Consider the following 120,594-nt stretch of genomic DNA (forward strand, 5'->3'; position numbering starts at 1 on the left):
TGGGGACTTTGGTAGTTTCCGAGTAATTATTGTTAACCATTACAAAAATGGAAGATTATAGTTTTCGTTTTTTATTTTTTTAAAATAAAGATGGTATGTTATGATGTCTCCACCTTTAGGTTGCTATGTTTTATATTTAGGATCTAGATCACCTAAATCACAATACACATAAGAATGGTTTAAATACTTTTTAGTCGTACCAACGAAATTATTGGTTGATATTTTTATGAGAAGATTCGACAAATAAATTGGATGCTCTAAAAGTAGAATCTTTGTTGGGTGAAAATAGTCGGAACAAGCTAGACAAAGTGATAGCTTCTATGTTCTATTAAACCATAATCCAACTTCTTGCAAGCATTTGAGGGCTAGGTTTTGAATCAGCAAAAATTACAGGTAGAGATAGATGTTGGTATTGTGTGCTGCTATTAACGGGAGAGTAGTACAACATGGTACCCTAACATAATGCCGTTGCTGAGATTCGTGAAGTTGAGTCCAAGTGTTCATAGTACTAATTACTAAATAGGAAAAGACAATGAGTTGTATCTTGCTTACCACTAAACATCCACAACTTCTGTTCAGTTTCATTTCAATGCATTGGCTAACTTGTGGCTGTGCTCATGCCTGTTGTAGTATTGATATCTTGTGAATTTGATCTAAAATACCTTTCCTGTATCACAAAGTATAGCATATGTTTGAACTGGTATTTTAGATGCCAAACTTGTAACGTTCTCGTCATTTCCTTCATTACATCTCATAAATAGCTTCAATCCATACCCCATTTTTCCTCTCTGCACTTGCACATTCAAAGTTGCCATCAATTTATCACCATAGACATTGACGTTTGAACAACGAGAAACAAAACAGCCACTACTCCCTTCATACCTACCACCATCCACACTGCAAAATTCGAACAGAAGATTCCAACTGGTTGCTGCCAAAAGACTTGGACAAGATTTAATGAAGATTTGAGGGGATGCAGGTTAAACATTTCATTGACATCCATTGATAATATATTTTAAAAAGGAAAAAGAAAAGGTTAATTTAAACATAAAGCAAGCAAAAGCGGTATACATACACGTCAAATCTCCTCTTTAATGGTTAAGTCGCCAACAGGAATTCAGTAAAATACGAAACTCAAAACCAAGAAGGTCCAAAGGTTTCATCATAACTTTTTTTTTTGTTTTTTGAGTGTTCTTTTGTTCCTTTCTGTATGTCTGAAAAGATAAATTTAAAATCTGATAGGATAAATACACAAAGATAAGCACACCAACAAATCACCTTCTATTTGCATCTGCCTCTTCTTTTTCCACTTTCTTCTTCATCTGTCTCTCTTTCCTTATTGACCTTAACATTTTCAATGTGTTCAGTTTTTTTTTCTTTTTCTTTTTTTTTATAACATAATATCAGTCTGTTGTCATCGGCTGCGTAATGCAACACCTGAAACGAGCCTTACGAACCGTCGTCATGATCTCAGTTTGTGCATTCTCAAGCATTCTGACGACTTCGGTGAATGATGGCCTAACATCAGGATTGGGATCCCAGCACCGGGTCATGATGTCGCTCAAAACAGGCAAGCAATCATTGGGAATGATAGGACGGACTCCCTTGTTTACAACTGCAAAGGCAGCCTGAACAGCTGTCATGTTCTGGAACGGAAGCATTCCAGTTATGAGCTCCCACAGAACGATACCAAAGCTATACAGGTCCACCTTTTGTGTGTAAGGCCTGTGTTGGATCATCTCCCTACAAAATCATACAACGAAAAGAAGAAAAAAATCCTCATATAACCTTAAAAAGTAAGCCAACTCCAAATATAACACAAGCTAACAATATATGATCAGCAAGCTTCCCCTGAAAAGTAACATGCTAACTGGTAACAAGTGACAAAATGCACATATACTTGGCAAAACTTAATCAGCTACCACAGGCACAAATTTCGTAATATTAGAAATGTTAGTGAGTCATAATAACTAAGTGCTCTAAAATAAATTTGATGCTATATTCGAACTTTCCATTTCATGCAGCAAGGTTGGAAGTCAATACATGAAATCATTTGCATATAAAAGTATATTGAACTATATTTGTTTCCCTATGCAGATGGAAACTTTAAACAACCCTCAACTATAGTGTAATTTCGTTTTTTTCTTATGAAACAAACACACCATTCCAAACAAAAAGGGGTAAAGTGAAGGGGAAACAAAAGAGGACAATAGTGTAATTCGAACAACAAAATTCAATACTGTTCAGAAAAATCAACCCTTGACTTCTCAAATTTATACGTAGAATTTTTTCCAGATCACTAGCAGAAACAGAGACAACACAACATCAAAGCTTGAGTTCGTTATTCCAAACTTAATTGACTTGGCTTGGCATACTTGAAGAAAATATTTTATTCATTTTTTATATGGTTGAGACCAACTTCAGCACATCCTTAACTATATCACCAGATAACTACTCACTTAAATATTTGGTTGACAAAAAAACTCAGAATTATAAATTCTAAGTTGGTGGCCACTATAGGTTGGACTCATTCTGTAAGGCCTCTGGCTTTTTCTCTAGCCCTAATGAATCTAGACCAAGCTCGAGTGGTTTGGGTAAGTTAATATTTTTATAAAGCAAAGAATAAATCACAAGAAAGACAATAGGATAACCATATGAATAAATCATACAATGATGCCAGAAAACCATCACCCAAGACTGAAAAAGTTGTTTACCAACTAAAGTCATGTAATAAGAGACGGTATTGCATTGAAGTAAAACAAAAATCAGGTAAGATGTGACTTATAAGGCTTGGGTTTCACTCAGAACCAAAGGCGAATACCAGAAGGCCAAAATATAGGGATAAAGAGAGAAAATACTCCCCAAGAAGGCTGCGAGAAAAACAGGAGGGAAGGAAGCAAGACCATCTGAATTAGGCCACTATAAGACAAACATGGGTTGGACATAGTCAATAAAACCATGCGGTAAAATGGGTCATAGATTCAAAACATAGGTCACCTGCTAGAATGTTAGCATAATCATACAGTTCACAAATTTACACTGATTAGGTGATAGACAAAAACAATAATTGAACATCCCTTTCAATATCACTCAAAGTGCAAATTGACAGAAACCATATTATAATCAATTCGAAGAATCAAGTCTAAATTTTCAATCATGGCTTAATTGAATAGGATAAAAAATATGTCGATCATTCTATGGAAGAGAGCTCAAGCCAAAGGATTACAGAAAGGAGTTTCAGAGCCAGAACACACATTGAGAATGTGAAAGATAGGTTGTTAAAAGCTAGATAAAAAGCTGAACTAAACCTCTGGGTGAATGGCTACAACAAATGGTTTGATCTACAAATCATATATTTCTTGTGCAATAGTTTTGTGTAACCCAAAGGAACTAGTTCTCCAAGCTCTCTCTGGTAATATATTGGACCTCCAGGTCTCTAAGAAATGTAAAGAATTCCTTCAGCTGCTTGCCTTTGGAGGTCTTAATACCAACAATAAAGTCCAAATAAAAAATCAATCCTGCTATATCTCAACTCAATCTAGCTTTCACTCTCTGTGAAACATACAGAAAAACACCGCCCGTCGTTTTCACGTTGAACTCATTTGTAGTGGCCCTGGTGCCAGCTGCTGGATATCTTCATCTCACAGAAGGCTTTTGCTAGACACTATGAAGACTTGGTGATTAGGGCTTGAATAGCCAGATATTTAAAATCGAAAAGAGGATATTATGGTTGAATACTTCTGTCCCTTTGTTTGGAATGCTGCATTGGAGTGCAACGAAAGAGTTTCCCAAGAAGTGAAGACTGAAGGATCAACTAGGAGGTCTTTTTTTTCTATAAATAAGAAACAATTTCATTGATGATATGAAATGTTACAGAAAAGAAATACATCCCATTCAAAGGAAGTTAAAATGTGAGAACGTAAACTATAGTTGCGTAAAGGAACATGTTTTAAACCACTACCTAAGGATTTAGCAGAGACAATTGAATTAGTATCCTCATGAATACTCCAAGAAAGTTAGAGGTTATAGTCCGAAAAGTCACATCTTGTGAGGTTGTGCTACCCATTCCCTTTTGTGGTGTATTTGGGAAGAAAGGAATAGTAGGATTTTTTAAGATAACTATAATTCTTTTGATTCTTTTTGGACTGTGTTGCAACACACAGCTTCTTGGTGGAGTCTGAATTACACCAAACACTTTTGTAATTATAGCCTTTCTATAATTTTCAACAACTTGAAAGCCCTTATTCTTTAGCTTCTCTCAAGGAGGGCCCTCTTGTCCCTTGCCTCTTAGGCTGTTTATCTTTTGTTCATTGAATATATCTGTTTCTTATAAAAAAAAAAAGATTACTCCAAGAAAGTTTTTTTCTCTTAAACCAAGGGAAGAAATTGAGTCATTGCTACTCTAACCACGGACCACCAAACTCAATTACCAAACTTCAGCTGTCTGCCTTGGTCTAACCTCGTCTAGAGTCACCCTGATAAGAATGTATAACACATAGCAATAGAAATAGAAAAAACTGGCTCCTCAAACTGAGGCCATCAGTTGTCATACTAAGCTATCAAAGCAGCCAAAAAATTCCTCGACTGACTTCTGGGACTTTTTCTTTGAGCTACCCTTGCTCCAAGAAACTTCTTCAAAACATTTAAATCATCATGATATTTTCTTATTCGTAATTTACACAAATCAACCACAATTTGTTTACTAAATAGAGAGGACCAAACCCTAATTCATCAAGGGAGATGCAAGCTTTGTGAGTAAATTTGGGAGGACATCTCCAAAAACGTAGTCCAGATCCTTAAACACTTGTTGCAAAGAACAGCGATTGAGATCAAAGCACAAAAGAGAAGGATTTCTAGACCATCATATAGTCCTCAAGAGGGCAACCATCAGAAAAAAATTTTGACCTTCAAAATTTTTCAAATTCTAGAACTTTGAGCAAAAAGTGTGAGGATGATGATTAGTAGCAGAGACCAGGTAAGAAAAAATAAACCATTTTCAAGAATATACGCCAAAGGACTCAAAAAGTCTAAGTTCTATCTCTAGATCCTAAAGAACCAAAAACCTCTGGTAAGATTGAACAATCATCTTAAAGAAACCAACTCAATTGCCTACACCAAATTAGGTTCTCACAAAATGCTATTTAATAGAAGATAGATCCTTGTTTGGAAAGAATGTCCTAGAATCGCTACCTACCAATCATACTATAAGATCGAGTTTCATGGAGCCCGTTTGATAAGTTTCTTGTTTCTCTTTTTCCAATTTTTTGGTAAATATTTCTTTTCTCTCACATTTTTCAGAAACATTTTCACATTTGTAAAGAAATTTTGGAAACTATAAAACCATATTTTTTGTTTCTTTATCACTATTTCCAAAACATAAATAACATCTTTTTTTTTCACTTCTCAAATGCAATATCTAAAGTAAATATAACATATATTTTTTAATATTTAATTACAGAATTTTGTTTTCATGTAAAATTTCTATTTCTTAAATTAAAATTTTCAGAGAACCACAAACGTAAAACAGTTGTCAAATATGTTTTTTTTTCTTTTTTGTTCAATAAAAAAGGAAGAAGTAATAAGAAACAGTAGAGTTAGGAAATGTAGTTCTATTTTCAAAAAATAAGAAACAAGAAAGAGAGATGTTACCAAACGGATCCATAATAATCGTACGTGCTTCAAAACAACCAAGAGAAGTCAATACTGTGAGATTAACGAAGGTGGATAAACTGGGCCATATATTCAAAAGACCAAATTGAGCCTCACTCAAATTGTACATCAAGAAGATCAAGCAAAAGTGAGAATGCACAATTACTTTGCAATTGGTAATCTTTCCTCTGAAGTACCCACGAAATAGAACATCATTCTTTTTCCAGGTACTTTTCCTTCCAAATCAAGTGAAGATGCATTTTTTACCACTTAATTGGATTCAAAGGGAGATCCGAGAATAATAAATTACAAAAAAAAGAACTTTAAAAAGGAAAGAATGAAAGAAGAAAAAGGAGAAAACTCACCAACCAATAAATTATGGAATTTGTCGAGAATACAACCTCTTTTAAGAGATTGAGAATGGAAGAAAGGTTTGCTACTTGTCTGTCAAATTCTAACAGTGGAGCCTCAAGTAGATAGTTGTTCTCAAGAGGATTGATAAGGAGTAAAAGGTTAGGGAAACAAAGAAAGAAAGAATTATTACCTACATGTAGCAATATTTTTTCCTTTACCCATGTCTTATTGTTAAGGTGTATCAAGCACACACCCATGACGAGAGGCACAAGCAACTTGCCTTCTTTGCCTCATGAGCACAATGATGGTATGACCTTCAGTGAGGCATTAAGCATGCATTGTTTTTCACAGCTCATTTCAAGTTACATTTGTCTAGATCGCCATGAAATAAAATGTCCAGCCCTTTCCGAACACACATCCCACCACAACTATGCTATGATAAAAGATCTACTGATGATATGTTCCAAAGATTTTTTAAAAAAATTGAGACCCTACTACAGTAACGGTGGACCTTTTGCCAAGAGTACTACGAAATAAAATGTGATTAGGAACTCTAAATTTGTAGTATAAACCAGCATCCTTGTAATCTTGATCTTCCACCTATATAAACAAATGATGTAAAAGAAATATCATACAACCCCATTCATATGGAATTAGCACATCTGTCCAGAAAGGGCCATATCTCCCCTTAGCAGCCAGAGCCAGATAAAAGACCAAAGACCTTATGCTTTCTGATGTAACAATCTATTATTAGCTGCCCCCTCCCAACACACACACAAGTGAAATAAAGGGCAAGAAACGAAAATCAAAGGCATGAAAATGAACGGAAGATGAATGTTATATAAAAGCTAAAATAGCAAACAGTGCAAGAGATCAAAGGATGATGACTGGAAAAGCCAAAAGAGAGAGAAAAAACTGGCTTAACAATCCTGATCTAATCACTAATTCTACTTCTGAAGAATGGTGACTGGAAAAGCCTAAAGAGCCACAAGGGCAACAGTCAAACATACTTGCAGAAATATGTATGTATACATTTGTTTATATGTGTATAGTTAATATGTATATTCATGTGTGCATGTGTATATGTGTAAAAGCTATAAATTTACATTGTGAAAAATGAAAATGCAACAGAGTTATGCTGCTTTACCGGGAGTGTTCTACTTTGAAAGAGTATTTAATATTTCAAGTTTGGTGCAAAAGTAAAAACTCAAGACCTAAAGTGTAATCTGTAAGTGATAATTTACCAAATGGATTTTTACCGAGATCAAAAAAAGAAATAATCACATATCAAACCAACAAATGCAATAAAATGGTAAGATTAAGACGTTAAAATCAAAATATCCACTAAATATTAGTTAGTATATATAATTCTAGCAAAATTTCAAATATTAGTTAGTATATATAATTCTAGCAAAATTTCACATTCCCTCTCTCGTACTGCATTCTTAACATAAATAGTCATGAGTGAGATAATCTTGACTGTATTAGCAGAAAAATACATATGAAATCAGAATCAGTTAGGAAAAAAAATGGAGAAACAAACATCAGCACATTAAACAAACCAGTGTTTAAAGAAAAGCATAAGCTTGGAAAATTTTCTCAGAGAATCTAGTAGAGAATGATACCGAAACTGGTCTGGAAAATCAAATTTCAGAGTTCCCATACCATGCTTACAATTAATTGTATAAGAAAGAAGATCATACAAATTATGAACATGGTTGATAAATTTTGGATGTTGTACCTAAAACATGGAATAGAATCTCCTATTTAATCCATCACAACAACAATAATATAAATAGTAAATAAACAAATTAAATAATTTTTCGAAAGTAAAAATAGCAACCATAGAATTATATAAAAAAGGCCTTTGAACATTTTCGAATCTCGATTTCTTGGCCAATCTTCATAATTTCTTAATCATGATAAAACTACCAAGTACCATTTCGAAATAATAATAAATAAATGCCACAAACAAGCATGCAGGAAATATTTGGAAAACGTGAAGATTATAATAGCAAACATTCAAGGTTTAGAAGACTTACGGAGCCATCCAGCGATAGGTTCCAGTCTCAGGTGTCATTCCTTCTGTCTGCACCTCAATCCGGGCCACTCCAAAGTCAGCAACTTTGATAGACTTGTCAGCAAAAATCAAAAGGTTGTCTGATTTCAAGTCCCTGTGTATCAGCCCAAGGCCATGAACATATTCCATCCCCCTGGCAACATCCAAAGCTTGTTTGACAGCTAATTTCAGCGGGACAGAACGACTTTGTCGCCTCATCAAGAACTGCCTAACTGAACCGCCCTTCGCATACTCAGTAACAATGCACCAAACCATCGGCTTATGGCATGATCCAATAAACCGGACAATATTTGGGTGCTTTAGAGTAGCAAGCATCATCACCTCCTGTTGATATTGCTGCTCCATTAACTGAGCCTTTTCCAGGTCATTCTCTGGCCTCTCCAAGATCTTGATAGCAACATCTTCACCATCATAAGTACCTCTGTAGAGTTTCCCAAAGGCACCTTGAGCAAAAGCCTCTCCCATATTAAGCTTTCTTAAATCAAGAGTCCACTTCTCAAAATTTTCAAGACCCTGAGTGGGTGTATTGCTATCAAATAAAGCTCGGGCTAGCGCATCATCACTCAGGTGATGTGTAACTCTTCCACGACGGTTAACACTATGTTGAAAAGTATGGTTGTCATTTGCACGCCGTCGCAAGCCTTGGTGATTTAAGATCCGAGTGTGAGACTCGTTCGATCCTACACTGCTGTTATCTAAAGACATGGCAACTGACCCTCCATCGTTGCTCGTTTGCAAGCTTGCAAAGCTGTCAATAGACATGTTGGTTCCCTCACCAAGTTTATGGTAAAACCCTTGCGATAGATCATATGCATGCTCGTTTAAATCGATCATTCCAGGGAATTTTTGACCACCCTCCAACATTTTTCTACTTTACGAGAACCCTTTTGATTCCCTTTATATCTTTAGCATCACCGATGCTAGGTTCACAGCCGGCAAGTAGAATCTGTAACCAAACAACCAAATGGAAACACAAAGATCATTTCTTTAGTAAAAACAAGTATTTATATTACAGTCTTATCAAACAAAATAACAACTAACAAGTAGCGTACTAAAAAAAAAAACGAAAAAAACAAACAAGTCTACACAAACCTCCATGAAACTTATCAAGCAGGAGAAAGAAAACCCACAAAACAAAAACAAATAGCATAAACCCCAACTTCAAAAAAAGAAAACATATATGAAGATTTCCAACCATTTTCAAAACCAAAAGATTCACAACACTAACTAAAAAATCCAAACCAATTAAGTCAAAACCCCCACAGAAACCATCCCCAAACAGTAACAAAAAAGAAAAAGAATAGTATTTCGAAGACTTCAGTAACGACCCAGAAGAAGAAGAAGTTGTAAACACCAAAATTAACATGAAATTACCAGAACCCAAAACTCAACTCATGTATCGAACATCAAAACAAACTACCACAAGAAAAAGGAGAAAAAAAAAAAAAAAAAACATATCTGATAATCGAAGATGGAAGAATACCCTCAATTTATGAAGCTAAAGTCAAAAAGATACCTCGATCAGGAGGTCAAAGCGTGGGGATTCCGATTTGTCAAGTCTTCATCACAAATTGAAGAAGCTAAAAACAGATCGAATCGAAAAAGAAGAGATGAAAAAGGAGAGAAATCGCTCAAGTTGAGTATGAAGACGAAGAAGAAGGAGGAAAGAAGAAAGTGAGAGGAGGAAATTGGCTATGAACTACAGAGAGAGAGAGAGAGAGAGAGAGAGAGTTTCACAAGTCTTCTTGCTCCCGTTTTTCCATTTTATTTCTTCTTCTTTTTTTTTTTTTCTTCTTCGTTTTGATTTTAATTTTATAAATTTATTACAAAGACTGGAGAGGAACTATTCCCTGTGTACACTCATACCTTACTACCCCCGCCGGTCGTGGTACTGTCGTTGAAATTATCTCGCCGACATCCAATTATAAATCGCCACGGCGAGTCTTTATAGGGTTGTATCCTACTCTCACTAGACGCGTTTGTAGTTGAATGTTTCTTGTTTGTGCCTTTATTGCCTTGTTCTTAACCTTACCTTTCCTAAATATTAATCTTATACACAAAATTTCTTATGCTTTTTAACTTTTTCAAAAAATTAAAAATAAATGGTGATAATTAGATTAATTCATCTTTTCACCTCAAAAATGTTAATTTAAATTCCATTAATTATTGTAAAAAAAATTATTCTCGTTACAAAAATTAATCTAACATCACTTAAGTCTTCCGATCATAATTCTAAATAAAGATATTTGATAAATTTAATGGATAAGATAAAATGGATGAGATCTTTTTTTTTTGTCGTATATGTGTCGTTTATCAAAAAGATCATTAACGTGGGTTCATCAATTATCCGTACGTCTACGATCGTTCATAATGACGATTTATGTTTTATCTTAGATGTACGTTAAAAGTGAATCTAAGCTAGATATATAGTCTAAAATAAGTAACAAAGTCATTTGAGTTTTAATTTTCTGACAGGTAAATTGGACAAGTGTTACATCGGTTTGTTGCATTGAACGTGCGGATCGAGCTTTATCACTAACCTTTAATAAGTATATCATTTTCTACTAAATTAAAAACATCATTTTTTCAATTTTTACCTTCAATCTATGAGTATAATAACTACATCTTGTTATACTATAAGTCTCCAATTAGGTACAGTAAACATTATTTCAAAATTCTCAATTTGTTACCGTTTTTACTACTTGACCTTCATATTATGTACTATTTGCTACAGTGTTTACTATTTTTTTTTTATCAAACTAAAATAATGTGCACACCAACTATATACTATTATAACCCAAACTAAATTAATCTACACATCAAACACAAACTATCTTATTCAAACTATAATAACTCATTCATTATCTCACACCTTCTAAATGTCCAAATTGAATATTTATACTCCTAACTCGTATCAGAACGTTTATCCTAATCTCAATTTAAATACAATTCACATATTTTTTCAAATATTTAAGTTTAAACTAAAATAAATCTAATTAATAAAAGCAATCATCAAATACTTTTTTATTGTCTATTAGTAAAATGTAGTTTTTGATCGTTAAAGAGTTAAATGTTATTGTAGTCTCTAAAGTTTCAAAAGTGACACTGTATTTTTCAAGGTTTGAAAAATAGTTCTAAATTGTTCCTACGTTGAAGTTGACAAATAGTTCTAAATTGTTCCTACGTTGAAGTTGACGGAAAAATGACATGTCACTAAAATAGCAATTATTCTAATAATTTTATATTCATTTGTGTTGCTTTATTTTATTTTCTTTTGTCTTTCTTCTCTAGCTCCTCGTCCCCAATGCTTCTCCTCTTCCATGTAGAAATATTTTCAACTGCTATATGTTTATTTCTTTACTCTCTTAAAATTTGAAATTTACAAAGGTCAATTCCTCCATTTAGAAACGCGTAAAAGTCCACTAACAGCTAATGAACCATTTTTCAAACTTTGAAGATTGAACTTGAACTGTCGTAAACTCATAAACCAAATAGACATATACATTAAACCTCACATTTGTCCATGCTTATAAGTATATTATCTACAAAATAAGAACGGTGCTTTTTAACCTTTAAGGTAACCTTTTTATTCTTTTTCTTTGAAATTACTAAAACCCATTTTTACATTTAAAAACATTTTTATTAGGAAATCTTTAAATCTAGCAAAATGAACTAAATATTAAAAAAAAAAAGATTCTAATAACGTTAGTTAGAGATAGACTTCTATTTTATTATATTTTATAAATATTTTCATCGTTTTACCATTTACAGTCATTTGTTTATTTTTTTTTTCAAAATTTTCCATTGAACATCACAATATCCAATTGATTATTTAAACTTAAAATGAATGACAACTTTTATTCAAAGTTTTACCCATTTAAAATTTGGACAAAGATCAAGTATTAATAACAAAATAAATCATAGAATGAATTTCTATAAAAGTCTAACTTTAGAATTGTAACATTGTTTTTTTAAGATAATAAATGCACATAAATGCAACAATTATCAAAGTTTTCTTTTTAAATCAACGAAAAATACATATATATACTTCAAACTTTATTCTATTTCATAATAAGCATGTATAATATGTCCATGTATTAAATGCACATGTGATATGGTTTCAAATAAGAGTCTTTCGAGTGATAAGATATTTATTCAAATTCAAAGTTACGAATTCAACATTTAGTTTAGTAACAAAGAAAATCATCAATTTTGGGATTATGTTTAACTCTTTTTAAATTAGATTTTATCATTAATCAATATATTTGATTTAAGTTTCACTAATAAAACCATTTGATTACAACTTAAATCAAATGAAATTTTTTGTCTTCACTTACATTGTCTATCAAAAACGTCACTAACCTAAGTTCATCGATTGTTCATATGCCGCTTATCCTCGAAAATGACAATTAATTTATCTAAACAAGATATGTAATTCCAAATTTTAAGTTCTACGACTCAACAAATTGGATAAGTGTTCAACTAGTTCAGTTCAAAGACCATAGTCAATTAACACTATGTCATGACAAAGTTCACGGTTTAAATTAACGCATTTATGAACATTTAAGGTATAAAAATTAATACAATTATTAGTTAGGTAATTACAACGGCAAATATATCAAAGTATATCACTAATGAACTCTTTAGATTTTGCTATATTTACAATTCTTTTAAAAATGTTAGATTAATAACTTAAAAATTCAAAGTTTAAATTGATAAAACTTCAAAGTTGATGATATAAATTGATATTTGTTCTTTAATTTATGGTATGTAGCGGTGGTCGAAGTGTAACGTATAAATGAATAGAATTATTTTTTTAAAAAAAGAGCTGTAATAGCATAAGATTTAAAATTGAGAGTAAGGTTGCCAAATATAAGGTAAAAAATGCATCACCTAATTTGTTTTTCTTATTTGGAGAGAAATGGGAATGTGGTTAAGAAAACACATCAGCTTGCCAAATATAAAGGTTAAACATTCATCAATTGTTCATACGTTTCAAACAAATTCTGTTTTTACTTTATAAGTGATTTAAGTAATAAATAAATAATAATCTTTTTCTTTATTAGGTAATAATAAATAACAAACCAATTATGATAAAAACAATTTCTCTCTTCTTCTTCTTCTTTCTTAATCTTACCTTTCCAAAATACTAATCTTATACGAACTTACGGTATGTTTGGTTGAGATTTGTTTAATTCGATATTTTGAAAAAAGTGGTAGTGTTTGACAAATTAAAATAATGTATTTTAAAAAATTTCATTTATAAAATAATCTATTTTGAAGAAATATTTAAAAACCAAATTCACATATAAGCACTTTAAAAAAGTCTAACAAAATATTAAGTGTTTAAAAGGAAATGTATTATTGAAAAACATTTTGTTTCTAATTTAATTCAAACGCTTACTTTACCATACACATTTTCAAATACAATAGAGTAAACGAAAATATTTATGAAATACAAACTCGACAATAGATTCTAATAAAAGTTTATTAGTATTTATCATTGATAAAATCTAAAGTTTTTATTGGATTTTGTAAATATTTTTTTAACAATTTTATTGTTTAGGGTTTTTTTTAATTGTTTTTTTTAAGCGATGACGATGAAGATATTAAGCTATAATTTTTGCGATCATGTTTATTTATTTATTTTTTTTTGGAATATTTATTGTTAACCATTTTGTTTTGTCTACGTGTCAGATGAGTGGAATCGTCTATTGTAATTTTGAGTAAGTATATTAATGAGTTTATTGAATCGGATGGGAATTTTTGTCTTTTTTATGTCGTTTGCTAAACACTTCATACATACGTGGGTTCATTAATTGTCTATTTGTCTTCGATTCTTAATAATGACTGTTTACATTTAATCTTGGATTTTCGCTGAAAGAGGATCTAGAAAAGATATGTAATTTAAAGTAAGTAACGACGTCTTTTAACTTTTTAGTTTTTGACACAACCAATTGGACAACTGTCTAATCCATTCTTCAATTGGACGTTTCTGTTTGGTTAAAATTTCAAATTTACACTTTTTTAGCACAACATTTGTGGAGATCAGGGATCAAACCTCTCACGTCTAAGATGGAAGATCACATCAATTATAAAACAAAGTTAAACTCTATTTAGCCAAGTATGCACGATAAGAATAACATAGAATAATGTTTTTTCTTTTTAAAACTAGTAAATTCTATGAGTCTATAAAGATTGGTTTTTGTAGAAGGAGTGCATCAATTGAAGAAGTTTCTTTTTTTTTTTTTTTCTTCTTCTTAAATGAACAAAAAATCATTTTGAAACTTTATTTAATTTGATATTAGCATATGTTATGTTTGGGTTTAGGGTTGTTTCTTTTTTAATGATGATAATGACTTAATGAAATATTAAGTTAATTTAATTGAGTATGCTATAAATTTTGTGATCATGTTTATTTCTTTCTTTGGAAAATTTATTGTTAACTTTTTCGTTTTTAGTTTTGTGTATGCGTTAAGACAGTGAAATCGTCTATCGTAATTTTGGATAAGTATATTAATGAGTTTATTGAAAAATATGAATTAGATGAGATTTTTTGTGTTCTTTATGTCGTTTGCTAAACACTTTATAGATTAGATTCTTTATGTCTATCGTAGAAGAATGATTAAGAAAACAAAATCACTAGAATTACTCTACCGTAAAAGAAAGAAGCTTTTGAGGTTTCAAGGAGTTTTGAGCAAAAAGGGGATTAGACGTTCTACAGAAAGGAAAAATGAATTAATTTCGTGAGTGATTTTTCAAAGGAAAATAAAAGCTTTCCAAAGTTCTTCCTTTAGAATTAAATCATGTTATATCGTGCATAATAGAAAGCATGCTTTCGTTTTATACATGTTTATATTGAAAATTGATTTCTGTAAAGCATGTTTTATGAAGGAAGATTTAATGTTGTTATCTTTCGATTAAAGTTCATGTTTATTGATTGTATTGTATGCTATGATTGAGAATAAACCATTAGTCATATTCCTATCAGTGAGCAAGTTATTATGCGCACATAAGGAGTAAAGACAGTCATGTAGAAAAGGACTGCATGGTAAAGTGAAGCTGGCCAATACATAAAATGAGTGAATTGAGCTTAGCAGCCTAAGCAACAAGAAGTTAACCAGAAAATAGAGTTGACATATTGGTCTTATCATCCGTGACAAGTTAAAATAAACTAGAAATATAAAATAAGTACAACACGTAGATAAAATAAACTCTAGAAATTGCAAATAAATATTCTCGCAATGAATTACAAAACTCAAGAAACAAGAAGAAGAGAGAATTGAGAGGAACGAGAAAAAAAAGTTGTACGTTGATGAATTTGCGTTTAGCATATGAGTTGAGAAAATGAAATAGAATGTTAATACACTAAGACGGCGATGCTAAAAATCTTGAAAGCAAAGTGACTTTTAGAGTTTTCCGATAAAGAATTTACCATCTAATCTTTAACTAAAAATTAAAACAGTAGATTTTTAAGAGTGAATATCTTATTTAATAGCCTCATTATTCCATCATTAATTTCATTGATTTAAAATAGATATTTTAAAAAGTTTAGAGGCTATAATATAACAAAATACAAAGTTCATACACCAAAATACGATTTAAACCTTTTATTAACGATTTTTCTACAAAATTATCTCAAGTGGAAAAAGTTTCAATAATTTTAATTAAACCAACTTAAATTATTTCAATACTTAATTTATTTGACTTCTCATCCAAAAATTATAGTAATAATTTTAAAATGAAAATGAAAACCCTCCATTTACCCGCATGATGCTAAGATCATGGGGGTAAGCGCATAGTTTTACACCATGGACCAAACATGGAACCCACTTGATGCCAAGGGGCAAACACCCTCTCATATTAATTAATACTCGAATCTTAATAAAATACTTCTCTATTTTACAATGAAGTTTAATTTTGAATCTTATTCAAGATTAACTTTATATTATAATTTAACTATTATATTAATTGTATTGTATACAAATGAGTTTCTTTGTTTAATTTGAACCATTCAAATTAATCCAAAATCAATATATTCTTGTTTTATCCTTAGTAAGCTAGCAAATGGTCTCATGGATCTACAAATTAGAAGCTCTAACAATACAAGATTAATTAATTAATCAACAATTGTTAACTGCAGGCCACTTTAGTAAAGACTTACAGTTGCATTCTTCACATTGTATATATTTTTGTATCTGTGGATATAACCAATCAACAGTAAGTCGACCCTTCACGAATCATTTATAGTTACAGTTGGATCAAATTATCATTTTATTCATGTAATTACATCTAACTCCTCATGTCTCACTAATTCTCTAAGAACAACATGTTTTTGGCCCTACCATAAACAAAATCCTCTCGAGCCAATGAAAGGGAGAGACGATGTTTGCTACTAAGAGACGATGTTTTCAAGACACGTGTTAATGACGTTGGATGATTAATGGGGGTGACATGTGACTATGGACACTAAACTTGATTAGATGATGGACATCTTTTTAATATATAATATTTATTAAACTTTTTATATTTGATAATTTTCATAAATATAACAAAACATCAAAATATATACAGCCCGTGTAACAAAATAAAAAAAATCTATGATATTTTCCTAAATTCCAAGTTTGCCCTTAAATATTGCAGACAATTTTTCACTTATTTTTCTTCTTATTCTTTGCGATTTATTCATCCCCTCCTCGTATTATTAGTTTCTTTATATTATTACTTATTCTTCTTCATATTCTCGTTTGTTCTTGTTCATAATTTCTTCCTTTCTTCTCATACAATTTCTTCCTTCCTTGTCACCTCTCATGTGTATATATATATATATATATATATATATAATTCACATAACAAAAGAAAAATGGATGAATACAAGAAGGGAGGTAGAATCAAGTAGGGAAAGTGAGTTTTAAGTTATTAAAAATTGTGAATTTTGTTTAAGTTTCAATTAATTTGAACCACAAATATCTCATTCACCAATTTAGTCACATGAGTTATACTCCCTTTTCGCATTGTAAGTTGAAAACAAAAAATTGTGGTAAAATCATAGAACACTTTTACTAAAATCATGAGAGGAAAATCTGTAGTTTGGCCAACTCCCAAGTAGAAGCCCAAAATGATGTTATACAATCCAATTTCTCCAATTCAATTGGTCCAAACCCATAGATCACGTCACTTAGAAGTTGGGTTAGCCCAACTTTTACCTAAAAGTACTCTTTCCATTTGGGCCCTAAAATCTGCTTCTTCTTCTTCTTCTTTTTTTTCTTTTTTTAATTTTTGGAAATTAAGTCTATCAACATGTTATCTACCTTTTACTTTACTTTGATTTTTAAAAAAAAATCCTAAAAAAAAAGTTTTTATAAACTTAATTCTGTTTTATAAATTTAACAAATTTGGTTGAAGAAAACACAAATGATTGTAAGAAATGGAAACAAACTAACTTTGTTTTTTAAAAAAGATGAAATGTTTACTAAACAGAATTTTAGAAATTTCATTTGATTTTTTTCTTACAAAAAGTTGTTGTAGACTTTGGTATATCAATAATAACTCTCAAGCTTTGTATCAATATTAACGTTATTTGACCAAAAAAATTGTTTTTGCTCAATTTTATCTAAAAACTCAGTCATTTAATAAAAAAAAATTGTTCTTCCCAAATTGTACTAAAGTAGTCAAATAGATTACACATACTCATTTATAAATATAAGTTAATAAAAATACAATAAGATAAAAAACGAAAACTAAACATATCAAAGAGAAATCGAAACTAGTTTGATAACATTCTTGTTTCCTGTTTTATGTTTCGATTTCTCATTTTTTAAGAAATAGACATGTTTGATAATTCTTTTTGTTTCTCGTTCCCAAAATTTAAGAAACGTTTCTAAAAGTTGGACAAAAATAGAGAAACTATGGGATCCAGTTCTGTTCTCATTTTGTTCTATTTTGTTTCTCTAGCTCCATATCAAGGTCATGGTCGATATTCGGGCCGTTTGGAGGAAGAGTTGGATTATGGAGGATAGGATTATAATAAACATTGGGTTATGATAAGATGTGTTTGGGGAAGGGTATGTAGGTAGTATTATGAAATTTATTCTTTAAAAATTCGTATTCTAAATCCAATATCCAAATTTTGTATGGTTAAACTATGAAAGCACATTTTGCATAAAAATATTTATTCTTCTCATTATCGAGACACCTAGGTTAGATACGATTTACAGTGGTTTTAGGTTAGTTTTATTGAGTTAATGTAGAGTCCTTGTGGTGCAGTGTATTTCATTAATAAGAGAACAAAAGACCAAACAGAAGTAAAAGTTAAGCGTCGTAAATAAGGTTTTGTAGTTGTTAAATTTTCACCCACACAAAAAACAATATAATTATTGGGATAGTTGCAAATTTAGCAATTAGATTCAAAATAATTAAGTATATAACAATATTTGTCAAATTCTATCAATGATAGAAGTCTATCATCGATAGACCATGTTGTAAATATTACTGATAGACTATACAAGTCTATCAACGATAGTTTTGCTACAATTGTAATTTTTTAAAAATGTTGTTATATTCTTGATTATTATTTCTAAAATGATCATCATTACAAGTTCCAAATTTTTTAATTGGATGATTTAACTACAAATTCAACTATCATATGCAAATTCAATTATGTTCAAAAACATTTTATTTATTTATTAAATTATTATAATGCGTAGTCTTCAAGATTCTTTCATGTATTTTTTATTTCATAATAAAGCATTATATTAAAATATAATAAACCATTATGTTAAAATTATATTTTAATGTATTGTATAATTTAATTGGTTTTACGAAAATTAATACTATGATCTTAATGAAAAATCGTAGACTTGTAATAAATTGAAAAAAAAAAAAAAAAAGGATTGGAGATGAAAATTGTTTATAAGTAATGAAGACTGTTTTGTTAGAAAATATAGAAATTAATTAACAATTAGTTTGTTGAATTTTTTTTTTTTTACAAAGGAAATTGTTAGAAATAAAAGGGAGTAAATAATTAAAGGTGATGAAATACATAAAACTAGAGAGAAATGATGAGATAAGGATAAAAATGAGGGAATGGGTAAATCACTTATAAAAGAAACAAATAGAGTATATATGATTTGGAAAAACTCAAAGCAAAGTCCAAATATGAGTTATTATACAAAATAAAAAGTGTTGTAACCTTACTTTTCTATAAATTATAATCTACTAACCATAGGAAAGTAAAAATGAAAGGGATAAATATAATGACTACAAAGCGTTAAAACCCTAGTACCTCTGAGTGAAGTATGATCGGGGTCTTGCAAAAAAAGTAAAGAAGACAAACGGTTATGACATGCATTTGGTTGATAGAAGAAGGAACAAAAAATGAAAACCATGTACCGTGTACTTGGAATAATCTACTCGATGTTCAAATAAAAAAAAGGAAGACTGCTAAAAATAAGCAAGAGAATGGAAGTAAAAAAAAAAAAGAAAGATTTTTGGTGGCTTAGAGAAAAGAAATGAGTTTAATAAATTGAACTGAATTTCTAGTAATGGAAACATCAATAGACAAATGGAAAAACAGGGAATGCATGACATTATGGAGATCGAAAGGAACCACAAGTAATGCAAAAAATGATAGTCTAGCATGGATTGCAAATACACAACATACATTTCAGGTGTGGACAACAACAAGTAATGGAAAAAAGGGATACCGAAAGCATACATATTAACAGAGGGCAAGGAATGGATTGCATTCACACAAACACATAAGTTCATTAACCTCACTGCATAATGACATATCATGAAAGGAAAAAAAGAAGAAGCCAATCAACATACCTAATAAGATGGAAAAGGAAAGTCAATGATGAGAAATAGCAATGAAGCACAAGAATGTAGATGAAGGGACCATGTATATGTAGGAGGGGACAAGCAAAATTAATGATGCATTCAAGACCCCAACAAAAAAAATCTAAACAAACAATGTGATAATGACCATAAACAACACAAGCTAGAAGGGGAAGGACTTATCAAAGCAATAGAAACGACGGTAAAAAAAAAACAAAATCCAATAGTCATACCATAGATCAACAGAGGGAGAAAACATTTTACATAACTAGTGCATCAAATGGTATAGTCTAGCATGAAGAAAGATAAGCATGACAATTTTCAGTAGAAAAATAAGAGAATAACATGTTTGGTCAAAGATAGACAAAAATATGGGTTGTGTAGGCATGTACAAAGAAACGGAAAAATAATCAAAACAACCCCATTTTACAGAACATAAACAAACAATGGAAACATACATAAAACAATAAGAAAGTCAAAACGACCGCATTTCACAAAACATAAACACACAATGGAAACATACATATGCAATCCTATGCAATGAGTTTGCATACGATCAGATCACGAAATAGTTACCACAAGATGTAACTCCATTAACTAGTTGGATTTCTATTTCATTAGGATAACCTATGGAACTTAGTTTTCATCTTGAGTGTATTATGAACTCCTATTCACGAGAGAATGTCCTTTGATTTGTACATGTGAGAGTGGTCATATTGTCAACTTAATATTCTTATTATTTTGGTGACAAGACCGAGTGGAAAGCTGGAAACATAATCACACAAGATAGAATTCACTTCTTTCCGACTTTAGGGTAAGTAGATGAGTGTTTCCTTAAATGGTGTCTCTAGAACTTGAACAAAGGGTCCTACCATCTCTTTGGCATGGAATGAGTTTCTGTTTATTGGTTAGACCATAAAAAAATTGTTCATTAAAGGAACACTGATATTTAAAGACTATAAGTAACTTAGGGGTAAAACGATAATTTGACCCAGCTGGTGTTACGAACACTCATGAAGGACTAACTTACTGTTATTGGTCTATATCCGTGGACACACAAATATATCTATAGTTAGAAGAGTTCAACTGTAAGTCTTTAATAGAGTGTATACACATTTTACAAATATTGATTAATGTGGTTAATGAGTTTAGCCAATTAATCCCATATCGTTGTAGTTTCTGATCTGTAAGTCCATTAGGTCCCCTTCCTAAGTCGTAAAGTGTAATGAGATTTATTTATATTGGTTGTAATTTGAAAGGTTCAAATTTACTTTGGAAATTAATATAATGTATGGTGATACATTATATTATAAAGTTTATATTTTAATTAAACTTTATTATATAAATTTAATTTTGGATATGATTCAAAATAAAATATTTAAAGGCGTTCAAATATTAATTTAATGTGAATTGGATTCATATTAGAATTATTGATTAGAAGAGAAATTTCTATTCGAATATGTTTGAGATTTGAATTAAGTTAAATATAAGATATTTAATTTTGCTATTGATTAATTGAATAATTAATTAATAATTTAGTTTAATTTTATTTAATTAAACTAATTTAAAATTATAAGATACAAAAAAATATTCATTAAATACAATATAAATGAAATATTAATTAAATATGATTTAATTAATTATTAATTGATTAATTAATCAGTAGATTTGAAATTACTATTAATTTAATATCTTGTAAATCAATAGAATCTCATTCTTTATAAATATGTAGAAGTTTTTGCTCTCCAAAACATAATTTTTCTCTAGACCTTTTTTCATCTCAATTGGTTTCCACAAACCAATCTCATCCCGTAAGATAGAAAGATTTTCGATAGATGGTGTCCCAATTTGGAGTTTAGTAGATTCAAAAGCGTCAAACTACGTGGATTTTTCATTCTCTCTATCTTTTTAATTTAAAAGCATGGTTAGCTGTTTAGAATTTTTTATTTAAATATTGCTAATGTATTGATAATGATAGATGGAAGCTATTTGGTTGGAGCAGTAAGCATACTTACTTATATAGAAAAGGGAAAAGAAAAGAGTTAAAGAAAGAAAAAGGATTTGACCATATCTCAATTGTTTTTCATGTCTATCTTTTTACCTTACAAGAAAACGAGAGTAATGGCCAAGTGGCTTATAACTCCAACATTCTCCCATTTTCATGTTTCCATATTAATCAAAGTGTAAATTCTTTAAGAACAACCAAAATTAAATATAGAAATTTAGAAATAATCAAAACCCAATGCATGCATGCAAAGAATAATTAAATTTGAGAAACAGAACTTAATAAGAAAAAGAAAATGAAAAAAGAAAAGAAAAGAAATATATAGTTTTCGATGTCAATCCTTTTCCCCTCAAACAAAAGAAAGTAATTGCCAAGTGGTTTGAAAGAGCATCCAAGTGGGTTACTACTCCAATTGCATTCATCAACATGTTCTAATGTTCAATCCAAGTGTCAATTCAAACTCAATCAAAGCTACAATTTTTCATAACATTTTGATATGTTTGGATTCTAGGGAGTATGATCTTTCTTTTTCCTATTTTAGTCTGACACTTTTTCAATAACAATCCAACTCCCTACCTCTAATCATTTATAAAAGATATATAAAATAAATTTAGTTTATGATCAATAGTGAAAAGATAATCTTCAAACTCTTTCCCTTGAAAATTCCTCCAAGTCTTTTTCTTTCTTTTACCTTATACCTATCAACAACGTTTCCAAGGCAACCCAAGTTTCAATTTTTATAAAAGCTACTATATTTTTAAATATTTTGAATATGTCTTAACGTAATGCATTAATTTGAAGATATACTTCCAATTGTTGATGAATATTAAGGAGAAGGTACTCACACATCAAATTATTCCACATATTCATATATAGAAAAAGAGAAGGTTTAATTTTATGGGTAAAATATACTTGTGATCCCAAGATTTAGAACTCGTGTCTATTTGATGGGTGAATATTCATTTTTGTTTCCTTTCTCTATCCCTCCTCTCTAACCCCCTTTCTCCTTCCTCTATCTCCCTCCCTTTCCTCTCCCATTCTCAATCTTATTACTGTTTTGTAGCTAACTTCATCAAATTCTGTACATTTCCTTTTGGTTAATTAGTCATTGAATTTCTTGTTTAGTTTCTTTTTACACTGTAATTTTGTCGAGAGTTTAATAGCATTGAACTCTGACGTGTGCTTCTGTTTGTTGTTTAACGTTGGATTCTGTTTGGTTTTGGAGAATGAGAGTGTATGAGTTCTCTTGGTGTGTTTAAGTCACTGTGTATTCAACTCTCATATGAAAAACCATAATCAGGGTAATTAGTGGCAAGAGCAGGAAAAATCAAGTTTTAAGAAAAAGGAAAAATGGGAGTTGACAGTGATGATGATGTATGAGGCATAGAGCAAGAAAAAAAAAAAAAATAAACATCTATAATATATATATATATATATATATATATATTATATTTAATAATAATGGTCGGACAACTCAATCCATCACGTGAGTTCTTCGTTAGTATGACTAACGATAAAATAGATGGAGAAACCATTTAGAAACATTTTTCATACTCGAGACATTAAAAGGTTCTTTTTTAAACTTTAGGGACAAAAAGTGCATTTTACTCAAATTTTAACGTATAAACTTGATATTTGTTATTTGTATATTATATTTATAGGAAATGTAAAAGATTTTTTTTTGTTTCTTCTTCTGCTTCGTCCTTTTTAATAAATTTATATTTCACCTGTTCTAAATAGAGCACAAGCTTTTTTAAGTATAAATGTATGTTGAGTTTAATTGGTGCAATAGGTACGTGACAAGATGCAACCCTTTAAAATGAGAGTGTATTTATATTTAAAAAACAATATTTCGTAGATTACAAACTAATTCAAAGTTAACTTTCAATTTTTTTCATCTATGTACATGACACATGAACTAAAGAGTTATATTACACACAAAAAAAGTTGCAGTTACCATTGTTTCGACTTAAAATATTTATTCGTGATCATGGTAGCAGCAAAATCAATTATGACACATTGCTACCATGTCATTTTATACGAATAATGAACAATAATGTCATAAATGATTTCACGTTTTATGATGTTATGCATGACTTTCAGTAAAATAGTAACAGTGACGAAAAAAACCTATCCAAGTGCATTATTCTAATTGGGATCAATCTCAAAATTAAGCTTAAGAATCCGTAAGATTTTCAAAATATAGAAGCGTAGCTATAAAATACTCTAAAGTTCAAGTGTATTTTGTAACTTAACTCGAAACAAAATGTAATACTTAGATATGCACCAAATTTCATGTATCTCACTTTCATCACATGAAAAAAAGATTTAAATATTTTTAAAAAGATGTAGAGTTTGTCACATGAGAAATTATGATTGAACGATTTGATAGAATATACAAGATAATTAGGTGCAAACTGTATAACTAATATGACTTATTTTTATTAAATAAATTACAATAACGATCAAACTTTAAATTTAAAATCTCTCTTCCTTCCCATCAAAATTTATTTAGTACTATCTTACGCGTACCGACTTCTTATATTCATTATTTAATTAACACATTATCGATAATTTATTAGTTTATTTTGTAAACTTCACATAACTTTAAATGTTACTTCTCTAACGAGCAATGAGTGGAGAAAATATAAGATCAATCCTTGTTCACACTAAAAATTATCTTCATCGATTTTTGTGTATCTCACATGAATGTGAATGGATATTACTCTTGTTTAAAAGCACTTTGATGTGACATACAATAAATGAAAGTAGGACAAAAAAATAACTTTTGTACCACAATACATTACCACAAACTTTCACATGTCTCACATAGTTACAAGAATTGATCTTATCCCCCATCTTGATTCTTCCCTATAAAAGAGGGTTGATTTGTAATGAAAAGAGACACATAAACCCTAAAAGCTAAAACTATTCTACTTGGTGTGTACTTTCCATTTCCATTTCCCTTCTCTCTCTCATCTATAATATCACCAAAGTTCTATTCAACAACCAAGGTTTGAAATTTCTTCATTTCTTATTTTACTTTCCTCTCAAATTTCTAAAAGCATTTGGAGAATCACTTAATGTTGAATATTATATTAGACATTCATTTTTTCATATATTTATATTCTTATTTGATTCACCTAACATATTTCATTTATCATAATTATTGTTTTGATCTAATTTTTGCATTAATTACACAACATGCTTTCTATTTCACTTACTATCCTTGAATGTTAGTTTAATTATTATAATCTTTTAATCATAGGACCAAACTAATTAGGTATTATATTACACAAACAAATTTTGAAGTTATTATTTTAATAAATGTACGAGATTAAATACTAGTTAACTTAACGAAATGCACCATTGATTAAAATGTTTACGATCACGGCCTAACCCTTACCCCAAAAGTGGTAAATTAATTTTGAGAGAAATATTTACTAAATCCACAAAATTTTGTAACTTCTCACTAGATTCTATAGTTATTAATTACAAATTGGGAGAGTAAAATATTACAAAATTTAAACTATAATAGTTTATTAAAGGTTTAAGATTAAATTATCACAATTTTAGAAGTGTATACTAACTAAATCACTCCTATCCTCTCACATCTAACTTATACTCTTTCCAATGGAAAGTGTTTCCAACCCAAACACTCATATCTCCAAATAAGGTAAATTTGGAGAAATTTTATGCATCCCACCATCTTACTTAACAGGGAAAATTTTTGTTTACTTTCTCACTAAATTCTACATTATTATTGACTGGAAGATGAAAAGGTTGGAATATGCAGGAAAACTTGGTGAGGGTTATCTGGAAAAGAGGGAAGTTAGGTGAAAATTTGAGTGTATGCAGAACCCTAGTTAAGGGGGAATTTTTGTTATTTCTCACTAAATTCCATTATTTATTAATTAAAGAATAGAGGGCGGAGTGAAGAAAAAAAAAGTACATAAAATAGGGTCGTAATCCATCACTATCGATTCTTGAAGCAACTTTATAGCATTTAATTACAGTATATTAAGATGGTGCATGAATCTGAATATTATAGATTAAAATGAGAAAATAAAATATTATGAGAAAGAAAGATGAATTAAAAAAAAATGTGGAGAGAGAGGGGTTAGCGTTAAAGGAGGTGGATAAAATGGGGAAGGAAATAGAGTGTGAGAGAGATAGAACCGACGTTGACTTAGATGTTTTCCTTCCCAATTTCCTCACTTTCCGTTTGCTTGTCTCAGAACTCCCAAAACCCCACCACACCCGAAAAAAGTTAGAGAGAGAAACATGAAATTCAATTGAAAAAACACCCACAAACATTGCATTTAGACTCTTCAAACTCTAAACGCCTTTCTGGGTCTCTGAAATTTGGGAGAAAAATGGTGGAACCAACACCCTTTGTGGGGTTCAACTTAAAGAGCGATTGAAGTTGCCGTTTCGGCGTTGTTTTTTTTTTTCTTTTTGCTTCTTCTTTTTTCTTTATCTCAAATGAGCAGAAGAACCCAGGTAATTGTTTGTTTCATAGATTGATTGATCATTCTCTTTTTCATTTCTGGTCTTGTTTTGGAGGGGGGAGGGGTTGATTTTTTTAGTGTTTTCAGTTTGAATCGTTTGTTTCATGAAATGGGTGCTGCGAAATGGGTCTTTTAGAAGGGGGCAGTGTGTTTTTAAACTGATCTCGAGCTGGTGTCGTTGTTTTTTCATCTGGGTATTGGGTGCTTTAGATTTTGTAATCGGTTGGACGGTTGAGTATGTTGTTGAGCTATTTTAGGTTGAGATTTTCTTGATGTGGAATGAGTTTTTGATGCAAATATGTTTCGTCCTCGTGGTGGATCTGGTGTCTGTCATGGAATTGAAATTCTTGTATTCTCAGCCTTATGAGCAAGAACCGAGAATTTCTTCTATTAAGATGTATGCAAACAAAAAAATGGGTCTTGTTGGTAAACATTTGTGTAGAAAAGAACAAGCAGAGTTTCCCTGTTCGATGTATTTTCTGCTTCTTATGTTCTTTAGGGGTGAGTTGGTGTTGGTAGTTTCATTGGGAATGTTTTTTTCTAACAAGGACGGACGTGGACACACGACACAAAGACACCCAAATTGAAGTGTCTGCGTCTTTGTTTTTCTTTGGCTTTGTATAGGTTGCTGAATTTGACATAATTCGGTATGAATATGTTTCTCTGATTTGGTGTATACATTGCTATAAATGTGTGTTTGTTTCCGTGAACCAGATAAACAGGTAAGTTGTAGGCCGGAGAGGTGTGGTCGCCATGGAGACTTGTTATTGCATTGAGCCACAATGGCCAGCTGATGAGCTGTTGATGAAGTATCAGTATATCTCTGATTTCTTCATCGCACTTGCATACTTCTCGATCCCATTGGAGCTCATCTACTTTGTAAAGAAATCTGCAGTGTTTCCCTACAGATGGGTTCTTGTTCAGTTTGGTGCTTTCATTGTTCTTTGTGGTGCAACACATCTTATTAACCTATGGACCTTTACCATGCATTCAAGAACGGTAGCAGTAGTAATGACCACTGCAAAGGTTTTAACTGCTGTGGTATCATGTGCAACTGCCCTTATGCTTGTACATATTATACCCGATTTATTAAGTGTTAAAACTAGAGAGCTCTTTTTGAAGAATAAGGCTGCTGAATTGGATAGGGAAATGGGACTCATTCGTACCCAAGAAGAAACTGGTCGACACGTAAGGATGCTTACTCATGAAATTAGGAGTACTCTTGATAGACATACTATACTAAAAACCACTCTTGTTGAGCTGGGAAGAACCTTGGCTTTGGAAGAGTGTGCACTTTGGATGCCAACTCGAACTGGATTAGAACTTCAACTATCCTATACTCTTCATCAGCAGAATCCAGTGGGATATACTGTCCCCATCAATCTCCCTGTGATCAGTCAAGTTTTTAGTAGTAATCGGGCCGTAAAAATATCCCCAAATTCCCCAGTGGCGAGCCTACGACCTCGTGCTGGGAGATATGTGGCTGGAGAGGTTGTTGCTGTTCGTGTTCCTCTATTGCATCTTTCTAATTTTCAAATAAATGATTGGCCAGAGCTTTCGACTAAGCGATATGCGCTTATGGTTTTGATGCTTCCATCAGATAGTGCTAGACAATGGCGTGTTCATGAGTTGGAGCTGGTTGAAGTTGTTGCTGATCAGGTATTCATCATCTTGTTGGCCTTGCTTTTCTTTAATCAAACTCCTCCATGTAATCTTATAAGTGCAACATATTTGTCTAGAATTTCCATCTATTACCGCTTGTCACGGTTAATTTTAAACTAAAAGGAGTTAGTTTGTTTAACCCTGCTGCAATGGGAAGCTGAATCCTTGCATATTAGAAAGGTGGAAGATCCTTTATGAATTTATTGCATGGTGATCTTTCTAGATGTTGCATGGGCCAGGGTTTTTCTCCTGCAGTATACCATTTCAACAAATGTATAAAACAAAAATTTTTATTTATTTTCTAAAATATTAAAGCTGGATCCTTGCATGTTCGAGTGGCAGACCACCCCAAGAAATGAATAAAACAAAAGTTGCATTTTTTTTTTTCTTTAGGAAACAACAAATATGTAAATATCCAGTTCTTGGGATAGTACACCATGGGAGCAAAACCCCTTAGTAACCTCAAGGGAAGAATTAAACTAGAATTACACATCATTTTCTGTCTGTGTTCTAAAGTAGTTTTGTAGTTATGTGAATCAGAAAATCATATCTATATTACTTGCCAAACTGTACACTGTTTAAATAAGTAGAAACGTGGTGTTTGTAGGAGTGAAGTTTGTTTATTTGAACGATTGTTGGTGGCCTGATAAATCTTTTCTGACCATTAATCCATGTATGCACATTTCAAATCAGGTAGCAGTAGCTCTTTCTCATGCTGCAATCTTAGAAGAGTCAATGAGGGCTAGAGATCTCTTAATGGAGCAGAACGTTGCCCTTGATCTAGCCAGGAGAGAAGCAGAAACGGCAATACGAGCCCGGAATGATTTCTTGGCTGTCATGAACCATGAGATGAGAACTCCGATGCATGCGATTATTGCCCTCTCTTCATTATTACAAGAGACTGAACTTACACCAGAGCAACGTCTGATGGTTGAAACAATATTAAAAAGCAGTAACCTTTTAGCTACTCTAATCAATGATGTTCTGGATCTTTCAAGGCTTGAAGACGGCAGCCTACAACTGGACATTGGCACATTTAATCTTCATGCCGTTTTCAAAGAGGTCTGATAATCAATGTTATATAATTAACTATGTTTCAAAAAACTATTTCCTATCTGATATTGTAAAATCAACCCAAATGGTTGCAGGTGCTTAACTTGATCAAGCCTGTTACGCTAGTAAAAAAGTTGTCATTGACCTTACATTTGGGCCTTGATTTGCCAGTATTTGCCGTTGGTGATGAGAAACGTCTCATGCAAGCTATTCTTAATGTTGTGGGTAATGCTGTAAAATTTTCAAAAGAAGGTAGTATATCAATCTCAGCCATTGTTGCAAAAGCAGAAACCTTCAGAGAAATTCGAGTGCCAGATTTTCACCCTGTGCCAAGTGATAGCCATTTTTATTTACGTGTCCAGGTTTGTTTACTTCACACTTTGAAGTGAATGAAATTTGTGAAGCTAAGTCTTCTACTGACAATATCACTATATAGGTAAAAGATACTGGATCTGGAATTAGTCCTCAAGATATTCCAAAGTTGTTCACCAAATTTGCACAAACTACAGTGGGACCAAGAAACTCTTGTGGCAGTGGTCTTGGGCTTGCAATTTGTAAAAGGTACAATCTTTGTAGCTGGTTTCTCGTTTTGGTCTCAAATGATCCCTTATTGATTACAAGCCTTGTTCCTACACATGCTCAAACACCAATGAAGATATGGTCCTCATATCCCTTTCTTTATGTGCTATGTGATCAGGTTTGTGAATCTTATGGAAGGACATATATGGCTTGAAAGTGAAGGTCTTGGAAAGGGATGCACGGCTACTTTTATTGTAAAACTTGGAATTGCTGAACAATCAAATGAATCAAAGCTTCCCTTTACATCAAAAATTCATGAAAACAGCATCCATACAAGTTTTCCTGGACTCAAAGTCCTTGTTATGGACGATAATGGGTTAGTAACATTTTACCTAGTTTTATTTCAAAATTTGAATTTGTTACTTCTTTGTTCATGAGTCGTGTATGTTCTCTAACATGCTTGTTCATAATGTTTTCTTCCTTTTGAATGAGAATTGGTAGATTAGTTGGAAAGAAATTAATCAATATGTGGAAAATTGTGCATTCTTTGTGAGATGCCTTTGTGGTGAAAAAGCTGCTCTAATTTGATTGACATAAGCTGTTCTTTTATTATTCTGTTCTACACGGCGTTGACAGCTTAGAAACATTTTAGGCTCTTATCTATAGAAACAGGCTCTTCATTCACAATTGTGACCCTCTCCCAGAGATTGTACTGTCTTGTAAAGGAACTTTGAGCTCAATCGTGTGGCATTTAGTCCAAAACGTCACTAGTCAACTGCTTAGGGTAGCAAGTTCTCATGAATTTGAGAGCCAGCAAATTCTGTAGTTCGTGTGATTCGGTGGCATCTTTCTTAGTATCTTGCAATCATTTTGCTCATGGGTAGAAACGTATGAGAATATGAAGAAAGTGAGCAAAACGCAGGAGAAGGTGAAGCAAGCAGGTAAGATAATGAGAAATCTTCGTAGAAAAAGAATGAAAGATCTAATTATGACGTAATATAATTAATTTTCTATGGAAGTATGAGTAAGGAAAAAGTAATACCACAATAAGGCCATACCTTTGATAAATGCAGCTGACCCTTCACCAATGGCCAACTGAGTGTCTAGATTTTGATTGACTTTTTCTCTAGTACCATAGATATGGAAATGGAACTTTGAGCCTCCAAAGGGAAAGAGTTGATACCTGTTTCTAAACTTTACTTTATAAGGTTCTAAGAAGACAATTGATGGGGCACTTATAGTTCCATTTCTAAGTGAATATAATATTAGTAAGGAAGAAAAGAAAAAATATTCTGTTGGTACGAACATTTTCTTTGTTCTTTTGTTGTTTGTTTTCGAGTTGCCCTTTCCTCATCACTTGTTCAACTTTCTTTCCTCAGCTTTCATCCCTGCCTCTCTTACTAATAATACATTCGCTTAGAGATGTAAGGCGGAAGATAGCTCATAAAAGGGATTGATTGATAACCTATTAGCAAGGTCAAAGAACTTTGGGTGGATGGATAGAAAGTTTAATGAAGATGAGATTTTTCAGGTGTTGGGGAGTTTGGGGAGAATTAAATATCTTGATCTAGATGGTTATGGATACCATGGCTTTTTCGAAGTGCTGGATTACAATTAGTACTGATCTTCTCCATGTGCTCCAATTGATAATCATTGCATGAATTTACGCTAGAGAACCATTCTTTTGTCTAATCCTAGAGAACGTGAAGTCTATACAAAAATTAAGTGAGTGACGCCAATAAAATCCTATCTGATGTTCTTGAAGATATAATGAAAAGTTTCATCTCTAGTTCCATCTTCAAAGATCTATTTGCTTTCATTTAGCTAAAAACAAATCAAAATTTCCATTTTTGCAGCCAACAAGGTGGTATATGATCCTAAAATGCTGGACTAGTCGAGTTGTGGTTACTGATTGAACTCATGTCATTGTTTTTTGGTAGATTTTTCTTGCCCTTTATAGGAAGGAATTGAACACAGATTCCGCTGTGTTTGGGTTCTAATAATAATGAGTTGTCATTAAATTTGTGCTTTTCGAGATTGCAAACCATGCTAAAGTTTTTGGAATTGCTTTGCATGTTCTAATGATCATTCTGCATTTCCTGTCACAGAGTTAGTCGTTCGGTGACAAAAGGACTTCTTGTACATCTTGGATGCGAAGTAACAACAGCAGGCTCAATTGAGGAGTTCTTACGAGTCGTCTCCCAGGAACACAAGGTGGTTTTCATGGATATCTGCACTCCTGGTGTTGATGGTTATGAACTAGCTATACGTATCCGCGAAAAATTTGCAAAGTGCCATGAAAGACCATTCATGGTAGTACTGACTGGAAACTCAGACAAAGTAACAAAGGAGAGCTGCCTCAGAGCTGGCATGGATGGGCTAATACTAAAACCGGTTTCGATTGATAAAATGAGGAGCGTGTTGTCGGAACTTATAGAGCGTCGGGTTCTATTTGAAACATCTTGAAGGAGCAGGAGTAGACAGAGAGATATCTAACAGGGAGTTGCTGTACATAAAAGGCATTGTGGTGGTGATCTTGAGAGACAAATTTAGGGGACATGCCCAATTCCAGGTTTCTAACAAACCTGGTTTTACCCACTTTGTACTAGATACCCAGAAAGGAATAGGAGAAAGAGATGTGTAAAAACGTTTTGATGAGTTCCTTGAAACAAAGTTAGATGTCATCCTGTTACTTTGCTAATTTATTTTTTTCTTTTTAATAGAGAATGTTAAATATTTTCTTCACTTCATTTCTCTCTCTCTCTCTCTCTCTCATTCACTCTTTTTTTTTTATACGTTCAAATGGAAATAGTGAATATTTTACATTTCACAGTCGCAATGTGAACTAGACGACTTTATGGGTAGGTTCTTTCTTGACTTGAGTTATGCTACATTTCTTTAAATATCATGGACAAGTAATTTTCATTTTTATCTTTCTTTATGAGTGAGTCTATGTAAACGTATTAATTGAGTCTTTTGACCATGAATTGATTTCACACATGCTTTTAGACCATACACAAGTTTCTAGCTATGTAGTATCAAATTTAGTTCAACCATAAAGCATATAATTGAGGTTGCAGTTTTTGTATGACATAATTGGTACTACTAGATCAAGTTTACTCCTTTTAATATGAAAATTGAAAGGCTAAATTAGATGTATTAAAAAAATAATGCCAACTTTACCATTTGAATTTATTTGTTTTTATAAACACGACTATTGAAATGGAAATCCACTAAAAATTTGGACATAATTAGAACTTGTAATGTAATGATGACTAGAAACAAAAATTGAGATTGCTACTTAGATCACTATCGAACTAGTTCTGATTTACATTCCTTATTTTAATGAATATCATCAACTATGATAAATTAAAGTTAATATTGTAACTTTTGAAGCAACTTGGATACTTTAAAACAAATATTTAAATTCAAGATTTATTTTCTTCATAATTTAGCCATAAAATTGTCATTCACTTGGATGCAAATTCTTGGCATATTTTTATCAAATCATGATTCTTTTTAGGTCATGTTTTTTTTCAAAATGAATAAGACTACTAATGCATACATGAACAATGCTCATTTGGCGTATATTATCAACTTTGAGTCTATCTTGAAGCACACTTGAGGTGAGCTCTAAGCAATTAGTTAGTTTATGAGGACAAACTCCAATGTTGTCATTTTAGCCATACTAATGTTGAGGGTGAAAGTCGGTGGCTACTCGAGTTCCAAATCTTTTGACGATGTCATTGAGATTAAGTACATATTGAGCTTTTAGTTATCTTTAGTCGATAGTCTCTTCCACACCCGATTCTTAAGTGAATCTTTTGTGTTTTTTAAGACGAGAAAAGCTAGCATCTCTATTTTCCAAGGCATAAAGTAAAAAACAACATCCAAGTCAGTGGACTCAACATTAGAGGTGTAAACGGTTCAATTCGAATTGGTTTTTCAAGAATATCGAAAATAATCTTGAGAAAATACACACTTAGTTATAATTGAACCTAATGTAGTAACTTGAGTTAATAACTTGAGATACAACTGGAAAAACATGTAAGGTAGTAAATCATAACTTGGTATAACCCAATTCGATAACTATGTATCTACATTTGAGGGGTCTTTGACCCAGATAAGAGAATATATTGCTCATCATATAATTGATCATTACAATGCTATGACTTAGAGGATAACACATTACTCATTTTTACCGTGCATTGACTAACTTAATAATCCAAATCATGCTAACATAAAACATGTATCACAACATTATGAGAAACACTCCCCTTGATCAATAAACATGAGCAATCCTAGCATCAACACCTTTGATAGCTGTGTAATCTCTTATGCTTCATGTGTTGTATTGTTATTTGAAAAGATCTCAAAAGTTGCATTGAAGCTCTCACCCTGATCACCAATATATTTGTCCAAGGCCCAAAAGCACAACCATCACCTCTCCCCTACCCTCTTGTTCCATCTTATACGAATTAGAATCTTCAACAGATTTATATCCAAACAATCCAACAAATTAAGAATATCCACATAGAATAGTAAATAAATAATCTTCTAAATGAATGCAGTGATACCATTTTTGTAACAAATCTAATTAATCAGTTAAAGAAATAGAGTGTCCCGTATGAAATTGAATACTCTATTCTGTTGAAATGGAATATTTTTTCAGAAATATTCTAAATTTAAATTCAATCTTGCACTCTCCCAATTTAAAATTGACCTTATGTACTGAGTGCACCTCCTAAACATCCTAACAAGAGTGCTTGTTGAAGTTAAATATGGATGTTTATATATATATATTAACGCTCGACTCGATTTTACAAAGATGAATACTCCTCACCAAGCAAATGTATAAGAGCTAAAAAAATGTACAAAATATGTATTCTCAAAATCTAGGTGCTCTCTAACTAAAATCACTAAAAACACGTCATGATTTGAACTTTGAGTCGACTTAAAGATTGATTTAAGATAAAATGATTCTACATATTTTAAGAATTTTACAAATTTACAATAATATATATATATTTATAAAACTATGTAATTACCAAATGTAATTGAAGGCTTATAATAAAAGTTGAATTTCGAAACTTGCATTTATATACTTTATATTAAATTTTATGTTCTTTTTTTTTTTCAAATCTTTTGATAGATAATTGATAAAAGAAATGTGTCCTTTTATTTGTACTAAACAAAAAGTTAGATTAGGGTTTATAGATGGTTGAATCGCCAGTTGGTTGGAGTTCTCTTCCTCAGCTGCAATCTTTTGGCATCGTCTTCTTTCTGTGATCGGTAGACCTTAATTTTAAGATAAAGCAACAACTTGTGTGGATTCCATTTCCATTTCAATTCCACTTTCATTTGCAAAGATATTTTTGGTGGTATCATATTCTAATCAATGGCCCCACCATCATAAACCCTATTCTCCATTTCATATCTCGCATGCGCCTTCTATCGTCTCTTCTATCCTCTTCGGCCCTTCTTCCTCACAATTTCACTTCTCGTCTCAGAGTCCCCGTTTCCTTTCAATCTCACTATTTCCCACGTCTCTTTTCAATGGATTCTTCCGAAGCATCGCTCAGAAATGCCCTTTCTCAGAACCTATCGGCTGTTGAGGCTCAAGGCAATGCTGTTCGAGCCCTTAAGGCTGCCGGTGCTGCCAAGCCTGAGATTGATGCTGCTATTGAAGCTTTGAATGCATTGAAGATTGAGAAGGCTTCGATTGAGAAGCAGTTACAAGCCGCTGTTAGCGGCGGCGGCGGCGATGGGTCCTTGAATAGGGAGTCCTTCAGGCAAACTGTGAGTAACACTCTCGAGAGGCGTTTGTTTTATATTCCGTCCTTCAAGATTTATCGCGGGGTTGCTGGATTGTACGATTATGGGCCTCCTGGGTGTGCAGTCAAGTCCAATGTTCTTGCTTTTTGGCGTCAGGTTTGTTATTTGGGTTTTTCGAAATTAATTGCCTTTTACCTCTTTTTCATGAAGATCTATTATTCTGGAGTGGATTCGTCATCTCTTGACATGAAAATCTGTTTAATTCAATTATGGTCAAGAAACTGGCTTCATTCTGTCTTTTTTTGTTTGATCATTTTTGTAGCATTTTGTTCTTGAGGAAAATATGTTGGAAGTTGATTGTCCTTGCGTTACACCAGAAGTAGTCCTGAAAGCGTCTGGTCATGTAGATAAGTTCACAGACCTTATGGTTAAGGATGAGAAAACTGGGACCTGCTACCGGGCAGATCACTTGCTTAAGGATTTTTGTAACGAAAAACTTCAGAAAGATCTCAGCATATCCTCTGAGAAGGCTGCGGAATTGAAGCATATTCTCGCTGTATTGGATGATCTTTCTGCTGATCAGCTGGGCGCGAAAATTAAGGAGTATGGTATTACGGCTCCAGATACTAAGAACCCACTATCTGATCCTTATCCATTCAACTTAATGTTTCAGACATCTATTGGCCCATCAGGTTTACTCCCTGGGTGAGTATTTGATCCAAATTTACTCTTCCAATTTTATTGACTTCATTTTCGAATCATTATATCGCAGCAATTTTCTGTTTAAGTTATTCCTATAAAATAACAAACTTCTGTCTAAATTACGCCTCTTGCCCTAATTCATCATATTTTTATACAAAAGAGAAAATGGTTGACTTTTTCCTATTACTTATTTGACTCTCGATCAATGAAGTCCATTATGTGATTAACTTTGATGCGTAAATATGTAAATGCTGCAGGTACATGCGCCCTGAAACAGCACAAGGCATATTTGTCAATTTCAAAGATTTGTATTATTACAATGGAAACAAACTACCCTTTGCTGCAGCACAGATTGGGCAGGCTTTTAGAAATGAGGTTACACTCTATTATCCTTCAATTGCAAGATGGTAGCCTGCTTGTTTCTTGGCTTCTTATTATAATTATAAATTATATGCACGAGACAGTATTGTTACAAGAATGACTTGTGTTTTATTATGTTCAAAATTACCATGTTTCCTATTTAGTGGTTCTTGCAGCTGTTGCTTTCAATGGTTCTTCTTGCTAGCACTTGTCCAAGGTTTATCTAGATTTTACCCTTTCCTTTTGTGTGTATGTTTAATTCCCAGTCCATCTGTTTCATTACAGATATCTCCTCGACAAGGGCTGCTTAGAGTTCGTGAATTCACGCTGGCAGAAATTGAACACTTTGTTGATCCTGAAGATAAAGCTCATCCAAAATTTGCTGATGTTGCCAATTTGGAGTTTTTGATGTTTCCAAGAGAGGAGCAAATGTCTGGTAAATCTGCAAGGAAAATTCCATTGGGTGAAGCAGTTTCTAAGGTTTGTGTATTGATTATCTTTACCTCCCTTATCTCTTCTACCATGTCTCTTGTACTTGTTTAGTTGGTTACTAGGTTGATATTTTATATTATAATGCAGGGAACTGTGAATAATGAAACTCTTGGCTACTTCATTGGGAGAGTATATCTTTTTCTAACTCGCCTTGGCATAGACAAAGACCGTTTGCGTTTCCGGCAGCATCTTGCAAATGAAATGGCTCATTATGCAGCGGACTGTTGGGATGCCGAGATTGAGTGTTCTTATGGTTGGATTGAATGTGTCGGCATTGCTGATAGATCTGCATATGATTTACATGCCCATACGGTATGAGTTCAGCCCAAACCTTAACTTTTCCAAATAATTCCAATTCAAGGTGATGTCCTTAACTTTGTGGCAAAAATTCCAAAACTAGTTTAGTCGACTTTTCATTGAGCTCATTTCACCTGCCTTATTGTTTGGTAGGATTTATAAGATAGTTGTGCCTTTAACAGTTTTACCATTAAGATTGTCTTTGCATAGTTTTGATTTGCATATAAAATACTCATATTTTTTTTTCCTTGATCTCTTTTTTTAGGAAAAAAGTGGCGTTCCCCTTGTAGCACATGAGAAATTTGCTGAACCAAGAGAAGTTGAGGTACTGCTTATTCTTGTTATATCTGAATTTATTTTGATATTTGCAAAGATCTTGATGACAAAAAATAGTATGTTTCAATGCTGTATTCATGAAATTAAATTGCAGAAATTGGTCATTGCTCCTGTTAAGAAAGAACTTGGCCTTGCTTTCAAGGGTAGTCAAAAGAATGTGGTTGAAGCTTTGGAGGTAAATAATGGATTTTTTTTTTGCTGCTGGGGTTTTATAGCGTCTGTAGATTTTTTAAAACCTGACACTGGATTGCAATTTGTTTTAGGCAATGAAGGAGAAAGAAGCCTTAGAGATGAAGGCGGCTCTAGAATCCAATGGTGAGGTGGAGTTCTATGTCTGCACACTGGGGAAAAATGTCTCGATCAAGAAGAGTATGGTCGCAATTTCCAAGGAGAAAAAGAAGGAACATCAGAGGGTTTTCACACCATCTGTGATTGAACCCTCTTTTGGTATTGGTCGGATTATCTATTGCCTCTTTGAACACTCTTACTACATGAGGCCAAGCAAAGCAGGAGATGAACAATTAAATGTATTTAGATTTCCTCCCCTTGTGGCACCTATCAAGTGCACAGTTTTCCCACTTGTTCAGAATCAACAGTACGAGCAGGTTGCTAAAGTTATTTCAAAGTCATTAACTTTTTCTGGCATTTCCCATAAAATTGACATCACAGGTAATTGAACGAACTTTCAATTTTGTTTTCTTGTTTGTTTTAAATTCACAATCCTCAACTCGCTTTTGATTACAGAGTTCACTATACTTGTCTTTATCTACCTTCAAGTGATTATATGCTACTACTAATTATACGTTCTTTGTTAAAAAATGTTAATAGGTACATCAATAGGAAAACGATATGCAAGAACAGATGAGCTTGGTGTTCCTTTTGCAATCACTGTTGATTCAGCATCTTCGGTGACAATTCGTGAGAGGGATAGTAAAGACCAAATTCGTGTGAGCGTGGAAGAGGCAGCCACAGTCGTGAAAGATGTTACAGATGGTCTGAGAACATGGGAAGATGTATGGTCTACATTCCCTCATCACGCATCTGCATCTGCAGAAGATTGATTGAATTAACCTATAGCAGTTTCTCCAGTTTGATTAATTTTTGCTATACATTGAAAGAAAACAGTATTGGATACATTTTGTAGTTGATTTCAGGATCCTTCTCTTTATCTATAAAAGTAATTACAACCAACAATACTTGGAAGATTCTTTTAACTTCAGAAAGAAGTAATTTTACACTCTAATTTATAAACTAGCTGCTAGCCACCAGGCCAGTAGAGCTTTGGATGGTTGTTGAGGCTCGAAGTTTTTGATCGGATGGAGTGAAATTCTGTATTTAGGATGGCATTATGATATCTGGATATGTTGTGATTGTGTTGAGTATCAAGAAGCTTTTCGTGTGTTTACGAGTTCACATTTGTGGTTGCTTTCTCAAGGATTGCTTGGATAATTTAGAATTGCTTGAGAGTTTGAGCGCAGCCTGTTTTGAGAGTGATGATGTTGTGACTGTTTAGGGTTTGTTTGAATAATGTTCTTATTTCCTGTTTTTGGTTTGTGAGAAGTTTCTTTTTGCTCTGTTTCTATTTTGTTTTTGTGGATAGTATTTTGTCCATTGGTTCATTGGTGTTCATGTGCCGTGAAAATGATGGAGGATTACATTTCCCCTCCTTTCTAATTCTTTACTTTTTCTCTAATTTTTTGTTTTTACTTTTATTATGAAATAAGAACAATATTAACAACATACTTACAATGTGGCAAAGCAAAAGAAAAAAGTGGAGAAAGAGAAGGCAGATAATAGCAATTGAACGTAATTGTGGTCTATCATGCAAAAGTATTGTACACTACTATAAATAGAACATGCCATGAGATTAAAACACAAAATTCAATAGGTGTGTATTACCACATGTAATTTGACGAGAGATTATTGAAATTTGGATAACATGAATATTTAATTACTAAATTGTTTGAATTTATGCTTTAAAACTCGTAGTTTGTATTCTATTCAATAAAGGTGTTATTGAGAAATTGAATAGTATAATCTTAAATCCAATAAACTAAGTCTCGAGACTATTTTTGAGTAAACTTAAACTTTACGTAGAGACATAAACGAAGATAAAGTTCAAGTATATAACCTAAAGAGTCTATAGTATATGAATAAAAGTTAGACACCTTATTTAGAGAAACTATGGATCCGACTCGCTTTGTAGTTAGTATAAATGAGGTGATCTTGAATCGTTCATGTAGAGACATGAAAGTGGGGGCATTCAATGTAAAGTGTTTACATAAGATTAAACCATAAAATGGTCACTTTTACGTTATAACGTTGTTTACTGTTTAAAATTGATTATCTCAATTATTGATGACCTGGACAATTTAATCTTAATCGTGAGCCAACTATGAACTCCTGTTTACATGAGATTATCCTTAGATCTGCATAGGTGAAGACAACTCCTCAATGTTGGCCCAATAAACCTCTCATTTTAAAGGTAAGATTGAGTGCATAACTGGGGATATAGGATGCAAGACGAAATTCACTCCTACCCGCTTTAGGGTTAGTAGATAGGTTGTTCTCTTAAGGACTAAACCTAAGTATTGAACAAGAGGCCCCACCCTCTCATTGGCCCGAGAGAGATTCGGTTTGTAGGTTGGACCTTAAACCAATTGTTCAATAGTGGAATAGTGAGACTTAAAGAGCAAGACTCAGGGTAAAACTGTATTTTGACCCAATCGAGGTTACAGACAACCTGTGAAAGATTAACTTACTGATCATGATTATATCAAATGAACACAAATATATCTATAGTGAGGGGAGTGCAACTATGAGATTTTAGTGGAATGACCCGTTAGTTAACGAATACTGATTAGCTCGGTCTAAAAGAGTTCAACCAGTTAATCTCGGATCGTTGGAGTCCATAATCTATAGGTCCATTAGGTTCCCATGCTAGCTCATATGGAATAAACTTAGAGCAATATGATGAAATGAGTCGAATTGTTCGATTTAGGTGAGGATAGAGAAATCGATAAGTATATGTGATATAGTTGTTGGTTATCAATTTAGAAATAGAGCTTTATGTTTAAATGAGATTTGAATATTAAAGATATGCATACAGATTCATACTCGGAAGCTAAAAATGATGGAGATAGTCAAAGTTGTAAAAAGCCAAAATGTTGACTTTTGACTTTGAAAAGTTAAACTTTGACTGAAAATATATTCAAATATGATTTGAATTTCGAGATAATGAATGCACATTCATGCCCGAGAGGTTAAATTTAGTCAAGATGGACAAAATAGTAAAAAGTCAAAATGTTAACTTTAGGTTTGAAAAAGTCAAAATTTGACTTTTACCAAATGACTATTTTGCCTTTGACCAAAGTTAGTGGAAAAATCCAACATTTTGTTGGATAATCCGACTAACTCTAGTGGGCTAGGTGTTTTCATTTTAAGAAGACAAAAAGTCCACTAGAGAAAGTGGAATATGAGATGTTGGACCATAATGAATTTATTACGTGCATTTTTGCATCATTTTTCACTCTAAATATGAGTCCTCGTTATTTGTTGAAAAAAGTTTTGAATTTTGAAGATTTTGGGCTGCTGTTTTTAAAAAAAAACAAAGAAAAAAAAAACTTTCAAACCCTAAAAATTATCAGAAATCCATTTTTTTCCTATTTCCATCTTTTTCTCTCTCCCAGTTCTTTCATCCAATGGGTCTCACAATCCGGTTTTGAGTTCAAAGGATAATAGGTTAACATTAGAGGTTGTTTGAAAAAAAAAAAATCAGACCTTCAAATGTAAGTATTCTCAAAACTCTAATTTCATTTTTTTTCGATTTAGGGTTTACTCGTTAATTAAGTGTAATTAGAGTAGAATTTCGATTCAATTTTTGCCATGGATATCTAATTTCTATCATAAATATGCATTTACAACATAATACTACATTTATAACTCTACTTTAGATATCCATATTATATAAAATAAATGGTTCATTGTAACATTATTAATTAGTGAGGAAAAATAGTACATTATTTTATTTATTTCAATAAATGCTTCACTAAAAACCTTCTATGAAAATTCATAGGAAAACGACAATTAAGAAAAAAAAGTTCAATATTTCTACTCTCCTCATCAATATATCACTGGTCATCACATTTCAATATTGTGCACCAACTTTTTAAATTTTGGTGTGGGTAAATGCTTTTGTAAATAAGTTCGTCAAGTTATCTTTTGAGAAAATTTGTTGAACATTGATACCGTCATTTGATGTTTTTTTTTATCTTCACATAAAAACACTATTGGCTAACTTTATAAATCATCATGTTTTCGGCACGAATTAAAGTAAAAGTTATTATAATATGTTCCATAGACTCATAAAATAAACTACTAGTAACCCTATTTAAGATCTAGTTTTTATGATTAGATAAGTAATTTGCATATTCACAACAAACTAGATTACAATTAAATTATATTAGAATAAAAATAAATCATGTAAACTAATTCTTAAATAAAAACATAGGATATGTTTAATTCTACTCTAACCGGGTTGATAGCATATAAATCAATAATGATATAAGTGCACTTATTTCACGAATTTATGATTGTTCGAGACCAAAAGTTATTCATATGAATGATAAAATTTTTCATACCAACTAAATGAATCATAGTAGAAATGTTGAATGATGAAACTAGTCAATATAAAATCTTTTGTGATGCAATTCCATCGGTTTAATGGTTTATATGCAAACTAGATAAAACTTATTATCTTAATATCTTTCTTAAGAAACTTTATTTGCCTTTAAAATCTCTTTAAAAGTTTATGCTCAAACCAACATATATATATATATATATAAATCTTAGGTTGTGATTTCTTGATTAGTAAATATTTAACTTTTATAAGATTTTTTTATGATATATATATAATTCTCTAATATATATTTGACTTATCAGACCTTAGTATTTTTTAATCTTTCGAGGATAAAATTATTAAAAGATTCAAAACTAGTTCTTTAAGAGAATTACTATGGAACTTATGTCGCTTTATATACTGCGACCTAATTCTATTTGCTTTTCTCACGAATACTCACTTGAATCTCATATGTGTTTGACATTTTCTAAAAATGATTTTATTTTTATTGTGTTGTTTCTTTCTACGTAAGTTAATCTCTTTTATTTCGTTACATTTTTTCAATATCTTTGAGTATTTAATATTTTTTTTCATAAATAATATTGTAAGTAACCTTGTATGTCGTAGCTTATTTAAGTGTGACATATAATTTACTTTAAGATCCATGAGTACTCATATTCATGATTATTTATGAAATACCCATACTCTTATTTAAGTCATAATTGACTACTTCTCTTCGAAGATCTTTATCTTAGGAAGCATTTCTCTATCACGCTTTAGATGTGTAGTAGTGATAACTTGTTGTACTGAGATATCAATCTTAGATGGTGCCTTTGCAAGCATTATACATAACTTAATCACTTTCTTATGATTGTAAATGTTCCGTAGATACATCTAACATTTGATTTGCAACATCTTTTGAATTTCTAGTTTAATGTAATATGTACGATAATAAAAAAATGAGACAGTAATACCTATCCATTTCATTCCATTCGTTTTTTCAACTTTTTCTTAGTTTTTCTCCCAAAATGTTGAAAAAATGTCTCATTAATGAGAAATAGCAAATTGTGTAATACATCACCGATTGGAGTTCAGAATATATTTATTAATTGATATGAAATCAATTTCGATATAGATTTATAACATCCTTCGAGACTCATTTTAATTGCATTATCATCTCACAATTGTTGTACGGTAACAATTAAAATATTTACTATAAATGAAATATATTTGGCATCTATCCATAAGCTTATAAGTCATTGGCTTAGAGGAAATATATAATACCATGATCTCATACATACTTAGAAGTTCTGCTATCCGAACATAAGCTACATGATGTTCAACATCTATCCCAATCAATTACCAAATATGTGAGATGCAAATTGGATGTGCAACCATAAAACATTTAAAGGCTTCACTTGGTGGATTAATAAATTGAGAGGTTCAACTAAGATTTTTTTGAAAAGCACAAGAGCTTAGATTCCAATTTTAATTTTATTTGGTGTGAGTTTGGTAATTAATTAATTTATTGAAAACAAGACATCTTGACAATTTATTACATGAAATAATCTTCTAGTTTCTCGATAGATGCCAATGAATATTTTCAATGATTAAGTTTACTATTGACCCAAAATGACTCATCATATTAAATAAAATTATGTTTGAATTAATAAATTTTAGCTACATTATTGTATATATGTCAATTACACGAATGTGTGTGATATAATGTGGAAATCTTAACTAAATCAGTTTATCTTCTTGTAAAAGAAATATTGCTAAAAAATTGTTAGATAACTTCTTTTAACTTCCTCTTTAACTAGAGCTAAGGGTAGAAGTTATATATACGTTGTATCATAATTTAGAAAGAAAACATATTGAATAATAATCTTGCTCTCAAAGCACAGTGGATGTAGGTTTTTTTCTGAACCACTTTAAAAATCCTCATGTGTTACTTCTCCGTCTTCCTCTCTTCCTCTTCAACATCTCAACATCTCAACATCTTTTATCAAATAAAACTAGTAGAAAACCTCCCAAACCAAAAGAGAGCAAAAGCTTGAGTTCTTTCTTCCTTAATTTTTTTTTTTGTAAAAACCATTATGCAAAAAGTGAAAGGTAAATGAAAAAAGGAAAGAGAAAACTTTACTCTTTACATGCAAAGTGGTGACTACTTCCTGAGCGTACACGTGACAACCTCAACAAATTGGTATCAGCGCATGCAGAGAAACTCAAGAAAGCTCCAAGATTCTTCAGATTCTTGATTTCAAGAAACTCAAGATGATAGTAGCAAGATATGATATTGAGAAGTTTGATGGTAAGAGAGATTTTACATTGTGGAAAGCAAAGATCAAAGCCATAGTCAACCAACAAAAGACATTGAAAGCTCTCACGAATCCATAAAAGTTACTTAAAACAATAACTTAAGAAGACAAAGAAAGAAACTATGAAAAATGCAGCCTATAATACCATAGTTCTAAACCTAATTGACAATGTCCTTAAGGAAGTCATTAGTGAAGAAACAACTTATGCAATGTGGAATAAATTGGATGGACTTTATCAATCAAAAGACTTATCTAATCGTGCATATGTGAGGGAGGGGTTCTTTACCTTCACGATGGATGACAACAAATCATTGATAGAGAATCTTGGAGAGTTCAAGAAGCTATATGCATATTACGAGGAATTGGGAGACAAGATTGATGATGAAAATGAATAATTCATTTTACTCAACTCACTTCCAAAAGTGTATACAGAAGTCAAAATGACTCTAAAAAATGGAATCCAAAAAATCACCACAGATGATATTATTTCAGCAATAAAAACCAGAGAATTAGAGCTAAATTCACAGAGAAGATGTAACAACCCAACTCTTTATACTAAGCTGAGGTCATTACTACTAAAACAAATAAAGATATTTTTTTATTAAAAAAATAATATACTAATTTTAAAGGAAAAACTTCAAATATTCATTGATAAATTATAAATAAAGTATGTAGAGATAAAATAATAAACAAAATATTAGTTCGAGCCCTATTTATCTTTTAAAGAAAATAATATAAAAGTAAAATATAGGTTCAATAAAACTAAATAAAATGTCAAAAGTTAAAATACTGTAAAGATAAAGCAGAAGTAAAATACTATAAAGTTAAAGCGGAAGCAACATAAACTTAAACTTTTCCTATGACAAGCCACGATCAGTTCTTGTCATTTGCCAACTTTTCTTTACCTCTACCTTTACCTTTGCCTAAAAAGTTAAACATAGAAAAGTTGAGTATAAACATATACTTAGTAAATGACCCACTACTAGTCCCGTTACGTGTCTGTTAACTTTTCGTTATGGTTCCATAAGAAAGTACCTCATAACTATCATGCTCTCGAGCACATACTATCTAGTGATTTCGTAGGAACACATCTGGTCTTCGGTGAATCCAAAGGAACACCTCAGAGAATTAAGCTATTAGTGACCCCGTCGAATCACTCATAAAAGTTATCATGACAGATTGATGGTCCTGTTGAACACACACATAGTCATTAAAAGTTGATGATCTCAAGGGACACCCATATGAGCACGACCCTGACAGACAAAGTTAACAGAACACCTTAGTCTTTAACATGTAGTATAACATAAATATCATAACATAGTCATATCAGTCACAACATATCTCAGTCATATCATATCTTCATCCTATCATATATTCGTCATAACATATCTCGATCATAACATATCTAAGTCATAGCATGTCTCATTCATAATGTATTTTTTTTTATTCCTAATGTTTATACGTTTAAAATTGTTGTACCTATCATATTGATAAATATACACATACAAAAATTCAAACATTCATAAGTTCAAAGTTTCAAACATCCATAAAAGTTCAACATTCCAAACATGATCCATAAGTATTAAATAAAAAATAAAAAATATATAATATAAAAGTTAATTTTTATAAATATAACAAAACACCAAAATATTTACAGTCCATGTAACAAAATAAAAAAGCAAGCCAACCATTTTTTCCAAATATTCTAGGTTTGCCTTTCTTTTCCATATTATGCAATTTTTCTCTTTTATATTTTTTTGAAATCATGATCTTTGTTTTCATAAACTGTATTTTTTTTAAAGTATTATTTAGTTCAAGATCATATACAAAATATAAAAGCTCTTAAAAAAATCCTTGGGATATTGATACACGATCGTTTATATTTGACCGCACATCTAGCCAAATTTAAACAATCGTGTACCAAATAACTTTGAAAAAAATCATTTAGATTTGGATTGTGTACCAAGAATCTTGAAAAAAGATCATTTAGATTTGGCTATCGTGTACTAAATAATTTTGAAAAAAATTGTTTAGATTTGGACAATAGTGTACCAAAGGAAAATGAATCGTTGATATTAGTACACAAGTATTTAGACTTGGGTAGCCAAATGTAAATGATAGTGTAGCTAAATCTAAATATATTAAGTGTGTGAGTGGTTGCTCGCTTGTTACTCGAGACATTTTTGGTATTTTTCATTATGGATACATCAGAAATTGGGCAATGCGTCCCTAGAGGAATGGAATATTTTGAATTTTAATCTAAGAAGAATTAAAAACTTTGACATTTGGAGTCTAATTTTTGGGCAATGCGTACCATTATTCTAAACTAAGTTTAGTGTAAAATGAAAATTTGTGTACTTATGTTGGCAAAATGGTAAATTGAAGAAAAATTTAGGCTTAGAGCAGTCTAGTTTCAAACAATTGAGTAAATTTTAGAGAAAGAAAGCTTGAAGATTTATGAAAATTTGGTGTCTAATCCCAATCTGAAGCAAAATCAACGAAATGTTGTTCTAATCTTAATCCATTTCCATTCCGAAGACTAAATTTCCTAACAATTGATTCATGACATTGGCATCTTTATAGTGTCCGATCCACGTCAATTCCAAAATCATCACAATCGGCAGCCATGGGAGGACCTTCAGCTTCCTCTATTGATGGAGGAGGAGGTTTCCGCGATGCCGAATCTCTCTTCCGAACGAAACCCATTTCCGAAATTCGTAAGGTTGAATCCTCCACCCGTGCCCAGATCCAATCCAAGCAAGAAGAGTTACGGCAACTTGTCGGTAATCGTTACCGAGATCTGATAGACTCCGCCGACTCCATCGTTCTTATGAAGTCCACTTCTCATTCAATTTCATCTAATCTCTCTTCCATTCATCTCTCCATCCGTTCCCTTTCATCTTCTGATTTGCTCACGCTTCTTCCTTCTAATAATCATGTTCGTGTTACCCTTTACGCCATTGCTTGTCGGGTTAAGTATCTTGTTGATACCCCTGAGAATATTTGGGGTTGTCTTGACGAGTCCATGTTTCTCGAAGCTGCTGTTCGTCATCTCCGTGCGAAGCATGTGCAACAAGCTTTGACGACCCATAATGCTGATTCCGACCGTAAGTTTCTCTCCAATTTTCCTCTGCTTCAGCACCATTGGCAGATAGTGGAGAGCTTCAAATCTCAGATTTCACAGCGTAGCCGTGAGAGATTGCTTGATCGTGGACTTGGGGTTGGAGCTTATGCGGACGCTTTGGCTGCTGTTGCGGTTATTGATGAGCTTGAGCCTAAGCAAGTACTCAGTTTGTTTCTTGATACGAGGAAGTCGTGGATTTCTCAAAAGTTAGGTACGTGTGGGAGTAATGCAGCTTGGTCTGTTGTTGTGTCTGTGTTCTGCGAGGTTTTGGCTATAATTCAGGTTAGTATAGGACAGGTGGGTGAATTGTTTTTGCAAGTTTTGAATGATATGCCATTGTTTTACAAAGTTATATTAAGTTCACCACCTGCATCACAATTGTTTGGTGGAATTCCCAACCCGGATGAGGAAGTTAGGCTCTGGAAGTTATTCAGGGATACGTTAGAGTCTGTAATGGTCATGCTTGAGAAAGATTACATTGCTAGGACTTGTTCGAGCTGGCTAAGAGAATGTGGAAGAGAAATCGTCAGCCAGATCAATGGAAGGTTTTTGATCGATGCCATTGGAAGTGGCCAGGATCTCTCTTCTGCTGAGAAATTAATAAGAGAGACAATGGAAAGTAAGGAAGTCTTGGAAGGAAGTTTGGATTGGTTAAAAAGTGTTTTTGGATCTGAAATTGAGTTGCCGTGGAGTAGAATGAGGGAGCTTGTTTTGGAAGATGACTCAGACCTATGGGATGACATATTTGAAGATGCATTTGCTCGCAGGATGAAAACTATTATTGACTCAAGATTCATGGAAATGATTAAAGTGGTTAATATTGCAGAATCGGTTCATCTAACTGAGGATGTTTTAAGTAATCTTGGGTACTTAAATAGAGCCTCTACAGGTGGTGGTGTTTGGTTTATAGAGTTTAATGCTAAGAAAACATGTCCAACTGTGGGGGCAAAAGCATCTGTTGAAGAGAGTGATTTTAATAATTGCATCAATGCTTATTTTGGTCCTGAAGTCAGTCGTATCAGAGATGCATTTGAGAGCTGTTGTCAGAGTGTGCTTAAGGATCTCTTAAGTTTCATAGAATCTCCGAAGGCATCACTAAGGTTAAAAGATCTGGCACCTTATCTTCAGAATAAGTGCTATGAAAGCATGTCAACTGTATTGATGGAACTTGAAAAAGAGATTGATAATCTATATAGTAACATGGAAAATTGTAGGACTGCTAGTCAGCCTGTTAGTCTTGCTCCGCTTGTTGAGAGATCAATTTTCATTGGTCGTCTCCTATTTGCATTTCAAAATCACTTGAAGCACATTGGTCTCATCCTTGGTTCACCAAAATTTTGGGTCAATGACACGCCATCCTCTGTTTTTGATAAGCACTCTTCATTACTGCGACCGTCCAAAGGTGTTCCTGATTCTCCTCTATATGTTAATTCTCCTGGAAGACAGATGTCTACTGACATTAGAAGACAAACATCACTAGCTACGGCTGCTTTGCTTGGAACTAAAGAAACTGCCAGCTCGAAACTAGAAGAACTGAACAGAGTTACTCATGATCTTTCTGTAAGGTCTCACAGCTTGTGGATGTTATGGTTATGTAATGAGCTTTCTGCCATTCTCTCCAGAGATCTTGCCCAAGATGATGCCCTACTGTCAGCAACTCCTTTGAGGGTAAGTTATATTTTCTTTGTATTATTTTATTATTTCTTTTTCAAAGCCCAAACTAGTCCATGTGCATTGAGACCTGCAATGACTGTTTTCCTCACAGCCAAAACACTTATTGTAAGATTCATCTATATGGTTTTGCATCTCAACTAGGAAATTGATAAAAAGTTGTGCTAGGTAAAATATTTTCTATGATTCGGATTGAAACTTTATTCATATTCATCTTTATTAATGTTGATTTCTTTTCGTGAGACTTTTTTAATTGATTTTATCATTTTGATAGGCTCTTCTGTTTTTCATGATTATTGATTTCTTGATATTACTGCCTTATTGTTGTGGTAAGAGACCTGCAGTGGTGGTAGCATACCCTTGGAGGCAATGAAGGCATTGCAATTTAGTTGTTTAGGACAAAAAATACCTACTTAGATTATAAAATCTTTTTTGCAAATGTAGAAAATAAATATTGCATGTTGAAACACTTACTATCCAGCTTCATTGTTGATGAATGAAAAAGATGGAATCATGGCCAGGAAGTGAAACCACATGGAGGCTAAGGTTGCAAAATGTAGGAGTAAGACTTAGAAGTTTAGTTCTCATTTAGCAGAAAATGTCGTTAAAACAGGAAAACGGGAAGAGTGGTGGTTTCAAGTGATTGATCTTATTCCCAAATTAGGATTACTTTCGTTTTGTGGGTCCCTTGCTTTTATGGGTATGAGCACCCTAAGTCAAGATCCCGCAGAAAAGACTTCATGCACCTCTTCTCCCTAATTTCACTTCAAAAGCAAAAGGAGTGGGAAGATCCAAACTACCATTCCATCCATTTCTTTTTTACATATGTTTGAAAAGATAAAAAATAAAAACAATCCACAATTTTTTTAAAAAATTAGAAAATGTACATATGCCCGTTTCCCCCTCTCTCTATCTTTCTGAAAAAAACTATCTTTAAATGAAGTGTTTGAGAACATGACCTAACTTCACGCTAAACCCTAAACCTTACTTGACATTGTTGTTGAAATCGTATCATTTTATATTTTTGTTTAGTATTCTGATGGATAGTTAGAGTTTTCGTACCAGTTTATGGGTTTTCTTATTAAGCATTGCACCAGTTTTTGTTTTCCTTTAGTTCTATTTTTTCTTTTACTAATTTGGGTGTTTATAGTTTATGCATATATGGTAATAGTTTGGTTGTAATTGACAGGGCTGGGAAGAGACAATAATCAAGCAAGAACAATCTTCTGAGGATCAATCAGATATGAAAATTGCTCTTCCATCAATGCCTTCTCTTTATATAATCTCCTTTCTGTTCCGTGCATGTGAAGAAATTCACAGAATTGGAGGTCATGTTATTGAGAAGATAATTATTCGAAAATTTGCGACAACCCTCCTGGAAAAGGTATTTTGTTTGAATGTAATTATAATTTTTTCTTTTAATAGAAACTAAATCTTCATTTAGATAAATGAAAACAAAAAAAGAGGGTAATAATTTAGATCCCACACAAAGCACTCTAGGTGTTAAGAATAAAAAACAACGGAAAATGGAAGCTTTATAGATTTTACCCAAAGGGAGGTGGGAAGTGAGCAGCGCAAGACCCTTCTGCATCCTCAAAGGTTGTCCTATTTCGTTGTAACTAGATGTTCCAAATATTATCAAAGATTGCAGCCTGTCAGAGAAGCTTACCTCTGTTTTTAAAGGGTGATTATAAATTACCTTCTCAATCATGTTCTGATAACTTTGATTGGGGCCACACTGACAAAGAATCTTGAAAAATCCTCCCAAAGCTGTTGTAGCAAAGGGTATCTCTATGAAACATGATCCATGCCTTCCGACCCGTTCTTTTGTGTGAAATGTATCTTGAGGTTCTGAAATCAGATATGATATCTGGACGAAATTCGCTATACTATTAATCCTCCTCGAGGGACCAGCCCATAAAGACTTCTGCTTGCATTAACCTTATGCTACAACTAGTGAATGAATAAAAATTCTTGATTAGTCCAAGCATTCATTTGTTTATCTTTGTTTTATTTGAAGTGCATGGAAACTCATACCTTCGTTCCACATATGCTGTATTTACAATTCCACGAAAGTTTATTAATTCTCAATTTGGTATTAGAATATCTGTGAGAATACATTTCTTGATGAAATTGGTTGCAACCACTTGTGGAATAGAATGGATAAATGAGTAGAAATTGAAAAAAATATAGAATAAGCAAATATATATGTTAACTTGGGGTTATATATTTTGATTCCTTGCAGGTTATAGGTATTTATGGGGACTTCATTTCATCTATGGAAGTTGGTGGGCCTCAAGTGTCAGAAAAAGGTGTATTGCAGGTTCTGTTAGATATAAGGTTCACTGCTGATATTTTATGTGGAGGCCATTCTAATATGAGTGAAGAGTTGTCCAAAAACCCCAGGGTAAAGTACGCCCTCAGAAGGAAGCAGGATATTAGTGAGGAAAAATCAGTTATTAGAGACCGCGTGAATGCATTAACTGATCGTCTTTCAAGAAGGCTTGATCCTATTGACTGGCAAACGTAAGTTTAGTTTATTCCTTACTGCATTCGTTGTGAGCTTTCCAATGATGACAAAATATCATTTTGAGTTGATTGAGTCGTTTTTCTTCTATGGATTACTTTGAAAGCGGAGTAGCTAGAAGGAGGTTTAGGAAACTATGGATTACTATGCATTACTTAGAAGTTGTTTCTTCTCCGGATATCTATGGATTACTTAGAACGAGGTTGTAGCATACTGGTCTGTCTTTAGGAAACTAACGATAATAATCAGTCTGCAAATGGTAGTTGTTTATATTTATCATTTGATTGCTTAAAAGTGTGGAATCTTATGACTTTTCTGAAAAAATTTGACCATCTTGCTGGTAAAGGAAAGTTATGTAATTCTCAAATTATGTAAACTAGACTTGTTGGATAAGCTGAAAGAACATTTTTGGATCCAAAATTTTAGTGTCTTTCTAAAGAGAGGTGGATACTCTCATTACTGCTTTAAGCTCTTCATCTTCTTGATTAGAGAGTTCACTTTTGAAGTGAGGCCTTTGATTACAACACTGGTGTTCAGGATATAGGATTTTTGGAGTTCAAAATATTAAACAACTTATTAAGCCATTGAGGTAGTAGAGGACCAGCAACCAGGCATTATCCTGATATAAAGTCCTGTTGCTTCCTTTATGCCATGGGGTGCTTTCCTACAGGGAATCTCTGTAGCCATTTAATTAGAAAACAAATATGAATAAAAGAGAATAAGATCTGTGGTAAGTATAAATCTCATTCTTATGTATGGGTGGGTATGCTCTTTCTATAGATATATGTTCATTAGCCATATCTGTTTGGATGCTCTTCTTTTCCGCATGCTATCGTTTGCTTTACAGCCAATGTATGCATAAACTAGTAATATCTGTAGCAACTACTTGGAATAAGATGAACAACGGTTCCTGCAATTTGTTTTAGGTATGAGCCATATCTCTGGGAAAATGAAAGACAGACGTATCTTCGACATGCTGTCCTTTTCGGATTCTTTGTGCAGCTCAATAGGATGTATACAGACACTGTTCAGAAATTGCCAAGCAATTCAGAGTCCAATATCATGAGATGCCTGACTGTTCCTCGTTTTAAATATCTTCCCATCAGGTAATTCTCTTCGTGGCCTTCTTATCAAAAGTTTTACAATTACACCTCCTGCTGAATACTGCAACTTAAAAATGTGGTGGGGCATGACTATAATTTTCTGAATTGACCTTTTACCAAAAAAAAAAAAAAAAATCTGAATTTGACTGACAAATATGTTTCAAAGAATTTTGACTGACAAATCTTAAACCGGAGTTAGTCAATTGCTTTTCCTTGTTCTGATGGAGAACGTATTAAATGTGTCCTCAGAGCCACATTTATTATCCTTTTGATAATAAACAGGCTTTTCATTATAGAAAACGAAGGGTTAAAAAAGGAAGGGGAGATGTGATTTTTCTAAAGCTCCAAAGGATTACGAAGAAGATGTCCAACTGATGAAAAATTGAGATAACTAGATAACTACAATTACAAAATAATTTACAAGTAGACCGACTAGAAGCAAAATGAATGATTAAATCCCAAAATATTTATTATTGAATGTGTTGGATTAGATGCTCAATGTATCTCAGTGTTCCTCCTAGCTGTATAAAAATCTGTCTTACATGATGTAAAAGAAGGCTAGTACTTAACCTAGCCTGCTGAAGTTTCTCCTCTCTTTTTTTTTTCTTCTGTTTTTTTGAAAACACTGTTTACAAAAAAACATAATGTTGATTTGGTGATTGTTATATAGAATGAGTTTGATGTGATGTGATGTGTTTTTTGTTTATCCAGTGCTCCAGTCTTGTCTTCAAAAGGAGGAATGAAGGCTACTGTTCCAACGCCTTCGGATGATATCTCCTCAAGAAACTCCTGGAAAGCTTTTACGAATGGGGAGCTCCCTCAAAAAATGGATTTAAATGATAACTCCAGTTTTGGGGTAGCAGCACCGTTGTTTAAATCTTTCATGCAGGTAACATGGTTTATCACTTTTCTGAAAATGTTTTTCTAGTTAACCACTGTTCCAATTATTACACTGGTATTGTCGGCAAGCTTAAATTTTCTCAGACAACTTATTGAACATGCTTTCTGGCCTATTACACCAGAACTGATAATGATATTTGGTTGATTAAATTGATATACTCAGAGTTCATATTTGATAGAATCTGAAAGTATTGAAATATAAATGGAAACAAAAATATAAGATAAACGAAGTGTTCGAGTTACTTGGACCCCCAACCATGAGGTTGCTCTCAAGTCACAATTCTTTCACCAAAATATTGCATACGTATTACTTTTAGTTCAAAATGATCACTATGTAGAATAAGAACAAGTAATTGTTGAGATTTGGGTGGAAACATACGCTCTTAATTTAAAAGAGAGTCCCGAAAACATATTTATTTTGACTTAGAGGGCTATGCATACCATGCTTTTTGTCTTTTTTCCCTACCCACTTTATTTATAACCAAACTTCCCCAACAAACTACTTAACTATTACTAATATGCACTTAATATCCCTCTAATGCCATTTCTATCAATATTTTCCATGGCCTTCAACTTATTTAAGGTTTGGTGGTTATTTACTGTATTTTGTTTTGTCCCCCTCGGCAGTGATGAATTGAGAAGTGTTAAAAGGTTTAGACATAAAGTTTCTGGAATCTCGTTATTGACCTGTTTGTTTTGTTTCACATAATAATAAAATCAGAATTATATCTGTAATAGAGAAGTTTCTAAGTTTAACTTTTTTGGCTTCCAGGTTGGAAGCAGATTTGGAGAGAGCACTCTAAAACTTGGGTCAATGTTGACTGATAGCCAAGTTGGCATATTTAAAGATAGATCAGCAGCTGCAATGTCTACATTTGGTGATATTCTGCCTGCACAAGCTGCAGGTCTTCTTTCTTCCTTCACTGCTTCCAGATCAGATTCTTGATGTTTTCTATATGCGTACATAATTTCGATCAATATCGGATTATAATGACTGCTGAAAAGAAATGAAACATTCACGGGCATCAAAGAAGAGATACACAGCAATCCAAGTTTTGAAGGTTAAATTCAGAATCTAGATGAGAAATTAGGACACTAGAGCCTACAGACAAGCTATTTTCCTGTGTTACGAAACCAAACTTTGATTGACCACCGACAGAGACAAAATTGATTAGCAGAAGTACACTACGACATTTGTCTATTTCCCAGTTAGGCAAATTACAGGTACCAAGTCTTCAGCAAGATCTTCCAAGCTATATTTTTCTGAGTGTCTCTTACAAATAAGTGTACCATATGTAGTGTGGATAAGATTGATGGATCCTTTCTGAACAAATTTTGCCAAAGATCAATTATATGTGGGATAAAAGAATAATGTCTATAGGAGGGGAATACTTTGAAATATGTATTGTACATGCAAAATTTTCTTTCTGGCAGTTCAGAAAGGCAAAGGCCAGGCTTTTTGGCGTTTGGATTGGAAGGTGAAGAACATTGTTGAAGTGTGGTTTCTTATTTGTTTGGATTCGTTCCATATGTATAGGTAAACAATCTTCTCTTTTTCTCTTTCTTTTATTCATTTCTTCTAGAGAAAGTATGTGTAATTTGTTGTTTATGTTTAGCCAACTCTTATATGTTGTTAATTTGAAGTTAATGGTGTATTCCAAAGGTTTGTGAATTTAACTTTAATGGTCATTAGCCCGACCTTCCTTCTATGAAGTTGAGGGTTCCATTTTCTATCTTGTACTTGTTTCACTATTAGGAAACAAAAGAAAAAAAGGGTCCACTTTCTAAAAGCTATCCCACAACACCTATTTCTGTGTTCAACCTGTAGCATTTGCAATCTGGGGGCCACGCTAGTTGCACGCACACTCATACAAACACTATCTGCCATCCTCCTTTCTTTTATGTTAAATTATATGATTGATCTCATTGTTTTATTTTTTCTTTTTTTCCTTTTTATTGTCCTTTTGGAGTCCGATCAAGGGCTGGGGATTTGAGGCACAAATCTCAACAACATTAATACTAATTAAGCTATATTCAGTTTGACATGTAATTGACTAACATAAATGTCTTTCTATCCTAATAGCCTAATTAAAATGCTCAAATTACATTCGTGTTTTAAATCTACAATTTTTCCATGAGAACTATCGAGTTACGATTCAGGATAGTTGTAAATTTAGTAATTAGATTCAAAATAATTAAGTATATAGCAACATTTTAAAAAATTTGCAAATATAGCAAAATTTATCAAATTCTATCAATGATATAAGTCTATCACCGATAGATCATGTTGCAAATAAGTCTATCAGTGATAGTTTTACTGTATTTGTAATTTTTTTAAAATGTTGCTATATCCTTAATTATTATTTTTAAAATGGTCATGAATTGCAATTTTCCAATGAAAAATAGTCTCAAGTTAAAGAAAACAAACGAGTTTAGGCCTTTTGCTGATATCATCATTCTTTACTCCTTCCTCATTTTGATGTCGTTCTTGTTTTTTCTTCTTCTTTCTCCCTTTTTTCCGTTTTTTTCTTTCTTTCTTTTTTTTGCTTTTCACTTTTTTTTGCATTGTCATCTTCTTCTTCCACTTTTATGTTTTTTTTCTTCGTTTTGCTTAAGATAGAAAGAGAAAAAGGACTTCGAACAAAGAAAAAAAAAAGAAATAGATACTTAGAATGAGAAAGAGAAACAAGAAGTTATATGAGCAAAAATAGTATTTAGACACGAGAATAAAAAACAAAAAATAGGTACTTGAAACGAGAAAGAGGAACGAGAAGCTATTAGCAAGCAAGGAGAAGACAAGTGGTTAGAAATTTGTGTATGTGGGCACGTAATAAGGAAAATTAATTACATGGTTATTTCTCTTTTATTAATGAAATTGAGAAATAAAAGATCATTACTTTTGAAGAATAAATCTTCATAATTGTTGTAAAAATGAGAAAAACCAAAATACGAAAATTGAAAAAATATAATATTACAATAAAATAAAATAAATGATAAATTAAGAAAATAGAAATTCTCTAGTTTCCTCAACTTTCATTGAATTCTAACCAATACGTGTGTCTTACAAAATCCACAAAATGCCACTATTTGTAAACAATTGTCAAGCGTGGGGTGGATTAAATGGTCAGTAAGAGTTGATATTATTCATAATCATGACACGTAGCAAAGGAATTGAATGTAGAGGGGAATGACACATGACAATGAACACTAAACATAATGACTCATGGTAATGGACACTAAGCATAATGGGTATCAATTAAATAATATTTATAATACTCCCTCTTAGATGTTCATTACGTATATGAAAATTGCTTCGTTAAAACCTTACTAGTAAAAAACTCAATGGAAAAAATCATAGTGAAGGAAAAAGAGTACATATTTCATATAATTTAAACACTTCAAAAATACAATTTATTCCCCCTCATGGAAACATCACTTGAGATCTTTGAGTTGCTGCACTCCAATGTTGTACACAAACTTTTTAAAAGTTGTGGTAGATAATGATTTTGTAAATAAGTTTGGTAGGTTATTTTTTGAACAAATTTGTTGTACTATGATGTCGCCATTTTTTTCAAGATCATGAGTGTAGAATAGCTTCGATGAAATGAGCTTTGTTCTATTACCTTTAATATAACCTCCTTTGATTTGAGCTATACATGTCATGTTAATATTTTTAATTAAGAAAAATGACCTATTTATAACCCAATTAGTTGGTCAAATCTCAACACCTAATATTCCATTAATAATTAGTGGAACTTAGTGGGTTAGGTGTCTACATCTCATGTAGCCACACATCCCACTAAGTGGGTTAGTTCAAGAGCTATATGGTCATTTGACATTTCAGGTCAAAAGTCAAACTTGAACTTTTTACCATTTTGTCCGTTTTGACTAATTCTGACCTCCCGAGCATGGATTCACATTCATTTTTTGAAATTCAAATAACATTTGAATATAAAGCTAGTGATCAAAGTTAGATTTTTCAAAATCAAAAGTCAACATTTTAATCAATTTCGAGCTTCTAAATATGAATATGTATTCATATTTTTAATATATAAATCATATTTAAACATAAATCTCTATCTCAAACTTATAATCGACGACTATATCAAATATATTTTTCGGTTTCTCTCCCTTGACCTAATTCGAATAGTTCGAATTATTCCAACATATTGTTCTAAGTTAATTCCATATGAGCTAATAGGGGAACCTAATGAACCTATAAATCATGGACTCCAACAATTCGAGATTAACTGGCTAAACCTTTTAGACCGAGTTAATCAACATTTGTTAACTAATGGGTCATTCCACTAAAGTTTCGTAGTTGCAGTCCCTTTACAATATATATATTTGTGTCCATTTGATATAACGATGATCAGTAAGTTAATCATTCATAGGTTGTCAGTAACCTTGACTGGGTAAATTATCGTTCTACTCTCGAGACTACATCTTGGTTCTTAAGTCCCATTGATCCACTATTGAACAATTGGTTTAAGGTTCAATTTATAAACTGAATCTCTCTCAATGAGAGGGTGTGGACCATTGCTTAAGACCTCGATAGAGTGCATAAGAGAAGAACCTATCTACTGATTATAATAAGGTCAGAAGTGACTTCCATCTTGCACCCTATGTCCCTAGCCGTCAACCCGATTTTACTCCTAAAATGGGACGCTTATTGGCCAGGAACATTGAGTTGCCCCTCACCTATGCAAATCTAAGAATAATTCGGTGTGAACAAAAGTTCATAGTTAGCTCAAGCTTAAGATTAAGTTACCTAACTCATCAATAATATAAATAGTCAGTTTTATTTAGTCAACGATGCTATAACTTAAAAATGACTATTTTATGGTTCCAGTCTTATGTAAACTCTTTACATAAGATGCTCTCACTTTCATGTCTCTACATGAACGATTTAGAAACACATCGTGTATACTAACTATAAAGCGGGTTGCATCCATAGTATTCCCAGAATAAGACATTCAACTTTATTCATACACTATAGACCGTTTGGGTTATATACTCGAACTTGATCTATTTTATGGCTCTATATAAAGTTCAAGTCTATACTAGATAGCCGTGAGACCTCAGTTTATTGAATTCAAGATTATAGTATTCTATTTTCACTAATAAGTCCTTAGTAACTACTTTATTGAATAAAATATACTTTAAAATTACAAACTACGAGTTTTAGGACATAAATTCTAACATTATATTATTAGCAAGATACATAAATGCACCAATTGCACTAAGATATAGTACTTCTGAACTTAAAGGTTCTTCAATATCATCTCGAGGTCAAAATATATCTTTCTTCACATATAAAGAACGAATTTACATTGAAATGTTTAATGAATGTGTTTTATTCATAAAAGTTCTATTCAAATTCTTTTCTATATAAGTTACTGATGAACAAATATTCCATCTGCTAAATGCTTAATTTGCAAGCTAAGGAATTTTTTTTTCCATTTTTCATCTTGATTTTAAAAAAAAAGCTTTTTAGGTGTTTATGTTATATTTAAATCATCAACATATATAATTATAATAGTAAATCTTTAACTATGATTTTCTTATAAAAATGTATGGATATATTGGATTATTTTGATATCATTCTTTCAACAAATATCACTCAGACGATTATACCACATTCGTCCATATTGTTTCAGTCTATATAATGATCTATGCAACTTTATTGAATATAATTCCTAAGAACTTGATTTGTATGTTTTAGGTATCTTAAATTCTTATGGAACTTTCATATAAATATCATTATCAAGATATCTATATAAATATGTTGTGACTACATCCATAAGATGCATGGCCAAATTTTCATACACAATCATATCAATTAAAAATTCTAATCACTGCAACAAAAAGTATCTATTATGGAAGTTGTGTACATCCCAAAATTGAAGGGAGGAAAGAAATTGTCACAAAGGCTAAAAGTATACGTTTTTGGCGGAAAAAGACAGAATTTTTCGAATTTCACTTTCTGCAACAGTTATTTGGTGTCATAATAAACGAATTCGCGACATTTTTATAACTGTCATTAATATGAAAATAATGACATTTATTTGTTGTCATAAAATAAAATATGAAATTTATTTTTTGTCATAAAATAGAAATGTTGTCATAAAATAAGATATGACAGTTATTTTGTCATAAAATAGTAATGTTGTCATAAAATAAAATATGACAGTTATTTTTTATCATAAAATAGTAATTAATGACATTTATTTTCTATCATGAAAAATTTATTGTAACTTACTTTCCACAACAAACAATATTATGACAGTAAATAACTGTCGGATTTTGTTCGCGATAGAAAATAACTGTCATCGTAGACCATTTTTATTATAGTAAATGTGATTGCATTCATCGTCGAAAAATATATCTCCTCATTATCAATACCAGATTTTTGTGAAAATTATGTGGATGCAACTGAAATGACAATTTAGTTTTTTGTTTTGAAAAATTAAACTAATAAGCACTCTTTCCACCAAAAAAAAGTGATGTTATATACAAGATCTAGATGTGTTTAAAGTTTATTTGTCCAATCGTAGACGTATACCAATTTTGAGATTTGTATACAATTTTTCTTTTAGTAAAAAACCATTTAAAAGAACTAACCACAATGACAAGCCTTCTCTCTAAAGACCTGAGAGAAAACATCTAAAATATAACAAAATGACACCTAACCACTTCTTCATAGTTATAAGAAGAACCAGAAACAAAAAAATCGCCCAATCATCTTACAACGAGGCGACACAAGTCAAAACGACGAGTGATCTCATTTGCAGAACACACATACCAGTCAAAAGAAACGACATGGACATACACAATCGACAACTCCACCTCAACAACAAAAGTCAGAGAACTCTGCCGAACTAAAAATTTATGTCTAATAAAATTAATAAGATTAGCACAATCAGACTCCCCACAACCACATGTGTGGGGAAGAGACCCAAGTTAAAAAAAGTAACACAAACAAATCTCTAATCATAGCCAAAGTTTCAAGAACCTCCATGGGCCACTTGAACCCAACTCTCACAACCCGCAAGGATTGAGAGATCTAGCAGAGTCATGGACAGCCTAACTAGTGCCACCGAACCTCCTCAACATTGTTCCACATAACATCAGAAGTAAAACTTCCAAAAACAATAACATATATCAGGCGGCACCCAGATCTCATGACTCCTCAGGCTCTCCCTCCTCAACGATGCCTGGCCATCCCCACCAACACCAGAAAACTCCTCCACATGAAAAGAGATCTTGTTCAGCAAAATATTGCGCTCCAGGGAATTTCCGCTTTGCTTAAAAAGGTTTCTGTAATTACAAACACCCCACAAAGGGATGGCAACAACGTCGCAGTCCGACCCTTTCAACACCTTGATCATCTCATCCCAACAGTCTGCTAGGCTCCAACACTCTTCGAAACCAAAAAGAATACACCAAATAAACGGGGAAAATAGAAGAGCCAAATGATTTTAACAAATTTACACCCCACATAACGTGTGGCTCCTCGATTCCACGGAGGTGATTAGGTTTGTATGCAATTTAAGCTACTCCATAATGTTGTGTGCATTGATACATGCAACCAATCAAGATTCCAAGCACAAAGATAGCAACATATTAAATTTGGCTTCAAAGATTGAAATGACTGTAACTGATCAACTTCAATTTCTTTTTCCTAAAAAGAAAAAAGAAAAACATTAGAACATGCTTTAAGATATATAAATACAGCAACATATACAAGTGATCCCAAAATTGGTGCAGAATATATCTCTATGCATTTTAATCCTATACCATTTCAAGCTAGGAGACATATTTTTACATATGTTTACAATGGTTGCTATAGTTGTAAACAAGTTAGTCAACTTTGCCATATAATACAAATACTATATAATAAATTATAATCCTCTTTTCAAATCATACTAAACCATCTGTTCCATTAATAGTGAATCATGGCCAAAGAAATCTCACCTGACCTTCCCTTATCATCAAAGTAAATTTGTTTTCCAAAGAAAAGATAACCTACAAAGAAAAGAGAATTATACACTATTGTGGTCTATAGGAGGAAACAAATTTTTTTAGAGGAAGATGAATTTATTTTGTTACGTTATAATGATTCAATAGTTAAAGATGACCTTAAAAAAACAGACAATTATACACAACCTAAGATATGACTTTTCTTAATGGATTAAAATGAATTCATTATTAACTATTAAATCGATTTAATGACAACACTAGATGTCATCTTTCGAGCTCAACCCTTTCTAATACCCAATTTAAACATGCTAAAATAACAAATACATAGATCATTGAAACCCATTCTAATATCCAATCCAACCGATATCATTGACCAAATTTCTCGAAGTGAAAAACAATTAAAACAACTTGTACTAAAAGCTACTCAAACAACTCATGAATGTCAAATATATAGAGAAATAGAAGACAAGAATAAGCAAATTGAAAATAAACAAAGTCGGATTCTTGATTGTCATCCTCAAGCACAAGGATCGTCCATTATAAAATCTTCAATCATCTAACTCTTTAAAAGCTTCAAATTGTAGCCGCTATATAGAAACGGGCTCCTTTCATCCTCATGGCAACTTTAATCGAACTTCCATTACATGTTAAACAAAATATAAATTAATATAGTCAAATAAGTCATAACGTATCAAAACGTACTATACATTTTTTCCGTGCCCGAAGCACCAAGATGTTGTAGGTGTCAATGATCATATAATGTTATGACACTCCCCTATTTTATGCTGCTCCCAAGTTTAAAGTGTTGAGCTAGATACACGAACCACCTTTCACCGATATTTCACATTCTTATCAAACCATACCCTAGGTTACAATTTGATGTTTCTAAGAGCATCAACAAACACAATTACACTTTTTTCCCATTGCCTTTGAATCATGAGTTGGGCCAATGGGAGGGGAAAATGAAGTAAGTGCCTAATGTGAAATAGGTTTGAAGAGCCTAATTTTCTTGTTTCGTTAGTCTAACTGTTATGGGATTTCAAGATTCCAAGTGGTATCGATCTCGAGTTTCAACAGTATTGGGTTCACCCTGTCTCAAGTTTTAGATTTTTATTTCAGCTGCAAAAATTACTCATAACACATCACTCTCTAGTTGGTGTTTTAGGTTCCATATGACTCCTTTTTGGCGTTTTCCTTTGTAATCCATCTTACTTTCCATTTCTGTGTATGGGAAAACTATCTCCTTTGGTCCCTTATATTTTAGAAATTACGTTGATGTGCTTTTGAGGCCACAGAAAAATCCATACTTTTCATTCCTCACTTTTGAAAAATATGTTTGAAAGAAAGAAAAAAAACCTTGGCTGTCGGGTTTCCCATTTCTGCTACAATAATGGAGCATATGTATATATATATATATATACACACACACACACACACAATAATAAATTGGCATTTTAGAAAAAGAAAAGAAAAGAAATAATAGTACCAAATAAAGTTTGTCTCTCTTTTGTCTTTTCATCCTCTCTGCTATCCCTCACTCCATAACCTCACCACTTCCCATTTTTGCTGCTTCTCACACTATACTCATCAAAAGTATCTTTTTTATTTACTCATTATAATCTACATGTATATAGAGATAATAAGAAAACTAAATTTAAGTGTTTAGCACATACTTAATTTTGAACTAGTTTAAATAATTCAAAAACTACTCTTGAACGAAAAAGATTTGACAAGATTAAACATCAAATACTTTTTTCTTTACTGCATCATGTCTAAATTATAAATCACATGATCTCACAAAATGGAGCCCTCGTGGAAAAGATTATAAGAGTCTCGATGTAGTATCTAAACAATTGTTGGTAGTAATTTACTCATGAAAGTTTTGAACTTTAATAATTTAGTCATTAAATTTTTACTTGACATTTTAGTTAACTTTTGATTCATTACAATTTTGTTTCTATCTCAAGACTATTAAAAAAACTTACATAATATGATGTTAATACCTTTATGTTATAATTTTTACATACGAACTTAACTTTAATTAATTTATTATCATAAAAAAAGATAATAATTTCACAACAGTGTGGAATTTACTAAATATTTACGAAATATGTTAAAGCTAAGAGAAAGAGAAAAGTTGGTTAATGAAGAAGGGTAGGTGTGATGTAAGATAAGAAGAGAAAAGGAAAAGAAAAAGTATATATTTTGAAAGAAGAAAAAGTATAGTTGTGTATATTACCATATTTAGGAGATAGAGAAATGATAAATTGTTATTGTTACTGATATATATAATTTTTGTAATAGATGTAAATATTAAATTGGAAAAGAGAAAGAAAGGGAAAATGGTAAGTAATGGAAATAGAGAATAGAGATAGCTGAGGACAGAGTTATGGCAGAGAATAGGAGGATGGGTCTTTTCACAACGCAGACATTACATACACTCTTCAATTCCTCACTCTCACTCTGACACTCTTTTTTCTTTTCTTTTCAATTAAAAATGAAAAATCTTCTTTTCCCTTTGCCATAACTAAACTAAACCTACCACTTTCAATACCAAAATTTGATTGAAAAACAAAACCAATGTGATGAAAACAAAAGGTGCGTCATATGCTATGTTAAAGTAAGCAAATGGACTCACCATTGTTACTAAATGAATTATAAGAACTAAAATATTGTTTTCTAATTCTTCTCACTTTCTAAATTAGATTTTATATTATATTTTTAGTCCTTAGACACCCCTATATATATATTATATATTGCTTAAATTTTTAATTACTTAGTCTAGATCCCAATGTCTTACACAGAAAACAATTATAGTCATTATCCTCAATTTTCTAAATTTAATTATATATTCACCAAAACTTTACACTAAATCCATCTTTACACCTAACCTACTCATACTTGTCTCTATAAATATTTACACATCACTCCTATACCTCATTTCATATTTATTTTGTTTTTTTTTTTCGTTTTTAAGTTAAATTATAAATTTAAGTTTTCTTACTTTTCAAATTTATCATTAGAATTTCATTAAACATAATAGATCAATTATGTTTTATTTGATAATTATTTTGTTTATGGTATTTAGTATGAAAGAATAGGCTTACAAAAATTATTTTCACTTGTAAATTACTTGGTTTACTAATTAAAAAAAAAAAAACCATCTTTCAAAGACTATTTTTCTTTATGAATTTAATTAAAAACTTAGGGTTTTTTCAAATATAAAAATTTTTTGCTAAAAATATTTACAAAATGCAACAACATTTTACCTTCTACCAATAATAAATGTGTGTTTGAGTCTATGATGACATATGACTGATAAAAAAAGTAAACATTTATAAATAATTTTATAAACATTAAGTTCTTTTTTAACTTAAAATAGAAGAAAGTTATATTAATAAAACAAGATAAAAATGTCTTTAAAAACCTTAAATTTGTAAGAGAGAGCCTATTAGAGACAAGAATCAAATGTTCACAAAAACTTAAATATAACTTTAAAAGTTGAAAAGAGTGACCTCGTCAAAACCTAAAAATTTAGAAATTAACAATAATAATAACAAAAAAACTGTTTAAATATAGAACTCCAAAGAACAAATGAAATAAAAAATAAATGCATTGAAGAGGTGAATAATGGTGATAGGTGGTCACCATCTTTATATGCGGGGGTGTTGTAAGAGTAAGCGAAATCATTTCTCGGCGAAGAAGTAGAGGAAAAACCCTAAACCACACACTCACACATACCAATTCAATTTCTTCCCCCACTCCCTTTATCTATTAATTGCCTTAAAAGCATGACTTTACCAACCCTAAAATTCTCAACTCCATTTTCCCCCATATTCCCTTTTTAATATATTTAATCCTTTTATACATATATATTCACCACTTGCTTGCTTTAATCAAAAACCCAACTTGGACTTCAATCAATAATAATAGTAAACCACTTTTGGATCACAATGCAAAAAACTAAATTAATTGTGAAAGAGAGAGAGAGAGCAAAAAGCCACTTATTACTTGTGAAGAAGGTTACATTTCCAAAGCTTTTTATTCAATATGGGTGCTACCCCTACCTATATATATTTGTTCAAAATGTTTGTCCATCTATTCTTAATCTTAAACTAATATATGTATATACTGTTTGTGATTTCTGTTAGAGTGAATTAACTCGATAAAGAGTAATATCATGGTATTAGTATATATATACCGAAGTTCTTAACTTCACTCAATGGTCATTTCTACCATACATAAACCAAATTAATATTTTTAAATGAATTATGTTATAGAATATTTAATATACTTTTATTTATTGATAGGGCTAATTTATATATCATGACATCACGTAAGACGATTTTATTTGAGTTTGAAAAACATAAATCATGTAATTATTCAGTTAATAATAAATATTATATCTTTCTATTTGTTGAAAATGAGTCTACTCAACTAATATACAGAATTATTATTAACTATGAAGTCTCCCCTTCGATCACATTGATGTGTTGGACTAAAAAAAATGATAATTTGTCAGAAGCCTTATATGTACACTTATATCTTGTCTAAAAATTTCCATAGTGAATTTAAATATATATACGAAATTGAATATTAAATAAACATTAAAAGAAAAAGAAATAATGAACTCATCTGTCTTGACTACAATCAATTGATGAACTTTCATCCCTAATAGACTAAATCCTAATCAACATGAATTTTAGCTAATAAGTCAAACCCCTTAATTTTCACTCTATCATCCCGTCAATAAAAAGCTATCTTATTTTTCTAATTTATATATCTAAAATTTCAAGCTTGAAACTTCTTAAATGTGTTCAAAGTTCAAGATTTAGGGTGGGCACAGGTGTCTCCAGACATAGGGGAAGGAAAACTCCAACTCATTCTTATAGAATAACAATAATTAATAATCTAATATATTTTGCTCTAAAACTCATGTGAAAGCAAAAATATTTAAAAAGAAAAAGAAAGAAAAAGGAAAGAATTTTTCATGCATGCATGGATGTAATGTAAGTAATTAGATATTATAAGTTTTTTTTAAAAAGGTGTTTGGAAATCCCGAGACATTGACAAAGAAGAAGAAGAAAAAAAGAGAGAAAAGATTGAGAGATCTCTCCCACAAGTTGAAGTCAAAGAATGATGGAGACAACTCTGTTTAGTCATTCTTATTCTCTTTTGCCTTCTCTCCTTTTTAGGAAAAATCCTTTAAATTTATCCCTTCTTCTCTCTTTCAACCCCCTTTTCTTATTATTATTATTAATTTTTATTTAACATTTACTGGAAAAATGGGACTGTACTTAAATATTTTCAACCAGATCTTCTTCTTCTTCTTCCCCCTCTCTTCCATGTTTTCTTATTATACTATTCATCGATCACAGTGAACCAAAAAAAAAATACTTTTCTCTCTCTCTCTCTCTCTCTCTAAAAACCCATCTTCCTTTTTGCTTCTCTTTTCTTCTTCACGAGATCCAACTTCTCAAAACCCACTTGTAAAAGGGTAAGATTTTGATTTCCCCCTCTTTTTCCTCTTTGGTTTCTGCATTTTTCTTCTCTCTCTCCTCTCACTTTGGTCTAAGGTATACGGTTCCTATCTTTTCCTTTGTTTTCACAAACCCATCTTTGGATTCAACCAAACCTTCTGCTCCTACTTTGTTTCGTCAATGGAAAAACAACCATGAAAATCAAGATTATTTTGTTCTATAGAGATATTCTCTGTATAAAAGAAAAATATTTCCTCACATAATCCTCTTTTGATTCAATTCCAATTCAGAAATAACTTTGCTCTTTAATCCCATGTGTTTTCCATATCCACAATTTATAGGGTAAATCTTTCCTATAGACAGCGTTATATGGAAATTTTCTTCTTTCTCTTGTAAACAGACAGACAAACAAAGCAAACAAGTCAAGTGCATAACATGTATAACAGTTCTCTAATCCAGATTTTTCTTCTCTTTTTTCTTAATGATGATTTTGAGTCTATTGTTTGATTGAAAAGCAAGCAGTCAAGTACATAACATGATAGTTGTTTAGTTCATAGTGATTTTTCCCCTTTTTGTGAACGAGTTTTTTTAGTGTATGTGCTTGATTGGTTATGTTGAAGTCTAATAGAGTGTTCTTACAGAGGAGGAATTGGAAGATGGCTTCGAGTTCCTCGAATTCGCCCTGTGCAGCCTGCAAATTTCTCCGGCGAAAATGCCAGCCGGAATGTGTTTTTGCGCCGTATTTTCCACCGGATCAGCCTCAGAAATTCGCAAATGTTCACAAGGTATTCGGAGCTAGTAATGTAACAAAACTTCTCAACGAATTACATCCTCACCAGAGAGAAGACGCTGTCAATTCCCTCGCTTACGAAGCCGATATGCGCCTTCGTGACCCTGTCTACGGCTGTGTTGGCGTAATTTCTCTGCTTCAACACCAACTCTGTAAACTCCAAATGGATCTCACTTGCGCAAAATCTGAACTCTCCAAATATCAAAACTTAGGGATTGGTAACCACGCTACCCTGATTTCGCCGCCTTCCACCCTTTCTACCGTCCCTCATGGACAGAGAAACCACCAGCCGGCGTTCAATTTCGCTCGAGATCAACCGCATAGTCTTTATCACGACCAATTTTTCCCTCGAGATCAACAACAACCACAGATGATGCTACGACGGAACTTCGACGGCGGTAGCAACTACGACGGACTTTTGGCCGTTAATGTCACCGCAAGTATCGGTAACCTCAGCCACCAGTTCCAGCAAACTCGCGCCGCCGCCGGAGACGATCGTCGCGGTACTCTCGATCATTCTTAGGGTTTCGTTTTGTTTCTCTTTTTCTCTTTTTTTCTTTTTTTTCTTTTTTAATGAAAAATCATAAACTGTTGGAGAGAAATCATATATAGTTAATTTTCCTGCTAATTTATATATAACAATAAAATTAATTTAATCAAAATGTTATCTATTTTTGTAATGATTATTATTATGGTCCTAATTTCTCTTCCACTTCATAAATTTCACTTTTCTCTATTTAGTTAAATTCTATGTTTTTGTGTTCATTCAACTAATAAAATTTTAATCATTTTTTGTTTAATATAAATTCAATTTTCCTTCATTAATTAATCTGTAATTATTAGAACTCTAAACTTTCTATTTCTAATTTTGAATCAAACCTAAAATATAATTCTATAACTTGACTTCAATATTACATTTTATTAATTAAAGTCTAGAAATACTACATGTCATCACTTAAGAAAGGACTTTTTTAAAAAAATAATACATGCTATATATATTACATGAAATCTAAAAGTTATTTATTGAAAGGTTTTGATTTTGAAATTTTGCATAACTATTTTTTATAATTTACCTAACTTTGGTAAGTTATTGTTGAACATAAAATGATAGAGAGAGTGATTATAAAATTAAGTGGAGTATAAGAGATCTAAATGAAATAACTTTGATTGAGAATGAGGAAATAACCCTTGATTTAGGTGTTAAATTTATAAAGAAAAAGAAAGAAATGATGGGTAAATTTGGGTGAGAATATTAGGGTGTAAGTATTAATTATTATTCTTTTTGTTTGGTACATAATATTAATGGTATTACTGTTTTAACCATGTTTCTTTCTGTTGGCTCAAATGATGCTTCAATAAATGCATCATATAGCCCTAGGCAAAGCAGGTTACTATTGCTACTTATTGTTTATTTCTATTTTGCACCATTAAATTGCTCTTTCTCCTTTTATTTTTTTCTACTACTACAATTGCCAGTTGATAGATTCCACTTCCATTTCTAAAGCCATAGGTTTTGATCATTAACTCAAACTTAGTTTTACCATTTAAATGTTGTATTATATCTCAATTACATCTTATAGGATCCAAATATATATATATATATATATATATATATATATATAAACTTTAGTCATGTGATTTTAAAAGTTTGATTTGAGAATAAAATTCTCAAGAAATAATCCTAGGGTTTGGGTTCTTTAACAAAGTTTGACATTAAAATTATAATGATATCGCATATATGAATTACTTAAAATATCAATACCTTCTATATCTTACCTAAATCCTAACTCAATCACATTGTTATAAACTAATGTTGTGTTAGAAAAGATCAAAATATACATCTTTTCAAAATGAACGAAGTTTAACGGTCATGCCCTTTGTTTGTACCAACCGTGTTCAAAGCACTTAGAAACACAAAATATTCAATTTCCTCAAGCCAAACCTTTGCAACTCAATATAATATATACACGTGTTATTAACTTATTAACTTATTTAGATTGGTTGGGTTGAGTTTCAAACAAATGAAAAATTTTAAAGTATTAAAATATTTACGAGTTATCATAAAATTTTGAATTCTATCACTATAACATATCAACGACTAAATTTACTATATGTTGTAAATATTTTGTAAAATCTATCCTTTTTAAAGATTTTACTTAATTTAATATATGTTCACAATTTAAAACATTTTGTTACACATTTTTAACCTTAGACTAAAGTTTGACCCATTTATGGCAAATTCTTTTCTTTTTAATTTCACTCCCTAATTTTAGTTCCTTCCCTAGTTAAACTTTTTTAAAAAAAGTTTACTAAATACAAAATATTTTAAATGACTGTTTTTAAAGAAAAAAATAGTTTAGAAGTAATATCTTTAATGTTATTCATCTACTATTTTAAACTATTGACACAATGGATTTACGTTTTTCTAGGGTTTGTTTAACACCTTGAGACGATTTAAATACACCACTTTACATTTGGTAGAACATATCCATCATAATCAATAATCTGATCAAAGCGTAAGGATCAAAATCCAAATCGTCTAAGAGATATGGCAACCCAAAAGCTTGCTACAATGTCAATTGTTGTTTGTATGATATTTGCATGTATTGTATCAACAAGTATGCTTTTAACGATTCTTAGCTTCTCTAATTCCATAAAATTATTTTTGCTAGAACAATGTTTTAAACAATGTTATTTTTTGGTAATATGACAGCGAAAGGAGACATTTTGAACGTGCATTGTGTTCGACCATGCTCTGATACTTATGACGACGAGTCATGTTATAATGATTGCATCCGAGAGAATCTTGGTGCTGGGTTTTGTTACCCAAAGCTACCTAGCACTGATAAAGATTGCTGCTGCAATGTTTGACTCCAAGAAAAGAGAAATATTTGTTGTTTCTTAATATAAGATTGTGTAACATTTGATTGAGAGTCTTAAAGAAAATTTAATATTTTATAATATAATCTCTTTCATTCATTTGACCATCCTAACTTGATTTTTCGTACACAATCGATTATTGTTCCACCAACAAACTATAATAGAGGGAAAAATGGACTTAGAATATAAAATAAATAGTAGGTATTTTTAACTCAAAACTTTTAAGATTGAACAGTTCGATCGTAGCAGAAGAACAATCTTTTCTAAATAGTTTTAAAAATAAAGTATTGACTCGACATTGAGCTTTTAAATTTTAAGTCAAACAAAGAAAGTTAAAACACTACTACTTAATATTCTTTTTTTATGTTTTTTTTTCTAAATTATTATTATTATTACGAAAATTTCATCAGAAGATAAAAACATTTTAAAAAAACAGTCCATGAGACCTACTTTTTGCATATTGCGAATATGACAAAATTAATGATATCAGTTGACTATTAGACGGTTATCAAAATGTTATCTACTTTTAAATTTGCTACTTTTGCAATTTAGAAAATGTAGTAACATAGATTCTATTATCATAACTTTTTTTGCTATTTTCGCAAATGTCTCTTAATTAATCGTTTAAATTTGGATAGCCAAATCTCAATGATTTTCTTTAAGATTTTTTGGTATACGATCATTTAGATTTGGTACACTATCACTTAGATTTGATTATTTAAATTTGGGTATCTAAATTTCAATGATTTTTTTCAAGAATTTTGGTTACATGGTCGTTTGGATTTGGTACAAGGTCGTTTATATTTGATACACGATCGTTTAGATTTAATCGTTTATTTGGCTACCTAAATCTAAACGATTTTATAAAGATTATTTGGTACATGATCGTTTAGATTTGATTGTTTTTTTAATATGATCATTTAGATTTGGCTCCCAAATCTAAACGATGTTTTTTTCTTTCAAGATCCTTTATATTTAGTAGATGATCTTGAACAAGCAACTGTTTGAAAAAAAATAGATCTTTTATATTTGATACACGATTTTGAACCAAATAACAATTTGAAAAAAATAAAAGAAAAACATAATGGAAAGAAAAATGGCAGAAGAAGAGAAGAAAGATGATGGAGAGAAAAAAATCAAATAAGAGTAAGAGAAGAAAGACAATGAAAAGAAAGGACAAATCTGAAATATTTTAAAAGAATGGCCAACTTAATGCGCTTTTCCTTTTGTTACATGAGTTGTAAATATTTTGACTGTTTGTTATATTTATGAAAATTAACCTAAATCATTTTGTCAAAATAGTTAAAATATGGTACTTCATATTCTGTTTATGTTAACATTTAACATTCCAATCATTATTCTGTTAGTTGAAAGTTATAACAACAACTATGTGTGTAATAGACAATAGATGTTCGGTTGTGGCCAATGTTTAAGAGAGGAGAGTAAAGGAAGAGATAAAAAGAAAAAAGAAGGTGTTTTTAGAGAGGAAAAATAAGGGAAATCCAAAAATATTAGAGGAAAAGTAAAGATGGGTAGAGCTTTTAGTAGGAGGGGGAAAAATAATGAGGAATAAGTTTTTAGAAAGTATGGAAAAAAGTAAAATGTGAGGCCCCAATCGCATACCGTCAAAACATTAAGGGCCCTACGAAAAAAAATACTGTGCGAAGAGATTGCTGATAGCATAACGAGTTTCTGGAAAGAACTACGTGATGAAAGGATCACTATGCGAGGAAAGTGCATGTTGGGCAATTGGGCAAGTTTTGGGTATGCCTAGAAACAGTAATGTGACCTTGATCGAGTAGGCCAGTGATTGATTAAAGTCTACCGTCCAATCCAAATTTAGGATAAAGTTTAACAGAAACACGTGACGATTTGAGATTGGTCACCTCCTACCATCGGTAAAGGTAATCATTTAGATATGGAAAAACTCACCAGAAAGACCTATAAATAGGGAAACCCATACAAGTTTGAAGTTGTTTTTACTTTGAACTCACTTAAGAGAGAATTAGAAAGATTTCTAAGGATTTCTAAGACTTAAACGAGCTCAAGTTTGACAAAGTGCAAAGGAAGCTAAACTGAGAAGCTAGTTGTGTGAGACCCAAATCGTGAACTACCCTATGCGATAAGAACATAAGCGACGAGGACAACCTATGTGTTAAGAAGCACTATGCGATAAAGGAACTACGTGAAAAACCCTCACTACGAGACAAGTTTACTTCACCTAGAAGTAATGATATCATTGTCCACGTAAGAAAGTTGGTGAACGATTTGACATTGTCGTCCAATCTGAATTCAAGATAAGGATATTGCACGAACACGTGGTGTTTTAGTATTGGACCTCTTCTCGCCACTGTTAGTAGAAATCATTCCGATAGGGGTAGACTTCATCAAAAATAGGCTATAAATAGAGGAATTTCAGCCATTTTGAGATTGCTTTCGACCATAAGCCTCATTGAGAGAGAATTTAAAGAACACTAAAGCCTTAGAGATCCAAAATCAAAGGAAACCCAACAAGGCCCTGTAAGCGAGTGTGAAGGGGAACTTTGAGTTAAAGGCCAAACTCAGAATCTAGCTATTTATAATAGTGAGTGGTTATTCTTAGTAAGAAGGATTTCTAAAGCTTGTTTGAATGAATCTTTAAATGTACTTCCTTAAGAAAACTTAGGATTATATACCCTTACCTTATGCTTTTCAAAATACACCATTTCATGCATGAATTGGACTTCGTTTGTGTGGAAATGAGATGATCATACCGTGCATGAGAAATGACGACAAAATAATTTAAAAAATGCATGTGGTGAGTAACCTTTGTATGTAAAAGAATGTTTTGTAAAGAGTTTTCTTGAAGAAAAGAATGTTTTGTAAAGAGTTCTCTTGAAGAAAAGAATGTTTTGTAAAGAGTTTTCTTTTGAAACTGTGGTTGTGCCTAAAACGTTGTATGTATATACGTAAAGATATCATAGTGTTCTTATTGTTACTTGAAAGAAGATAATTATTGAATCCTGAGAAGTACATGAAATTTAGTAAAATTGAAATAAGATGACTCTTGTACCCTATATGTTATGATACTCTATTCCTACTGTGTGATCTGGAATGGAATGCCCTATTCCATGTTGTGTGATCCAGGATGGGATGCTCCATATACTTGTTGTGTCAACTAGTATGGGATGTCTTTTTCTTACTGTGTAATCTGGCAATGGAAGACCCGTTATGGGTAGTGAAATTGACGAACTTGCTAAAGACATTGACTTTACTCCGTGTAGCTGCAATTTGGCAAAAGAGTGTGGTAAACGCTTGAACTAAGTAAGAATACAAAGACTTAATTTAACATACGAAATGATTATGCAGGTTGACTATGTGGTATGCAACAAAACATGTGATGCGAGATGACCTGTAGTAATGAAAAGAATGATTTTAATCTAAATCGCTTGTTATTATGCTGCTTAATTTGATAATTGTCTATCTGGAATTATTTGAATATGTTGGGACAAGATCCCACTCACTAGATAATTTTTCATCTAACCCTTTAAATGTTTTATTTTATTTCTCCCCCCAGATAGCAAAAAGAACATTCGATGTTGAGCTCAAATTAATAGATGAAAATTTTATAACTTGGATTGGATCATGGATTCACCGAAAATAACCAAAACCAAACTAGTTTTAGAGCTTTTTATTAATTTTAAAAAGTATGGTTTTTTACCATACAACTAAAAGTACATATATTTTTTTTACTCTTATTATTGTTACTCATGAAAAATTATAGGATTTAAATGTCTTAAATGCCCTTATTCTAGTGAAAAAATTAACATCTCAAAGACAATTATTCCAAAATTCAAGATACCTCATAATTGACTCAATCTCCCAAAAACAGTGATCACACTCTATCCCCTAATTCCTCCCTACCAAAACAATAAAATCAATTAAAACTCATCAAAACCTCAATTTCCCCCAAAAGCACAATTTCATCACCATCAAAACCCTAATTTGCAAATAGAAATTGGGGCAGCAAGTTGTCTCTTACACATGCTTCAAAACCCAAATAGCATCACACATTTTTAAATAGACGACGAGCATCAACGAAAGGTTCAAATCCTTCATAAAATCAACAACATCGACAAGCATTCTTCAAATGTACGTCGAGCATCAACGAATTTTTAAACGGACGACCAGCATTGGAAAACATTCTTCAAATATACAACAAAACCCTTCATGTACGATGAAACAATCGTCTTCTTCAGGTTTTTGCATCAGTGGTTTGAATGTATGGTGAAACGTACATCATGCTTCAATCGTTTGAAACTTTCTTCAAACCCTTCAAATCCTTCAAAAGTTCGGCAAGTATCAGAGATGACTGCGAACAAACATTTCTTCAAACAAATATTCGGAGAGCATTAGTGAAAGAGCATCTTCTTCTTCTTTTGAACAAACGTTTGGTGAAAGATTATTAACATTTGCCTTCTTTCAAATGTACATCAGTGTGTTTGTTTTTTAAACTTTTCTAATTTTATCTTGTAGCCACCTATTTTTATTCTACACATATATCTTTTTTAAATACTAATATTAGTAATAATTGCTAAATTATTAATGTATTTATTTACTTTAAAAAAGTAAAAAAAATTAATAATAACATAATATCTTATAATCTTTTATTTTTATCATTTTATAAAACAAAAATAAATCAATTTATTTTTTGAAAAATCTTTTAATATCATATTTGTATTATTGTGGAAAGAAAAGAAATGAATTTGTTTTAAATAAAATCTTCTAATATCAATTTTGACTTAAATCATTTTAGGAAAAAGAAAATCAATTTTAAATAAAAGTATTTTAATATTCATTTGATGTATTAATTTATTTTTCCCAAAATCTCATTTAATTTATTTTAGGAACATGAAAATTTGTTTTATTAATATAATATCAAATTTTGATTTTATTTTTATTCTTTTTTCCTAATTTGTGGTACACTCACGCTCTATAAATAGGGACTCTTGTCATTTGAATAAGAGAGAAGAGTTTTTTTTAAACAAATAATTCTTTGGAGAAAATTTTCTTACAAAAAGTCTCTAGAGAAAACGTTAGAATTTTTTTTAGAGAATCTGATAAACTTCTGCAAAAGGTAGTTTATTTTATTTCATAACATTAATATTTTTACTTTGTTTGTTTGTTTTTCTTTTGCTTTGTTTTTTTTTTTTACTTCCCTTTAGCAAATTAAATCTCGTTAAGATAAATTTTGTGAGAGATTGCATGTGGTAGGGATTTACTTTCCCAAGGATCCACACCTCAGCCACTAGTAATTTTATTTGGGATTTGATTTTTTTTTCTTTTTCTTTTCTTTTTCCTTTTTCCTTAAAGATAGAGATAAAGAAAAAGAAAAATATAGATTTTTTTTTGCTTTCTTTCGTTTTTTTATATAAAAAAAACCTTGGTCATTTTCTTCTTTATATATATAAAAAAAAGACACTAGACTTTTTTCTTTTAAAACATTGATCTTTACCTTTTTTTTTTTTAAACAAATATATATATATATATATATATAAATAAATAAGAAGATTAGGCACTTATATTTAAGTTTCTTATATCTTATTTTATTATTATTAATATATCCATTATTTGTTATTTACATTTTTTTTCACTTTTAACCTTTTTATTATGATTATTACTTTCTATATATATTTAAAAACTATTTTATTTATATAACTATTGTTATTATTATTATTATTTTATTATAATTATTACAGGTGGCGGCAAGCACACCTTTTTTTTAAAACAAATTTTCCTTTTTTTTTTCTTTTTCCTTTATTTCTTCATTCCTTTATTTTCTTTATTTTTTTTCTCTTTTATTACTTATCTATTTATTTACTTTCGTTAGCCACGGTTTCTATTTATTTTTATTTATTTATTTTAACTTATTTTACTCGCATGCATAATAATTATTATCATGTAGTATTAAATTTATGAATACTTTTTACACTTTACAATGTTATCATGGTATTTTGTATCAATTATTTTTTCTTATATTATATTTATCTTTATATTTTACCATCCAAAAAAATATTTAAGAGTTCGTAATTTCTAAATTCTTGAGGTGAGGAATTCAGTTCTTTGGGAGTCCAAGATCAATTTCCAACATTTTTAAAAAAATAAAATTTTATCTTATTTCCTTAATCCATCGTGTGATATATTTGATTCCATTGTACATTATTTCCTATTGACCTAATTTTGAAATGTTTCTTAAATTTTCTTTTTTAACCATTTAGAAATTTTTACTTTAAAACTATTCCTTTCAATTTTTTTAAAAAATATTTAAAATATAAATCTATATTTCATATGTTTTCCTTAATCACCTTTTTTAATAACTCACTTCTATTTCGCTAAAAATATTCCTATGATGGAATCTAGGAAATTTGGGAGTCCGATTTCCTAGAATTCTTAAGGTGATGGATCACATCTTTGGAAGAAAAAATGAATTTAACCAATGTTTTAAAAAAAAAATCTTTATTCAAATACTAGCCTATGATAGATTTTGAGAAATTATAATAATTTCTCATTTTCTTAAGGTGAGAAACTTCGCTTCAATATATAGTCTAATTAATGGAATATAATTTAACTTATTTTATGAGATCATTGCTTCAAATATTGGAGTAATGAGAGATGAAATAAAACATTATAATAAATTTAAAAATATTTTCAATCCAAGATTTTAAATTTGGCCACCGTTTTTCTAAATGAGTATTGTGGGGTGCTAATATCTTCCCCACACATAAATGACTCCCGAACTCAATTCTATTTTTTGCAGACAATTTTTTAAAATTTTTTTATTTTATTTCGGTGTTCAATCACACCGTAAAAAAGATTGGTGGCGACTCCTATTTTATTTTAAAACTAGCTCTTTTGAGGACGTCGGCTGCTCTGCGTCGTCTCGGGCACGTGGCGACATATCTAATGCATAATAAGGTTTTGTTATTCTGTTTTATTTAAAATTAGTTCTATTGGTGTCAATCCTTCACTATTTTGAACATTTCCTTCAATAGAAGAATTTGTTTTCCTACACTAAATTAACACCATGTTTTTGCTTTTTTTAAGGCTTGTATAACGCCCTCTCGCTTTGAAGTTTAAGGAAGAGACGCTTTAAATACACTTTCACATTTTGTAGAACACATCCTTCATAATCAATAATCTCATCGAAGCATAAGGATCCAAATCGTCTCAGAGACATGGCAACCCAAAAGCTTGCTACAATATCAATTGTTGTTTTGATGATATTCGCATGTATTGCATCAACAAGTATGCTCTTTAACTCATAAGTACTCTAATTCCATACAACTATTTTTGCTAGAACAATATTTTATACCATGTTATCTTTGTTAATATGGCAGCAAAAGGAGACGTTTTGAATGTGCATTGTGTTCGACCATGCTCTGATACTTATGACGACGAGTCGTGTTATAATGATTGCATTCAAGAGAATCTTGGTGCTGGATTTTGTTACCCGAAACTACCTAGCACCGATAAAGATTGTTGTTGCAATGTTTGACAATAATTGATTGCGTAACATTTTATTGAAACTTATAAATAAAATTTAATATTTTACAATATCTCTTTCATTCATCTGACCATCATAACTTGTTTTTTTTTTTTTAACTATCAATTATTGTTCCATCAACTAACTGTAATTGAGGAGAAAAAATCAATTTTGCAGATGAAACAAATAATAGGTTGTTTTAACTCAAACATTTAATTAAGAATAAGAGAAATTCGTTTGTAGAGGAAGAACATTTTCTTCTCTAAATAGTTTTAGAAATTAACATTTACTCAAAATTGAGTTTTTAATTCTTAAATAAAACAAGCAAAACAATGTTATATTTATGGCACAAAATTATTTTTGCATTCATATGTATTTAGAGCTTTCTATAGCTTTGGTAGATCCAAAAATATATTGTTATCATAGGCCTCAATATTCTGAGAATTGAATGTTGACTTTGCTCGTGTGGGTTTTCTTTCATGAAATAGTTCTTCAAAATGTAGATCTTTGGTTACGATTGGTTGCAATAAAAATTCTAGATTTTTAGCTTTGGATGTGTAGTACTATATTAGTTGAAAAGTATTGACAATTATGCCATAATTATGTTGCCAAAGAGATTATTCTTAGAGTTACTCAATTATAAATTACCATAGATTGTTTAAAAAGAAGCACAATAACTCAGTAAGTTACTAATATGAATCGATGCCAATGAGAGTTTTCTTAATCGATCCTTCAATAGTGCATGTGGCAACCAATGTTGGTTAAAGTGATTGCTCTAATCCAAAATATATATGCAGCCACAGAAATAAACTCTTCCATCATTTCATGAAGTCAACAAAATGTTATTATCAATTAAATGTTAGTGATGAATAAGGAATTCTCTATTAATATAGACGAAATCCAGAAATTAGCCAGTTATCCTTAATAGTTACCCTTAATCCTAAGCAGCATTTTCCTTAATCCTAGAACATCTCTATCAAAATTTTGGGTTTCAATGCATCTAAAAAGTGTCACAAATAGATTTCATGACATTTTTTTTTGTCCTTGAAGCTCTTGTTAAGAAAAGATTATCAATAACACTTACTAAAATTGTCGTAATAACTAAATCAATGACGTTATGTTGTTGACAATATCGTTAAGCTAGCATGTTATATGTCGTAATCACATATGCATTGACAATTTGCCTATGTCGAACTTCAAGAATTGTTTTTTTTTTCTTTTTCAGATGCACCCTTCCTTTTATTCACAACACATATGAAATGTCATGAATAATTTATTCACCAATAGTTATTGTTGAACGAGAAATTTTGGACCAATGATAAATTGGCACGTCATATATCAAATTAATGATGAAAATACAAATAATTGAATTTGCGACTAATTAAAAGTTGACATGAGTCCTAGACTGAAATTGAAGACATAAATTGGGAAATCCCGATGACGCCATGTGTTTTCATCATGATCATTGGATCAAGTTAATTATGTTGGTCAATTAAATATTATTTATTTGGACTAAAGTTAAATTGAGAAAAAAAAATCTTAATTTAGCACAAATGCTAAATAAGACTCAAATCCATATGGTTAAGCTTAGAGGATCTCATTCAGGGACCGGTCAAACCTAAATCTATAAATTCCACTAGAGAACACTATAAATAGATGAGTTTTTTTCATTTATGGGAGGACTTATAAATTTTTACTAAATTTTTACTCTAGAGAGTCTAGAGAGAATTCTCTCAACGACCAGAAGACTCCCTAATTTTATTTGGGATTTGAAAATCTATTTTTTTCTTTTCTTTTACGGTTAATATTTTTGTGTATTATAATTATTATTTTTATTATTATTATTAAATATATGGGTGGCGGCAAGGTTTAAAAAAAAAGAAAACTTCCTTTTCTTTTCCTTTTATTTTTTTATTATTATTTATATATTTATTTGTTGTAGTTGTCTACCATTTGTATTTTCCTTTTATATTTATTTTTGTAATTTGCTTTTTTCGCGTGCATAATAATTATTATCATGTAATATTAAATTTATGAATATTTTTTACACTTTCCAATATTACCATGATATTTCATATCAATTATTTATTTATTTTTTTCCTTATATCGTATTTATCTTTACATTTTATCATTCTAAAAAAAATCTGACAATGGAATTAGAAATATCTGGGAGTCCGTTATTTCTAAATTCTTGAGGTGAGGGAATCGGTTCTTTGAGAATCCAAGATTCGATTCCCAATTTTTTTTAAAAAAATAAAATCTTATTTTTTTTAGGTTATATTATATTTGATTTCATTGTGCATTATTTCCTATTGACCTAATTTTGAAGATCCTTCCTAAATTTCCTTTTTTAACTGTTTAGAAATTTTTACTTTACAACTATTTCTTTTAATTTTTTTAAAAAATGTTTAAAATATAAATCTATATTTCATATGTTTTCCTTAATCAACTTTTTTAATAACTCCTATTTCGCTAAAAATATTCCTATGATGGAATCTATGAAATTTGGGAGTCCGATTTCCTAGAATTCTTAAGGTGAGGGATCACATCTTTGGAAGTCCGAGATTTGATCCCAAGAAAAAATGAATTTAATCAATGTTTTAAAAAAAAATCTTTATTCAAAGACTAGCCTATGATAGATTTTGAGAAATTGTAATAATTTCTCATTTTCTTAAGGTGAGAAATTTTCCTTCAATATATAGTCTAATTAATTGAATATAATTCCACTTATTTTATGAGATCATTGCTTCAAATGTTGGAGTAATGGGGATGAAATAAAACATTAGTTTAAAAATAAATTTAAAAATATTTTCAAATTCAAGATTTTAAATTTGACCACCGTTTTTCTAAATGGGTGTTGTGGGGTGTTAATACCTTCCCCACACACAAATGACTCCCGAACTCAATTTTAGCTTTCGCAGACCATTTTTTTAAAATTGTTTATTTTATTTCGATGTCCAATCACACCGTAAAAAAGATTGGTGGCGACTCCTATTTTATTTTAAAACTAGCTCTTTTGAGCACGTCGGCCGCTCCGCGTCGTCTCGGGCACGTGGCGACAGGCGTCTCAAGGAGATTGTCTATTCGTAACTGACACTGGATCAGACTAACGTGTTAAGTTTGGGTTGGCTGCAGAACGCGACAAAATGAGAAGGTGACACGTGTAAAGCGTAAAAATGACCCATGGATGTGAAAGATCTCTATAAATAGGACCATAGATCGAAAGAAAAATGGCATAAGGTGCTACCCTTCTAATAATCTGTAAAGAATAGAGTTTCGAGGGTCGAACTACAAAAAAAGGGAAAGTGAAATCAGAAACGAAAGATTGGTGTCACAAGTGTGTGTGAGTGATCTTTCTAAATGAATGTTTGTTTGTGGGTAGTTCTTATAAATGAAGGATTGTTTTGAAATGATGAATGATTGTCACTATGTTATTCACAAGTTAGCCAAATTGCATTTTTTCCTTCATTTTCTTCTATTATCATGTGTTTGAACCTCATTATTTTATATAAAAGGCGACAATACAAGTTATTACCTATATATGTTATTAACTTATCTGGGTTGAGTTGAATTCAAATAAATGAAAAATTTATAGCTTGGATTAGATCACGGATTCATCGAAAATAACCAAAACCAAACTAGTTTTAGAGCTTATTATTAATTTTAAAAAAAATATGCTTTTTTACTATACAACTAAATGTACCTATATTTTTTTTACTATTATTATAATTTAATAAATTTATTCTCCAACAACTCATAAAAATATTTTTTAAGCATTTCAAAAACAACTTAACAAATGATATAAATTAAAAATTTATTATTTATCTTAATTTAATATATAAAAAATTGGTTAATTTTCATAAATACGACAAAACACCATAATATTTACGGCTCACATAGTAAAATAAAAAAAGCCTATGAAGTTGGTCATTTTGTTTGAATATTTCAATTTTCCCCTTCTTTTCCATCTTTTTTCTTTTGCATTTGTTCTTTTATATTTTTTTTATTTTTTTTCAAGATCGTGTGTCAAATATAAAAGATCTTGGTACACGATCTAGCACACAATCTTGAACAAAAAAAAATATTGGGATATCAATACACATATCAAATATAAAAGATATTGAAAAAAAAAAAGCGACGGTATATTGGTAGTTTAGGTTTGGATACACGATCGTGCAACCCAATAATCTAAAAGATTCAATTGGTATATGATCTTAAAATATAATTGGAATATTAGTACACAATTATATATTTTACGTGCGCGAGTTATTGAAATATTTATAGTTAAAGAAACAATCTTGCAAACTTAAATTAATATATGTCCACAATTTAAAACATTGTACTCTTTACATTCTTTATGAAATGTTGAACATTTTTAATCTTAAGACTTAAGTTTGACCCATTTATGGCATGCTTTTTTTTCTTAATTTCCCTCCTTAATTTTAGTAAAATTTTTACTAAATGACTGTTTTTTAAAGAAAAAAAATAGTTTAAAAGTAATATCTATAATGTTATTCATCTACTATTTTGAACTATTGACATGATGGATTTACTTGATTTAAGATTTGTCTAACACCATGTGGTTTTGAAGTTTTAGGAAGAGAAATGCTTTAAATACACTAATAATTTCATCAAAACACGAGGATCCAAATATTCTAACAGATATGGCAACCCAAAAGCTTGCTACAATATCAATTGTTGTTTTGGTGATATTCCCATGTATTGTATCGACAAGTATGCTCTTTTAACTCATAATTCCTCTCATTTCACAAAACTGTTTTTGCTAGAACAATGTTTAATACAATGTTATTTTTGGTAATATGCAGCAAAAGGAGACGTTTTGAATGTGCATTGTGTTCGACCATGCTATGATACTTATGATGACGAGTCATGTTATAATGATTGCATTCGAGAGAATCTTGGTGCTGGGTTTTGTTACCCAAAGCTACCTAGCACTGATAAAGATTGTTGTTGCAATGATTGACAATATTTATTGTTTCTTAATATAAGATTGTGTAGTATTTCATTGAAAATTTTATATAAAATTTAATGTTTGATGATATCTCTTTCATTTGATTAACTTTATTTGTTCTTTTCTAACACATTCAATTGTTGATCCACCAACAAGTTGCAATAGAGGGAAAAATCAAGTTAGAAGTCGAAATAAATAACGAAGTATTGCTAACATGAGCTTAGCTCAACTGCACCCGTATGTTCATGTGGACAAAAGGTCCGCAGAAAAACAATCTTTCGTAAACAATTTCACAAATGTTCTGAACTAAAATTTAACCTTATTTTCATTATTTATTATAAATGATTTTCAAAATTAATTTCAAAATATTTCCTTATTCATGGCAACACAAATTTACTATGTAAATGATAACTTCCTTATTTATGCTACGAATCAATGTATAGTTTTATTATGGGAATAATTTATTTTTTAATATAAAATAAAATCTTTTCTAATATGGAATAATGTAATAATTAAATAGAAACTTATATAACTATTTTCATCACCATATTAAGAATCTTATAAATTTCTTTCAACGCCAACCATGAGTTCTTCATCCTGGGTTGGGTTTGGTTGGGTTGTCAGATATTTATTTCTTTTCTTTTCCTTTTTAAGGATTTTTTTATTAACTTAAAATATTTAAATTTGTTTACAATCTATGTTAATAACTAAAATTTCCACAAAAAAAATCAAAATCAAATGTACCTATTACAAACTTCAAACAAACAACATAATCATACAAATTATAATATTTATAAAATATAATATATATTTTAATAATATTAAAAATTCAAGTTGGTTTGGGTCAACACAAATTTTAAAAAATGTAACCCGAACCCAACCATCTCGAAAAAAAACATAAAATTTTTAACCAAACTCAATCCAAAATAAAAATCTAACTCAACCTAACCCTAAACCCTAAACCCCTAAACATACATATTCTTCTTGAACGTGAGAATATTATCTCGTTTCAACTTAAATGTGAAAGCAGTTTTGCAGAAAAAATTTTGAAGCCAAATTGCAGACAGTATTCCATAAAAGCAAATTGCTGCATCTTGTCAAAGATTATTGAAACGAGGTAGAACCAATGCTACTGTGCTTCAATCTTAACCTCAGGACATGACTATGTTTAGATTGTTTCCTGTAATTAAAAAAAAAAAAAAAATCCTTCAATCTTATGTATTCTAAATTTCTTCTGTGTTCTTTACAAGGTTTGGTGATGTTTCGTACATAATGGAATTTGGTGCATCAACTGTGTACTTTCTTTGTTTTTTTAGTTTTTCTAATTTTATCTCATGCATAATATGGTTTTCTTATTCTCTGTTTTATTTAAAATCAGTATCTTTGATGTCAATCCTTCGTTATTTTGAACATTGCCTTCAATAGAACTATTAGTTTTCCTACACTAAATTAACACAATGATTTTACTTTTTTAAGGCTTGTCTAACGTCCTATCGTTTTGAAGTTGTAGGAAGAGACGCTTTAAATACACTATTTTACATTTTGTAGAACATATCCTTCAATAAATAATTTGATAAAAGCACAAGGATCCAAATCGTCTAAGAGACATGGCAACCCAAAAGCTTGCTACAGTATCAATCGTTATGTTGATGATATTGGCGTGTATTGTATCAACAAGTATGCTCTTAATGACTCTTAACTTCTCTAATTCCATAAAGTTATTTTTGCTAGAACAATGTTTTAAACAATGTTATTTTTGATAATATGGCAGCAAAGGGAGACGTCTTGAACGTGAATTGTGTTCGACCATGCTCTGATACTTATGACGACGAGTCGTGTTATAATGATTGCATCCGAGAGAATCTTGGTGCTGGATTTTGTTACCCAAAACTACCTAGCACTGATAAAGATTGTTGCTGCAATGTTTGATCAAGAAAAGAGAAAAGAGAAATGTTTGTTGTTTCTTAATATAAGATTGTGTGTAACATTTCATTCAAACTTTTAAAGAAAATTTAATATTTTTAACATATCTCTTTCCTTCATTTCACCATCATAACTTGTTCTTCCTTACACAATCAAGTTCGATCAACAAACTGTAATAGAGGAGAAAAAATCAACTATGAAGATGAAATAAATAATAGGTTGTTTCAACTCAAAACATTTAAGACTGAGGAATTTGTTCGTAGCCGAAGAACATTTTAAATAATGCATATTATTAAAGTGTAGGCTATGTATGTGAATTAATAATTTATCACATTGGGTTATTTTATTAAATTTGGCATATTATGTGATCTATTTAATGAAGACCCAAGATTCCTAATTGAGTATAGACTAAAGGAAGCCTACTCCTAGATTGATTAGGATTTAATGAAGACTCTAAGTGAATTAATATATAAAGAGACTTAGTGTTATGGTCCCTAATATATCAAAACAATAAGCACTCAATCTTTCTTATATCTCATCAAGAGAAAGACTCCATTAAGGGCATTCAAAGTTTTTGTTGAGGAAGATAATAGTCATTTTATAGCCATCAGACAATAACCATTTTATAGCTATTATCAGCGGAATCTAGTATGTAACTTATTATTGACAATTTTGCATGGAATGATCTTGCGTTATAGATTAATCATGTGTGCAAGAAGAAGATAAGTATAAATTAATCATGTTATAGATTCAAGATTAATCATACCGTGGTTTTAAGTTTAACTGATCTAGATTGAAGATTTGATTAATCATTGCCGTGAACTCAAGTTTAATTGATCATGTTGTAGATTCAAGATTCGATTAATCATGTTGTGAATACAAGTTAAATTTGATCAAGATTAATTGATCATCGTGTGGATTAAATTTGAATGATAATTTTTTAAGAACATTCACATGCATGTTTATGTTATACTAGCAAACAATGTGTGCGATACACATGAAAATCACACATGAAAAAATTATAGTTTTAACTTAACTTTATGAAATTGTAATAGTAATTTCAATATTTTTATATTTATATCTTTTTTATATTAACATGGAAAATGAATTTATTCAATAAAGAGACAATACTGTTATCTTTCGAATATATCTTTGAATTTGATTTTTTTTCATAATTCAAATTTCATTTCCTTACATCTTGAGCTTACACATTGCAAACTTAACCATCTAATATATATATATATATTCAAATAAAGTAGAAAATAGAAAGGTTGTTACTTGTGTAATAGCATATAGCATTATGTAATATCAATTATGGAAGATGGAAAAAAGTTACATTACGACCCTAATAACACAGAGCATTAATTAATATTAAAAAAGTGTAACTTCTATCGTTGAATGTGAAAATGACAACAAATATTAAATCTATGTGAATGATAAAATTGTCACTAAAATAAATTATAATGAAATGGTAAAACATCCACCAAAATCATATTTCTTTTGAAATTATGAAATTATAAATATGAAATCATCATTTTTTTTTAATGATTTTGTAGGTAGAAAATTAAAGGAAAATTTTTAATATTTCTTGGTTCACACATTTTATTACTTTCCTTTTATACTTAATAAGTCACTCAACCATTTCATTAATAAAAAAAAATTAAATGTAGAAAAAAACATGAGTAATATTTCATGGTTACATTAAAAAATATTCTCAATATATTACATGATTTAAACATAAAGGGCATAGACATATATACATGTCAACCACGAATTTGTTAGCTCAAGTTTCTCCAAGTTATATTTTAGATTGTATTGGTCGAAATAACATGTTATCAAAGTAGGCTTTGTTATCTAGATTAGTTTAATTCTAATATATAGGATTTATATATTCATTGATTTATGTGAATAATTATCAATCCAACATAAGATAATTATTTGGCAAAATTATGAGTATGCATGTGGTAATGAGTAGGTGAGGATTATAAGGATTGCTCATGTAGAAAATAGTCAGTAAAGAGAAAGGTTAATTTTTTGACAAAGTTTACAGTCAGTACTTTGATTATTACGTTGAGACTACCATTTACAGTTGGTGTCTCTACCCAAAGGTTAGACATCAATGTTGTGTTATGTATCTTGTAAAAGGGATCCACCATATATGTGAAATTATTTTGTCATATTTTATTTTATGCACCTATTAACTGTGAGTATATCATTTATTTGCTTATTCTTTGTTCAATTGGTCTTGCTCAAATATCTGAAAATCTAAATTCAATCCCTAAGTTGAATGGATCGAATTTCAAGATTTGGAAGGAAAGTCTAGAGATACTTCTCGGGTGTATGGATCTTGCATTAAGAAACGATGAACTTGCTTCTACTAAGGAACAACTGAATGCAAGTAATATTAAGAAGGAGAAACGGTCAAATCGCATGTGTTTGATGATTATTAGGCCCTCCATTCCAGTCTTTTTGGGGTTCTATCACTAAAAGTGAATGCCAAAAAGTTTCTTGCCAAAATTGAAAAATATTTTGCTAAAAATGAAAAAGGGGAAAGAAGTAGTCTTTTGACTACTTTAACTTCCATGAGGAATAAGGGCAATGAAAACATGAGGGAGTACATTGTGGAAATGTTCAATCTCGCTCGTAAATTAAAGGCACTTGATATCGAGATAAATAAAAAAATTTCATACATCTGGTACTTATCTCTTTTTCGGTACAATTCACTTAGTTTAAGATAAGTTATAATACTCAGAAGGATAAGTGGAGTACTAATAAGCTTAGCTCACAATGTGCGCAGGAAGAAGATAAGATTAAGAGAGAAAGGACTGAAAGTGCTCACTTCTCAACTAACTATCATGGTAAGAATAAAAGAAAACATACAGATGTTGTAGAAGGGAAATCTCAGTTAAATAAGAAACAAGCTATAGAGAATCCTTGTTTTTTCTACAAAAAGAAAGGTCATCTCAAGAAAGATTGTTCCATGTACGCCAAATGGCATGTAAAGAAGGGTAAACTTCTTACTTTTATTTGTTCTAAAGTTAATTTAGCTTCTGTACTTATAGATACGTGATGGGTGGATTTTGGGTACTACTACTCACATAAGTATGTACATGCAAAGTTGCTTGTAGAGTCAATCTGTAACCTCTCAGGTCCAAGATTTGTAATTTGGATCACTGACATTTCCATGCATCCTCTACAACCAAGCAGTACCATCCTTACTATCCTTAAAGGCTTATTAGAGTGAAAGTTCTTTCCACAAAACAACACGAGTCCTTTCAGCATGCTTTGTCCTCACTCACATGCATCCTAGGAATATTCGCATGAGGTCACCCAAAAGGAAGGTTCACCTTGTTGATATAGATATTAACTTTTAATTCTTTTAATTCTTTCTTAACATTACTTTTATATCCTCAGAATCTCTCTTATTCAGATGTGATACCAGTTCATTCATATCTTCCTCCTAATCTCGGACATTACATGATCGTCAAATGGTGTTATAAGATTCATCTATGTGGGTGATGGCAAAGCAGTTCCAGTTGAATCTATGGACAATTTTAGATTACTTTATAAAACTGGTTGTTTTTTTTATTATTATTTGAATGATAATTTTATTGTACTATCATTTAAACGGGAACTTAGTTTCTATTTCTAGTTTGGTTTTTCTTGTTCTTTTGGAAATAATAAAGTTAGTCTTTTTCAAAACTTCAAGCTTATTGATATTGGTTCTTTAATTGATAACCTATACATCCTTAATTCTTATGTTTCATCTAACAAGGTTATGTTATGTAAATCATGTGGTACAAAGCTTAAGTTAAATGAGAATTTTGCTATGTTGTGATACAAGCGTTTAAGTCACATCTTTAAATAAATAATTCATAGACTTGTGTCAGATGGAATTCTTGATTCCCTTGATTTTAGCAAATTTGAAATTTGTGGGAAATGTATTAAGGAAAAACATAAAAAAATTAGGTACCAACAGATGTTCAAACGTCTTAGAACTAATACATACAGACATTTGTGGCTCATTCCCTACGACTTCTTTGAATGGACAACAATATTTTATTACGTTCATAAAAGACTATTCAAGATATGAGTACATATAATTCATGAGAAGTCCCAATTTTTGGACGTATTCAAGTCTTTTAAAGTTGAAGTTAAACTTCAACTTGGAAAGAAAATTAAGGCATCAAGTCTGATCGTGGTGATGAATACTACTATAAATATGATGGATCGGGTGAACAACGTCTAAGACCCTTTGCCAAATACCTAGAGAAATGTGGAATCATCCCACAATACACTATGCCAGGAAAATCGAGCATGAACGGTGTAGCGAAAAGGCGAAATAGAACACTTAAGGGGTGTTTGGCCCATAGGTTTGGAATTAGGGGGTTTGGCATTTGAAGTCAAACTCATGTTTGGACACTTGGATTAAAATTTATGGAATGTCATATGTCTTAGAAAAAATTTCACTTGAGCATCTTATCAATGATCATTGATGTTGGCAACAAATGTTAGTCAACTTCACAATCAACCACGATGATCGACCATGATCAATCGACGGTCATAACAATCAATTGTCTTAACCGTCAGCTTCAGATCATTTTGATCGTCAGCTTCAGATCGTCTTGACTGTCGATTATCAATTGTCGATCGTCGGTGACTAGTCATCTTGATCGCTGGTGACCCATAACTTTGGACATTATTGTCGTTGGGTGAACATCTTGATTGACGACAACCAATCGTTATCGTTAATTATCAATGTCAACAAACGATCGTAGTGATGGTCAATGATCAATAGTCATGACCCTTAACAACTGATTGTCCTGATGGTCAACGACCAACCAATTGTCTTAAAATTTGCGATCGTTAACCGTCTTCACCATTGATCAACGACCGTTTCACTAAGGCTTCCTACATTCTTTCCTATCGGATTGAATAGTAAACACTATTCATGCCCATGTTACATTTTTTTTCGAATTCAATCTAAAAAATTCATCAACCAACTCCGAACATCGCCCCTACTTCGTCGACAAATTTCCAATCACCAACTTTTGCATTCACTACAAAACCTTAAAAATTAATAAAAATGAATTTTTTAAAAACTTTTTTTAAGTCGTTCCAAATGCGCTTTGATTTAATCACAATAATATTTTTTTAAAACACACATTTTTCATTATTCTATTTTTTCTTCTTTTGAATTTTTTTAATAACTATTATTATTAGATAATCTTTTTTTTTAATTATCTCTTTTCCCTTCTTTATTTAAAATTAATATTTCCTTCATTTTAAGAGATTTTGTTATATTTTTTCAAAGGAGAAAATTGATGACCTATCTATTGTGATCTCGAGTATAAATCAAATAGTAGTATAGTAAAAATTGTAAATATATATATCACATATATACTATGGTTTATTTTTAGTCTGATAATATTTTTAAATTTGTTTGTTGGTCAATTTAACTAGAATGACTTCAGACTTATTTTTGATTAACTTAAGAAAAATGTTTATATATATATATATATATATATATATATATATATATATATATATATATATATATAAACTCGTTTTTATTTAGACTATTTTGATAAAAGTGGTTTAAAATAGATTGAATGCGTGCCATAGAAAGACAACCATAACTATGACTAAATATAACTCTAGTTAGACTTTCATTTTGCATAACTCTTTTGGTTATGCTTATTTTGAAAACTATTATATCATTTTCAATGCTGTTTAATTAGAATTTTCGTAAACTCCATTCGATTACATGATTTGTTATATTTTTATGAATAGTTTGTAATATTCCTATTAGGCCATTTATGCTAATGCAACTATAATCAAAATTATTGTTATCAAATATTAAAATTTCTCGTTCTTACATTATTGTAATTAACATCAATTTAGTCAAAAAATTGAATTAGAGATACAAAGTATGAAAATAAATAAATAAAAATTTTGATACAAAACAAATTTAGAACGTACAATTAATAAATAAATAAAAACTAAACAAATTAGCTAAACCGAGAATTCAAAACCAACACCCAAAGGAGACATCAGAAATCTAGATTTTCAAATTCTGCACCTTAAATACAAACATATGTAATTCAACTCACATTTAATTTCCAAATATTTGATTTTGAGGTCGTAAAAGGACTACTAATTTAATTTTTTTAGAAAGAAATATATTTTGATTTGATGGACCAGATAACTTGACATTCAAATTATTAAATGAACCTTTTTAGTCTAAAAAAAAAACTAAATTTGATGGAGTATCACCAATATCACAAAACAATGGGTTTTTCATGGGAAGAGATTTAAAAAGAAATCATTTATATCCCTCACTAATATATATCTAAAATAATGGAAATCAAATCATTATCCGTTGGAGTTCCGTAGAAGAGAACGATACCGCAACAAAACTTCGCCATTATTGAAGCAAGCTTTGTACAGATGAAGGGCGGCCATGGCGCTCTGGAGGTGGCCAAGACGGTCATCGAGGTTGCAGATGTGGCTTGGTCCGCGATTGAGTGTTGCCATAACCATATACCCAGCCACGATTCCCCTGAGCCCACTCTTACAGAGGAAGAACAACTTCATGCTTTGCGATCTGAGAATCGGAGATTGAGGAAGTTGCTTGAACAAAATCTCCACCTTCTTCAGAACATATCTGAATCTCACTGTTTGCTCAAGGATTGCCCTCCCGATGTATTTCCTCCATTTCCCTTCTTTTTCAAGCTTTTGCCTCTAAATTTTTGGCAGCTTTCAAATTTCGTGCTGTTCCCAATTTTAGGGTTTTATTTTTTATTTAATGCCGATGAAGATGTTCTTTTATCTTTGGTTAATTATAAACGGCCATTAGTTTAGTTTATTCAGGTAATGAATCTTTCGGTCCCGGCCGTAGGGTAATTTACGCTGAATAATTTTTGCTTGAGATTTTAAGGACGTGTTTTTCTTTCCTAAACTGCGATATATAATAAAGATCATAGGATGGTATTTGGTTCCTTTCAATTATTGAACTCAAGTGGTGTATTTGGATCTCATAAATGGCAGTTGTACGCTCGTCTCGTTGCGACAGTGGATTCTGAAAAGTTCTTAAATGAAATTAAATCCCTCAACGAAGCATCAAAAGATGGAATTAGCTATGAATTTCCTTTCAGGGAAGCTACAGGTTTTTTCTTTTTTTTCTTTTTCTTTTTTTCTTTCTTGAACCAAAACATGATGCATTGATTGGTACTGAAATCTTATATTCATATTCATTGCTTGATGTTTTTTCTCTCCCTTGTATTGTTCTTTGGTTAGGAGCCGATTCGCACGCAGCTGATATTCTTGTGAATGTTAGCCATGAAGCCCCCAGTTGGTGGGTATGGGTTACTGAAGATATGGTTCCGAACAACGTTGAGGAATGGAGTGGAATTGATGATGAAAGTTATGTGATTGTATCTGAAGAACATGTGGTGGAGGCAGTTGCCCACTTTATGGCTAGATGTATTATGTCAAACCCAAAAACCCGGGTATGCCTATCACTTTGAATGGAATTTCTGTTTGGTTTTCTATAACGAATCTTAAATATTCAAGTTTTTCAAAATGCAGAATATATCACCTGAGGAGCTGCAGAAAGGTATGATTTTCCTTTTGTTAATTTAACTTCTGGATTGTGGTGATTATACTTGGGTGACGACAATTGTTGAATTAATATTTTGTGCTATTTAACATCTCTATTTGCAGCAATAGCTAAGGCACTTGATGGTATGGGCAGCAAAGTGGAGAAGATGTTTGAAATTTGGCATGCTGGGCTGCTGTTTTATTCCTTAGCCACTTGGGGGCTTGCACTGGCAGGGTCAGTTTTCCTTTATTTATTTTCCTTGTCAAAATGATTGCCATTTCATTATTCCCCATACCTCATGTAGAATACAAAACATCATATGTGATAGGAGAATTCACTCTGGTGAACTCTTGAACTCACGATTGTTGAATTAGAGGGATGAATTTCAGAATGCTTGAATCTTAAATCCCTTGTTCTAGCTCTTTTCAAGCTTAACTTGTCAACAAAATAGAGCTTTCCAAATTAGGACCCGACAACACATAGCTGAGTTTCTCATGCGTGCTTGATGTAGATGTCCATAACTTAAAGGGTTGTTTGAGGCATTGAGTTGAGTTCTGAAATCTAAAATTAGTATACGTTTGAGTTAGGAAGTTTGTGTTTGGGGTGCAAACCGTTTGTGAAACATGAGAGAGAGGGAGATAGAGAAAAAGAAGGGAAGATAAAGTTCCTTGATAAATGCGTAAACTTTAATAGAAAACATTGTTCGAAGGTTAACCATCATGGATTGATCTAGTGGTAAAAAGTGAGGCAGTCTCAATAACCAAGGGTCATGGATTCAATCCACGGTGGCACCAACCTAGGATTTAATTTTCTACCGTTTCCTTGACACCCAACCCAAATGTTGTAGGATCAAGTGGGTTGTCCTGTAAGATTAATCGATGTGCGTGTAAGCTAGCTCAAACAATCACAGATATAAAAAAAACATTGTTGAAGTTAGTAGAGCTGAGTTAATTGATGTGGACTTATGAAGTCGGTGGGCCAAACACCCCCTAAGTTTTGCTATTTCGTAAAGGACTGAGCTCACGTTTTTCTGTACTTAGATGTGAGGGAGTGGAACATAAGTTCAAAATTTGATTAATTGATTCTTGGTTGGGTGACCCTGGGATTATTCTCTCAAGTTCTTTAGTTTTTGTACCCCTTTTCTCGCTTGTTCATCTCTTCTTTCAAACAAGTGTAAGCATATCTTGCGGAGATCGTGTGTTTAATCCCAAAGACAAACAAGAACTTCTGTTTAAGTTTCATATTAATTGTTTGATTAATTTGTTCGATCGTGAAGCTATTAGATACTCCTCGGGTATTGATTTTAGTGAAAACTTCAACATGGGTTTTCCATTTTGCAGCTTGTACAAGGGCCGGGCTATACTGAAACTGGCTGCCGCTGGCGTTCACCATACGAGCAAAGCGGTAATGAAGGTGCTCTGAAGAAGCAAATGATATTTCATCAAACGCATGATATTGCTTGGGGTTCATTTTTCTTTCTATCAAGTGATGTAAATAACTTTTAATATTTCTTGTGGCATTTTTTTTTCTTTTGGTGATTCGGTCTTTTGCGTTGTGTTGATTACTACTACAATTGTAAATCTTGTACAGTTGCTTCATTCCAGTTATACATTATGTTATAAAAAGATATGGATGTGGAAATTAATGAGGGTGTTTATGATTGTGGATTTTGTTATAGATTTGGAAACATCTTCCAATCATCCATCTCCCATCTCTTTTGGTGATGGAGGGAGGGGCATCCGTATGATAGGGGAAGTATAATGAGTTTTTCATTCAGATTCGGAAATTAATATTGAAAATAATGAAATTAACTATGATTATTTGTAAAAATAACTTCTAATAATTTGTCCATAGTTTCTATCTTGTTTTCGAGAATGTTTACAGCTCGTGTAAAAAAATCAAAAATCAAAAAGTTCATAAAGCTATTTTATAAATTTATTTGAGGTTCGTTCTTTCCATCGTATGTAATTTGTCTTGTTCTTTCTAAGTCTTGTTTAATTTTTTTTGGAACAGTTACTGTTATTTAATTGTGGTTCAAATCTAAACTATTCTTTTTTTTTTTCAAGATTGTTTTGATGTTCGCACGAAGTTTTCAAAAAAAATTTGATTCGTTGAGTTAAACTTGAGTTGATGTTGTGTTTTCGTTTGATGCAATGCGGTTCGATCTTTAGAATTTCTCTCGAGAATGATTTAGAGGAAGCGGAGTCTATAATGTTCTTGAAGTTAGAGTTTTGGAAGAAAACTTATATTATATCTTTAAACAAGCTTCAATCTTCGAGGGCGATTGATTTTGCAGGGTCTTTTAGGTTCTTGAGAATTCTCTCTAGACCTCATGAGTCAAAAATTTCCAACCAAAACTTTTCTAAGCTTTATGGACTTGAGCCTGATTGGTCCACGGACTAGACTCATGGGTTCAACCACATGAATTTGGATTATATTTACCTTTTGGGCTCAATTAAGCTTATTTGTTGACTCAAACTTAGTTCAGGTAACTAATATTTAATTGAACCAAAATAATTTTGATCCAACGGTTATAATGAAAACATGTGACATTATCAGAATTGATCAATTTATATTTGCAATTTGAATTTAGGATATATCAAAAATTTTAATTAGTTTCAAATTCAATTATTTACGCTTTAACAAATGATGTGACAATTTGTGATTGGTCTCAAAAAAATTTATTCAATAATACCATCGCTTATATTTGTCTACTTTTGTAATAATCGTTTAGATTTAAGTTTTTTTTCAAAATTTGTTGGTACATGATCGTTTAAACAGTTCCAATTCTAAACGACTTTTTAAAAGATTTTTTTGTACGAAATCTAAACAGTATAAAAAAATCTTGAAAAAAAAAATCATGTATCAAATCTAAACGATTATGTACCAAAAAATCTTGAAAAGAAAAAACTCAAATCTAAACAATCATAATAAAAATAAACAAATCTCGTGTATCAAAGCAATCTTGAAAAAAAATTATTTAGATTTGAACTCAAATGTAAATGATCAATGTAATCATCTAAATGATCTTGGTACAAAATATATTACATGCTAAATTAATTGCTCGTTGATGATGAAATTTTTTGTCTTTTTCATTGTAGATCCATGGGCTATTTCTACTTTGGACCTGTAGACCTTTTTTATTTTAGAAATTGTTCTATACAATTTACATATTTCACCGTTTTGTTATATTTTATTTTTAAAAATTCCTTATTTTCCTTTTCTTTTTTCTTTGGTATAAAGGTTATGGTTATTTAAATGGTACTTCCAAGAAGGCATTATTGGGCTGAAAGCCGTTGAAGAAGGATGGTCTTACATTCATTTTTCAAAAAAATATTTATATAAATGAAAAATTGAAAAAAGTATCACACTTTTAGTTTTTGTTTTGAAGAATTGAACATTTTTAAAACAGGTAAAACTATTTTTCTCCGTCAATTTTGGACGACTACAAAATTTTCTAAAATATTAAAAAATTTCAACTTGTTTTAAGTTTTCTGCATGCATCTCGATAGACAATTATACTTTGATTCTTACATTTTTCAAATCTTTCCAAATCTTATTTCATTTTTTTTATCCTTTCAAAACAAATTATTGGAACCTTCACAAATCTTTTACCAAATTTTAACTAATTTTTGAATTTAGTCAATTTCTCCACTTCATTATTGTAGATTACCATTTTTCCTTTTCCTAATTCCTTCTATTTCTCTAATCAATTCAATTATCTCAAGGAATGCCGAGAATTAGTTATTCAACTATCCTATGGAACGCCGAGAATTAGGAAAAGTGACAAGAAAGAAGTGGGTGTTGTGGCAGAGTAATGTGAAAGATGTTTTGGGATGTTGAAGAAGAGAAGAATTAGGAAAAGAAAAAATAATAATTTAAAAAAAAAATTAGTTAAGATTTGGTGGGAGATTGGAAAAAGTTTTAATAAAATTTTTTAAAAGAAAAAAATATGAAAGAAATATGAAAAAATGATAGAACTTCAATCTAATTATCTACTAAAATGCACCCAAACTTTTTAATATTTTAGAAAAATCTCCTTAGTCGATAGTGATCGAGTTTTCACAGAAATCTCGGCAACGTGACTTCCTATACCCACTTATCTTTCGGGAGTATATTTACGCATTTTCTCATGATCATTTTTTAAATGGATCCATTTTGTTGGAAAATTCTGGTTATGACAAAAAATCCAGTTTACTAATGGTAAAACATTTAATTACTCGAATGTATCACCAAAGTACTACTTTTAAAATGTAAAACAAAAAAAGTACTATTTTTAAAACGTAAAACCAAAAAATTGCTATTTCCCAAATAAGTGTGGGATGAGATCAATACGTGCTAATTGAGTGTCATATTCATGCTCAATACATTTGCAAGAAAATTAATAACCTCACAAGTATGCTCAAATTGTAGTATTATATGATTCACTTGGCACATTTCAAACTCGTAAAATTTCCAAGTATGAGGTCTTGAAATCAACAATGTGAATATCCCTATCCTTCTGTCTACCTTTACAAAGGTAAGCTTTGGAGTACTTTCAAGCGTGAGAGAAATATAAATCTACATGTACTTATAAACCACTCAAGCTTTCGGTACAATTACATTAGACTAACTTTTCTAGTTAAAGTCTCGAATTCCATATAAACCTTGTACCCGATTTGTATCAGACTGGAATAGACGAAATACAGATGCATGACCTTGCTAGCCATCGTTCCATGTTATCCCATCCGAATTCGACAACTATTGATCTGAATTGTACAATGTTGAGATTGACTCTCTTTCAGCAACTGTTTCCTTTGAGTCATCTCTGTTCATGCCATGTGAACCAAATGAATTCCAGTTCCAAACAGCTTCAAGAAAGGGAAGAAAAATGAAGCAGTTCTATAGCCATGGAAGTGAAAACAAATGGTTCAAAATCATAAAATAACACTGAGTTTCATGAAATGATCCATCACAACTTACAGAAGAGCGCAATCATTCTGGAGTTTTTCTCTTCAGTTTAGACACTGAATCGAGTTCTACTGGTGTCTCACCAAAAACTGACCTGAATGAAGTTGAAACTCATTAATATTAATACATTCAATCTTGTTCTGAAGTAGACAGAAGTAATAGTAGGCAAACAACATTGTTGAGTTTTTTTAGCATTTCAGAAGGGTCTTGGCGCTTTACGACCCCATTTTTGTTTTGCCCTCAATTCAACACCCATTTTAACACCACTCTGATTCAAAGTGACTCTAATTACATTTCAGTTTTCCAAACACCCCTAAGAAACTTAAGCCGTGGCAGAATTTTTTAGCATCTTATTTAGGCAACCATTATCTAGGGGCAATACTAAGGTACAAAGCTCCCCCTCGCGTTGACATCATGTCTCACCGAAATATTATATAAACTGCCGAGGAAAAAGCCCTAGCATAATGAGTTCTCAAAAATTAGGTTCCTCTTCATCTTCCTTTTCATACTTATAAAGCCAAACAGACAACAGCATTCTCGAAAGTCAATGTCAAACTACCTTCAATAAATTTTAGGAAACCACAAGTAAAAGGGAAAAACATAATAATTATGGCTTGACCTTTCGCTTACCCACAGGTAGAACATTTCTTGTGATGCTTGCAGAATATAGATAAACAAACAGAACAGACATAGCCCATATCGATCGTTTTCTTGTGGCAAAAACACCTGCAAATTCCCAAAATGATGATGAGAGGTGTAAATCTGTAGAAGGCCGTAGTAAGTGACACAAAATAATAAGCACAAAACAACAGAATTTTGTATTCACAAGACTGCAGACTTACGATGCACGAAAATCCACACCAACAGATTTTGGAAGCTGTAAAAAGGTCCGGGAATGCAAATCGGTGCCAAAAACAGTCTGCATAGAAAGAACAATAGAATATCACAACAGCCTAAGCAAGAGATTACAAAAAACAGGGGAACCCATAGGAAAGTAAAACTTACAGAGAGATACTGAAACAGCCCATCCATTTGCTGAGGCTTCAGATAAACTCCACCCGTTATGTAAGAAGCCTATACAGCATCAGAAATCAAATCATCACCAGCAATGAATAGATGATACATCCGGAGATGGTAACTGTAAGATTCCAAGAAAAGTAAAAAACCCATTAAGGAACAATGAGCAGTTAGCTTACCTGCTGAAGAAATGCAGAATTGTGGGAACCAATGTAACATGAATCTATAGGAACCTGAAGCAAGAATGATAAAATTGTACATCATAGGAAAAATTGTACATCATAGGATACTTATACAAATGAAAACATTGTTCAATGTTGAATGTAGTTTATAGTTAAAAGCAACATGGAGAGGAAAACGGAGACAGCTGTGAACTTCAAATGAGTGACTAGCACACATGAAAGTTTAAACATAACCCATAAATGCAAATGTGAATGAAGATTAGATTCACATTTTTACGATCTCATTGACTACCACTTTCTGCTTGTGACCAAATGATTTCTATTATCATGAACATTGCAGATGCAATTACTTGATATCAAGAAATTAATCATACTTTGGTCAATATTGTTACGTTAAGCTGTCATAACCAAAATGAAAACTAGCAATTCAAAAATCTTAAGTAGTTTTCACCTTTGGATTTGATGTGTTGTTGGAGAGAGTAAATTAAAAGTTCATCTCTATTTATAATTTTTCCAATTTGAAAATACAACTCTTTATTGGTTTTTTCAGGACTGTTCTCCTAAATTTTGGAGCTTGTACAGTTACAGCCTTTACTTGGAGTACCTTACATAAGGGTTTTGCTACTTCTCTACTCTATCGATAACTTGGACTGAAGTTTTTCTTATAAACTTCTATCCCAGAATCTTCCTTCAGGGAAACTCCCAATTCTCCCCTTGTCCTTTTCGAAGAATCTTTGCTCTCTAGATTTGTTCTTCTTCTTATTCTTTATACATACACTTACATGCATACATATAAACATGAAAACTTTCACAACTGAATCTGACTAGACTAATAGTAGAAAAGATGCCAGAGATCCATCAGCTTTCCATCCACAGGGCAAGCAAATTAAATAATAAAATCTATACCAAATATTGGAGTTCAACTCTAACGGTAGAGACTAGATATTCAGTTGTAAACTCCAAGAAAGTAGTTCAATATAAAATACTTAGTCTTGTTAATGCATTCAAATTCAAATTCGCCTATGGGACAAGTGGGATATCTCGAAATAGGGGGAGAAAAAATTGATATCTTCAAATTCAAATAGGAAAAGAAACGAACAAAAAAGTTTAATCCAGCACCATTTTCTGCCATCAAGACCAAACAAAGAACAAGTTAAATAGAGAGGAAACTTGTCTCGAGCATTTCCATGAAATACTTGTGGTCACATTTTCATTACTTACTGATATCACCCAGTTCAAATAATGAGAGTTGGTGATTGACAGAAGTTAGTAAAGTCATATAAGAACACACAGAAGAGTGAACAAAATAATACAAACCATTGAACGCTGAGCAGAAAAGATGGCATTCATGATTGCAACATATCTGGAAGAGAAAAACAGTCACTAGACGGAAGATTTTAAAGTTTGATTCCCATTATTAAAGAAAATTGCACAAATAAAATAACTTCATTAGAAATATATACATATTTTTAAAGAATAAAGAAAATATTCTTACTGTTCAGGACCATCTGGGGATCCCTGCAAGCAAAGGATCTACACTCAAAGTAAAATATATTCACATAGATTAGTCACATTTTCAAAAAAGGACAAAAACAAATAGTATATGTAAGCAACAAGAAAAATCAGGATATGCAAATTGGGAATAAATTATCCAGAACAGAAACAAATGCTTACTCGTGGTTGGGGATGGAGAGATCCAGAGCGGAAAACTTTCTGTATATCTAATCACAGGGTCAAGCATTTGAAGCATAACAGTATGTTGATGAATATTACATTACTCAAGTTACATTTAAACAGTGTGACTATTAGAAAATTCCATCGTGCCAACCATAACTCTTACAACATTTTGCAACCATACTCATTACCACAAATTTCGACCAAATGCCACTCCCATCACAATAGATACTGTTTAGTCCTGACTGCTACATTAATGGCCCATTTGTAGAACATGTCAAGCTTTACTTATGAGCATAAACAAGCAAATAATCAGCACCAATAATCATCAACAAGGAAGGATACAACACAAGGCCATGGAGAGCGATCCAGAAAGAAGTGAAGACATGGTCCCTCCTTTGGGATCTTCCTTGATGGACTGCTCATCCCCAATCACGAACTCCTCCAAATTCTTCAATAAACGAGTACAAAGTGCAGGCATTCTACCATCTTCAAGGCCATGATTTGAGTAAGAAGACGAGTTGTATAAATACTTGCATGAAGCATATCCAGTACCAATAACCACAACCTCATTAAGTTGGTTCAGAACTAAAATGGAGTTCAGAAAAGCAAGTACCTATACACCCAAAACAGAAAGAAAAAGGAAATGCTAATGTTCATTACAGTTCTATCAGAAAAACCTACTGGGTAGAATGGTTCACAGGAAAGGAGATAATTTATCAATTACATGAGACAGAAACTTGGAGAACGGAAGAGCAGATGTGCTCCAGAAAAATGGATTCGTATCCAGTAAAACCACTAAAAGGCTAACATCATCTGCAACAACACAATCAAAGATCAAAAAAACGAATAAGCCACTGCAATTTCGATAGTTGTACCCGAGTGCCCATAAGGAAGGAGAAAGGGATTGGAGGAGAACCTGCGTAAAGCTTCGAAGGAGCTGAAGCCATGGCTGCTTCAGAATGGGCAACGGAGAGAAGACGCCCAGTTCGACTCCCAATAGAACTGGATGAGATTTGGGCCCAAAAAGTACAAATTGGCCCATTGAGAATAATGAATGAACCAACGTTTACAAATTTAAGAAAGATTTAAAGGTATAGCCCTACTTCACAATCTATTTTAACGCCTTAGCCACCGTTTGAAGATTTGAAGGAGAAGAAGGGAAGTTGGATTCGTTTCGGCCTCGAACACTTTCAACATGTGTTATTTAATTACATGTATTTGGATTTTAGGTGAATAATGATATCTAGGACTAAGTTTTTTAATTGGGTAGGAATATTTGAGACATTGTTCTATTTATTTATTTTTCAGATTTTTTAGTTTTGCTATTCTAACAATTTAAAAATAATTGATTATTTTTTCAAAGTAAACCTTCTAATTTGTTATTCCAAGTGGACAAACACATGTTTGGCTTAAAATGTCAAACTCCCTAATTCTAAATCCATGGGCCAAACGCTCTCTTAGTGCAATCCAACAAATATGGAGGTATGCAAAATTTCTCAATCAACTTTCAACTAAATAAAATAATGCTAAGTAAAACAAAAGTGTGACGATAAGTTAAAATATTTTCATGCTTTAAAAGAAAAATAAACTGAAAAAATGTAGAGAACCGGATAGGTTTATTTTAACCTTTGCTTTATTGGAGATAGAAAAAAATAATGGTTATATGTTAGACTTAAGTGCTTCTATCAATGTTATGCCTTATCATGTCTATCGAAGTTTGACCTTGAATAAAATAGAAAAGACAAATGTATGCATCAAACTAGTCGATAGATCTACTTGAATTCAAATTGTTTCGTGTTGGGTAATTTGGAAAGAGAGATTTGTAAGGATATTCAAGGGTGTATTTCAATCTCCATCACAGTAAAATCTGCAATGGTAGAAGACTAAGTTATATTTTTAGGTATTGTTTTCCTTTTTCTTTAAGCTTATTTACAATTTGATGATTGATTGCTTATTTGGTTAGTAAGAGTTTGAGATATAATTAAAACAAACACCCATACATCCTTAATAAAACAAAATAATTTAAAAGGTGAATAAAATCATAATAGAAAAAATAACTAACATAAACCCATACATCAAAACTCAGAAAACAACTTTACATCCACTTTCGAACTCCAATCTAAACAACTTTACATCCCAAACTCATATATATAATAACTTCTGAAACTAAATTTCAAGCTCAATAACTACACATGTTAACACCCAAAAGAAATCAGACACAAATTGTAAAGAAATACAATCTATATTGGTAAGCACATCAAAACAACAAAGTGTTCAAGATCGGTACAATGTAGTTACCGTTAAATGCATACAAGGAAAAAAATTATTAATATACAATAGATCAAGGGTTTAAAGGGAGAGACATACTAAACAATGTTCCCTTCAAAGTCTTTGTTGGTTTAACTTATTCCCAATCTACCATTTATATAGAAACCTTAGCAGGGCTTTTCTGTTCTTATATACTTAAAAGAGAGATTAGGCATAAAGTTAAAGGGAAGAGCTACTGATTTCCTGTTATGGGGCCATCTCGACCTTTCTTGAAATCATCCCAACCCCTTACCCATTGTTGGCCAGGTGGTGTTCTTGTCTCAGGTGAGGCATGTTTGTTGAGATTGTCTATCACCTTCTCTTTCACTCCAGTAAATACCTACAATGATACAATACTTTAATTGTAAACCACATATTTAATCAAGATAAAAGGTTCGGTAATTAATGCCATGCTTGGATGCTCACAGGATTTGTTTTCAAAGCTTCAGGGGGTTGCTCTTGGCCTGTTAACCACTTCCATAAATCTGGATTTTCCTGCAAGAGTAGAAGAATTATTGAGTCTTTGTTGCATCTCTACTATTTTTCATTTTTATGGGATAGTTGCGAGCTAAGAAACAGACATTGAATACAGCACAACGACAACATGTCAATTTTCAAAACGACATGACATGTTGGAGATACATTTTTCTAATATATACATATAAATATATATATATATATATTTGTGCATATTTGGACACATTGTGAAATATTCACCCGTATATATATAACAATAATGGGAAAAAAATAGAAAAAAGCAAAGATAAAAAAGGAAGAAAAGATAGAAAAGGGGGGGAAAAAATAGTGAGTCGCAGTCTGTCAGCAGTACAAGACTAAATTACCAGGTCAAGAACATTAATTAGAGCTCGAATACCATCTGCATCTAAGGAATGGATGTGATCCTCTACCCATTTCCCAAGTATCAAATCCAATTCCAAAAACCCTCGTTGTTTGCTCCGGTACAGCAACCTGTTAAGTCCAACAACCAAACAAAACGACTTGTCAATCAAAACAAATGAGTCAATAATTGAGAGAAACACAGAGCGAGAGGGATGCGAAAATTAATTAACAAAATGAAGGAAGAACGAACCTATTGAATAATTGCCTCTTGCTATCTTCATTTGAGAGATCGATGTCAGGATTTGTACTTGTCGAAGAGAAATGGACACTAGAGAAACAACCATGGTGATTCTGATTGCGATTTGTTAGTTCTCTTTGGAGATTCTTCAACCCAATGAAAGCAGTAGGCAAAAGGGGCATCGATTTGCTTCTCAAAATGGTGGGGGAAGCTTTCAAGTATAGAACTTGATGAGCTTTGTTAAGAGCCCTTATAAAAGTCGCCATTTGCCTTTCAAAATGATAATACTGGATTGAAACAAGTTGATCAAAAAAGAATAATATTTAAAGGGAAATTGCTCTCTATAAATACCACTAAAATAAACTAATGCCTAAGACCACTTGACTCGTGTTTATACGCAACAATGTTCTGTTTAACATAGGCATGTATCAGTAATTAGTTTACATGAGAAACATAGAACCATAGAAAAACAACATAGTTTGCAAAGCATCAAATATCACAAGAAACAATTTAAACAACAATATATTGATAAACAACATAGAAAAACACAACTCAAACAATTCGATAGCCCTTTTTGGGATAAAAAAAACAAATTTCATTCAGAAAAAAAATGAAAGAATACAACACTTCCATAATTTGATAGCCTATGATTAAAGTCACTTCCACAATGATTTTTTCTAATAGAAACAACTGTTTTTACTAAAAAAAAACAAAACGAAGGTATACAAAAGCATACACACGCTACAGAATGGGGTTGCAAATAAGAAATATTGTCTATAAAGCAACTACAGAGAAATTGGAGCAGAAAAAGAAACATGAAACCTCACCAAAGGACACACATCATTAGGACCTATCTCCACACCTTTAAAAACTCAGTTATTTCTCCCCCAACGATCCCATAACAGAGCAAGCTGTGAGAGTACTAGTTAAAGGGGTATAGGGGTAAGATTTGTAGGGTATTACTTATTAGCAAGGGGTATCATGGGTCATTAACTAGTGGCATCTTGGCTATAAATAAGACAAGTTGAACACCAGAGGGAGGGGGTGAGGGTTTCTATCATGGAGCTTTGGGAGAGAGAACCCTCTTGATGTTGTTTGTGTTTATCAAGTATTCTTATTAGATGGTATCCTAACCCACACCCCCACAAACCCCAAAAAGCGACATTTCCCACCAAAAGACTGATGGAGGAGGAACTTCCCGATCAGGTCCCCAATAACTTTCAAATGAGCTGCACAAAACCAAACTCCAGAAAGAAGCAATTCCACATACAACTTGCAAACGCACAGCTTCATAGCATGTGATCTGGATTAGAGCGAAGATGCAAACAATATTAGAAAATTATGTTGGTAAAATAAATGCATTCCAATTTAACCATATACTTAAATGGAATAATCTGCATAAGGCAGGGAGAGAGAACACCAAGATGAAGCCTTAACTTGAGCAACTCAAAATGATCGGACCATGCTAGAGACTTGTCTTGAAAAATGCATTGCTTTATTTCAAATCAAATTTTGGAGAGAAAAGCTATAACTGGACTTTAGACCATAAAATTTGAGAGAGAGGCTTCAACTTCAAGGGAGGACTCACTCAAAGCCAAAAACACACTGTCCTTGGACCAATCAATAAAAACCCATGGAAGATTGAACGTTGAAAACAACTTCCACCAACATGTCTTTGAATAGCGACAATCAAAAGAAGAGATGTTGAGACCTCTCATCATCTGCCAAGCATAGAGGGCAAATTGAAGGTAACAAATAGTGAGCAGGAAGTTTTCTTTGGATTGTAAGAGAGTGGTTGAGAGCTCCAAAAATCATAACCCAAATAATGATGTTTACTTGACGAGGCCATTTTAATTTCCATGTAAAGAAATTTATCAATTGGAGTAGATGCCAACAAATGCTTGTAAGAGATTTAACTGAAAAACAAGCCTAAATACTACAACTTTCAACTTCTTGAATCCGAGTGAAGAACTCTTCAGCCTTCTAAAGAACCCAATAAAATATGAAAATCCAAAGCTTCTTCATCCTTAAAAACTGTCTAAAAGAGACAAACCAAGATAGAGTAGTTGCACCTCATTGCTCCAGTACTGAACCATTAGGATTAGTTACAATTCCAAGGAGACTTGGGAGTAGAGAACAGAACCCAAATTAGAACTATCCAACCATTGGTCTTGCCAAAGAGATATCCCAATGTGTGGCACCTCATTTTAGATTTTCCCACTAATCTAGATCTACGAAGCACGCGACACAACACAGCACGACATGCCCAATTTCTAGAAACTAGGACACGACACATCATAATTTTTTAAAAAAATAACTTTTGTGATAATATTTGTAGATAAACTCATATATGGTAGAGCACAGCAATATTTCTTTAAAACATAAATAAAGAGTGCATTAGCTGTCTGAATCCATCAAACTAGTTCCAAACTACAATACAAATACAAAATCCTAAATAGAGACCACACTTTCATCCAAAACAAAATGTAAAAACGAGGATGATTGACTACTATTGGTAGATGTAGACGAGGAGGAAGATGCCATCTAGTATAAAGAATAGAATGAATTCATTAAGAAAATGTTCTCAAAACAAAAACATTCCAAAGAACGCATCATGTCTCTCAAATCTGATAAAACCATACCAAAAATTCAGATAATATTCCAAAAACTCAAACCATATAAGAACAAACTCCACATTAAATAAATACAAAAATACATATTTTTTTCTAAACGCACCCGAAAAGCAATGTTTCTTATAAATTTTCAACATCTCCGTTGGACTATATATTAATACGAAGTAAGGAATAAAAAAGCATATATATATATATATATATATATATATATATATGTTCGGTCAAAGCAGTTGAAACATTCCTCAAACATTGATACACATTAAAGAAAAGAAAAGAAAAGATAAAAACCTCTAGACCGATACAGCAAGTAACCAAAACGGAGATAGAGCGTGGCTGGTCTGATCGGAGTTTCAGTCGCCGTCGTCGTCTGATCGGAGAGGGTAAGCGGTGGTCGCCGGCGTCTTCTGATCGGAGGGGAGGAACCGAACTGAAAATTGGAGAGAACTAGAGGAGAGTGAAGAGTGCTCAGGGTTTGATTTCGAGAGAAGGGACTTTGGGTGGTTGAGAGGTTTGTTGTTATTTATTCGTTTCACCGTTTCTAAACTTAAAAAATAATTTTAAATGGTGTCTTTGTTAAAGTGGATAGTTAGTCGACTAGCCAAAAGAAAGGACGTGGTACTAAAATAGGCTAATAGCAATAATTTTAGTTACTTTTTATTCGCCATTAACGGTATATAAAGATGTAAGTTCATGATCACAAAGTTTTTTCTTTTTGGGGATTGCTTTGTTTTTCATCACCTATAGATAAATGGGGTTTCCTTTCTTTTTTGTCTTTTTGGTTATCTGATTTCTTGGAATCCTTTTTTAGGGGTAAATGGGAGAATGAGATTTGGTTTGTTTCGATTGGGAATTTTGTGTTAGGATTCATTAATGAGGAATTGGAATGAGATTCAAGGAACCAAAGAACATAGCTTAGAACCGAGCTTTTCATTCTTCTTTTTCTTTGGCCCATTTTTTTTTTCTAGAAAATGAAGAAAAAATATTTAATTTGGTGATTGAATTTGAAAAGATGAGGAGAAAATACATTGATTTTGATGTCGGAATCAAACAAGGTACGGACGGCGGAGACAAGTTTGTTGAGGAAGAAGATGACGAATCATATCATTTTTTTCGTTGGTCAACTTTAACATAGGGACTATTTAGAACTATTTTCCAAATCTCGAAAATTCAAGTGTCACTTTTGAAACCTCAGATACCAAATAGACAATAACACTAAACCTTAAGGATCAAAAGTGCATTTTGCCTAGAAAATAATATTAAAAAAAAATTAACATGTCCCTTTCCACGTGTTCTACAGGGTGTTTGTAGAATATGTGTTTGGCATTGACTCTCTAAAAAATGTGTGCTAGCTTCGTGAGTTTAGATAAAAGCATGAAGGTTCTACTTTAAAACACTTGCAAAATATCCTTCATAAAATTCTATAAAAATTTCAATATATCCTAAAAACCTAAAAGTGCACTTCCAACTAAAAATTTCACCCATAAATGTTGTTGACCTTCTTTCTCCATTCCTTGTGATCTAGAAGCCCTACCCTTGTTATTAGACACAATTTAGGAGATTGTGAAAGTGGAATGAAGCATATGAACGAGTAGTTTGTAGCATTCCTTCTCCAAAGTTTCCTTATTTATATTAATCCTTGCATTTGGTGATGACACCTCCTACTCACACTTTTCACCTCATACATGTATGACTTAGTCTTGACACTACTTACCTGGTCACTTTACACATTCTACTAACCTCTTTACACCTCATCCTTGCATGGCTAGCATTTGACACTACCTTCTTAGTCACTTTACACCTCCTACAAACCTCTTAACACCTCATTTGGCATGAATCAAAGGGCTTGCATGCCACACACCCCATACTTATAAATGGCAATGAAAAAATCCTTGTCTGTCATGCACATCACTTTTGCTGCCAAGCTCTTTTCTTTGACAATTTCCTTCTTTTCTTAATTAAAAGATTTCATGACGTTCAAAACATGACACCACTCTTGTCTTGAGAGGTTCTAGAATCCAGGTTTAATAAACGTCAAGCTAAATATTGTTTTAAAAAAAATTAACCACTAAACTTAACTCATAATCATCTCTTAAGGTCCTTGAAGACTTGGAAGTTTTTCTTTGGGATCCAACGTTTACAAATAGAGTATCCTTATAATGAAAAAAAAAAAAACATTAATTATTTAATGCATGCGTTTTCTTATTCTTAGAATGTTTCCAAATTTTCATTCTAGTAATGGAGTGTTTATTGTGTGTCTATCAATTTATGCGGTAGTCATAATAAATTAAAATGAGATTGACAAACTTTTGTTTGTTAAATGTTGATTAGAAAAAGATTGAACATATGTAATTAATGAGGAAGTTAGTCATATATAAATTCAACTAAACCACCGTAAACTTATTGATATAGGATGGAGAATCATTAATAAATGTTATTAGATCTTAGGCCAAAGTTGTCTCAAGATGCTCTGGGATGAAAACCAGATACCTTTAAGTCATTAGATCTTGGGCCAAAGTTGCTTCTAGATGCCGCCGTTCAGAAACCTTTAGGTTATTAGATCTCAAGCCAAGTTACCTCGAAATGTCCTGGGATGAAAATCATAAGTTATTAGGTTATTAGAGTTCGAGCAAAATGTGCCCTGAGATATCTTGGGATAAAAAACACAAACCTTTAGGATATTAGATCTCGTGGCACAACTGCTTGAGATGGCTCATGATGAAAAACATAAGCCTTTAGGTTATTAGATTTCAAGACTAAAGCCTTTAGTTATTAGTTTTCAAGACTAAGTTGCACCGAGACTTCCTGGGATGAAAAACATAAGCCTTTAGGTTATTAGTTGCTCAGGCCTGATTTGCACCCAGATCCTCTGAGATGAAAAAAAAGGCGATAGTTATTTGATCTTGAGGTAAAGGTGCACTGAGTTAAACCAAGATGTAGGGTTTAAAGTTGATTCTTTAAAAAATATCAGTCGATTTCATGCAAAAGTTTGTCCGAGAGTTTAAACACAAAAACATGTAAAACGTACTAAATAAGGTTTTCGTTGCGATCTTGCCTATCAAAATGATGTGAAAAAGAGATAGTGGAGTAAATGTGTAAGATGATATTAATTTTATTTACATAAACACACAACTAGTACTAGATCTAAAAGCATACAAATTTAAGATAATAAAATGTATTATTGGTCCACAAGTTTAGCTTTACATGTCTTTCGATTGTGACCTACAACTTTGCAACAAGAACACCGATGATTTTTTTTCATTTATTTCATCACTCGATAGGATTCACAATATTTGCGACAACCAACTTAACCAACTATTCGTGGTGGTAAGATTACTTTATCAAAAAAAACCTTATGTAGTTTTTCTTTCGGAGACATGACATACCATGAGACACATGGCCAACCAAGATATGATGGTGTAGACACTAGAGCATAATGTACACGAGTCGATATTTCTCTCCCTATAAGCAGCGAGTGCATGTGAACATGAGATTTCATACTAACCAAATTCCCTGTACGTATATGTGGATTTGGATGACCGTCTACAATCTCCAACTCGTGGTGGTCAATCACCTATAAAAAATCAGTCAAATCTCTTTAATTTTGAGAGAGAACATGTTTCATTTCAACCAAAATGAGCACAAGGTTTAGGGTTTACGAAGATCAAATGTTCAAGTTTCTATGGGTATTTTGGTCAATTGAGAATACCCTTTATTTTGAAATTTACAGCCAAAACCTTAAATATTGGTGTCGAGATGGATTGAGAAATTGTTTTGAAATAATTTTTTCAAATTTGAGAAGAATCTCATAGTTGAGGTTGGCGAAATTGACCGAAAAAAACAAATTTACAAGTTTTTTAAAAGTGTGCTACTTTGAAATGTAAAACCAAAAGTGTGATACTTTTGCCAATTTCTTAGCGTTTTTGCTTAACTTTATAACATAGTTATGCTTTAGGCTTTTTATTATAATAAAATATTTTGATTTTGGGTAAATCTCATGTTTTCTAAATTTTTTTTAAAATGTTCTCCTCAAAATTCTAATGAGGTTCTGTACATGATGAAATGTTGTTCTCAATTTTACCCATTATAAATTAGTAAGTTGACTATGTCGAAAAAACCTTATGTAGTTTTCCATTCGGAGACATAGACAACTAGGATGTGATGGTGTAGAAACTGGAGCATAATTTATACGAGTCGATGTTCCTTATCCTACAAGAACTGAGTGCACGTGAACACGAGATTTCATATTAACTGAATTCCCTACACATGCATGTTATTTCATGTGACACAAGTATTTAGATGACGGCCTACAATCTTAAACTTGTGGTGGTCAATTTTCCTATAACAAATAAGTCAAATCTCTTCAATTTTTGAAGCAATCATGTTTAGTTTTTGCCGAAATGAGCACAGAGTTTAAGGTTTACGAATATCAAACGTTTGAGTTTGCGAAGGATATTTTGGTCAATTGACAATACCCTTTATTTTGACATTTAAAGACAAAACCATAACTCTCAGTGCCAAGTTTTCCAGAAATTGATCGAGAAAAACAAATTTTACAAGTTTTCTAAGAATGTGCTACTTTTGAAATGTAAAACCAAAAGTGTGATAAGTTTGCCAATTTCCAAACGGTTTGCTTAACATTAGAACATAATTATGCTTTAGATTGTTTACTATAATAAAATATTTTGATTTTGGGTAAATCTTATGTTTTCTAAATTTCTTTTAAGGGTTCGCCTTAAAGTTCTAATGAAGTTCTGTACATGCTGAAATGTCGTTCACCAACTGCATATTTGCTTTTCTTTTTTTTTCTTTCTACTTTTATCTCATGCATAATATAGATTTGTAATTTAATTTTATTACCTTTAATGTAAATCATTCATTATTTTGAACATCGCCTCCAAATAGAAGTATTAGTTTTCATTCACTAAATTAACATGATATCTTTACTTTTTTAAGGCTGGTCTAACCCTCTATCGCTTTGAAGTTTCAGAAAAAGACAATTTAAATACATCACTTTACATTTTGTAAAACCATATCCATCGTAGTTAGTAATCTCGTTGAAGCATAAGGATCCAAATCGTCTAAGAGTCATGGCAACTCAGAAGTTTGTTACAATATCAATTGTTGTCCTTGTGATATTCACTTGCATTATATCAACATGTATGCTCTTAACTCATAACTCCTCTAATTAATTTCTTATAATACTATTTTTGTTAGAATAATGTTTTAAACAATATTATCTTTGGTGACATGATAGCAAAAGGAGACGTGCTGAATATGCATTGTGTTCAACCATGCTCTGACACTTATGATGACGAATCGTGTTATAATGATTGCATCAAAGAGAATCTTGGTGCCGGATTTTGTTACCCAAAGCTACCTAGCACAGATAAAGATTGTTGTTGTAGTGTTTGACCAACAAAAGGTCAAACAAGCAAATACTTTTGTTTCTCAATATAAAATTAATTGTATAACATTTCATTCGAAGTTTTAAATAAATTTAATTTAATATTTTACAATATATCTTTAATTCAAGTATCCTTATTTATTTCCTCAAATTTTAATGGAGAAGAATAAATCGACTTAAAAGTTAAAATAAATAATTAGTATTTTCAACTATAAAGATTTTAGAATAAAGCATTGGCTTGACATTATTTTTTAAAAAAAATTTAGACCAAACGAGCAAAGCTAAAATATATTTATGACACAATAATTGTTTTTGGAATTATACATGTAGAGCTTACAATAAGTTTTTAATTTATAGCTTGAGAGATAAAAGAAAAAAAGAACATTGTTTGAAATCATAAGCCTTATTAGGTTATGCTCAAGTTTTCTATGCTTTGGAAATGATAACTTTGCTTGGGGTGAGTTTTCTCTTTCACTAAAAAGTTCTTCAAATTGTGGTCTTTCATCACCATTTTTTCTCTAATTATCTTGCAAAGAGAAAATTATTAGAGGTTGATTTGATTTTAAATGATGATAGATTATTTAAGAAGGACGTAATTACTTGTAAGAATCGACGCCAATAAGAGGTTTCTCAATTCATCACCATCTACCTCATTTTCCCTTTGGAGTGGGTCATCAACCACCTCATTCTGAACTTCTTTTCTTTTCGGAGATAATTCTAGGCTCAACGCCCCATTGTATATATATATATGACTTATTGTTGATGAATGAAATTATTGTTGATTAGACCGCTTATTTTGTTGGTGAATATGTCTTTATTAGAATGAATGTAATACAAGAAATGAGAAATGTAAAAAGTGTCAAGTATACTGTTTTACCTGACATATAAATAGAGTCAAGTATAATATCTTAGTTGACATGAAACTAACGTCAAGAAATATAATACTTGATGGTTTTTTAGTGTCAAGTAATGAGACTATACTTGACAGTCGATTACTTAACGCTTTTCAAAACGTCAAGTATAGGTTTACTTAACATTGTATCCAATTTTTGTAGTAGTGTATTGTTATATTATTATTATTATTCTTATTCTTATCATTATCATTATCGTTATTATTATTGTTATCGTTATTGTTTATCATTATCGTTATCATCATCCTTGTTTAAATGTGGTATACTTAAACATTCAAACAAGGATGATAACAATAATAATAACGATAATGAAGAGTGGCCACTCTTCATTTACACTCAAACTTCTCCCCCCACTCCTTTACTTTATGTTAGATTATATACATGGACACATATATATACACGTTTTTTAATTTGATTTTGTGTACTTTTTGTTACAAAAATTTTAACTTGTAAAAGGGTAAAGTTGCAACATTTGTTGGAAGCTTGCAATATTAAAAGTTTAAAATAACATAATATTTTTTTCTTTAAACTAAATTTATAAAAAGGTTTAAAGTATTAAATTACTTTTTATTCTTCAATCTTAATTATTTCTTTATTTATTGAGATTAATGTCCTCTTGCCGTAAACATTATTAATATATACACATAGTTGGTTTACTATTGGTTTATCCTCCCATCTCCATCTTTCTTTTTAATAAAGAAGAATTGTCAATTTTCATGAATTTAAAATTGCTAAATATTTTTTACAACAAAATGGAACATTAAAAAATTGAATTCATACAACATTAAAAGGGATAAAGTAAAAAAAGAAAAAAAAACTCTCAAAATATAAAAAAGAAACTTAGGTGTATTAGAAGCGGAATAAATGAATCAATAAGGTTACTCTTTACCTTCCTACTTAAATATATTATTCCTTTAAAACATTTTTTCATAATTAATTAATTAAAAAAAGTTCGGTTAAATATATTATTCCTCTACTCCTTCACCTTAGAGTTTTTTTTGCTCCATGTGTAGTCAATAAACAAAATCATTCTCTATTCTTTTTCTCTTTTTTCTTTTCTTATTGTTGCAACTTCTTCAAATTTATCATATAACTAAATATAATGGTCTGAATTTAGGAGGGAAGCATGAATAAACCAATATCACATCTGAATGAGAAGGGATCCTGAGGACATGAAAGTAATCTTAAAAAAGACTTAAAAGAATTAAAAGTTACTACATATACTAATAAGGTGCATCTTCTTTTTCAATGGTTCGATTATAAGAACACCAAAGCTAAACGTGCTTAGCTTGGAGTAATTTTTATGTTGGGTGACCTTTTAAGAATTTTTCTATGATGCATGTGAGTGAGGACAAAACATGTTGAAAGAACTTGTGTTGGTTTGTGGGGATGACTTTCACTCTAATAAGCCTTTAAGACAATAAAGATGATGTTGTTAGGTCGTAGGGAATTCAGGGGAATGTCGGGAATCCGAATTCCAAATCTTGGTCTGAAACCTGAGCCTCGGACATTACACTAAACAAAATGCACAGGATCAAATATATGTTTATTGGATAGCAAACAAAAAGAATGATAATAAAAATAACAATAATAGAATGAAAATAATAATAATAACAATTTTTCATACCTTAAGTTTGTTAATGAACTAATCAAAGTGTAAAATTATATCTTTGATATTGTACTCACACAAAGATAGTAAACTGGTGTTATTTTGTAATATAATAAAATGAAAAATTATAAAACTTATATAAAGAAAAAATATATTATTGAATACCTCGAAGAAGTGACTAGGTGAAGAAATTAGAAGTTATAAAATAGGAAGAATGAGAGTAGATGGAAGAATTTTTTTTTTTATGGAAGAAGTTAGATGGAAATCGTGAGAAAGGAGAAGAAGAAATGGTGCTTTTATAGAAGAAGAAAGGAGGGGAGAATCACATGTCTAAACCCTTTCTCTCCAACAAATATCATGTCACTCTCTTGTCATATCAGTGAACTCTATTTTTTGTCTTTTTGTGCCTGGCAGTTTGTGAAATAATGGTGGAAGAAGTGAGATGGGGAAGAAGTTAAATAATGGAAGAAGTCAGATGAGAAGTTGTGGGTTTAAAATAATAATTTTTGTCCTTTTGCAATATCAGTGTATATCACCAACTATCCGAGAGGGTGAGTAGTAAGGATGTGACTAACACACGTAAGGAGAGTTTTCTCAACCTTGCTAGAAGACGTCCATCATTTGTATCTCGAAAGGCGAACAAGTGTGCACAATAGATACCGAGAGGTTGTTGTCTTTAAACATGAAGCACTCTAAGCGTAGAATAAATAAGTATTTCTAGATATAAATCACTTAGCATGTCTTAGTCATTTGGATCTTGAAAGGAGATCAAGTGTGGTGTTTAATGACTCCTAGAGGGGCACGCCTTAATCATAAGATAGCTTGATGAGTTATATCGCATCGAGATGGTCATATAGCTTATTCGTCTGATAGCATGAGACTTTCCTTTGCTGCCTTCTTTAATGCAAGTTAGTTCGTTCAATCTTCCATCTTGCCATAATTTATTCACTTGTACATGAGTTTCTAGGTGTAAGTAAGTAACTTTAGTTATTTTATTATTCTTTTAACCCAATCACCCTAATGCCCAAACTATAAGTAGGCCCTAGAACTAATGTTTGGAACCAATTTCCTGTGTTCGATCATGGATCACCCAGATAAACCTATTGTTTCGCTTGTACTTGGTCAAGCAGTAGAAAAACTTGTACTCGATGAGAACTTAACTATTACGCAATGAAGAGGTACATAGTGAGCATTTCACATGCTATGATCATGACCCATGACTTATTGCATAGAATTAAGCACACAATATAGAAAGATACGGTGAGCATCTTACGCGCGATGAACCTGCTTTGTGACGTATTGTGATTGCACTTTACAAATGCAAAACTAATAAGTCCAAATGAAGAGAACTACTAAAAAACTAGGCAAGAAAACCAAATCTCCACTCTAGAAGACAAAAATGGCAGATGGAGTGATGTGACTTTACGAAAAAGGATACCTTTCAACACTAACATGATCAGAAAGATAGATTTCCTATCAAAATATGCCTATATAAGGAGCTCTATAACCATTAGGAAAAGGGCAGCCAGATGCCTGAACGAGCAACTATTCCCTCATTGAAGAGGTGGGTAGTGCAACACTCGAGATTAGGAGGGAGACATGAATGAACCAGTATCACATCTGAATGAGAGAGATCCTGAGGACATGAAAATAATGTTAAGAAAGAATTAAAAGTTAATATCTATACCAACAAGGTGCACATTTCTTTTCAATGACTCGATCAGAGGAACTCCAAAGTTAAGTGTGCCTAGCTTGGAACAATTCTATGTTGGGTGACCTCTTGGGAATTTTTCTAGGATGCATGTAAGTGAGAGCAAAGCATGCTGAAAGGACTCGTGTTGATTTGTGGGAGAACTTTCACTCTAATAAGCCTTTATGAATAGTAAGGATGATGCTGCAAGGCGCCAGGTCGCAGGGGATATAGGGGATATAGGGGATGTATGAGAATGTCGATCCTTATCTTTGGGATACTTAGGTAGTTATGATTTTTTTTATATTCTTTTAACTCATTTGTCATAACGCCTAATTAATGAGTGGACCATAAAACTAAGCTTTTATATTCAATTCCCTGTGTTCATTCTAGAAAACCTATTGTTTCGCTAATACTGGGGCAAGCAATAGGAGAACTTGTACAACGAGACTTGAAAATAGGTGATAGAGACATTGGGAGCACTTTGCATGCAATGATTTGTATTCAATGACACATCATGAGGAGTTAAATATTAAGGTCGTACAATGTTGATCTGGCTAAATAAGTCTTTATGCCTTAATTTAAGGCAAGTTTTTGAGAATATTGTTATTAGTACAACAAGAAAGTATCAACATAATTAGGTTGTAGGCATAGTTGAGTGGGATTGAGTGGTGAAAACCCTCAAACCAACCAAACAAGTAAACAACCTTCAATCAAGCCAAGTAGACCATGTTGTGCGGGATTAACTCTAAAAAAATCTTAAGCTCACAAATATCGCGCAACACACTCCACCTTACATCCCATTAAACATAATCTCAATTTCAAAACGATGACATCAAATAACCAATACACTTTTGGGTGAGAGTTTCATAAAACAAACAAGCAATACCTGGCTAACCCGTGGAGAGCAAAGGAGTTGTGTAAGACCATGAGAAGTTCAAGGGTACTTATGTGGTTCATGCATGGACCTCCCAATGCCGACCACATTCATAGAGGACGACGTATGTATTTTAAATTTGCTACGTTTTTCATTATGTCAATTATCTTTGACACTGATGAGTTGCTTTTCACCATTTGCAGACGATTTACACATTGTTCCTGTTCACTCAAAAAAAATTACAGATTAATATTGATGCATCGCATGTAAAGAAAAGCTTCATGACGACCAATCCTACCATCATGGTAAGTTGAAACAACTTCGAGTTGAATTGTTAGTAATAACTTATTAACATCATTTTGGTTGATCGTGCAAGAAATGGTTGAGGGACGAATCATGGTAAGAGATTTGTTTATTGATTTGATGATGGATCTGAACCTGACGGAAGAACTCAACAACATGAGGTATGTAGTCCCAGCTCCGTTGAACTGTGGTGGCATTTTCATGTTGAAGCCTAATCTGCGTGGAAAATCTTGGCCACTATATCACAATCAGGATGTACCATAGCATTTTGAATATGATGTAACCCGATCCTCTTTCCCAACCTTATCTCCAGTTAACGTCCCTCTATTTCGAAGACAATTAACAATTCAACTATGGGCTAATAGCTTGAGCCTTCTTGTAATGATTTTTAAAAAAAAATTTAATGCATGCATTTCCTTATTCTTAAAATGTCTCCAAATTTCCATTCTTCAAAGTGAATAATTGTGTTTGCTATTTAATGAAGTGTTTATTGTGTGTCTACCAATTTATGTGGAAGTCTTAATAAATTAGAATGAGATTTGACAAACTCTTAGTTTGTTTAATGTTGATTAGAAGGAGATTAAACATATGTCCTTAACGAGGAAGTTAGTCATATATAAATTCAACTCAACCACCATAAACTTATTAATATAGGATGATGAATCATTAATATATGTTATTAAATCTTGAGTCAAAATTGCCCAAGATGGTCTGGGTTGAAAAACAAAAGCCTTTAGGTTATTAGTTCTCAAGATGCACTGAGATTTCTCGGGATGAAAAACAGAAGTCTTTAGTTTATTAGTTCTCCAACCTGTTTTGCATCAAGATGCCATGGGATAAAGAACAAAAGGCAATAGTTATTTGATCTCGAGCCAAAGTTGCACCGAGTTAAACCAATATGTAGGGTTTAAAGTTGATTCTTTTAAAATATCGGTTGATTTTATGCAAAAGTTTGCTCGAGAGTTTAAATAGAAACACATGTATAATGTGCTAAATCAGGTTTTTTTTTGCATTCTCGCCTAACAGTTAGTCAAATATCTTCAATTTTGGGAGCAAAAATGTTTCGTTTCGATTAAAATGAGCACAAAGTTTAAGGTTTACGAATATCAAACGTTCGAGCTTCCAATGATATTTTGATCATTTGAGAATGCCCTTTATTTTTAAATTTAAAGACAAAACCATAAATATCGGTGCCGAGTTTGATAGAAATTGACCGAGAAAAACAAAATTTACAAGTTTTTTAAGAATGTGCTACTTTTGAAATATAAAACCAAAATTGTGCTACGTTTGCCAATTTCCAAACATTTTGCTTAATTTTAGAACATAGTTATGTTTTAGATTGTTTACAATAATAAAATATTTTGATTTTGGGTAAATCTTCCATTTTCTAAATTTCTTATAACTATTCTCCTCAAAGTTCAGATGAAGTTCTTTAAATTTAATACGTTGAATGTCAATAATTCATTATTTTGAACATTGCCTTCAAATACAAATATTAGTTTTCATCCACTAAATTAACATGATATCTTTACTTTTTTAAGGCTCGTTTCATCCTCTATCGTTTTGAAGATTCAGAAAAAAATATATTTTAAATACATCATTACATTTTGTAGAACCATATCCATTGTAATTAATAATCTCATTGAAGCATAAGGATCCAAATCGTCTAAGAGACATGGCAACTCAGAAGTTTATTACAATATCAATTCTTGTCCTTGTGATATTCGCTTGCATTATATCAACATGTATGTTCTTTAACTCATAACATCTCTAATTAATTCCTTAATACTATTTTTATTAGAACAATGTTCTAAACAATGTTATCTTTGGTGACATGACAGCAAAAGGAGATGTGCTGAATATGCATTGCATTCGACCATGTTCTGACACTTGTGACGACGAATTGTGTTATAATGATTGCATCCAAGAGAATCTTGGTGCCGGGTTTTGTTATCCAAAGCTACCTAGCACAGATAAAGATTGTTGTTGTAATGTTTGACCAACAAAAGGTCAAACAGAGAAATATTTTTGTTTCTCAATATAAAATTAATTGTATAACATTTCACTCGAAGTTTTTAAATAAATTAAATTTAATATTTTACAATATATCTTTAATTTTGGTATCCTTATTTTTCTTACACAATCAATTATTGTTCCACCAACAAATTTTAACAGAGGAGAATAAATCGACTTAGAAGTTAAAATAAATAATATGTATTTTCAAGCGACATTTTTTAAAATAGCAAAATAAAATAAAATATTTACAAGTTATAGTAAAATTTTGGATTCTATCACTGATAGTCTTATAGTGATATAATTTGTTATAGGTTATAAATATTTTGTAAAATCTATTACTTTCAAAATTCCCCTATTTTCAACCATGAAATAATATCCTTTTCTAGATAGTTTTAGGAATGCGTTTTAGGAATAAAGCATTGGCTCGACGTTGATCTTTTTAATTTTGAACTAAATTAGCAAAGCTAAAATATATTTATGACACAATAATTATTCTCCGAATTAAATGTTAATGATGTACAAGGAGTTCTCTATTAATAGACAATTACACATATTATTCAAGAAATTAGTCCATTGGTTACCCTTAATTGATGAGTGCAATATAAAATTATCTCAAGCACAAGCAAATATATGAACATTTCCAACCTTATTAGCTTATAACCACCATGTTGTATGTTAAAAAAGATGTCCCTAGATGCACTTTAGTTGTAGTACCACACTTTTCCTTCCAAATTATCTACTTTTTGTTGATTAACATCGAAAATTTTCTTCTCAATTTCGACACTATTTTCTTCTGTTTCCATTATAGGTCAATTTTCATACAATGCTACCCCTTTTAAGCTATATTTGATTTTATTGACTTTTCTCTTCCCTAGAAGTTCCTTTCCCTGCCC

At 31.6% G+C, this 120,594-nt stretch overlaps 8 protein-coding genes and 3 long non-coding RNA genes across 17 annotated transcripts; 6 read left to right on the forward strand and 5 right to left on the reverse strand.

The window, feature by feature from the left end:
• Nucleotides 1–1,025: 1,025 nt before the first annotated feature.
• Nucleotides 1,026–9,839, reverse strand: LOC101213713 (serine/threonine-protein kinase STY13). 2 transcript variants are annotated; one of them, XM_004152798.3, is made up of 3 exons: nucleotides 9,600–9,839; nucleotides 8,046–9,029; nucleotides 1,026–1,743 (listed from the first exon to the last, which is right to left on the reverse strand). In XM_004152798.3, exons 2-3 carry the CDS (start codon nucleotides 8,945–8,947, stop codon nucleotides 1,404–1,406), a joined length of 1,242 nt encoding a protein of 413 aa, XP_004152846.1. In that variant the 5' UTR covers nucleotides 8,948–9,029; nucleotides 9,600–9,839; the 3' UTR covers nucleotides 1,026–1,403. The 2 variants fall into 2 exon arrangements, with proteins under 2 accessions (XP_004152846.1, XP_011648979.1); XM_011650677.2 differs by having other exon boundaries at nucleotides 9,567–9,839.
• Nucleotides 9,840–26,064: 16,225 nt separating this feature from the next.
• On the forward strand, nucleotides 26,065–32,416 carry CS-ETR1 (ethylene receptor 1-like). Its single transcript, NM_001280633.1, is given in 7 exon segments — nucleotides 26,065–26,429; nucleotides 27,152–28,096; nucleotides 28,793–29,161; nucleotides 29,248–29,514; nucleotides 29,589–29,713; nucleotides 29,850–30,047; nucleotides 31,780–32,416. Coding segments are annotated over 6 exon segments (2,223 nt in total). The 5' UTR covers nucleotides 26,065–26,429; nucleotides 27,152–27,190; the 3' UTR covers nucleotides 32,138–32,416.
• Nucleotides 32,417–34,883: 2,467 nt separating this feature from the next.
• LOC101213236 (glycine--tRNA ligase, mitochondrial 1) lies at nucleotides 34,884–39,046 on the forward strand. Its single transcript, XM_004152796.3, has 9 exons — nucleotides 34,884–35,602; nucleotides 35,769–36,151; nucleotides 36,406–36,523; nucleotides 36,794–36,988; nucleotides 37,088–37,312; nucleotides 37,563–37,622; nucleotides 37,728–37,808; nucleotides 37,897–38,302; nucleotides 38,462–39,046. Exons 1-9 carry the CDS (start codon nucleotides 35,114–35,116, stop codon nucleotides 38,692–38,694), a joined length of 2,190 nt encoding a protein of 729 aa, XP_004152844.1. The 5' UTR covers nucleotides 34,884–35,113; the 3' UTR covers nucleotides 38,695–39,046.
• A 7,934-nt stretch (nucleotides 39,047–46,980) lies between these two features.
• Nucleotides 46,981–55,627, forward strand: LOC101203524 (conserved oligomeric Golgi complex subunit 1). The gene is made up of 6 exons (XM_004152840.3): nucleotides 46,981–49,361; nucleotides 50,554–50,748; nucleotides 51,610–51,890; nucleotides 52,818–52,997; nucleotides 53,706–53,883; nucleotides 54,667–55,627. The coding sequence occupies exons 1-6, from the start codon at nucleotides 47,196–47,198 to the stop codon at nucleotides 54,838–54,840; spliced, it is 3,174 nt and encodes a 1,057-aa protein (XP_004152888.1). The 5' UTR covers nucleotides 46,981–47,195; the 3' UTR covers nucleotides 54,841–55,627.
• Nucleotides 55,628–60,615: 4,988 nt separating this feature from the next.
• Nucleotides 60,616–68,105, reverse strand: LOC116402000. The gene is made up of 3 exons (XR_004214350.1): nucleotides 67,997–68,105; nucleotides 61,872–61,922; nucleotides 60,616–61,578 (listed from the first exon to the last, which is right to left on the reverse strand). It is a non-coding gene; the product is annotated as an uncharacterized LOC116402000 (long non-coding RNA).
• Nucleotides 66,853–68,772, forward strand: LOC101203281 (protein ASYMMETRIC LEAVES 2). Of its 2 annotated transcripts, none has more exons than XM_004152839.3 (2): nucleotides 66,853–67,374; nucleotides 67,999–68,772. In XM_004152839.3, the coding sequence occupies exon 2, from the start codon at nucleotides 68,014–68,016 to the stop codon at nucleotides 68,668–68,670; it is 657 nt and encodes a 218-aa protein (XP_004152887.1). In that variant the 5' UTR covers nucleotides 66,853–67,374; nucleotides 67,999–68,013; the 3' UTR covers nucleotides 68,671–68,772. The 2 variants fall into 2 exon arrangements, with proteins under 2 accessions (XP_004152887.1, XP_011648980.1); XM_011650678.2 differs by lacking the exon at nucleotides 66,853–67,374 and adding an exon at nucleotides 67,419–67,453.
• A 9,419-nt stretch (nucleotides 68,773–78,191) lies between these two features.
• Nucleotides 78,192–78,620, forward strand: LOC116402248. Its single transcript, XR_004214737.1, has 2 exons — nucleotides 78,192–78,311; nucleotides 78,404–78,620. It is a non-coding gene; the product is annotated as an uncharacterized LOC116402248 (long non-coding RNA).
• A 13,155-nt stretch (nucleotides 78,621–91,775) lies between these two features.
• LOC101203040 lies at nucleotides 91,776–94,709 on the forward strand. The gene is made up of 6 exons (XM_004151398.3): nucleotides 91,776–92,149; nucleotides 92,495–92,612; nucleotides 92,744–92,955; nucleotides 93,035–93,062; nucleotides 93,170–93,281; nucleotides 94,388–94,709. Exons 1-6 carry the CDS (start codon nucleotides 91,895–91,897, stop codon nucleotides 94,467–94,469), a joined length of 807 nt encoding a protein of 268 aa, XP_004151446.1. The 5' UTR covers nucleotides 91,776–91,894; the 3' UTR covers nucleotides 94,470–94,709.
• Nucleotides 94,710–97,432: 2,723 nt separating this feature from the next.
• Nucleotides 97,433–101,938, reverse strand: LOC101212755 (general transcription and DNA repair factor IIH subunit TFB4). 4 transcript variants are annotated; one of them, XR_968655.2, is made up of 12 exons: nucleotides 101,790–101,938; nucleotides 101,598–101,686; nucleotides 101,216–101,486; nucleotides 100,871–100,917; nucleotides 100,692–100,729; nucleotides 100,514–100,559; nucleotides 99,194–99,247; nucleotides 99,003–99,071; nucleotides 98,840–98,916; nucleotides 98,617–98,723; nucleotides 98,010–98,091; nucleotides 97,433–97,854 (listed from the first exon to the last, which is right to left on the reverse strand). XR_968655.2 is itself a non-coding variant. In XM_011650679.2 (12 exons), the coding sequence occupies exons 1-11, from the start codon at nucleotides 101,818–101,820 to the stop codon at nucleotides 98,022–98,024; spliced, it is 888 nt and encodes a 295-aa protein (XP_011648981.1). In that variant the 5' UTR covers nucleotides 101,821–101,938; the 3' UTR covers nucleotides 97,433–97,854; nucleotides 98,010–98,021. The 4 variants fall into 4 exon arrangements, 2 of the variants coding, with proteins under 2 accessions (XP_011648981.1, XP_004152842.1); XR_968654.2 differs by having other exon boundaries at nucleotides 97,433–97,897; XM_011650679.2 differs by having other exon boundaries at nucleotides 98,628–98,723.
• Nucleotides 101,939–103,096: 1,158 nt separating this feature from the next.
• LOC101212517 (succinate dehydrogenase assembly factor 2, mitochondrial) lies at nucleotides 103,097–107,445 on the reverse strand. Of its 2 annotated transcripts, none has more exons than XM_011650680.2 (5): nucleotides 107,180–107,445; nucleotides 104,271–104,545; nucleotides 104,023–104,149; nucleotides 103,607–103,675; nucleotides 103,097–103,520 (listed from the first exon to the last, which is right to left on the reverse strand). In XM_011650680.2, exons 2-5 carry the CDS (start codon nucleotides 104,522–104,524, stop codon nucleotides 103,374–103,376), a joined length of 597 nt encoding a protein of 198 aa, XP_011648982.1. In that variant the 5' UTR covers nucleotides 104,525–104,545; nucleotides 107,180–107,445; the 3' UTR covers nucleotides 103,097–103,373. The 2 variants fall into 2 exon arrangements, with proteins under 2 accessions (XP_011648982.1, XP_004152841.1); XM_004152793.3 differs by having other exon boundaries at nucleotides 104,271–104,528; nucleotides 107,180–107,443.
• Nucleotides 107,446–114,327: 6,882 nt separating this feature from the next.
• LOC116402155 lies at nucleotides 114,328–115,073 on the reverse strand. The gene is made up of 2 exons (XR_004214585.1): nucleotides 114,981–115,073; nucleotides 114,328–114,721 (listed from the first exon to the last, which is right to left on the reverse strand). It is a non-coding gene; the product is annotated as an uncharacterized LOC116402155 (long non-coding RNA).
• Nucleotides 115,074–120,594: the final 5,521 nt, after the last annotated feature.

This window comes from Cucumis sativus, chromosome 2 (genome assembly GCF_000004075.3).
Source record: "Cucumis sativus cultivar 9930 chromosome 2, Cucumber_9930_V3, whole genome shotgun sequence".
NCBI classification, from domain to species: domain Eukaryota; kingdom Viridiplantae; phylum Streptophyta; class Magnoliopsida; order Cucurbitales; family Cucurbitaceae; genus Cucumis; species Cucumis sativus.

Excerpts from the sequence above, each read along its gene's own strand:
- LOC101213713 (XM_004152798.3), bottom strand. The coding sequence starts at position 8,947 with ATGTTGGAGGGTGGTCAAAAATTCCCTGGAATGATCGATTTAAACGAG. Across the intron at positions 1,744-8,045 it reads ACCTATCGCTGGATGGCTCC|GGAGATGATCCAACACAGGC; the intron begins GTAAGTCTTCTA and ends ATGATTTTGTAG.
- LOC101213236 (XM_004152796.3), top strand. The coding sequence starts at position 35,114 with ATGCGCCTTCTATCGTCTCTTCTATCCTCTTCGGCCCTTCTTCCTCAC. Across the intron at positions 36,989-37,087 it reads TGGGTGAAGCAGTTTCTAAG|GGAACTGTGAATAATGAAAC; the intron begins GTTTGTGTATTG and ends ATTATAATGCAG. Across the intron at positions 37,623-37,727 it reads CTGAACCAAGAGAAGTTGAG|AAATTGGTCATTGCTCCTGT; the intron begins GTACTGCTTATT and ends ATTAAATTGCAG.
- LOC101203524 (XM_004152840.3), top strand. The coding sequence starts at position 47,196 with ATGGGAGGACCTTCAGCTTCCTCTATTGATGGAGGAGGAGGTTTCCGC. Across the intron at positions 49,362-50,553 it reads TGTCAGCAACTCCTTTGAGG|GGCTGGGAAGAGACAATAAT; the intron begins GTAAGTTATATT and ends TGTAATTGACAG. Across the intron at positions 51,891-52,817 it reads GATCCTATTGACTGGCAAAC|GTATGAGCCATATCTCTGGG; the intron begins GTAAGTTTAGTT and ends AATTTGTTTTAG.
- LOC101203281 (XM_004152839.3), top strand. The coding sequence starts at position 68,014 with ATGGCTTCGAGTTCCTCGAATTCGCCCTGTGCAGCCTGCAAATTTCTC.
- LOC101203040 (XM_004151398.3), top strand. The coding sequence starts at position 91,895 with ATGAAGGGCGGCCATGGCGCTCTGGAGGTGGCCAAGACGGTCATCGAG. Across the intron at positions 92,956-93,034 it reads TGTCAAACCCAAAAACCCGG|AATATATCACCTGAGGAGCT; the intron begins GTATGCCTATCA and ends TTCAAAATGCAG. Across the intron at positions 93,282-94,387 it reads TGGGGGCTTGCACTGGCAGG|CTTGTACAAGGGCCGGGCTA; the intron begins GTCAGTTTTCCT and ends TCCATTTTGCAG.
- LOC101212755 (XM_011650679.2), bottom strand. The coding sequence starts at position 101,820 with ATGGCTTCAGCTCCTTCGAAGCTTTACGCAG. Across the intron at positions 99,072-99,193 it reads ATTCTGCATTTCTTCAGCAG|GCTTCTTACATAACGGGTGG; the intron begins GTAAGCTAACTG and ends GATGCTGTATAG. Across the intron at positions 98,092-98,627 it reads AAGAAATGTTCTACCTGTGG|GTCAGTTTTTGGTGAGACAC; the intron begins GTAAGCGAAAGG and ends AACTTCATTCAG.
- LOC101212517 (XM_011650680.2), bottom strand. The coding sequence starts at position 104,524 with ATGGCGACTTTTATAAGGGCTCTTAACAAAGCTCATCAAGTTCTATAC. Across the intron at positions 104,150-104,270 it reads AAGAGGCAATTATTCAATAG|GTTGCTGTACCGGAGCAAAC; the intron begins GTTCGTTCTTCC and ends TGGACTTAACAG. Across the intron at positions 103,521-103,606 it reads AAGCTTTGAAAACAAATCCT|GTATTTACTGGAGTGAAAGA; the intron begins GTGAGCATCCAA and ends GTATCATTGTAG.